Source organism: Felis catus (assembly GCF_018350175.1).
Source record: "Felis catus isolate Fca126 chromosome D2 unlocalized genomic scaffold, F.catus_Fca126_mat1.0 chrD2_random_Un_scaffold_45, whole genome shotgun sequence".
In the NCBI taxonomy this organism is placed as follows: Eukaryota; Metazoa; Chordata; class Mammalia; order Carnivora; family Felidae; genus Felis; species Felis catus.
In genome coordinates this window covers 137,190-268,167 of record NW_025408508.1, presented here as the reverse complement: position 1 = coordinate 268,167, position 130,978 = coordinate 137,190, and the positions used below count along the sequence as shown (strand labels likewise).

At 46.4% G+C, this 130,978-nt stretch overlaps 2 long non-coding RNA genes across 29 annotated transcripts; one reads left to right on the top strand and one right to left on the bottom strand.

The window, feature by feature from the left end:
- Positions 1-13,387: 13,387 nt before the first annotated feature.
- On the top strand, positions 13,388-44,150 carry LOC123383595. 8 transcript variants are annotated; one of them, XR_006593480.1, is made up of 7 exons: positions 13,389-13,549; positions 20,270-20,426; positions 35,502-35,553; positions 38,848-39,021; positions 41,528-41,687; positions 43,176-43,338; positions 44,013-44,150. It is a non-coding gene; the product is annotated as an uncharacterized LOC123383595 (long non-coding RNA). The 8 variants fall into 8 exon arrangements; XR_006593483.1 differs by having other exon boundaries at positions 13,390-13,549; positions 38,943-39,021; XR_006593482.1 differs by having other exon boundaries at positions 13,390-13,549; positions 38,929-39,021.
- On the bottom strand, positions 35,642-119,476 carry LOC109495577. 21 transcript variants are annotated; one of them, XR_006593468.1, is made up of 18 exons: positions 106,860-111,766; positions 106,658-106,681; positions 106,147-106,170; positions 105,639-105,662; positions 105,196-105,219; positions 103,908-104,037; positions 103,586-103,609; positions 100,990-101,079; positions 77,351-77,507; positions 47,135-47,274; positions 44,603-44,659; positions 44,001-44,170; positions 43,628-43,688; positions 43,485-43,513; positions 43,123-43,288; positions 40,343-40,495; positions 37,993-38,149; positions 35,642-36,647 (listed from the first exon to the last, which is right to left on the bottom strand). It is a non-coding gene; the product is annotated as an uncharacterized LOC109495577 (long non-coding RNA). The 21 variants fall into 21 exon arrangements; XR_006593461.1 differs by lacking the exon at positions 103,908-104,037 and adding an exon at positions 119,332-119,476 and having other exon boundaries at positions 105,639-106,170; positions 106,860-107,447; XR_006593460.1 differs by having other exon boundaries at positions 105,639-106,170; positions 106,860-111,768.
- Positions 119,477-130,978: the final 11,502 nt, after the last annotated feature.

The following is a 130,978-nucleotide window of genomic DNA, read 5'->3' as shown; positions in this document are numbered from 1 at the left end:
CAGGGCATGGTCTCCCCGCAGGGCTGAGATGAGGGCAGATGGGACGGCCACACACGTCCATAGGCCCCTGGACGAGGAGGCCTCCGGAATCTCCTGGGCAGCTGCAGCCGCGCCTGGGAAACGACCTGGTGAGATTCTAGGTTCCATGCCGAGTCAGCCTGCACCGCTTCTGGACCCCAGGACGTGGTGTTGTCAGACGTTGCAATTGGGTGCCCATGGGGAGAGAGCCTCAGGTAGGGTTAGGGTTCGGTCCATGTCGTCGCCAGGGCCGAAACGACACCAGTCTCGTGATCTCCCTCGAGGGCTGAAGTGAGGGCCCATGTCAGAAGTCGGCTCAATTGCAGGGTTAGGGTTCGAGGCGGGCTTAGGTTTCGTTGGAGGGTCCCGGTTCGGGGTAGGGTTAGCGTTAGTGTTAGGTCTTAAGAGGCTCCAGGCGCCGAACCCACAGCAAGGCAGTGGTCTCCCCGAAGGGCTGACTTGAGGGCACAAGGGACTCTGCCGGTCAGGATCCGTCTTTGGCTGCCAAGGTAACACACGTCGATCGGCCCTTGGTCAAGGAGGCCTTTGGAATCCTCTTGTGCAGCTGCAGCCAGGCCTAGGAAATGACATGGTGAGCTTGCAGGGTCCATGCCAAGTCAGGCTGCATGTTTCTGGACCCCATGCGGGTGGTGTTGTCAGACGTTGTTATTGGGTCCTCAGGGGGAGAGAGCCTTAGCTACGGTTAGGGTTTGGTCCATGGACATCGCCAGGGCTGAAGCAACTCTGGTCTCGTCATCTCCCTTGAGGACTGAAGTGAGGGCCGGTGCCAGTAGGCGGCTCAATTGCAGGGTTAGGGTTCGAGGCAGGCTTAGGTTTCTGTGGAGGGTGTTGGTGCAGTGTAGTGTTAGGGTTGGGGTTAGGTCCCAGGAGCCTCAATGCGCCATACCCACAGCAGGGTAGTGGTCTGCCAGGAGGGCTGAGTTGAGGGCACAAAGGACGGTACCGGTCAGGATCCGTCTTTGGCTGCCAAGGCTACACACGTCGATCGGTCCCCTGGTCGAAGAGGCCTACGGAATCCTCTCGGGCAGCTGCAGCTCGGCCTGGGAAACGACATGGTGAGCTTCCACGTTCCATGCCGAGTCAGCCTGTACCGCATCTGGACCCCAGGCATTGGAAGTGGCTCCCCATGGGAAGAGAGCCTTAGCTAGAGATAGATTTCAGTCCCGGGACGTCGCCAGGGCCGACGCTACTGTGGTCTCGTGATCTCCCACGAGGTCTCAAGTGAGGGCCCATGTCAGACGGCGGCTCAATTGCAGGGTTATGTTTTGAGGCAGGCTAAGATTTTGGTGGACGTTCCAGGTTCGTGGTAGGATTAGTGTTAGGGGTGGGTCCCAGGAGGTGGCTCCAGACGCCGAGCCCATAGCAGGGCAGTGGTCTCCCCGAAGGACTGTTTTGAGGGCACAAGGGACAGTGCCGGTCAGGATCCGTCTTTGGCTGCCAAGGCCACACACGTCGATCGGCCCCTGGTCGAAGAGACCTCCAGAATCCTCTCCGGCAGCTGCAGCTGGGCCTTGGAAAAGACATGGTGAGCTTCCAGGTTCCATGCTGAGTCAGCCTGCACCGCATCTGGACCCCAGGCGTTGGAAGTGGCTCCCCATGGGAAGAGAGCCTTAGCTAGCGATAGATTTCAGTCCCGGGACGTGGCCAGGGCCGACGCTACACCGTTCTCGTGATCTCCCACGAGGTCTGAAGTGAGGGCCCATGCCAGACGGCAGCTCAATTGCAGGGTTACGTTTCGAGGCAGGCTAAGGTTTTGGTGGACGTTCCAGGTTCGTGGTAGGGTTAGTGTTAGGGGTCGGTCCCAGGAGGCTCCAGACGCCAAGCCCATAGCAGGGCAGTGGTCTCCCCGAAGGGCTGTTTTGAGGGCACAAGGGACGGTGCCGGTCAGGATCCGTCTTTGGATGCCAAGGCCACACATGTCGATCGGCCCCTGGTCGAGGAGGCCTCCAGAATCCTCTCGGACAACTGCATCCGGGCCTGGGAAACGACATGGTGAGCTTCCAGGTTCCATGCCGAGTCAGCCTGCACTGTTTCTGGACCCCAGGCGCGTCGTGTTGTCAGAAGTTGGAATTGGGTCCCATGGGGAGAGAGCCTTAGCTAAACGGAGGGTTCGGTCCAGGGACGTCGACAGGGCTGACGCGACATTGGTCTCGTCATCTCCCTCGAGGACTAAAGTGAGGGCCCGTGCCAGAAGACGGCTCAATTGCAGGGTTAGGGTTCGAGGCATGCTTAGAATTTGGTGAGGGTCCTGGTTCAGGGTAGGGTTAGGGTTAGGTTTTGGTCCCAGGAGGCTCCAGGCGCCGAACCCACAGCAGGGCAGTGTTCTCCCCGAAGGGCTGAGTTGAGGGCACATGGGTCGGTGCCGGTCAGCATCCGTCTTTGTTTGCCAAGGCCACACACGTCGATGGGCCCCTATCGAGGTCGCCGCCGGAATCCTCTCCCGCAGCTGCAGCCGGGCCTGGGAAATGACATGGTGAGCTTCCAGGTTCCATGCCGTGTCAGCCTGCACCTCTTCTGGACCCCAGGCGCATGGTGTTGTCAGACCATGGAATTGGGTGCCCATGGGGAGAGAGCCTTAGCTAGGGTTAGGGTTCGGTCCAGGGACGTCGCCAGGGCCGAACGACTCCGGTCTCGTGATCTCCCTCGAGGGCTGAAGTGAGGGCCCATGCCAGAAAGCGGCTTAATTGCAGGGTTTGGGTTGGAGGCAGGCTTAGGTTTAGGTGGTGGGTCCCAGTTCAGGGTAGGGTTAGTGTTAGGGTTAGGCCCCAGGAGGCTCCAGGTCCCGAACCCACAGCAGCGCAATGGTCTCCCCAAAGGGCTGAGATGAGGGCACAAGGGACGGTGCCGGTCAGGATCCGTCTTTGTCTGCCAAGGCCATACACGTGATTGGGCCCCTGGTCCAGGAGGCCTCCAGAATCCTCTCGGGCAGCCGTAGCCGGGCCTGGGACTCGACGTGGTGAGCCTCCAGGTTCCATGCCGAGTCACTCTGCACCGCTCTGGACCCCAGACGCGTGGTGTTTTCAGACGTTGGAATTGGGTGCCCATGGGGAGAAAGCCTTAGCTAGGGTTAGGGTTCGGTCCAGGGACTTCGCCAGGGCCGAAGTGCCTCTGGTCTCATGATCTCACTTGAGGGCTGAAGTGAGAGCCCATGCAGCAAGGCGGCTCAATTGCAGGGTTGGGGTTCGAGGCAGGCTTAGATTTCAGTGGAGGGTCCCGGGTTGGGTAGGGTTAGGTTTAGGGTTAGGTCCCAGGAGGCTCCAGGCACCGAACCCACAGCAGGGCAGTGGTCTCCCGATAGGGCTGAGTTGAGGGCACAAGGGACTTTGCCGGTCAGGATCCGTTTTTGGATGCCAAGGCCACACGGGTGGATCGTCCCCTGGTCGAGGAGCCCTCCAGAATTCTCTCGGGCACCTGCAGCCGGGCCTGTGAAACGACATGCTGAACTTCCAGGTTCCATGCCGAGTGAGCCTACACCGCTTCTGTACCCCAGGCACGTGGTGTTGTCAGACAGTGGAATTGGTTCCCCATGGGGAGAGAGCCTTAGCTAGGGTTATGGTTCGGTCCATGGACGTCGCCTTGACCAAAGCGATTATTGTCTCGTGGTCTCCCTCGGGGGCTGAAGTGAGGGTCCTTGCGACAAGGCGGCTCAAGTACAGGGTAGGTTTCGAGGCAGGGTTTGGTTTGGGTGGATGGTCCCGGTTAGGGTAAGGTTAGGTTTAGGGTTAGGTCCCAGGAGGCTCCAGGCCCCTAACCCACAGCAGGTCAATGGTCTCCCCGAAGGGATGAGTTGAGGGCACAAGGAAGGTGATGGTCAGGATCAGTCTTTGGCTTCCAAGCCACACACGTCAGTGGGCCCCTGGTCGAGGAGGCCTCAGGGAACCTCTTATGCAGCTGCAGCCCAGCCTGGAAAATGACATGGTGAGCTTCCAGGTTCCAAGCCTGGTGTGCCTGCACCGCGTTTGGACCCCAGGCACGTGGTCTTGTCAGACGGTGGAATTGGGTTCCCATTAGCAGAGTGCCTTAGCTAGGGTGAGGTTTCGGTCCAGGGACGTCGCCAGGGCTGAAGTGACTCTGGTCTCGTGATCTCCCTCGAGGGCTGAAGTGAGGGCCCATGGGACAAGGCGGCTCAAGTACAGGGTTAGTTTTCGAGGCAGTCTTAGGTTTTGGTGGAGGGTCTCGGTTAGGGGTACGGTTAGGGTTAGGGTTAGGACACAGGAGGCTCCAGACACCAAACCCACAGCAGGCCATGGTCTCCCTGCAGGGCTGAGTTGAGGGCACAAGGGATGATGATGTTCAGGATCAGTCTTTGGCTGCCAAGGCCACACACGTCGATGGGCTCCTCATCGAGGATGCCTCCGGAATCCTCTCAAGCAGCTGCAGCGAGGCCTGGGAAACGACATGCTGAGCGTCCAGGTTCCATGCCGAGTGAGCCTGCACCGCTTCTGCACCCCAGGCGCGTGGTGTTGTCAGATGGTGTAATTGGGTCCCCATGGGGAGAGAGCCTTAGCTAGGGTTAGGTTTCGGTCCAGGGACGTCGCCAGGGCCAAAGCGACTCCGGTCTCGTGATCTCCCACGAGGGCTGAAGTGAGGGCCCATGCGACAAGGCGGCTCAAGTACAGGGTTAGGTTTCCAGGCACGCTTACGTTTCGGTGGAGGGTCCCGGTTCGGGCTCGGATTAGGGTTAGCATTAGGCTCCAGAGGTCTCCAGGTCCTGAACCCACAGCAGGGCAGTGGTCTCCCCGAAGGGCTGAGTTGAGGGCACAAGGGGCGGTGCCGGTCAGGATCAGTCTTTGGCTGCCAAGGCCACACACGTTGATAGGTCCCTGGTCAAAGAGGCCTCCGGAATCCTCGCGGGCAGCTGCAGCCCCGCATGGAAACGACATGCTGAGCTTCCAGGTTCCATGCTGAGTGAGTCTGTACTGCTTCTGGACCCCAGGCACGTGGTGTTGTCAGACGGTGGAATTGGGTCCCCTTTGGGAGAGAGCCTTACCTAGGGTTAGGGTTCGGTCCAGGGACATCGCCAGGGCCGAAGAGACTCCGGTCTCGTGATCTCCCTCAAGGGCTGAAGTGAGGGCACATGCGACAAGGCGGCTCATGTGCAGTGTTAGGGTTCGAGCCAGGCTTAGGTTTCAGTGGAGAGTACCGGTTAAGGGTAGGGTTAGGGTGTGGGTTAAGTCCCAGGAGGTTCCACGCGCCGATCCCACAGCAGGGCAGTGGTTTCCCCACGGGCTGAGTTGAGGGCACAAGGGATGGTGACGGTCAAGATCAGTCTTTGGCTGCTGAGGCCACACACGTCGATGGGCTCCTGGTCGAGGAGGCCTCCGGAATCCTCTTGGGCAGCTGCAGCCGGGCCTTGGAAAAGACATGGTGAGCTTCCAGGTTCCATGCTGAGTGAGCCTGCACCTCTTGTGTACCCTAGGCACGTGGTGTTGTCAGACTTTGGTATTGGGTCCACATGGGGAGAGTGCCTTAGCTAGGTTTAGGGTTCGGTCCAGGGACGTCGCCAGTGCTGAAAGGACTCCGTTCTCATGATCTACCTCGAGGGCTGAAGTGAGGCCCCATGCGACCAGGCGACACAAGTGTAGGGTTAGGGTTCGAGGCCCGCTTAGGTTTCATTGGAGGTTCCCGTGTCGAGGTAGGGTTAGGGTTAGGGATATGTCCCAGGAGGTTCCAGGCGCTGAACCCACAGCAGGGCAATGGTCTCCCCGAAGGGCTGAGTTGAGGGCACAAGTGAGGGTGCCGGTCAGATTCAGTCTTTGGCTGACAAGGCCACACACATCGACAGGCCCTGGTCGGGGAGGCCTCCAGAATCCTCTCGGGCAGCTGCAGCCTAGCCTGGGAAATGACATGGTGAGCTTCCAGGTTCCATGCCGAGTGAGTCTGCACCGCTTGTGTACCCCAGGCGCGTGGTGTTGTCAGACGTTGGTATTGGTTCCCCATGGGGAGAGATCCTCAGCTAGGGTTAGGGTTCGGTCCAGGGACGTCGCCAGCCCAAAGCGACTATTCTCTCGTTATGTCCCTTGAGGGCTGAAGTGAGGGCCCATGCGACGGGGCATCTCAAGTTTAGGGTTTGGTTACAAGGCCGGCTTAGTTTTCAGTGGAGTCCACCGGTTTGAGGTAGGGTTAGGGTTAGAGTTAGTTTTCAGGAGTCTACAGGCGCTGAACCCACAGCAGGGCAGTGGTCTCCCTGAAGGGCTGAGTTGAGGGCACATGGGAGACTACCGGTCAGGATCAGTCTTTGGCTGCCAAGGCCACACACGTCGCTGGGCCCCTTGTCGGGGAGGCCTCAGGAATCCTCTCGGGCAGCTGCAGCCGGGCCTGGGAAACGAAATGGACAGCTTCCAGGTTCCATGCCCAGTTCGCCTGTACCGCTTGTGGACCCCAGCCACGTGGTGTTGTCACATTTTGGTATTGGGTCCCCATGGGGAGAGTGCCTTAGCTAGTGTTAGGTTTCGGTCCAGGGACGTCGCCAGGGCCGAAGCGACTCCGGTCTCATGATCTCCCTCGAGGGCTGAAGTGAGGGCCCATGCAACAGGGCGGCTCAAATGTAGGGTTAGGGATCGAGGCCGGCTTAGTTTTCAGAGGAGGGTCCTGGTTTTGGGTAAGCTTATGGTTAGCATTAGGTCCCAGGAGACTCCAGGCGCTGAACCCACAGCAGGGCAGTGGTCTCCCCGAAGGGCTGAGTTGAGGGCACAAGGGAGGGTGCAGGTCAGTATCAGTCTTTGGCTGCCAATGTCACACACGTCAATGGGCCCCTGGTCGAGGAGGCCTTCGGAATCCTCTCGGCCAGCTGCAGCCCAGCTTGGGAAACGACATGCTGAGCTTCCAGGTTCCATGCCTTGTGAGCCTGCACCGCTTCTGGACCCCAGGCACGTGGTGTTGTCAGACGTTGGAATTGTGTCCCCATGGGGAGAGTGCCTTAGCTAGGGTTAGGGTTCGGTCCAGGGACATTGCCAGGGCCGAAGCGACTCCGGTCTCGTGATATCCCTCGAGGGCTGAAGTGAGGGCCTATGACAAGGGGCTGCTCAAGTGTAGGGTAGGGTTCTAGGCCCCCTTTAGTTTTGTTGGAGGGTCCCCTTTTGTGGTGGGATTAGGGTGTGAATTGAGGGTACAGGGAGGGTGCCGATCAAGACCCGTCTTTGGCTTCCTCTTTCACACAAATCTATGGCCCCCTGTAAGGTAAGCCTCAGGAATCCTCTCGGGCAGCTGCAGTCGGGCCTGGGAAATGTCATGGTGAGGTTCCACATTCCTTTCCGAGTGACTCTTTACTGCTTCTGGACCCCAGCCACGTGGTGTTGTCAGAGGTTTATAGTTCGGTCGAGGGAAGTTGCCAGGGTCGAAGCGACATCAGTGTTTTGAATTCCATGGAAGGCTGAAATGCGGGCACATGCTCTGACATGGATCCGTTGTAAAGTTAGTGTGATATATAGGGTTAGGTGTAGGGTGAGTGTTCTAGTTAGGGTTACCATTAGGTTTAGGGTTAGCTCCCTGGAGGCTCTGGGTTGTTACCCCAGAGCATAGCAGGTGTATCTCCAAAGGGCTGAGTGGAGTCACAAGGGTGTGTGCCGGTCAAGATTATTCTATGGGTTCCAAGGCTAGACATATGTATGTGCCACCCTTACTTTAGGCTTCAGGAATCCTCCAGTGCAGCTGCCGTCTCGCTTTGGAAATGACATGGTGATATTCCACGTTCCATGTTGAGTATTTCTTCATCAATTCTGGAACCCATGTACATGTTGTTATTAGAAAATATACAAATGTGGGGCGCCTGGGTGGCGCAGTCGGTTGAGCGTCCGACTTCAGCCAGGTCATGATCTCGCGGTCCGTGGGTTCGAGCCCCGCGTCGGGCTCTGGGCTGATGGCTCAGAGCCTGGAGCCTGTTTCCGATTCTGTGTCTCCCTCTCTCTCTGCCCCATCCCCGTTCGTGCTCTGTCTCTCTCTGTCCCAAAAATAAAATAAAACGTTGAAAAAAAAATTAAAAAAAAAAAAAGAAAATATACAAATGTGTATTTTCTGATGGAATGATATCTCCCTTGATGTCTTTGTGGTGTTAAAGTGCCCTTCTATGATTGTATGAGTACCAATTATTTACTTTAGGTTTTCAGTGTTTTGTGTATTGGATTTTCTCAGGTTGAGCACATATATGTTTACAATTGTATCTTTCGTTGGATTATACCTTTTTTCATTATAATTTCCTTCTTTCTCTCTTCTTAGAGTTTTATTTTTAAATGTATTTGTTTGATATAGGTATGGCTACTGCTGTTTCTTTTGATAATTTACTTCTGTAATTACTCTCCTGTAGGTAGAGAATAGATAGGTCCTATATTTCATTCATTCTCTCACCCAGTGCCTTATTTTATGAGGAGAGAGAGCTCGGGTATGGGAGGGCTGGTTGGGGGAAATGGGGGAAGACAGAGAGCAAGAGAGAGAATGAGACTCAGTATGTATCTTAAGTAAGTTCCATGCTCAGTGCAGGGCCCAATTAGGTCTCAATCCGATGACCCTGGCATCATAGCCTGATCCAAAGTCAAGAGTCGAAATCTCAAGTGATTGAGCCATCCAGGCGCCCCTATCTGTCACCCTGTGCCTTTGATTGGAGCATTTATCCTGTTTCCTTTCAAAGTAATTGATAGACATATACTTGTCCTTTTATTACTTGATGATTGTTGTTTCTGAATCTTTCTGATCCTTTCTTCTCTTTCTCTATTTTATGGTTTTCTGGGTTTCTTTAGTACCACAGTTGAAATTGCTCGTCTTTATAGTCTGCATATGTATTGGTGGTGTTTGATTTGTGGTTATTATTAGGTTTGTACCTAACCACTTGTGCATATAGAAGTCTATATTTAGTTGATAGTTATTTAAGTTTGAACCAGTTCTTTATTCCTCTCCTCCCCGTGTCGTAGATATGTAGTGTCATATTTCAAAACCTTTCATATCGCGAATACCTTGGCTGATGTTTTATCGATGTACTCATTTTTATTGCTTTTGCTTTTCTCACGTTAATAGTGTCACTTTAGGTGTTTCTTTTCCACTTAAAGAGTCCGCTTTAACATTTCTTTCAGGGGTGGTTTGTTGGTTGTGAACTCGCTGAGTTTTTATTTGGGAACCTTTTCATCTCTCCTTCCATCTGAATGATAGTGTTGTGGATAGACTCTCTGGCTGCAGATGTTATCCATTCAGCACCTGTACCATGCCGTGCTGCTCACTTACAGTTTCAAAGTTTCTTCTGAAAAACATCCAGTGATAACCTTATGGGGCTTCTCTTGTAGGTAATTGTCATCTTTTGGTTTTTCTGCTATTATTTTTTTCTTTATCACAACATTTTGCATTTTAATTCCTATATGACTTGATGTGGATCTGCTTCTTTTGAATATTTTGGGGGTTCTTTGTGCCTCCTACTTCTGGATCTGTTTCATTCCCCACATTAAGGACGTTTTCATCTATTGTGTCTTCAAATAAATTTTCTGGTTCCATTTCTCAGAGTTTGGAGAATGAGAAATAGGGCAGAAGAGACCTATTGAAGGTTCTCTGATGAGACACTGGTTTTGCATGTGTGGAGGGTAGATTTGGGATTCAAATGAACAACCTACCTTTAATTTAAAAGAACTAGAAAAAAACAACAATCTACCAATGTCCAGTGTTCTCAAAAGGGAGGAAGTAATGCATATGAGAGTGGAAACCAATGAAACTGAGACCATAAAATCAATAGAAAATATGAAGAAGGTCAACAGTGGGTTTTCTGAAGAGTGAAACAAAAATTTCAAGATTATACGTAGACTATGCTAAGACAGAGACAGGACCCAACTCAAAATAATTATAAATAAAAGGGCAGACATTACACCTGATACCAAAGAAACATAAAGGAGACAAAGAGGCGACCATGGCTAAATTAGATGCCAGCAAACCGCCTACATAGAAGAAATGGATAGGTTCTTAGAAACACACAACCTACCAAGACTGTATCAGGAAGAAATAGAAGGTTTGCACAGACCCATTAAAGGAAGACTGCATCAATACAAAAAGATAACCAAAGTAAGTAAATTAAATCAGTAATTGAAATTCTCTCAGGGAAGAAAAGCCCAGGACCAGGTAGATTCACTGGTGAATGTGACCAAACGTTTGTAGAAGAAATAACAGCAGTCCTCTCACTGATTCAAAAGGAATGAACACCATAAACTCATTTCATGAGACTGGAATTACCCTGGTAGGAAGCCAGAAAAGGATACTACCTGAACAGAAAACTATAGGCCAGTATTCCCATGATGAATATAGATGAATAATTCCCAGTGATATACAGGCAAACCAAATTAACCATCACATAAAAAGGATCATTGACCACGATGTAGGGTTTTTCCCTGTAAAGGAAGGATGTTTCAGAAATGAAAATCAATAAATATGACCCCTCACATAATTGAATGAAAGAAAAATCGTCCAGAAACCAGCCTCAACTATAAATAGCAAACGGAGGATTACTAGAAGGGAGGTGGGCAGGGGGATGGGTTAAATGGGTGATCGGCTAAGGAGGGCGCTAGTAGTGAGGAACACTGGATGTTGTATGTAAGTGATGGATGACTACATTGTACTCCTGAAACTAACATTACACTGTATGTTAACCAACTAGAATTTAAATAAAAACTTGAAAAAAATATATACTAAAGAAATACATAAATAAATTTAAAGTAAACAAAATAAATACATTTTTTAAATTTTTCTTAATGTTTATTTATTTTTGACAGAGAGAGAGAGACAGAGAGAAAGAGAGAGACAGAGAGAGAGAGAGAGAGAGAGAGAGAGCGCGCGCATGATCAGGGGAGGGGTAGTGAGAGTGTGAGACACAGAATCCGAAGCAGGCTCCAGGCTCTGAGCTGTCAGCACAGAGCCTGATGTGGGGCTCAAACCCATAGACCGTGAGATCATGACGTAATCAAGTCGGACGCTCAACCAACTGAGCCACCCAGGCGCCCCATACATTTTAAAAATTAAAAAGAAAACTGCTGTGACTATGTCAATAGATACACAAAAAACTTCCGAGAAAATTTGGTATCCATTTGTGCTAAAAAACTCTTTAAAAATTCCCCGTAGAGGGAACATATCTCAACATAAGAAAGGCCATGTATGTGAAGCCCATATCTAACATCATACTCTATAGTGAAATTGTGAAAGATTGTCCTCTAAGATCAGGAACAAGACAAGGATGCCCTAGATATGTGAAGGGGATTGGGTGATGCAGGCTTCTGGTTATGGAATAATAAATTACAGATAGAGGATATAGCATAGGGAACATTGAGAATGGTACTGGAATAGTGATGCATGGTGACAGATTGTAGCTACACCTGTGTTAGCGTATCAGAATGTATACACTTGTCCAATCACTATGTTGTTCATCTGAAACTAATGTAACATACTGTATCAGCTATTCCCAAATAACATGATTTTTTAAAAAGGTAAAAGAATGAAATAAAGTTCAGTGTAAAAGAACTTGTTAATATCTAATCAAGAAATACATTAAAGTTCCAAACTAGAAAGTCACCATATCACATTCTGTAGCTTTCCTATACACTAACCAAATTATCTAAGAAGAAAAGAAAACAATCCATTTACAATAGCATCAAAAACAATAAACTGTATAGGAATAAATTTAGCCAAGGAAGTGAAAGATCTCTCTACAGAATACTATAACACCCATGTACTGAAATGGAAGAAATTCAATTTGGATGAAAGAAACAGGAGAACACACAAGTCAGTGAAAAGCCATCCCACGTCTGTCTTTCAGAGGAATTAATATAGATACAATGTCCATATTACCCAAAGCCATCTAGAGATTCAGTGCAATCTTTATCAAGACTCCAATGCAGTTTTTATGCAATCAGAAAAACATATCCTAAAATGTATTTGGAACCACAAAAAGACCCCAAGTAGCCAACGCAAGAAAGAACAAAATAGGAGGCATCACTCTTCTCGATTTCTAGATGCATTCTAACACAAAGAAATCAGTTATGTCACTGGCATAAGCACACACACAAGACAATGGAATGGAAATTGAGAGCCCAAACTAAACCCTTGCATGAACAGTCAACTAGTATTTGACAAGGGAGTCAAGAATACATAGTGGAGAAGGGTATTCTCTTGAATAACGGGGGCTGGGAAAATTGGATATACACGTGCATAAGAATAAAGCTTAGCACCTTATGTTATACCACTCCAAGAATTAACTTGAAATGGATTAAAGATGTAAATGAATACTACAGAAACAAAATTCTTCCTCATCGTTTCCGCTCTTACTATGCCAAGACGGAGCTGTTGAGGTGGTGAAGGGCTGGGTGGAGAGTAGTCCTGGACATAGAAGACTGTGTGTGTGGAACAGACTTTCTTTAGTAGTCTGGAATTATCCCTCTGATTCTTTAAGACTAGCCACTTCCTTCCCCACATTTGCAGACACAGCTAGTACCATGCTGCCAGCAATGCACTGCTTTGCCTCCTCCAACTCTTAGAAATTCTAGGTGGGACCCAGTGGGAAGGGTGGAGTTTAGAAGCACTGATGCTGCCCTGTTGACACCAGGTGGAGAGGAAGGAGACAGGTGCCATTCGGCTTCATTGGGGTTCAGGTATGTTAGTGTTGGTGTTGGTGTTGAATTTTTCACCTTTTACCCTAACACATGTCAAAAGTTTAATTTCTGTCCTTCATGTCCACGTGGTTTCCAGGATATTTCCTCCTTTCCCAGAAGTGCCCTCCATGTCATACCCCGTGGGCTGACATTTATTACCACCCATGGGCTTTGGACCACCCCCACCTTCTCCAAACTGGGGTCCTCTGGGACCTCACCTTCCTCCTCCACCATGTGGAAAGATGATATGACTAGTGTGAGTTGACTTATAAAACACGTTGTGTCTTTTACTTGTTATGTGTTTGGAGGAGATGCATTGATGGCACCACAGGGCTTTCAGGTCAGCCTGAGTGAGGACGTTGTAAGGTTCTTCAAGTTTCTCAGGACATGCATGAAATGGGCAGTCATTTCCACATAGTGAGCTGGGCAACACGTGTCTCTGATAGAGAAGGAAAGAGGCCTTATACGTGCTGACAGACATAGCATTCCCTAGGATGTAGCTTGTACAGAGACCATGTGCTGGGCTGTCTGAGGGATGAAACACACCCCTAACATACTTTCTAGCGAGTTGAGACCTGAGCTGTTCACAGCTGCTTGATTAGTTAAAAAACACCTGAACCAGGACCCTGTAAACCTTCCTCAAGGGACAGGATCAGATCTCCCTCTTGTCCTCAAGGGTCACCCGAGGCACGTGGAAAACGCTCTGTCCCTGGTAAGGGACCTGAGAGTGTGAATGAGTTGCATATAATGAAACATGTTCAGGATGGTTTGTTTTTCTTCCACACAGTCTATGCAAGTCAGAATCAACCTCCATCCGCCTCCATCCTTTATGAGACCTAAGACGTGATGCAGCTCCAATGGGAAATATCAGTTGTGTCTCTACCAAGGATGCAGAAAAAGACAAGGTAAATTCTGTTGCCAGTTTCAGTTGCAATACTTTCTGGAAACTTTTATCTGGCCTTGTCTGTTTTTTTGTTTTTTGTTTGTTGTTGTTGTTGTTGTTGTTGTTGTTGTTGTTGTTTTGGTCTTCTGGTGTCTTTACTGTTTGATTTATGTCCTCACAAGCCTCCAGGCTTCTCCAGTGTAACATCATCATGTTAGCTAGTGCCTCTGGACGCCACAAGTGCATAGAGGCTGAGGACCACCTGGCTCTCAGTTAGTGTTTGTGGAAATAACTTGAGGAGGATGACACTTCACTGCACCCTCAAGTCTTCTGGGGCGTCTGACTCCTTCCACACCTTCTTTACACAGGATTATCCTGATTATTTTTATTTTTTCCTATTTCAGTGTAGGCCATGAATGTGTTCAGAATGTCTGCTATGAGCCTCATGACTGGAATTGATAAAAACTCTTTCCAACATTATATTGTGTGCTTTGTGCAGTGCTGAGGGTTCTTAGAAAAATTTCAGAATTCATTACTGGTCCTTCTGTGTTGGCAAATGTACGATAGAGAATTTCTCCAGTTGTCCCCTAGGTGGAAATACTCTGAATTTTCAGAAGTGGCATGTGTAATAAAAAATGTACGTGGAACTGCAGAGAATCAGTGATTACTTGCAAGGCCAATACCTCACAGAGTTCTCCAGTTGTGTTTATAGGAGTAGGTTCTCTTGTGTCCCGGGAGCAGTTGTAATTGGTACTTTGTCTCATGATACCTTATGGGAGTTTTTCACCTGAAATTGAGACATGTTTGTGTTCATTCTTTTACGTAGAATTTCTACCTCCCTTTTACAACGGCACAAAATAGCTCTGCAACTCATGTTGTATTTAAAAGCTGAAATTACCTGTGAATTAAGATAAACATACTTGAGACCAATGAATATGCACAGGTAATGTGTTTCCCTCAGAAAACTCATATCCAGGCCCCAATGCTGGACTCCAGGAATCCCCATCTCCTCAGAGGTCTTTGTGGCCTTGCACAGAAGATGTGTTTGTAAGGGAGGGAAGCAGAGTGAGGACAGGCATTGGGATTGCAGGTAGAGCTTTGACCTTGGGGTGGCCCTGGATCTCTGTGTGGTTCTGGTCATTTCTTTCATTCCTTCATGTTCTGTCTGTTCTCAATGTGCAAAGAAAAAGTCTGCAGATCTGGTGGAAGAGGACACCAGAGAGATCCTGGACACAGATGCCTGCCTCTCTGGAGTACTTTCCTTTATTAGACTGGCATTACTGCCATCAATCTTCTAGAACAGGACTCCTTGGCTTTCTGCATTTTTAAACATGGGCAGTGACGTGTGGTGACAGTCGTTTTTCCTTGTGGCATCTGGTACTTTCAGGCTATAGGTGGGACCTCATGGAAGGGTAGAGTTTTCTGACACTGATGCTCTGTTCTACTAGAACCCATGAATGAACAAGTGGCCAGGTGCTGACACCTGCTTCATTGTGTTTCAGCTCCTGTGGGCGTTCTGCTTCTGTCTGTCATACCAACACACCTGTCCCTTCTGTAGGTCCCTATGGATGCAAGAGGACCTCCTTCTTTCCCAGGTCCACCCTGCACAGATACAATTTATCACTGTTCATGGGCTCTATGGGCTGCCTCCAGCTCCTTGATGGTGGGACAGTACCCATCACCTCCACCTCGACTATTTGTGAGATAAACTGAGCTGTATGAGTTGACATGTTCAGCATGTTCAGCTTCTATGTTGTTGAGTCTTTGAGAAGATGGAGAGATGGCCTCACACGCTTTGTAATGCAAGGGTGCTGCTGGATGTGGACACTGTTAAGATTCCTCAAGTTTCTCAGGACATACATATGTTGGGCTGTGTCATTTCCATTACTGAGCTGGGCTGCATATATCCTTTGTGGAGCAGGAAAGAGTCTTTTAATAGAAAAGCAGGCATATCAGTTCTTCAGATGTGCCCAGCACACAGTCCATGTCCCTGGCTCTGTGAGAGATGAGGCAAACCCTTACCATCAGGGGCTTCAACTGTCCTAATGGGGAGAGAGTCACATGCGTTAAATTACATGGAGCTTCTGGTCTGCAATAATGGCAGCTCCAGTAATGGGTCCTCAAGTACAAGAGACGGAGACATGAAACTCATGGAAATGAATTGGAGACTGTGCATGAGAAGGGAGAGCTGAGATGGTACAGAGAGGAGGGTGTTGGACTCAGTGAGATGGAGTTGGAGGCCATTTGTGGCAGGGCCCACAACCTGGGCAGGGATAGTGAGCGCAGAGTGGCATCCACACAGAGCTGCTGTATGGGTTCAAGAATAGTCCATGCAGGTGTCATCTCTGAAATGTCATTGTGGCCAAAGTGCACCTAGTTCATTATCTAAATAAAGACTGTTGTTTCTCTTGGAGGTTCTCCTGAAGATTCTGGATCCTTGTGAAAGAATGCCCTGGAGATTTGTAGTTTTCCTTGGTTCTTATGGGATGCTTGTCTGCCTAAGTTTGTGTGCCTCTGTGAGACTAAATGTGATGAAAGGTTGTAGATTAGCTGTGTGGCTTCCTTGGCCTTCAGCCTGAATCAGGCTCTTAGCAGGGAAATCAGGGTTGACCAGGAAACGCCCCTGCTGGAATCTTGTCACCGCACCCCTGAACCTACTGTCATGACCCTGCATGAAGGTGTACATCTCTGAAACTTCCCTCACAATTTCCAGAGGCACTGCCTGTGATCCTGCTGTCTCAGCCCTAATGCCAGCTCTCAGTGGGGCCATCTCAGAGCCTCAGCACTGTAATCTGAGAAGCAGGAACAATGTTGGTCTCTGAGGTCAGTGCGATGAAGAGGTGGTTAAGCACATAAGGAATTTGTAAAATGTATGGGATGAGTGGGCATTCACCCTTCTCAGGGTGGAAATGAATGTATCTGCACACAGAAGATCATCAACAGATGTTCATTCAGTTTCATGAAACTAAGGGTATAATGCCTGAGGTTGGGAGATTGGCAATTCCTGTTTCCAAAGATACAACAACGACCCCTGTGTTTTTTCTATTAAAATTCAGGTCCTACTTTACAAAGAAGGAAAAGATAAGTATGAGAATGTGTATATTCAGGCATCTACATCTAAGATCTGAGGTAGACATACAAATGCAGCCACACAAATATGTGCTCATCCAAGGCCACAGATGTATTGTAGAAGACAAAATGCATAGAGGAGAACAGAAGATCCCTTTGCAATAAGTCAAAATCACTTTGACGTAGAGGACAATCCGTTTGAAATTTGGAGAGGACACTGAGCCATTACAAACCAGCTATGGTTATTATATATTTAGAGATGGTGTCTAATCTGCCCCTTGGTCTGAATGCTTTCCCTGCCCAGCCTGTCCACTCCACTTTGTCCTTCCTAATGTCCCCTAATACACTTGTCACAGTTGTGTTTCCGTGTCAGCGTCAGCTTCCAGGAAAATCAACACTCATTCCCCATCAAGCATACACTTTGGGGTTCCTGTATATGCAGTCAGCCAACACATAGTATGTACAGGATTGGTGGAAGAAGACAGATCATTCTTTGGGGTTGTAATGCCTGGAAGGGACCTATAGTTCCATCTGAGGAGTTGGATACATCCTTTAGGGAGATCTGGTGATGGTTGTTATATCTGTAGATAGACACTCATGAGCACATGGCGTGCGTGCTAGTTGATGGGGTTTGTGCTGATGAGGAGGGCAGGTATCTGTCTCCAGGAAAGGGTCTCTTCCGATGGTGAGGAATGGATTCAGGAGACCGGTAAGGAGGCCCTGCGTTAACTCAGCTCTTGTGCCCTTGTGCACCTTACCAGCTTCCCCCCATAGCACCAATCTAGGTGGCCTCAAGGGGGCAAATGGCGCAGCTTTTGTGGTGAGTCCCACATGATGTCCCACAAAGCTTCCCCTGTTGCCTTATTGAGGAATCGGGAGGGCAGAGCTCCATGGTCTGAGATAGGTTCCTTGGACACCACCCAGGAGAGTTGTGGGTAAGCATATGGCTCCTTCTACATCGGCCAAGCCAATCCACTTTGCCCCAGGCACCCCGAAAACTCTGAGCCCCTTTTTCCTCCCAGCTTAGGGAAGCAGTCAGCCCTCCAGAAGATTTTGGGTCATGGATTAGCCACCAAGGGTAAATGTCTGGCTGTCCACATGCTGCCAGCATTGCTCTAGCAAATGTCAACATGAGCAGCTGCTGTACAGGGGATTCTCCTCCATTGTGATCAGGGCCTGGGACAAAACAAGACATGAGAGAGGAAGAGACAGGAGTGCCCTGTGCTCCTGGACAGGGCTGCATGCACAAAGCAGATATCCTGAAGCCTGGGGAGAGGTGGAGAAAGAGACAGGCAGGGAGAGAGACATTGAATTTGTGATAGGGGAATTGGGCAAGTCCTAGAGAGTGAAAGGAAGAAATAGAGAGTGATGTGGTTAGAGATAAAGAGAGACAAAGAGGAAGTACAAGGAGAAAGTAGAGACCTGGTCCAGGAATGTGCATGGGGTGAGATGGGCCAGGGGAGAGGGGATGTATGAAGTGTCTCTGAGTGCTGGGGCAGAAATGGCAGGTATCATGGGCATCAGTGTTGTGTGACTCCAAGACTCCAACATCCCTGGGGCCAAGCTTTGCAGAGGCTATTGCATTTGAAAAGATGGGTATCCCTCATTTCTCCTGGAATTGTGGGGGCACAGCCTCATGTTCTGTCATGGAGAGGGATGTCTTGAGGGAGAGTGTGCTGCTCTTTGGCAGGTAAACACTAGAGCCGCCCTGTGGGGAGGGAACCCGGACCCATCTCCCTCACTTGCCCAGGCCCTGTTGGATTTCCCCGCCGCTCCCTGCCAGCTGGTCTTCCTCATGTTCTGAACCCAGGCATCAGGCATTGTGTTGCCCCCAGATCCGGCAGTCTGGACCTGGGAGAGTTGAACTGCTGATATTGATAAAAGGTATTTGACAAGAAGGTCCATATTCTCCCTCTGGAGCTAGTGGTGTGCATCAAGATCGTGGGTTTTTATCCTCCTGTCCACTGCCAAACTGAGGATGCCGGATGGTAGGTGAACCTTTTAAAACACCATAGTCTTCTCTTACATCAAATTCAAAGACATTTTCTTGTCCCAGCTTTCTTTTAATTTTGAAGAGATGGCAATTAGTAATTGAAGGCATAATGAATGGTCCTATAGGAATTTGACCTATATGACTGATGGACATTATTTCATACATCTGTATCACTAAAGCACATTTTATTGGAAATATTAGCCAAGGATACATACAGTAAATTCATAACAGATGTGTAGCTCCCTGTAAGTTGCATTCTGACCCTGCCACATATGTGTCATCAAAGATATTATTAGTGACTATTCAGATAAGCTCTCTACATCAAGATGGTGATGTTAGAGAATCTAGTATAAATGGAATTTCACAGATTCTAAATTAGGAATGATTTTTTTTAATTTATAATGTTTCTGTTTTTCTTTTTTGGAGAGAGCCTGAGGGAGGGAGGGGGGAGAGAGCAGGAGACATGGAATCTGGGGCAAGCTCCAGGCTCTGAGCTGTCAGCACAGAACCTGACGCAGGGCTCAATCTCATGGACTGCAAGATCATGACCTGAGGGGAAGTCGGATGCTTAACTGACTAAGCCACCCAAGCGCCCCAGGAATGATAGTTCATTGGCAAAAAAAAAAGATAAATTAAAGATAGCGTAAAGGATGTCAACTTTTCATTGAAATATTCTTCACACATTTGTTGTATTAGTTTTAGGCATACATTGTAGTCATTCCATATGTCTATAAATTATGTTGTACTTCAGCACAAGTGTAGCTATCCTGTGAAAGCATGCAACAATATTATTACAGGATTGACTCTATTCCATTGGCTGTCTCTTGTATCCCTAGGACTCATTCGTTCCATAGCCGGAAGCAGTTATCTCTCTCTCAAAGGTGTCAATTCTGTATCTAACCTAAATACTCTGGTGGTAAACACAATTACTTGCTCAGCATGTGTAAATTGGCGGTCTATTTTTCTGTGGACATTGCTTAAAACATTACAAATGATGTCATTATGTTAATGAATTCTGTTTCATTCTTCACTCAAAAAAAAAAAAGGAGAAGGAAAAGATTTCTTTGTGTCCCAGGCCCTGTCACTAAGACCCTTCCCATTGTGGAGAACAGGCGGAGTTGCCCAGAGCACCTTCAGTCCCTCAGCTGAGCGACCAGGGCCTTCAACATTGCAGGAATTCCCAGGGTAGCCAGCAGAGAGAGCTCAAGCACCACAGACCCGGAGGGGCGGGCTCCTCTGCCTAGGCAGTGATGGCCAGCAGAGGGCGCACCATCGGCTTTTCTGACCCAGGGCACTTCAGAGCAGGAAGGGCTGCTGCTGCTCCCAGAGGACGCAGGGCCTCTTCAGCTGTCTCAGAACAGAGAGCAGAGCTGTGTTTCCAGCGGGTTCTGCCGCCCGCCCCAGGGGAGACCTTGGGAGCTTTGCAGCAACTTGGCATCTCCTGAGTCGCCAGAGAGAAGCTGCCTTGTTATACTAAGTACTGAGGAGGGAGCCCTGGGTGGCTTCCCTGGGCATGATGGTTGCTAAACAGCATAGGCCCTTGAATTTTCTGGGTTGTTCCCGTGTTTAATTCCTCAACTTCCTGGAAAGTATTTGAACAAGTCGTATTTTACTAAAGGACTCGTGGATTGCGGGGTTCCACGACTTCACCTCATAGATGCAGTCAATGGTTTGTTCCAGATTCAGGCTTGTTTCCGGTAAGAAACGCTGACAGAAATTCAGAAGAACGGGAGCTGCATTCCATTAGGACTTGAATACACGAAATGTTCGTCTCAGGACCTTCTAGAAGAATGAGCTGGGACCCACTTTCCGAGTCCTGCTGGAACCAGTGACCAAGGTAAGGGCACAAACTGTCCCCCACATCATACATGCTTTTTAAAAAAAATAATGGTTATTTTTGTAACCTAATGAAGTGATTGAAAACCACAGAAAACCCGGTAGGTAGGTGTCTTAACCTTATGTTATCTATTACTTTAAATTGCACTTAGGAAACCTACAGTGTAATATTAGTTTCAGGCGTACAATATAGAGCAACACTTCCATGCGTCACTTGGTGCCCATCCCAGGTGCACTTGGTAATCCCCAGCAGCTGTTTCATCCATTCCCCCACCTCACTGTGGAACCCCTCAGTTTGTTTTCTAGTTAAGAGTGTTTGTCACTGTCTCCTCCCCCCCCCCTTTGTTTTGTTTTATTTTCATGTGTTAGTGAAATCATCTGGTATTTGTGTTTCTCTGACAGGCTTATTTCACCCAGCATAACATTCTTTCACTCCATCCACCTCGTGGAAAATGACAAGATTTCATGTTTTTATGGCTGAGTAATATTACATTCCATACACTACATCTCAGTTTATTCATCAGTTGATGGATGCTTGGTCAGTTTCCGTAATTTGGCTTTTGTAGAAAATGCTGCTGTAAACTCATGGTGCATGTATCCCTGTGAAGAATTATTTTTGTATTCTTTCTGTAAATACCTCGTAGTGAAATTGCTGGATCGTAACATAGTTCTATTTCCATTTTTTTTTTTTTTTGACGAATCTCCATGATGTTTTCCAGAGTGGCTGCACCAGTTTGCATTCCTTCCCACAATGCAAGAGGGTTTCTCTTTTCCCACATCCTTGCCAACACCTGCTGTTTCATCATTCATTGATTTTAGTCATTCTCACAGATGTGACGTGTTATCTCATTGTACTTTTGAATTGTATTTCCCTGAAGATGAGTAATGCTGAGCATCTTTTCATGTGTCTCTTGGCTATGTTTATGTCACCTTGGGAAAATGTCCATTCATGTCATCTGCCCATTTTTCATTGGCTTTCTCATTTTTTGGGTGCTGTATAACTTTATATATTTTGGACAGTAACCCTTTATCAGATGTCGTTTACAAATATTATTCTGTAGGTGTTTTAGTTTTGTTGATTATTTCCTTTGTGACAGAAGCTTTTTATGTTTATGAAGTCCCATTATTTTTGCTTGTGTTTCCCTTACCTCAGGAGATATATCTACAAAGATGTTTGTACAGCCAATGTCAAATAAGATACTGCCTGTGTTAGGTATCCTCTGGGATTTTTATGGTTTCAGGTTTCACACATAGTTCTTTATTCATGTTGGATTTATTTTTGTGTATGTTGTAAGAAAGTGGTCCTTTTGTGTTTTTGTTTTGTTTTGCAGGTTGCTGTCTAGTTTTTCCAAAACCACATGTTGAGGATACTTTTTTTAAGTTTATGCATTTATTTTTGAGAGAGAGAGAGACAGAGAGACAGAGAGAGAGAACATGCAGAAGAGGGGCAGAGAGAAATGGAGAGAGAGAATCCCACGCATGCTCTGCACTGCCCTGAGATCATTATTGGAGCTGAATCCACTGTCACACGCTGTGGAGCCAAACATGTATCCCAAGAGTATCTTTTTTTTCCCCATTGGATATCCTTTCCTGTTTTGTTGAGAATTAACTGACCATATATGTATGAGTTCATGCCTGGGTTTCCATTCTATTGGTCTCTGTGTCTGTGTTTTTGTTGTTGTTGTTGGTTGCCAGTACCATACTGTTCTGTTCAGTACAGCTTTGTAATATAACCTAAAGTCTAGAAGCGTGATGTCTCCGGCTTTAGTTTTGGTCTTCAATTTCTTTTGGCTGTTTGGGGTCTTTGCCACTCCATACATATTTTGGGACTATTTGTTCTAGTTCTGTGACAAATGTGTTGTTTGTGTGATAGGGATTTCATTACACGTGTAGATTGTTTTGTGGAGTGTAGACCTTTTAACAGTATTTTGTTCTTCCTATCCGTGAACATGAAATGTATTTCCTTTTCTTTGTGTCCTCTTCCATTTCTTTCATCAGTGTTTCACAGCCTTTAGAGTACAGATCTTTTACCTCTTTGGTTAGGTTTATTCCAGGTATCTTGGGCTATTTGGTGCACCTGCCAATGGGATTGATCCCTTACTTTCTCTTTCTGTTAATTCATTATTTGTCTACAGAAATGCAATAGATTTATGTATATTGATTTCTGTATATTTTGATTTGTCAAATTCATATATCAATTCTAACAATTTTGGGGGGAGTCTTTCATGTTTTCTATAGTGAGCATCATGTCAGTTCCAAATAGTGAAAGTTCTATTTCTTCCTTGCCAATTTGGATGCCTCTTATTTCTTTTTGTTGTCTTATTGCTGTGGCTAAAACTTACAGTACTATGTGGAATAACAGTGGTGAGAGGGATCATCCCTGTCTTGTCCCCGACCTTGGAAGAAAAACTTTCAATTTTTCCCCATTGAGGATGAGATGAGCTGTGGGTTTTTCATAGATGACCTTTATTATGTGCAGGTAGGTTGAGTACCAATATACTTGCTAGGGGGTTTTATCGTGAATGGATGTGACATTTTGTGAAATCGTTTCCCTGCATGTCTTGAAAGCATCATATTGTTCTTATCCTTTCTTCTATTACTGTGGTGCATCATGTTGATTGATCTGTGAATGTGGAACCACCCTTGCAGTCCGGGAATATATCCCACTTGATTATGGTAAATGATTCTATTAATGTATTATTGACTTTAATTTGAAGGTATTTTGATGTGAATTTATGCATACATATTCGTCGGGATATTGGTCTGTAGTTTTATTTAACATTTTTTAACATATTTAAAGTATTTATTTACTTAGAGACATAGAGTCCATAAAAGTGAGGGAGGGGCAGAGAGACAGGGAGAGGGAGAATCCTGGCCATGCTCCACACTGTCAGCACAGGGTCCAACGTGGGACTCGAACCCATGCGCTGCAAGATAATGTCCTAATCCAAAATTAAGATTTGGACACTATGGGGCGCCTGGGTGGCGCAGTCGGTTCAGCGTCCGACTTCAGCCAGGTCACGATCTCGCCATCCGTGAGTTCGAGCCCCGCGTCGGGCTCTGGGCTGATGGCTCGGAGCCTGGATCCTGTTTCCGATTCTGTGTCTCCCTCTCTCTCTGCCCCTCCCCCGTTCATGCTCTGTCTCTCTCTGTCCCAAAAATAAACAAAAACGCTGAAAAAAAATTAAAAAAAAAAAAAGATTTGAACACTAAACCCACCGAGCCACACAGGAGCCCCGGCAGTTTTCATTTTTAGTGGAGGCTTTAACTGGTTTTGGTATCAGGGTAATGATGGCCTCATAAGATGAATTTGTAAGTTTTCCTTCTTTTTTTATTTTTTGTAATAATTCGAGAAGAATACATATTATCTCTTCCTTAAATGGATGGTAGAATTCATTAGTGAAGCCATCTGTCCCTGAACTGTTGTGTTGGGGGGGAAAATTTTTTATTACTGATTTGATTTATTTCTGTTTTCAGATTTTATGTATCTTCCCGTTTCAGTTTTGGTAGTTTGTGTGTTTCTAGGAATTGTTCCATTTTTCTCAGAGTGTCCAATTTGTTGCATATAGATTTTCATAATATTATCTTCTAACTGTATTTTTGTGGCATTGACTGTTATTTCTCCTGTGTTATTTGTGATTTTATGTACTTGAGTCCTTTCCTTCTTCTTTGTGAAAACTCTGCCTAGGAGGTTTTCATGTTGATTACTGTTTTCAAGGAACCAGCCCCTGGTTTCATTGATTTGGTCTAGTGTCTTTTTGGTTTCTATATTCCTTATTTCTGCCTTAATCTCTATTGTTTCCTTCCTTCGGCTGCTCTTCTCATTTCTTTAGTTATAAGTTAGGATTGTTTGGGATTTTTCTTGCTCTTTATGGTTGGCTTGTACTGCTATATACTTCCATCATAGACTGCTTCTGCCGCATTCCAAATATTTTTACCAGTGTATTTTCATTTTCATTACTTTCAGTGTATTTTCTCATTGATTTCCTGTTTGACCCATTCATTCGGTAGCATGTTATTTAACCTCCCTTTATTTGTGGCCTTTCCCCCTTAGTGTGTGTGTGTGTGTGTGTGTGTGTGTGTGTGTGTGCGCGCGCGCACGCACACGTGGTTAACTTCAAGTTTATTAGCTTTGTGGTCAGAAAAAATGCTTGGTCTGATCTCTATCTTTGGGTACCTGTTGAGGCCTGCTTTGTGACCTAGAATGTGATCAATTATGGAGAATGCCCCATGTGCACTTGAAAAGAATGTGTACTCTGTCATTTTAGTATGGAGTGTTCTGAATATATCTGTTAAACCCATCTGGTCCAGTGTGTGATTCAAAGCCATTGTTTCCTTGTTGAATTTCTATTTACAGGTTCTGTCCATCGATGTGAGTTATGTGTTAAAGTCCTCTAATATCGTTATATTATTATAAATGAGTTCTTTTATGGTTGTTGTTAAATGTTTTATATACTTGGTGGTTGCATGTTGGGGGCATCAAAATTTATAATCATTGGATCTTCTTGTTTGGTTGTCCCCTTTAGTATGAGATAGTGTTTGTCTTCATCTCTTGTTACAGCTTTATTTATTTTTTAAATTTAAGTCTTAGTTGACATACAGTGCATTCTCGGATTCGGGAGTAGAATTCAGTGATTCATCCCTTACATACAACACCCAGTGCTCATCACAACAAGTGCTCTTCTTAATACAGGTCCCCCATCTATCCCAGAGCTGACCCATCTCCCTCCATGAACCTTAACTTTTTTTTCTCTATCATTAAGAGACACATGTAGTTTGTTACCACTCTTCTCTTTTCCTGCCTCCTTCCCATGTTTTCATCTGTTTTGTTTCTTCAATTCCACATGAGTGAAATCATATATTTGTCTTTCTCTGATTGACATATGTCACTTAGCATAACACATTCTAGATCCATCCACATCATTGCAAATGGCAGGATTTCATTCTTTTTGAAGCTGAGACATATTAGATTGTATATACATATGTATGTATGTATGTATGAATATATATACACACACACATGCGTATACCTGAATACACAGACACACACATACACAGACCCCACAACTTCTTTATACCTTCATCACTTGATGGATACTTGGGCTCTCCATAATTTAGCTACTGTTGATAAAGCTGCTATCAATATTGGGTGCCTGCAATTTTACTGCTAGGTATTGACCTAAAGGGTACCAAACTACAGTCTCGATTTTAAAGGTTTTTTTGCCCGATATAAGTATTGGTACTGGGTTTCTTTTGATATTCCTGGCATGAAAAATGTTTTTTCATTCCCTCCATTTAAATCTGCAGGTGACTTAAGTCCAAATAAGGCTTTGTAGGCAGTACCTAGATAGGCCTTGTTTTGTTTGTTTCTTTTCTTTTTTCTTTTCTTTTCTTTTCTTTTCTTTTTTTTTTTTTTTTGTCCATTCTGACCCCCTATCCAATGTCTTTTGATTGGAGCATTTAGTTGATTTACATTAGAGTAATTATTGATAGGTATATATTTAGTGCCCTGCTAGTTGTTTTACCATTGTATCTTGATGTTTTCTCTGATCCTTTCTTGTCTGTAACAATTTTGGTCTTTCATTTCCACTAAAAGAGCCCGATTTATATATTCTTTTCTTTTGACTGGTAGTATATTTCTTTACTTATTTTTAATATTTCTTCTTTTTTAAAATTTAACTCCAAGTTAGTTACCTTATAGTGGAATACAGTTTCAGGATTAGAATTTAGTGATCCGTCAATTACAAAAATATATCCAGTACTCATCCCAAGTGCTGTCTTTAATGCCCATCACCCATTTAGCCCATACCCCTATTCAGTAACCCTCCAGGAACCCTGAGCTTCTTCCCTCTATTTAACAGTGTCTTATCGTTTGACTCCATCTCTGTTTGTATCTTATTTTTGCTTTCCTTTCACTACGTTCTTCAGTGTTATGAATTCTCTCATCTGTGGAATTTAATATGATGTGTGTCTTTCTCTGACATATTTTCCTTATCATAATAAAGTCCAGTTCACTCCACGTTGTTGCAAATAGCAAGATTTCATTCCTTTTGATCGCCGTGTAATATTCCATTGTATGAATATACATCTTCTTTATCCATTCATCCGTCAATGGTCATTTGGCCTCTTTGCATAATGTAGCTATTGTTGATAATGCTGCTATAAACATTGGAGTGTATGTGCCACTTGGAGTCAGCATTAATGTATCCTTTGTGTAAATACCTAGTAGTGCAATTGCTGGGTCCTAGTGCAGTTCTACTTTTGTTTTTTGTAGCGAATCTCCATACTATTTTCCAGAGTGGCTACACCATTTTGCATTCTCACCAGCATTGCAAAACTTTCCCTTTGCATCCTTGCCAACATCTGTCGTTTCCTGAGATGTTAATTTTAGCCATTCTGATAGGCGTGAGGGGTTATCTCATTGTGGTTTTGATGTGTATTTCACTTATGAGGAATGAGGGTGAGCATCTTTTCACGTGTGACCAATCTAGATGTCCTGTTTGTTAAAGTGTCTCTTCCTGTCTTTTGCCCATTTCTTCTCTGGATTATTTGGTTTTTGGGTGTTGAGTGTGATAAGTTCTTGATAGATTTTGGATACTAACCCTTTATCTGATATGTCACCTGCAAATATCTTCTTCCATTCCATTAAGTTTCCTTTTAGTTTTCCTGATTGTGTCCTCTGCTGTGCAGAAGCTTTTTATCTTGAGGTCCCAATAGTTTATTTTGGTTTTATTGCCCTTGCTTCTGGAGAAATGACAAGCAAGAAGTTGTTGCGGTCAGGATCAAAGAGGTAGGTTGCTTGTTTTCTCCTCTAGGATTTTGATGGTTTCCTGTCTTACATTTAGATCTTTCATCCATTTTGAGGTGTGTGTGTGTGTGTGTGTGTGTGTGTGTGTGTGTGTGTGAGAGAGAGAGAGAGAGAGAGAGAGAGAGAGAGAGAGAGAGAAGTTTAAGAACATAGTCCAGGTTCATACTTCTCACTGTCCAGTTTTCCCAGACCATTTGCTGAAGAGACTCTTCTTTTTCCTTTGGATATTCTTTCCTGCTTTGTGAAAGATTATTCAGCCATATGTTTGAGGCTCCATTTCTGGGTTCCCTATTCTGGTCCTTTGATCTATGTGTCTGTTCTTGTGCCCATACTATACGTCTTGATGATTGCGGCTTTCTAATGCACCATAAAGTCCAGAGTTGTAATGTCTCCATCTTTGTTTTTCTTTTTCAACATTACTTTGGCTCCTTGGGGTCTTTTCTGATTCCATACAATTTTAGGATTGTTGTCTCTAGCTCTGTGGAAAATGCTGGTGTTATTTTGATAGGAATTACATTGAATTTGTCAATTGCTTTGGGTAGTAGTGACATTTTAACAATATTTGTTCTTCTAATCCATGTGCATGGGATTTTTTTTTCATTTCTTTGTGTCTTCTTCAACTTCTTTTATAGACGTTGTATGGTTTATTCTTTTAATTTTTTTAATGTTTATTTATATTTGAGAGAGTGAGCGAGCATGTGACAGCACATGAGTGGGGGGGGCAGAGAGAGAGAGGGAGACACAGACTCTGAGGCAGGCTCCAGACTCTGAGCTGTCAGCACAGAGCCCGTCAAGGGACTCAATCCCACAAATGCAGGATCATGCCCAGAACCGAAGACAGCACTTAACTGACTGAGCCACCCAGGAGACCCTCTATTGTTTTAACTGTACTGATTTTTTCCCTCTTTGGTTGGGTTTATCCCTGGGTATTTTATGGTTTTCAGTGCAGTTGTAAATGACATCAATTCCTTGATTTCTCTGTTGATTCATTACTGGTGTATAGAAATGCAATCAACTTCTGCATATTGATTTTATATTCTGATACTTTCCTGAATTCCTGTATCAATCCTAGATGTTTTTTGGTGGAGTCATTCGGATTTTCCAAGGAGGGTATCATGTCTGTGAGCAGGGAAAGATTGATTCCTCCTTGCCAACTTGGACACCTTGTATTCTTTTTGATGTCTGATTGCTGAGGCTAAGACTTCCAACAGTATGGTGAATAAAAGTGCTGAGAGTGGATATCCCCGTCGTGTTCCTGACCTTAGGGGGAAAGCTCAGTTTTTCACCATTGAAGATGATATGAGCTGTGGGACTTTCATATCTGGATATTCTCATGTTGAGGCATGATACTTCTATCCCTCCTTTCATGAGGTTTTTTTTTTTTTTTTCACCACGAAAGGATGCTGCTGCATTTTGTCAAACGTTTATTCTGCATCTATGGAGAGGATCATGTGGTTGTTATCCTTTCTTTTATCAATGTGATGTATCACATCAGTTGATTTGCAGATATTGAATCTATTGTGCATTCCAGGAACAAAATCCACTTCATTGTCCTGAATAATCCTTTTTATGTATTGTTGGATCCGGTTTGCTACTTTTTGTTGAGAATTTTTGCATCCAGGTTCATCAGGGAAATTGGTCTGTAGTTTTCCTTTCTGGTGGGGTCTTTGTCCAGTTTGGACTCGAGGCCATGTTGGCCTCATAGAATGAGTTTGGAAGTGTTCCTTTCATGTCCCTGGCCATGACCTTATCTTGTTCTTTCATTTGGGATGCATTCGTCTTGTCTTGGCATTTTGGTTGAGTATTTGCCTTCTCTGTTACCAAAGCTCATTATGTTACCTGCCTCTGAGATGAATGGCTTTATGAAGAGGAGATCATCAAGTGTCCAGGGCCTGGCACATCACGGAGTGTCTGTGGTGTGTGTTGCATGCACTGTTTTATGTTCTGGCTGCACTATCCTTCAAGCCAGTTGTATGAGCAATGTATGGTCCTTGGCCACAATGTGGTGAGACTTATCTAGGTCTGCTCCGATCTGCTTGTTAAATGAGACTTGAAACGATTGCCACTTGAAGTGAAGCATAACTGTCTGGTCAAGAGAGGTGGTCTGGTCATGGGCTTCCACTGGTGTTCTGGGGAATGGGCCAGGTCCATTGCGACAGAGGCAAGCTTCAATGACCTAGGCCAGTCTCGCCAGAACACAGGAAGTTGGGGTTGGTGTAAACAGCTTAGGCACCCAGTGTGGGGATTGCCTTGTTTCCAGCATATGGCTCTGTGTTTTTTGTTTTTTTTTTTTTTTTTTTTTTGCTGGGGGCGGGGGGGAGGTGTGCAGAACAGGGAAATGGTGCCACGCAGCCCACCTGTCCTAGCTCTTTGTCCCCTCATTGTGAACACTGCTTCTCAGGGATGTTCTCCCCGATCAGTGTATAATCTCTCCAGTGTGTGCACCAGGCGTTGTACAGATCACTGTTTCAATGCCATCTGACTGCAAGTTGTTGGCTGCCTTCTTTTCAGGAGTAGGCCAGTGCCATCATGGCTGTATCCCAGCCAAGACTACTAACCTTTGAAACTCCACATTCTCGGGGTGCCTGGATGGCTTGGTTAAGTGTCTGACTCTTGATCTTGGCTCAGATCATGACCTCTTGGTTGTGGGATTCTCTCTTTCCCTGTTGTCTTGCCCCTCTCTGGCATGTGCTCTCTTTGTCTCTAACTTGAATAAACTTAAAAAAAAAAAAGTGGCATGGAATACCTTATTTAGGCAAGACTGCCTCTCTGAGGGGAATGGCAGGGATCTATCAGTTAAATTTCCAGTACTGACTAGGAAATTATTTGCTGACCGGTGGAAGCTTACATTCCTGCAGGAATGAAATTAGGTTTAGTGACATGTGGCCTTAACGTAAGTAACTCCATGATGGGCCTGTGATTTTTCTTAACATTCCAAACCCAAATTTTTACACATACATTTTTTCATTAAATGTATAGCCCTAAATAATATTTTAGCCATCTACTGCCGGCTCAAAGATCGTATCCTGTGAAACTCTGACCATCTTCTAATCATAGTTGAAGATCGACTCTGTGGCTCTAAGATCTTTGTGGCTGTAAGTTACTTTGATCTATGTTACTAAGATCTTTGTGAGTCTAGGTTACTGCTGGCCTTTTGAAGTCTTTGACGCAGGGACCCCCAGCCAGGTTGCTGACCCATCTCTTAGGCACAGAAGCACCCTTTCCACGTCACCCCGCCCTAAAGCGTTGTCTTTCCCTCTGGTACTTCTGGGACTTCCCCTTTGGCAAGTCACATATCCTCATGCAAACATGTCAGTGTGGGCCAGAGAAAGCTGCTTGCCTGTGACTCCCCCTTCACGGTCACATCTTATCCTTCTGAAACCCTTTGAACTCCCTATCGTTCTTCCAGTCTTTGAATATCTGTTTGATTCGGAAATATTTGATTCTCTTATATTCCTGCTAAAAGTATACGTGAAAATATTAAAGCAAGGGTTCTTTACAATAAGTGAGCCAGTCACAATGCTTCATCTGTCCGCGTGTATGTTTTTATTTTTGACAATGTTCAGGCATGATGTGACGTACATCCTGTAAAGTCTGAGAATCATTCATGATCTAGCATAACCACCTTTATGGAAAGCCATTCAATGACATGCTCGTTCAAGATCAGAAAAACACTTAATTTACATACCACATAATAGAGTGGTATATACATACGTTATTATCTTAAAATATGTAAAACTAGATGTTTCTGTGAAGCGTTTATCATGCATTCAGTTTTCTGTACCATGAATGCTATTATTTAAATTAAACAATAGTAAGAACAAGAATAGGTACATGGCCATCACTAGTAACTAATACTGGAACTGGTTATATAATCTTATGTGTAGAAAAACCATGATTACTAATAATCTATTCTCTCATGATGGGTTTCTAGTTACCAAAAAAAAAAAATTGGGAAGAAAATACTGAGTATCCACATACATCAGACTGTTTTCTCACTATTGATGTCATAATGGTTGGTAAATGATCACAATCAAGGTATCAAAGAGATATGGTAGTATGAAGTAAAGTTTATATTTGTATTCAGATTGCTTCGGTTTTAACCTCTCCTAGCCCAGACTCATCCCAGCTGCCACATTACAGTCATCCTGTCTCCTTAGGCTCCACTTGGCCATGACAATTTTTAGATTTTTCCATACTTTTCATAAGGTGCAAAGTTTTGAGGGTACGTTGGTACAATGTATTTTGTAGAATGATCCTTGGCTGGGATATGCCTAACGTTTGTTCAAATGCTTAAGCCAGAGTTATTGTGTTTTGGAGCAGAAGATCCAGAGGCATAGTGCCATCCATAATTATCATTTCACATAAAGATTGTTTACTCTGAATATTGCGGGCTTTTTTTGGTTCCATACAAATTTTAGGACTGTTGTCGTTCTGTGAAAACTGCTGTCGGTAATTTGATGGAAATTCCATTAATTCTGTCAATTGCTTTGGGAAGTATAGACATTTTCACTATATTTGTACTTCTGATCCATGAGTGCGGAATGTCCTTCCATTTCTTTGTGTCATCTTGAATTTCTTTCATCACTGTTTTATAATTTTCTGAGTATAGGTCGCTCCCCACTTTGGTTAGATTTATTCATAGATATCTTATTTTTGGCAAATGACTGTAAATGGGACTGTTTTCTTAATGTCTCTTTCTACTGCTTCCGTATTGTCTACAAATGCAACAGATTTCTGTACAATGATTTTGTATCCTGTGACATTGCTGAATTCATTTATCAGTTCTAAGAGTTATTGGGTGGACTCTTTAGGGTTTTCTATATATAGTGTCATGTAATCTGCAAATAGTTTCCTTTCGTTTCGTTTGTCTGCTGGATGTGGCTAGGACTTCCAGTAATTTGTTTACTAAAAGTGGTATGAGTAAACATCCTTGTCTTCTTCCTGACCTTACAGGAAAAGCTCTCAGATTTTCCCCATTAAGGTTGATTATAACTGCAGGGTTTTTATAGTTAACCTTTATGACGTTAATGTATGTTTCCTGTAAACCTACTTTAGGGGGTTACATGCATGAACGGATGTTGTACTTTGCAAATGTTCCTTTCTGCATGTATTGAAATGACTGTATGGTTCTTTTCTTTTAACGTTTATTAATTTTGAGAGAGGCAGAGCGTGAGCAGGGGAGGGGCAGAGAGAGAGGGAGACATAGAATTCGAAGGAGGCTCTTGGATCTGAGCTTTCAGCACAGAGTCTGACGCGGGACTTGAACTCACGAATCATGAAGTCATGACCCGAGCTGATTTCAGACTGTTAAAGGGTGAGCCACCCAGATGCCCCGATCATCTGGTTCTTAGCCTTTCTCCTGTTGATGTATTGTATCACATTGATTGATTTGTGAATATTGAACCACCTTTGTAGCTTGGGAATAAATCCCACTCAATTGTGGGATATATTTACAGTTGTTATATCTTCTTTTTGGACTGTACCATTTACTGTTATAGACTGTCCTCCTCTGTCTCTTGTTATGTACTTTTTTAAGTGAATTTTTTTTCTGATACAAGTATTGTTACCCCATCTTTCTTTTGACATTCATTTGTGTGATGTTTCTCTATCCTCACTATCATTCTTGAGGTGTAAAGTGGGTCACTGGTAGGCATCTGAATCTGTTTTGTTTTTTCATCCATTCTTACTCCCTACCTCTCTAGATTGGAGCATTCACTCCATTTCCCTCAAAATTGATTGATATGTATATATGTATTGCCATTTTATTGCCTGTTTTGTTGTGGTTTCTAATGATTTTCTCTGATCCTTTCTTGCCTTTCTTTCATGTATTGCTTATTTTCTTTAGTGATATACTTTGATTTCCTTATCTCTATTCTTAGCATATGTATGACTGGTTTTAGGATTTGGCTACTGTTAGGTGTTTATAGAACCTCTTCTGCATTTAGCAGTTTGTATTAAGTTGATGGTCATTTACCTTTGAACCCATTACTTTCTCCTCCCTGGGTTTTTGGCAGATGTTATTATGTTTCAAATCTATTTCTCTGAGTACTTTAACTGATTTTTTTTCCAGAAATGTTCATTTTTTACTTGAATTTGTCTTCTACCTCTATACTGTCACTGTTGGTCTCCGCTTTCCACTCAAAGAATCCCTCTTAATATTTCTTGCAGGACTGGTTTAGTGGTACAAACTCTTTTAGGTTTTGTTTGGGAAAGTCTGTGTCTCCTTCATCCTGAAAGATAGCCTTACTGAATAGAGTATTCTTGGCCGCTGATTTTTCCATTCAGCACTTTGAATATGTGATGTCACTCACTTCTGGCTTGCCAAGTTTCTGTTCAGAAATATGTAGCAAGCCTTATGGGTCTTCCCTTCTAAGTTAAGGACTGTTTTGCTGCTTTTACGAGTTTTCTTTATTCTCACCCTAATTTGTAAGTTTGCTTACAAAAGTTTGTGTGTTGGCCTGATTTTGATGGGAGTTCTCTAGTCTCCTGGATGTGGATGTTTGTGTCCCTCCCCCAATTAGGGAAGTTTTCAGCTATTGTTTCCTCAAATAAATTTTCTTCCCCATTTTCTCTTCCTTCTGGACTCCTACAATACGAATACTATTATCTTTCCTGTAGTTACTGAGTTCCCTTAGTCTCATCTCACGTTGCAGAATTCTGTTCTCTCTCTTTGGTTCAATGTGATTAATTTCCATCACTCAGTCTTCGAGGTCACTAGTTTGTTCGGCTGCTTCTTCCATCCCTCTGTTCATTCCAGCAAGCATGTTTCTCCTTTATTGTGTCCTCAGTGTCTAACTGTGTTATATCTTAACTCTGTCAGGGGTCTCACTCTTCTACTCATTCCACAACTCCAGTGAGTATCCTTATGATCATTGCTTTAAATTCTGTATCAGGTATGTTACTTATATCTCTTTGGCTTAGATCTCTGGCTGTGGCTTTGACTAGGTCTTTCATTGTGGCTAAACATCTCTGTGTGTCCATTTTGTCTGTCTCTCTGGCTCTATTTCTCTGTGTTAAGAAAGTCAGCTTTGCCTTCTGATCTTGAAATTAATGCCATTATGAAAAAGAGGTCCTGGAGTCCTCAGCAGTGCACGTCTCCATTTATAGGCCCTGGACCTTCAGGAGGTTATCGTATGGGTATTGCTCACTCCCTGCTGTTGTGTCTGGGTTACTTTTCCTTTCAGTGCAGGGGTCTGCACTGATTGCGTGTCTGTTGTGGGCTCTGCTTGCTCTCAGTGGTGTCAGTGGGACCCAGGCAGGCCAGCTGAGTCAAGAATCAGCATGGGGGCGCCTGGGTGGCGCAGTCGGTTAAGCGTCCGACTTCAGCCAGGTCATGATCTCGTGGTCTGTGAGTTCGAGCCCCGCGTCAGGCTCTGGGCTGATGGCTCAGAGCCTGGAGCCTGTTTCCGATTCTGTGTCTCCCTCTCTCTCTGCCCCTCCCCCGTTCATGCTCTGTCTCTCTCTGTCCCAAAAAATAAACGTTGAAAAAAAAATTAAAAAAAAAAAAGAATCAGCATGAATACATGTGTCTCCTGTGGCCTAAGCATTGTGTGAAATGCCATGTTTACGTTGCGTCTCTACACAGGCAGGGACCTGGCTATCACTCATCTTTCTGGATCACCTGGTGCTGGGTTGGCTGACCTCCAAAGCACCAGGATGTAAACTCAAGGGAATTCAGCCCCTATGGGTTTTAATGCCAAATGTTATGGAGATTAGTCTTCCCTGTGTCAGCTCCCCCATGTGAGGGCTCACTTTCTCTGCTCCTTCTGCAGGCAGCCAGCCTCCAACTTTCTGACCTTCCTAACCTTCCTGCTGCAGCTTCTATTTAGGTGTGGGGTTTGTTGTGCCAGTCTTGGATCCCTCTCTGGTTCGTGGACTTGGATGTGGACGTTATGCAGTTGAAAACATGGGACAGCGTGAGCTCAGGGTCTGCTTAGTCTGCTATTATTAATTTTTAAGTGTATTATTTTGGATTTTTGAGACATGGGCAGACAGACTCATCTCACCCGTGCACTTCAGGATTAGAAAGGAACGTTCCCACATTTGCTTCTAGTATTTTGTGCTTTGAAACTCTCTTTAATGAGGTATAATTTACATATAACAAAGAGCTTCAAATTAAAGGGTATAATTTGATGAGACTTGTTCTCATGGATACAGCACCATGAAGTCATATGGTTGCTCTCTAAACCTTAATCATGATCCTTTGTGTCTAGAGATAATGTTGCTTTTGGAGTAAGGACTTTTTTTTTTTTTTTACGTTTTCAGATATCGGCCTGCACTAGGGTACCTACCTCCTTTTCGGATAGACTGTATTCCCGTAAGTATTGCCGTCGATCTACCTTTGGACTTTATCCTGCGTTGTATCTTTCAGTGTGTTCACTTAATTTTGTTGGAGTACTTTAATGCTGAGGGATGCATAATTGGATTGATTTTCACTAAATGGTACGAGCTGCAGTTCCAATCATGACAGAAAACACGTGCTTCCTGTGTTAGGTACTCAAGAGCAAGGCAGATACCATGGACACTTGAGCTGAGTATGTCACTCGGTGTTTTGTCAGCCCTCTTCCCTTCCCTGGGAGACAAGGGTCTCGTTTTGGTCACAGAGAAATGTAGGTGAAGTCAGCAGAGAAGGGTCCCTTCTCTTCTCTTCCGTTTGTCTCTCAAACTCCCTGTCACTACCTTCTGCCTGGCCCTTTCCCTGACTCAATCCCCCAGGCCCACTGCTCCACTCCAGCCATGATCAGGGTGTCCTCCAGCTGCTGGCCTCTGCTCTAGCCATTGCTCAGTGAGGAAACTACAGGAGGATTATGTAGTCCATGGGTCTGATCAAGAAATCTCTGCTCCTCAGAGTCCTTCTACACGTGGTGCTGTCTGTGGGGACCTGGCATCCTGGGCGTGGGTCTGACCCTCACTCCTCTCTACAGTCACTGCTGGTCCCTCATCCTTCTCCACCACTAGATCTCAGCCATTTCCTAAGGACAGATACGTGTCTGATCCCAAGGCACCATGGAGTCAGGGAATATTTCCAAAATCATTGAGCATAAGCACGCCATCAATCTAGATATATGTAGTTCCCATCACCCCGGAAAACTCCCTCGGGCTCCCCTGCACAAAGGGTGATCTTGCTTCTATCCTCCCTCACCACCATTTCTGGCACTTTGTTTCCTGTGTGTACAGGAACCCCAGTGTGTGCACTCAATGGGGAGCGAGAGTAGATGGCCCTAGAAGCAGACGCTGACACAGAGACAAAACGATGAAAGGTAGATTAGGGGACAGTAGGAAGGACAAAGTGGAGGGGACAGGATGGGCATGGAAAGCATTCAGGTAGATCTGACACTTTCTTAAAATGTATATACAAACATGATAGTCTGTCACCATGCATAGTCCTCTTCAAATTTCAAAAGAGTTGTCCTACAAGGCAAAAAGATTTTGGTTTATTTCCCTGTGGTCTTATGTTTTCCTACGTGCATTCTGTCTTCTGTAGTTTATCTGTGGCCTCAGATGAACACTGTAGTGTGTGGCTGCATCTGTGAGATTATGTGTAATAGAAAATGATTGTCTTCAGATCTAGGCCTCTGAATGTACACATTCCCATAATTATCTTTTCTTTCATTGTGTGACAGGGCCCGAATTCTAATAGAAAAACGAGGGACATTGTCTTATATTTTAAAACAGTGATTCCCACTCCCTGGGCTGAGTTGTTAACAGTCTTAGTTTAATGAACTCCCGTGACCATCTTTTTTGGAGGATCATTGTGTGGAGAGATCTTAATGGAAACTGTGAGAAGCATGAGGGGACCCTTCCCAGAGATTTTGCAGATGCTTTATGCACTGAATGTCTTCTTTTATCTTGTTCTTAGAAACAAATATTACCCCTGTTTTCACAGATAACACAGCTGTCATAATATTGTGAGAGAAGTTTGAGGAGATGCAAAGCTGTAGTCAGGGTGATGACAGGGGTCCAGCAGTGGTGTCATCTGGCCAGCCCTGAATTGTAGGATGACTCAGCTGATCTAGACCCTGTCTCCACTTTTAGTCTCTTGAGGGATATGAACTTGGGCATACAGTATTTTCATAAGACCAAGTTAAATACCCCATATATCCAGAGCTCTTTTCCCCCCACAAATATCCAGAACCTTCAGGAAAATCCAGGGAGACGAGAATCTTTTTAGGTGATTACCTGCGTGCACTTTGCACTGAGAGCAATCCCACATAGCAGTTCTGTATGGACCTCACACTCCCTGCTCAGGCTGTGGCCAGGAATGACCTCCAACTGCATCTCCCTGACCCCAACACCCTCCCCTCTGCACCTCCTCAAACTCTCCTTACTGTGCTCAACTTCCCTTCTATTCCTGTATGATTCAAGGCTCCCCCTGTTTTGCCCTGGATTCTCACTGGTGTTTCCATGTTGGTGATCACAAGTAATGAATGTCCCTCTTTCACACAGGACACCTGATGCTTTAAAAGTTAGGGGTGCACTTCATTCATTACAGAACCCAACACATTGTGCCTCCAGCATACGCACCAGTACTGCTGATACGTCTACTTTTGTGTAAAAACTCCTCTTTTATTTGACAAGAGAAATGTATAGCTCACTATATTACAGGGACATGCCACTGCCCATTGTATGTATGTCCTGAGAAACTTGAGATAGTCTACAGTGTCCTCAGGCAGTTTGTAGTTGGATTGCCAGGACTCACAACCGTCTCTACATCATTCCCACAAAGTCAATCATGAAGAAGATGAATATACTTTACCAGTCACTCAGCCGGTTCAGGTCATCTTAAAAAATAGAGTAGGTGGAGGAGGGGGATGTGGCCTATAGCCCATGACTGCTGGTGAAGGGTGGTCCGCGGGGTACAGCCTGCAAGGCAATCCTGGGAAAGGACCAGGCCCTCTTGCATACAAAATAGCCTGCGGAAAAGAAATGAGAGGTATGTTCATAGGACAGAACAGAGCACCAACACCAGCAAAAAGCAGAAACCCAAAGCAGCAGTGCTCATATCCTACTAGCTTCCCCACCACCAGGTTCCAAGAGGGCAGCATCAGCGCCAAAATCTCTACCCATACTTTGGGTTCCACTTACAGCTTTGAGGTGAAGAATGGATGTGATTGGGATAAACTAGTGTCCCCACGTGTCTGGAAACGTAGAAACGGCAAGGGCCCTTTTCCTAGAAGATTTATAGGCTGAATACTAAATTAACAAAGTAGCATATTCCAGATAGGAAAGCAACTATGTCCAGGATCACACTCCACCCTTCATCCCCTCCACCACAGAGGCTGTTTATTGTGTCTATGAAGAACTACAGAATGAGAAGGAATGACAATCCCAGTGTCCACACATGGAATCATACCCTCGTGGCTCAGAGCTCTGCCTCTACGCCCCTGCCTGTGCCCAAACTACTTCTGTCCCGACAATGGGTTCTCCTCCTCTCTGGAAGTGCTATCCATGGACACAAAGACACATGGGGAGATGGGGATCCTGAGGGCCTGCAGAGGACCTGGGAAAGCATGCTCTTAGAAAAACGGGTAACCTATACATGTTAGTTGGGTTCAGCTAATTTATTTTACTTCGGAGGTACTTCTCAGCTTAAGTGCATTACACTTTGCAGGGTAATTGCGTCCTCTGGAAAAATGAGCTGAAATTCTAAAAGACAAAGTTAACACAAATGCACTTTGATGTCTGCTGTAAGTTTCCATGTTTTAGCTGTACCTGTGACACAGGACATGAGAGAACGTGCTCATGTGAACACAAGTGAAGGACACCGTGGGGACTTGCCACACAGGTAATTTTGGATTTTTTCTCTTCACAACTTAAGTTTCAGTGCATGTTTTCTATCACAAATATGCCACCTCTTATAGTTCAGAGTGTTTGTGCCCAGGGCACACCTGAAGGGATTCTGGACAGCATGTTTACCAAAATGCTGATGGGTATGAAATTTACATTCTAAAGGACACATACAAAAATGTAAGTTGGAGTGAAGGCAGTTCGCATTTTCAAATTGTAACGATACCCACAGATTTTTCTGAGCATGTTAAAATCCTCAATAGAAGGAAACAGGAGAGGAAGACACAGCAAGAGCAAAGATTCCACATTGAGGAGATCCACAAAGAATGAGGCAAGGTAGGAGACTTCCAAGTGGAGTGTGGTGTCATCCTCCTTGATTTATTCCAGGAACACATTAGAAAAGCCCTATGGTCCCCACCTTTAGGCACTCTTAGCTGCTCAAGTTACCACAAAAAGATGCCAGCTGGGAAACAGGGAAGCCCGTAGACTCGGCAGTAAAGGCTTTGCATTTGGGAAAAAACAAAAACAGCAGACAGACCATACGACACACAAACCAGAGACAATGGCAGGAGAGTGTCCTGTACAGAAAGATGTGGTGGTCCGTAAATACTTAGAACTGAAAGTGGCCACAGCATTTACATTGTGCTTCTTGGCAGTTTTGGCAGAGCCAGTGTCGATGTCACTCTTGGTTGTGATACCTACTTCTGGATCTGCAAAAAGCCCCAGAAGGGATGGAGGTTTATTCTGATTTGAGTAGACTGGAGGTCAAAAACAAAACAAAAAAACCCTCCCCTCATACTTCTGACAACTTAAACTCTTTGTCCCAGTGAGATCCCAAATTACATGCACAGGGTGTCCCACCTGCCTCCAGTGATACCCAAAAAGAACTTGAAGAACCATCCCTTATAACTTGATGAAGACTCCTAAAAGTCCTGACTCAGATGTATTCATCACTCATCGAACAACTATGGATGGCTGGGGGAACAACTAGATGGACGTACATTACATTGTGCCTCATGCCTCACAGATCCCAGCATGTGGACTGGGTACAGGGCATTTCTGCTGAAGCGCTATGTCTGATTTTCTGCATACGGCCCCATTCCTTCTCTACAAGAGACGCCTGTACCAACCCATGGTGGGGGAAAAGACGAAGATGAGATCCTGAGCAACTTGAGGATTGTGGTAATGGCAGCAGACACATTCCCCTTGCATCACAATGGTCTGTGGTACCGCCTCTGCACCTTGGCCCAAGACCTAACAGTAACAAAATAAGGTGAGTGTGTTTTACAAGTCAACTCTTAGTGCTCAGATCATCTTACCAAGTGTTGCAGGTGGAGGGGTTCCGGGTGGCCCCAGGGCTGCCAAGGTTCAGGTGTGTATGTGCCTAATAGTCCATGGGGGCAGGGTGTCTCCAGGGTAGGGCATGCAGAATCGTCCAGTTAACGGAGGAGGTCCCCAGGATCCAGACTGCCCTGCAGAACAGAAGTGAAGCTACATCCATATTCCAGACAAAAGAACCAATACCAAAAGCAGCTATAACCCAGAGAAGAATGTGTCAGCACCTGCCACCTTCTCTGCCACCAGGATCCAAGAGAGTAGCATCAGTACCTGAAAACTCTGTCCCTGCCACTGGATACCACTTACAGCTTGGGGTAGTAGATGCAAGAGGTTAACCTACTGCCACCACACATCACTGCCCACGTCTGTGGAAGAAAATGGCAAGGGTCCTGTCCTAGAGGGTTAACAGAAGTAGTTACAGATTAATGAAGTAGCATTCTCCAGACAGGCAGCCATCGATGTCCAGGTTCACCCTGCATCCCTCCTCTACAGCGACTCCAGATGCTCTGCTTTTGCTATATTAAGAACACACAAAAAATGAGTGGGAATACACGGCTCATATTCTGCTCATGGAATCACAGCCACTCCTGGCAAAATATTCTGCAGCCGGACCCTCACTGTGCCTCCTCTGCTCTTCTCCCTGAGAAAGGAGTCTTCCCTCTGGAAGTGTTGTCAAAGGCCTCGGAGACCTCTGGGGAGTGGAGGATGCCTGGAATCTTGCAGGGGAAGGAGAGTCTTCTGTGAAGAACGAGTTACTTGTGGTGAATGTCTACAAAGCTCAGATGTGTTCATCTTAATTCATAGGGAATTCTGACTTTAAGCATACTACAGGACACAGAGTCATTATGTGCAATGGAAAAAAAGAGGGAGAAATTCACATAACAGATTTCATGCAAGTGTTTTGGTATAAAACTGGTATGTGCCATGAGACTATATCAGCTCTAACAGTGACTGGGGACACAACCAGAAACTGCTCATAGAAACACAATTGAAGGACACAGTGTGCAAATTGTTTTTACCTAAGGTATAGCTGGAGGATTCCAGACAAGTCATTTACCAACAAAGACGGAAAGGTGATGATTGATGATATTGGCTTTCTCTATGACCACTCTAAATGGCACAGGGCACATAATAGAAAGTTGGAGTCATGATGTCGTTTCTAACAGGTTCATCTCCTAGCCAGAATCAAGAAAGGAAGACACAGCAGCCACACTGTTCCCACAGAGGTGAGGTCTGGAAGGGATCACCCAGGCCGGGAGACATCTGTTTGGAGTGTGCAGTCATCCTCCTCTCATTATTTCCTGAAACTCACGGAAAAACCTTAAGGTACTCAGTCTCTAAGCGCTTTTGGCTTCTAAACTTACCACAGAAAGCTCACAGACTAAAAATTGAGAAGCCTGTGAGCTCCTGGGTTATGAGTGTGCATTTGGAAAAGAAAGAACAAACAGACATAGCACACAACACGCAAGACGAGACAAGGCCGGGAGAGCATACTGTACATAAAGATGAGGGTTTCCCAAAAGAGTTACAACTGAGAATGGCCCCGGCATTTACCTTGCCCTTGTCTGCATTCTTGGTACAGTCAGAGCCGCTGTAACCCACAGAGGTTTCAGCAGTTTCTTGATCTACTAAAGACCCTAGAAGGGACAGAGGTTTATTCTGCTTTTAGAGGACTGTGTGGAATGAAAACAATCCCTTAACTCATTCCTCAAATATCTTAAACTTTTCCCTACGGTCAGGTCCCTGACCAGAGGCAGAGGGTATCTCAAATGCCTCAGGTGACCCCCAAGGATAAGGGGGAGAACCGTCCTCTCACCTTGATAAAGACCTCACGGTGCCCTGGTTCATGTTGTTTCATAATTAATCACATAACTGTGGACAGGTCAGGCGCAACTAGCAATTTAGAATTCACCAGTAAAACAGTTTTCTCAGTATACATCATGGGAAATCACGATTTCATTACAGATCAGGAATTAGTCTGAGGATGCTTGGATTCAGCATCCGACTCTTAATTTTGGCTCAGGTCACGATCTCACAGCTTGTGAATTCAAGCCCAGCATTGGGTTCCTCACTGACAGTGTGATGCCTGCTTGGCATTCTGTCTATGCGTCTCTCAAAATAAATAAACTTAACAAAAAAGAATAACATTGAGAACACTGGTTTGGTGTATATCCTCAATGAGTCCTCAAGAAGGATGCATTTCTTCAGGCAAATGGTTCAATCTCCCAGCTTATCTACAAGCTGCCTTCCACAGCAGTTATTATATAAGGAAAGACTAATTTGACACAATTGAGAAAAGGAAAACTGTGAGAAGTTAGCAGTGAAGCTGCAGAGTTGCACTGATACCATCAGAGGACTAAGCTAAGCTTTATGGAACTTGAATGGAGGGATGTAGGGCTACAGTTCCCAAAACAAACAAAAAGAAAGACCGTTAAAACTAGTGAATAAATGACCTTCTCCTCAAATAAACTAAAGTCTTCACATTGTGTCCAGGTGGGAAGAAAGTTTCCAGGCTCTTCAGACAGGGGGATGCTAGAGGAGGTGGGAGGGTCACTGTCAGAGGAGGGGCATGAGCTCCACCAGTCACAGGGACAAGTGCCTCACTGTCTGTGGCACCAGAGGACAACACCCTTCTGTCACCCCTTCAGACCACCTGCCGTCCTTAGTGCGTGTGATTCTTTCCAGACCACACGATGATCACACACAGGAACAGGCTGCACAGCAGAAATTGGACTGCGGCACATCACAACGTGCTCCTTACCTCTCCTTGGAGGGTTCTTGCAGTGATTGGTTTCTGCCTCGTGTATCCCTCAGGCAGCCTCTTTGGTTCCATCCCATCCAGTCTTGGATACAGAAAAATAATGGACTTCTATAAGAGTTGCAACACCACGTCGTCTACTAGACAACTAACAGTGCAGGCGTCATCCCTGGAAACACCCATAAAAACGCAAGTCAAATGACCACACCTGCATTTCAAGTAAGCGACCTCCCTGCCCTGTTCCGCCATCTCCCTGTCCCAGATCTGAGTCTTGATCTGGGGGAGAAAAAACACATCCACCTTCAGTCGGAAGGTGGTGCCACACTGTGCACCAAAGAAAGAGGAGGAAACAAGAAAACACTTACCTAGTTGTCCTGAGCATTCTTCTCATGAACTGCAAGCGGAAAAAGCCAACAAGGAAAAGCCCGTGGTTAGGGATTCCAAGGGCCACTACACTCACCCGCGTGAGGTGCTAAGGGTTCAGTATGTCAGGCAGAACTCAGGTTACCTGGTATCTAAAGGTGAGCTCTGCCTGCTGCAGCTGTTCCCGTGTTTGTTCAATTTGTTGCCTGTGAGTTACAATTGCTCTTGTCAGATAAGGCCCAATATTGGGTATGATTTTAAATAAGCTGCCCACGTTCCCAACAACCTCATATCTGTCCCCTGATACAATTTATTCTTACACATGAAACACTTTGCCCATGATTATCAATGTACAGTAGGATCAAAGCTATTGTTACATCCTTTCCTTACTCATTATCCCATGCCTGTAGGGTTCAGAGTTCATAGAATTCCTTCCCATTTTCAATCTTTCTCTAACTCATCATGTGACAAGTGTCTTTTATCATAAAGATCTATTCTTCTATAACTTATATCTTCACCATGTTTCCCAGGGTTGCAAAGACGAGGGCCATGAAATGGCACTACCACGTTGATGGGTATGATTCATTGTACGACACACTGCTTTCCTACAGATGACGACAATTGACACCACCCCCGAGGAATGTTAGCATGGACAAAGTTTCCACACAGTCTGGTCACTACTTGAGATCTGCAAATGTTTAGAAACTTAATTATTTTATTCTTTCTAAAACTTACCTTTTTTATCTGTTAATACTCTATGCATATGTTGACTTTAAACTTTTCAAAAAGATTAAAAACCAAAAAATAACAGCAGTTTCATGAGTTCCTGGTAATTACTAGCTGAACTCACTTGTACTTGTTTATTTCTTCTGTAGCTATTTTCTTTTTTTTCCCTAATGTTTATTTATTTTTGAGACAGAGAGAGCACATGCATCAGTGGGGGAGGGACAGAGAGAGATGTAACAGAATCTGAAACAGGCTCCAGGCTCTGACCTGTCAGCACAGAGCCTGACACGGGGCTCGAACTCCCAGACTGTGAAATTATGACCTGAGCTGAAGTTGGACGCTTAAACGACTGAGCCACCCGGGCGCCCCTTCTGTAGCTATTTTCAAATTTTACCTGCAGCTGCTAGCTGATTCTTCTTTGCCTCCAGCTCACAGTGTCATTTAAAGCTTCCTAAGATGGGAAAGATACATACAGTCAGGAACAAGGTCCAGAGGTTCTCCCTTTTTACCTCCCAGCACTGTTTTCTTTTTTTTTTTTTAATTTTTTTTCAACGTTTTTTATTTATTTTTGGGACAGAGAGAGACAGAGCATGAACGGGGGAGGGGCAGAGAGAGTGAGACACAGAATCAGAAACAGGCTCCAGGCTCCGAGCCATCAGCCCAGAGCCTGACGCGGGGCTCGAACTCACGGACCGCGAGATCGTGACCTGGCTGAAGTCGGACGCTTAACCGACTGCGCCACCTAGGCACCCCGTCCTCCCAGCACTCTTGAAGGCCTATGCAAATATCCCTTCCCCCACTTCTCCCATAAATGCACACACTGACAACCGAATCAGAGAAGTAAACACTCCATTTAACTTCAAGAAAATTCAACTTCTGTCTGCTGCCACGTCTCTACTATTGGAACTGTCTTTCTAGTTCTCGTTTCCTCTCCTTTATCATAAAGTCATCAAATAGCATTGTACTTTGTGCCTTCCCAGAGTTGGTCTTTTGTTTGATATGGCGAAGACTCATTTCATCAGTGAGTGAAAAACCGTATCTGACCAACTGTACCCATTAGGATGAAGCAGGGGATCATCACTAGTCTTACACCTCCATGGGGAGCCCTGATTCTCAGTCCAAAAGTTGTACCATGACACAGGCAATCACCTGAAAGACGACCTTCCAGAATATGGTTTCACTAACATTGCAGCTCACTCCCAGACATCGCTAGCGTTCAGGACTGCAACCCCTGCCTCCACCTTCAAAAGGCCAATCTTAGAACAACCTCATCTCCTGACGTACAACCTGATATGAACTGTCACACAGTCTGGGTTTACTTCCAGGAAAGAGATTTCAGGTGGAAAACTCTCAACTTCATGGAGCCAAATCTACTTTAACAAGACTCATTCCATTGATAGTGAAGGCAGCAGAAGGCAATGCTTGGCAAGGCTGGGTTGCTGTGTTGCCCTCAGACCATTTTCTTTGTGGTGTTGACTGAGATGGTTTCAACTTGACACTTGATGTACTCAAGAATCACATGCAAAATTGAAAATCTCTTAGCAAGTGACACAAAAGCACTAGACAGAGAAAGGCACATGCATTTCCTTCTGGCCTCTCAGGCAGTCCTTGGGCAAATGCTTGCTGGAGTGGTTGTAATGTAGTGGCTCTGTTGTAAGGGGTTGAAGATAGAGAGGTGGTCAGGGTGCTGTACCCACTCACAGAAAGAGCTTACGAGTTAACAAAAACAAGATGCCAGTGAGACAGAGCAAGCCCTAACCCCAGCTGTGGGAAGGACGAACATAAAGGTGAGTCTCCAGGGAAGAGAAGACTTCCCTTTCCAACACGAGTGAGGGACTCTCAAGGCCCCCATCTCCTCCTGAGAACAAAAGGAAATACTGTACAAAGGAGGAAACATGTGACTGAATGCACCAAGTATCTGACAACCCCACAAAGACACACAAGACCAAGATGGAGAAGAAGGAAGCCCAGGACAAAGCCAGCCTGGCAGTTGGACCCAAACTCCCTAGGACTCGTCATTGATGTGGGGTGCATACACTTGAATGGCAAAGAAGCTGAACAACTTTATGGGCACAGACTTAGAAGTAAAGAAGTGTACTTCAGGGGAGGCCAGCAAAGATGAGCCCTAGTGAAGCTGCGGGCTTTGGCCAAGACTCAGAAGAGTTACACTTGAAAAATCAGGGGACAGGAAACGACTTTCTTAGGGATTGGGCCTGCAGTGAGCAATCTCACTGGCAGAATGGATGCAGGGATCCAGTACTGCTGGTACCCCTACCCACTTTCCAGAAAGCAACTTCCATTGTTTCTGCAGCAAGAGAATTCATTTTTTTCCCCACACATTTTTGATCCATGTCTGGTCCTGAACAAAAATGACCTAATTGCTGGGTGACAAAACAGTGTGATGCGATTGAAACCTATAGGACAGTGTAGATGGATCCCGAGTGGATCCAGGTATTAACGTTATTAATGATGGTACCTTCCCTCTGCCGCCCCCAAAACATGACACAATGTGTGGCAAGCACTTAGGAGAAAGGAAAATGCAGGTTACATTACAGAAAGCAAGGTAGGAAGGGAAGGTCCAATTCTACTGAATGCATTGGGCAAAAATACTCTGGACCCAGTTCCAAAAGAAATACAATTATCTCTACTGGCTGCCATGTTCTCCCATACAATCCGGTCCTTGTGACAGTTCTCACATGAACATCTTACTTTTCTAAATTTTTTTTAACGTTTATTCATTTTTTGATAGAGACAGAGTGCGAGTTGGGTAGGGCCAGAGGAAGATATAGAATCCAAAACAAGCTCCAGGCTCTGAACTGTCAACACAGAGCCCGACATGGGGCTTGAACTCATGGACCGTGAGATCATGACCTGAGCCGAATTTGGACGTTCCACCGACTGAGCCACCCAAGCGCCCCCATCTTACTTTTTTGTAGGCACTTTTTCTTTGATCATAGAATTCTTCCAGGTTATGTGCTTTCTCTTTCAGCTGTTTGACTTTTGCTTCCTTTGTGGCTTTCACAGACCTCAATGCATTACACTTGTCTTCCAGGGCGTTTTTATTTTCTGGAAAAAAAAAGGTGTTTGCTTGATAAACATGCACATGACCTGAGTATTGATTTTGGTGAGACACAAAAAGCGCAAGAACCATGAAGGCATGAAAGTATTCTTTCCCTTACCAATGCAGAGTCATTGCCATCATATGGGGATTTCTCCCCAATAGAAAATATAACTTCTAGTTGACAGTTATTGGACCTCAAGGCTCTTAGCTCTACATCCTCGAATTCAACATTGGCACCTTGTGGCTAAGACAGATATGAGGAAAGACTTTCACGGAAAACTGATCGCACAACAATTTGTACCTCACACAGCAAGATCGTGCATTGCAATCAACAAACACTTTAGAGGCATGAATATAACTAGAAGACAAAGATGATGGAGAATAGTTCATGTCTAACAACTCATGGCTTTCTTAGTGGTGTATGTATGTATGTATGTATGTATGTATGTATATGTATATATGCCTGTTTATCCCCCATTCACGTTGAAAACTTACTATTCAGCATTCAGAGAGAAAGAGACTATTGAGCACCTGGGTGGCTCAGTCAGTTGAGCATCAGGTTCTTGATTTTGTGTCAGGTCATGATTGTAGGATCATGTGATCCAGACCTGTGTTGGGCTCCACACTGAGTGTGAATCCTGCTTAAGATTCTCTCTCTTTCCCTCTGCCCCTCTCTCCCACTTACATGCCCCCTCACTAAAATTAAAAAAAAATCATAAAGCATAATTTAAACATATTTTTTAAAGGGAAAGGATTATACACTTTGGCTATCACCCTTTGTCTCTCAACTATATTTGGGTATTTTCTACATATCTTGGAGGGCAGAGTTGAATGATGTGATAATTACCGAGTTGTGAAAATAAAAGATACCTCCTAGTCATGAAATAGCAAATCTCATCTTGGCGGTCCTAGTAAAATTCCAGCTCATTGGTCAGAAAGAGTTTTGGCTCCCAGAGGCCCACTGTCTACTGTGGTAAATGGCAGGCATATATGCTGTGCTAACTTCACCCAATGAACAAAAACCCTCCAAAGCCAAATTACGGTAAAACTCAGCAGCCAACTCTTAACCACTTCCTGATTCTTCACATTTCTTTCTCGCTCTCTGAGTTTGCAAGGTAGCAAGTGCACTTTGAACGGTGTCATTTAAAATTTCACTAAAGTGGGTGCCTGCGAGGCTCATTCAGTTAAGCATCTGACTTCAGCTCAGGTCGTCATCTCATGGTTTGTGAGTTTGAGCCCTGTGTCGGACTGTGTGCTGACAGCTCAGAGCCTGAGGCCTGCTTTGGATTCTGTGTCTCCCTCTCTCTCTGCCCCTGTCTCTCTCTCTCTAAAATAAATAAACATAAATAATTTTATGTTTACTTGTACTCAACAAGTACAAAAAGATAGAGATCATACCGTGCACAGTTTCAGACCCCAATGCTATGAAACTCTAAATCAATCACAAGAAAAAATTTGGAAAGATAACAAATACTTGTAGACTGAAGAACATCCTATGGAACAATGAATAGTGGAATGCAAGCTGCTGCAGCCACTCTGGAAAACAGCACGGAGGCTCCTCAAAAAGCTAAAAAGAGAACTATCCTACGACACAGCAATTGCAATACAAGGCATTTATCTAAGGGATACAGGTGTGCTGTTTTGAAGGGACACATGCACCCCCATGATTATAGCACCATGATCAACAATAGCCAAAGTATGGAAAAAGCCCAAATGTCCATTGATGGATGAATGGATAAAGAAGATGTGGTGTGTGTGTGTGTGTGTGTGTGTGTGTGTGTGTGTGATGGAGTATTACTCAGCAATCAAAAAGAATGAAATCTTGCCATTTGTAACTACATGGTTGGAACTAGAGGGTATTCTGCTAAGTGAAATTAGTAGTCAGAGAAAGACAAATATCATATGACTTCACTCATAGGAGGTCTTTGAGACACAAAACAGATGAACATATAATGGAAGGGAAACAAAAATAAAAACAGGGAGGTGTACAAAAGAAGAGCACACATAAATATGGAGAACAAACATGGGGTTACTGGAGGGGTTGTGGGGGGGGGATGGACTAAATGGGTAAGGGGCACTAAGGAATGTACTCATGAAATAACTGTTGCACTATACGGTAACTAATTTGGATGTAAATTGTAAATAATAAAAACTAAAATTAAAAAAAAAAGAATGAATGGGTGAACCAAGAAGTTAAAGGGAAAATTAAAAAGTACATGGAAGCCAATAAAACTGATAACACCACAGTCCAAAACCTCTGGGATGCAGCAAAGGTAGTCATAAGAGGAAGTTTAGCAATCCAGGCCTTCCTAAAGAGGGAAGAAAAGTCTCAGATACACAACGTAAGCTTATACCTTAAAGTAATGGAAAAAAGATCATCAAATAAAATCCAAATCCAGCAGAAGACAAGAAATGATAAAGATTACAGCAAAAATCAATGCTTTCAAAACTGAAAACAAAAACAAAAACAAACAACAACCCCCCCCACACACACACACAAACAGTAGAAGAGATCAATGTAACCAGAAGCTAGTTCTTTGAAATAATTAATAAAATTGATAAACCACCAGCCAGTTGGATCAAAAAGAATAAGGAAAGGACCCAAATAAATAAAATCAAGAATGAAAGAGGAGAGATCGCAACCAACACAGGAGAAATACAAACAAGAATAAGAGAATATTATCAGCAATTATATACCAAATAAAATGGACAATCTGGAAGAAATGGACAAATTCCTAGAAATACACAAACTATGAAAACTGAAAGAGGAAGAAATAGAAAATTTGAACAGACCCATAACCAGTAAAGAATTGAATTAGTAATCAAAAATCTCCCAAAAAAACAAGAGCCCAGGGCCAGATGGCTCTCCAGGGGAATTCTACCAAACATTTAAGGATGAGTTAACACCTATTCTCTTGAAGCTGTCCCAAAAATAGAAATGGAAGGAAACATCCAAACTCTTCCTATGAGTCGGCATTACCTGGATTCCAAAACTAGACAAAGATCCCACTAAAAAGAGAAATATAGACCAATTTTCATGATGAACATGGATGCAAAAATTTTCCACAAGATATTAGCCAACCAGATCCAATGATACATTTAAACTTTATTCACCACGACCAAGTGGGATTTAACCTGGAATGCAAGGCTGGATCGATATCCACAAAATAATCAATGTAATTCATCACATCAATAAAAGAAAGGACAAGAACCACATGATGCACTCAATAGATGCAGAGAAAGCATTTGACAAAATACAGCATCCTTTCTTGATAAAAGGGTTCCACCAAAAAACTGTTAAGTGATCCATGAATTCAGCAAAGTGGCAGGGTATAAAATTAATGCACAGAAATTAGTTGCATTCTTATACACAAACAAAGAAGCAACAGAAAGAGAAATCACAGAATCCATCCCGTTTACAATTGCACCAAACCCCATAAAATACCTAGGAATAAATCTAACCAAAGAGGTGAAAAATCTATACACTGAAATCTATAGAAAGATTATGAAAGAAATTGAAGATGACAAACACACAAAAATGAAAAACATTCCATGCACGTGGATAGGAAGAACAACTATTGTTAAAATGTCAATAGTACCCAAAGCAATCTACATATTCAACTGAATGCCTATCGAAATAACACCAGCATTCTCCACAGAGTTACAAAAAACAATCCTTCAATTTGTATGGAACCAGAAAAGACCCCGAATAGCCAAAGCAATCTTGAAAAAGAAAACCTAAGTAGGAGGTATCACAATCCTGGACTTCCAGCTGTATTACAAAGCTGTAATCATCAAGACAGTAAGGTACTGGCACAAGAACAGACACTCAGATCAATGGAACAGAACAGGAACACAGAATTGGACCCACAGATGTATGGCCAACTAATCTTTGACCAAAAGAAAGAAGATCCAATGGAATAAAGACAGTCTCCTCAGCAAGTGTGCTGGGAAAACTGGACAGTGATATGCAGAAGAATGAGCCTGGACCACTTTCTCACACAAAAAGACACTCAAAACGGATGTAAGACCTAAATGTAAGATAGGCAGCCATCAAAATCCTCAAGGGGAAAGCAGGCAAAAACCTCTTAATGTTGGCGTCCACATCTTCTTACCCAACACATCTCCAGAGGCAAGGAAAACAAAAGCAACACTGAAGTATTAGGACCTCATCAAAATAAAAAGCTTCTGCACAGAGAAGGAAACAATCAGCAAAACTAAAAGGCAACCAACAGAATGGGAGAAGATATTTGCAAACGACATATGAGATAAAGGATTAGTATTCAAAATCTATAAAGAACATACCAAACTCAACACCCAAAAAACAAGTAATCCAGTGAAGAAATGGGCAAAGACACGAGCAAACACTCCTCCAAGGAAGACATCCAGATGGCCAACCGACACATGAAAAAATGCTCAAAATCACTCATCATCAGGAAAATACAAATTAAAACCACAGTGAAACACCCCCTCACCCCTGTGAGAATGGCTAACATTAACAACGCAGGCAACAACAGATGTTGGCGAGGAAATGGAGAAAGAGGAACTCTTGCACTGCTGGTGCACTGGCTTGCACTGCTGGTGAAGCCACTCTGGAAAACAGTATGTAGGTTCCTCAAAAAATGAAAAAGAAGACTGTTCAACAACCCAGCAGGTGCACTAGTAGGTATTTATGCAAGGGATACAGATATGCTACTTCGAAGGGACACGTGAACCCCAAAGTTTATAGCAGTACTATCAACAATAGCTAAAGTATGGAAAAAGCCCAAATGTCCATCGATGGATGAATGGATAAAGACGTGGTATACATACATACATACATACATACATACATACATAGTATGTATATGTGTGTGTGTGTGTGTGTGTGTATACACATACATACATACACACACCATGGAATATTACTTAGCCATCAAAAAGTATAAAATCTTGCCATTTGAAACTACATGGATGGAGAGCCTCCTGGGACCTAACACTAACCGTAAACATAACCCTAAACATAACCCTCAACCTACCCTATCTAGCACATGAAAAGTAAACCAGATGCACAGCCGCACATGTGCCCTCACTTCAGCCCTCCATGGAATTAACAACATTGGTGTCGCTTCGGCCTTAGCAATTCCCTGTACAGAACTCTTACCCTAGCTAAGTGTCTATCCCCATGGGGACCCAATTCAAAAGTCTGACAACAGCACACACACGGGTTCGAGAATCGGTGCAACAATACTCGGCATGGAACATGGAACATCACCATATCTTTTGCAAAGTGTGATTGCAGCTGCACGACAGGATTCTAGAGGCCTATTCCAAGGGAGGCCCAAACATCTCTCTGGCCTTGGATCCTATGAAGTGATACTCACTGGCACGCTCCTTTATGTACTCCATTCATCCGTTCGGAGAGACAACTGCACTGTTGTGGGTTCAGTGCCTGGAGCCTCCTGGGACCTAAAACTAACCCTAACCGTAACCCTAAACATAACCTTCAACTTACACCTAACCCTATCTCTAATTGAACCCTATACTTGACCCCCACCTTTTCTAGGGCCCTCAACACAGCCCTCGATGGAGATCATGAGACTGGAGTCGCTTCAGCCCTGTCGACTTCCTTGGACTGAACCCTAATCCTACCTAAAGCTTTCTCCCCATGGGGACCCAATTCTAAAATCTGACAACAGCACCCACAAGGGTTCGAGAATTGGTGCAAAAATACTCAGCATGGAACGTGGAACATAACCATGTCATTTCAAAAGCACAGCTGCAGTTGCACAAGAGGATTCCTGAGGCCTAACCAAAGGGTGGCCCATACATTTTCCTGGCCTTGGAACCCAAAGACTAATCCTAACAGGCACCCTCCCTTGTATCCTACACTCAGCCCTTCGGGGAGACAATTGTTCTGTTGTGCGTTCAGTGCCTGGAGCTTGCTGGGTTAGGACCTAACCCTAACCCTAATCATAACCCTAATCGTAAACTTCAACCTACACCTAACCCTATCTCTAACCCAAACACTACACTTGACCCGCACACTCCCATGGGCACTCAATTCAGCCCTGCAGCGAGATCACGAGACTGGAGTCTCTTCGGCCATGGCCACACCACTGGAATGAACTCTAACCCTAGCTATGGCTCTGTATGCATTGGGACCCAATTCCAATGTCTGACAACAGCTCTCACACTGGTTTAAGAATTGGTCCAGAAATAGTTGGCATGGAACTTGGAACATCACCATGTCACTTCCAAAGGGTGACTGCAGCTGCAGGGGAGGAATCCTGAGGCCTACCCAAAGGGTGGCCCATACATTTGTTTGGTCTTGGAACCCAAATACGAAGACTGACGGGCACCCTCCCTTGTGTACTACACTCAGCTCTTCAGGTTGACACCTGCTCTGTTTGGGGTCAGTGTCTGGAGTCTCATGGGACCTAAACCTAAACCTAACAGTAACCCTAACCATAAATAACACCCTACACTGAACCCTATCTATCTCATTAAGTCTACACCAGACCCACAGCTGCGCATGTGCCCTGACTTCAGAGCTCCATGGAATTCACAACACTGGAGTTGCTTTGCCCCTGGTGACATTCCTGGACCAAACCCTAAACCTATCTAAGTGTCTCTCCCATGGGGAACCAAGTCCAAAATCTGACAATAGCACACACAAGGGTTCGAAAACAGGTGTAGAAATACTTGGCATGGAATATATATCATCACCATGTTATTTCCAAACCATAACCCTAACTGTACCCCTAACAATTACCCTCACCCTACACCTACCCCTATATCTAACCCTACCCTACATTGAACCACACCCTCGCATGTGCCCTCAATTCAGCCCTCGAGGGAGATCACAAAACCAGAGTTGCTTCAGGCCTGGCGACTTCCCTGGACCAAACCCTAACACTAGCTAAGGCTCGAGGACCCAATTCCAAAGTCTGACAACAGTACGCACGCGGGCTCGAGAATCAGTGAAGAAATACTTGGCATGGAACGTGGAACATCACCATGTCATTTCCAAAACGCGACTGCAGCTGCACGAGAGGCTTCCTGAGTCCTACACGAAGGGTGACACATACATTTCTCTGGCCTTGGAAGTCAAAGGCTAATCCTGACCGACACCCTCTCTTGGGTACTCCACTCAGCCCCTCCGGTTAACACCAGCTCTGCTGTGGGATCAGTGTCTGGAGTCTTCTGGGACCTAAACCTAACCCTAATCCTAAACATAATTCTTACCCTACACCTAACCCTATCAACCTCGATAAGCTACACCAGACCCATAGCCACGCACATACCCCCACTTGAGCCCCCATGGAATTCACAACACTGCTATGGCTTCTGCCATGGTGACTCCCCTGGACCGAAACCTAACCCTAACTGAGGCTCTGTCCCCATGGGGACCCAATTGCAAAGTCTGACAAGAGCACGCACATGGGTTCGAGTATCGGTGCAGAAATACTCGACGGGGAATGTGGAACATCACTATGTCATTTTCAAAGAGGAACTGCAGCGGAACGAGAGGATTCCTGAGACCTATATGAAGCTTGCCCAATATTTGTTTGGCAATGGAAACCAAACACTAATCCTGACTGGCACCTTCCTTTGTGTTCTCCACTCAGCCCATCGGGGAGACAACTGCTCTGCGGTGGGGTCAGTGCCTAGAGACTCCCGGGACCTAACCGTAGCCCTAACGTAACCCTAAACATAACCCTCACCCTACACCTAACCCTGACATTAACCCAAATCCTACACTTGACCCGAACTGTCACATGGGCCCTCAATTCAGTCCTCGAGGGAGATCAGGAAACTGGAGTCGATTCGCTCCTGCTGACTTCCCTGGACCTAACACAAACCCTAGGTAAGGCTCTCTTCCCGTCGGGACCCAATTCCAAGTCTGACAACAGCATGCACACGGTTTCGAGAATCTGTACAGAAATACTCGACATGGAATGTGGAACATCACCATCTCATTTCAAAAGCGCGACTGCAGCTGCATGAGACGAATCCTGAGGCCTACCCAAAGGGTGACCCTTACATTTGTCTGGCCTTGGAACCCAAAGACTAGTCCTGATTGACACCCTCCCTTGGGGACACCACTCACCCCTTTGTTGAGATAACACCACTGTTGTGGGTTCAGTGCCTAGAGCCTCCTGAGACCTGACCCTAACCCTAATCATAACCCTAACCATAACCTTCACCCTACACCTAACCCTATCTAGTACACTAACTCTAAACCAGATTCACAGCCGCGCATGTGCCCTCAATTCAGCGCTCCATGGAATTCAAAACACTGGTGTCGCTTCGGACTTGGCGACTTCCCTATACTGAACCCTGACCCTAGCTAAGTGTCTATCCCCAGGGGGACTCATTTACAAAGTCTGACATCAGCACATACATGGGATCAAGAATCGGTGCATAAATACTAGGCATGAAACGTGGAACATCACCATGTCATATGCAAAGCACGACAGCAGCTGCACGAGAAGAATCCTGAGGCCTACCCAAAGGGTGGGCCATATGTTTGTCTGGCTTTGGTACCCAAAGATTAATGCGAACGAAAACCCTCCCTTCTGTACTGCACTCAGGCCTTCAGGAAGACAACTGCTTTGCTGTAGAGTCACTGCCTTCACTCACCTGGAACTTAACACTAACGGTGAACCGAAACATAACCCTCACCCTAAGCCTAACCGTATCTAGCACACTAACTCTATAGCAGACTCACAGCCACACATCAGCCCTCCATTGAATTCACAACAGTGGTGTTGTTTCAGCCTGGAGACAACCCTGGATGGAACCATACTCTAGCTAAGGCTCTTACCCATGGGCACCCAAAACCAAAGTCTGACAACACCACACACCTGGGGTCCAGAAGCAGTGAAGGATCATTCCAGATAGAACCTGGAACCTCAGCATGTCATTTCTCAGGCCCGGCTGCAGCTTTCTGAAATGATTGCTGAGGCCTACACAACCAATGGCCCATACAGTTGTCTGGAAATGGAACGGAAATACTAAAAATGACCGGCATCCTCCCATGTGCCCTCAACTCAGCCCTTCGGGGAGACAACTGCACTGCTGTGGACTCAGAGCCAGGAGCATCCTGGGACCTAACCCTACCCCTAACCAGAACCCTCTACCGAAACCTAATGCTACACTTGACCCGCACCGTCACATGGGCCCTCACTTCCGCCCTCGAGGGAGATCACGAGACTTGAGTCACTTTGCATCTGGGGACATCCCTGGACCAAACCCTAACCCTAGCTAGGACTCTCTCCCCATTGGGACCCACCAAAGTCTCGCAACGCCACGTGCTTGGGGTCCAGAAGCGATGTAGGATCATTCAGCATAGAAACTGGAACATCACCAAGTCATTTCCAAGGCCTGAGTACAGGTGCACAAGAGAATTCCTGAGTCCTAACTGACGAGTGATCCATAGAATTGTATGGCCTGGGACCCAAAGACTAATCCTGAGCGGCACCCTCCCTTGTGCCCTCAACTCAGCCTTGCAGGGAGACATCTGCACTGCTGTGGGTTCAGCGCAGGGAGAATCCTGGGACCTAACCCTAACCAGAACCCTCAAGAGAAACCTAACGGTATCTCGAACCCAAACCCATGACTCACACCATTGCAAGGACCCTCAATTCAGCCCTCGAGGGAGATCATGAGACTGGAGTTGCTTCGGCCCTGGTGTTGTCTCTGGACTGAACCTTATCCCTAGATAAGGCTCTCTCCCCATAAGGACCCAATACCAAAGTGACAACACCGCGCGCCTATGGTCCAGAAGCTGTGCAGGATCACTCAGCATAGAATCTGGAACATCACCATGTCATTTCCAAGGCCCGGTGGCAGCTGTTCAAGAGTATTCCTGAGGAATATCCGAACACTGTCCCACAGACGTTGTCTGGCCTTGGAATCCAAAGACTCATCCTAAGGGCACCCTCCCTTGTGCCCTCAATTCAGCCCTTTGGGGAGTCAACTGCACTGCTGTGGCTTCAGCTCCTGGAGCCTGTTGGGACCTAACGCTAACCAGAACTCTCAACCAAAACCTAATCCTATCTCGAAAACTAACCCTACAGTGGAGCTGCACCGTCTCATGGGCCCTCACTTCAGCCCTCGAGGGAGATCACAAGACTGGAGTTGCTTTGGCCCTGGCGATATCGCCAGACCGAAACCTATCACAAGCTAAGATTCTTTCCCAATGGGGACCCCATACCAAAGTCTGGCAACACCAAGCGCCTGGGGTGCAGAAATGGTGCAGGATCACTCAACAAATAATCTGGATCATCACCATGTCGTTTCCAAAACCCGACTGCAGCAATCTGAGAGGAATCCTGACGCCTACCCAACCAGTGGCCCATAGAGATATCTGGCATAGGAACCCAAAGACTAATCCTGACCAGCACCCTCACTTGAGCCCTCAACTCAGCCCGTTGGGTAGACAACCACACTGCTGTAAGTTCAGTGCCTGGAGCCTCTTGGGACCTAACCGTAACCCTAACCCTAACCAGAACCACCAACCAAAACCTAACCCAGTCTCGAACCCTAACCATACACTTGACCCGTACCATCACCCAGGCCCTCACTTCAGCCCTCGAGGAAGATCACGAGACGGGAGTTGCTTCAGCTCTGGTGACGTCCCTGGACCAAACCCTAACCCTAGCTAAGGCTCTCTTCCCATGGGACCGAATACCAAAATCTAACACCATGCGCCTGGGGTCCAGAAGCGGTGCAGGATCACTCCACATAGAACCTGGAACATCACCATGTCATTTCCAAGGTTGGGCTTCAGGTACTCAAAAGTATTCCTGAGGCCTAACCGACCAGTGGCCCATAGAATTGTCTGGCCTTGGAACCCAAAGACAAACCCTGACCGGCACCCTCCCTTGTGCCCTCAACTCAGCCCTTCGGGGAGACAAATGCACTGTTATGTGTTTAGCGCCTTGAAACTCCTGGGAACAAAATCCGAACCCTACTTCTAACCCTCATCAGAAACCTCAACTGAAACCGAGCCTAACTCGAACCCAAACCCTACAATTGCTCCGTATCGTCATATTGGCCCTCACTTCAGACCTCGAGGGAGATGACGAGACTGGTTTCGCTTGGAGCTGGAAATGTCACTGGACAGAACCCTAACCTTAGATAAGGCTCTCTCGATATTAGACCCAATAACAACGTATGACAACACCACATGCCTGGGGAACAAAAGCGGTGCAGCATAACTCCGCATAGGACATGTAATATACTATGTTCTTTTGAAGGACCGGTTGAAGATCCAGAGAGATTTCCAGAGGCCTACCCGACTAGTGGCCCATACAGTTGTCTAGCCTTGGAACTCAAAGACTAATCCTAATCGGCACCATCCATTGTTCCTTCAAATTAGACTTTTGGGGAAACAACTGCACTGCTCTGGTTTCAGCGCCTAGTGTCTCCTGGAACGTAACCCTAAACCTATGCCTAAACCTAAACAGAACCCTCAACCGAATCCTAACACTATCTCAACCCTAAATCTACAGTTGAAAAGCACCATCGCATGGGTCCTCAATTCAGTTCTAGAGGGAGATCATGAAACTAGAGTCGCTTATGCCCTGGCGACGTCCCTGTAACAAACCATAACCCTACTTAAGGCTCTCTACCCATGCGGACCCAATAACAAAGTCTGACAACACCACGCCCTGGGGTCCAGAAGTGGTGCAGGATCACTCGGCTTAGAACCTGGAACATACCCATGTCATTTCCAAAACGTGGCTGCAGCTGCCCGAGAATATTCCTGAGGCCTACCAGACCACTCTCCCATACAGTTGTCTAGATTGGAACCAAAAGACTAATCGTGACAGGCAACCGACCTTGGAATCTCACCTCAGCCCTTTGGGGAGACAATTGCAATGCCGTGGGTTCAGCCCCTGCAATGTCCTAGGGCCTAATCCTAACTACTAACCCTACCCCTATCCCAAACCCAAACCTTAATCCTAGCCCTAAATCCTATCCCTAACCCAAACCATGGCACTAATATACATTAACACCATCCGCAACAATACAAACACTAAACCGAAACGCTGAACCCTAAACCCCAAATCTGAAACCAAATCCTAACTGTAACCATAAACTTAAACTCTATACCTGAACACTAACCTCTAACCCTAATCCCCAAAACATAAATACTAAACACTAACCCTAACCAAACACTGACCCTGACCATAACCCTAAAACCTAACCACTAGCATGTAACCACGAAAACCTAACCCCTACCCCAAAACCTAAAACCTAAACTCTAAACAATAAAACCTAAATCCTAATCCCTATCCCCTGACCCTGACACTACCCTGACCGTGACCCTAACCCTGAAGCTAATGCTGATACTAACACTAACACCTAAGCCCTACCCTAACCCTAAGCTACACCCCAACCCTAGCCCCTAAACCCTAAATCTAACCTTCACCATAATCCTAACCCTTTAAATCTAACCATCTAATCTAACCCTAACCCTAACCCCGAACCGCTAACCCTAACCCCTAGCCCTAACCCCATGGACAGTCCTTCATCACCAGTCATGGGCTATGAACCACCCCCCCCATCCTCCACCTCCTCTATTTGGGTAGATAAACTGAAGTGGTTAGGGATTTCTAAAGCATATTCATCTACTTCGTGAAACACTTTGTGGGAAAAATGTAGAGAGGGATGTTAGGGCTTGGCAATTCAACTGCAAAACTGCCTGAGGACTTTGTAACATATCTCAAGTTTCTCAGGACATATGTTCAACGGACTGTATCATTTCCCCGTAATGAGGTCAGCTTTAGGTTTCTCCTGTCAACAGGAAAGAAGATTTTTACACAAAGACAGATGTATCGGGCGTACTGGTGCATATTTTATAGACACAATGTTTTGAGTTCTGTGAAGGATGAGATGCACCCCTAAGTGTAGGTGACTTAGGTGTCCTGTGTGAAATGGGGCACATGCATTAAATGACATAGACCTTGTGGTCACCATGTTGGAAGCACCAGTGGAGGAGTGGGGGAAACTTGAATCACACAGGAATAGAAATTTGAGAAATTAGAGGACAGTAAGCAGAGTTTGAGGAAGTGCAGAGGGGAGGGGACTGGGTTCAGTGAGATGCAGTTGCAGCCAATTCCTGACCACAGCCTGAGCAGGGAGCATGAGTTCCACACGGAGCTACTATGTGGGATCACTCTCAGTGCACAATGCAAGGTTCCTCTCCAAAATGTCATATTTGTCAAAGTGCACCCAGGTGATCATCTAAAAAGGTTGTTGTCTCCCTGCGTTGTCTGAAGGTTCTGGATATTTATGGGTGAAAAAAATGCCCTGGATATATAGAAAATTTAACTTGGTCTTAAGGAAATGCTTGTCTGCATAAGTTCATATCCTTCAGTGAGACTAAAAGTGAAGACAGGATCTAGATCAGCTGAGTGCCTGCATTGGCCTTTAGCCTGGGTAAACCTACAATTCAGGGATGCCCAGATGCCACCCCTGCTGGATCTCTGACATAACCTGACTACGACTTTGCATCTATCTCCTTAAACTTCTCTCACAATATCCCAAGGGTTTCCCTGTGTTCCTGCTATCTCAGCCAGAATACCAATTCTCAGTGGGACCTACACAGAGCCCGAGATGGGTTATCTGTGCAAGAGGGGTAATATTTGTTTCTAAGGACATAATGAAAAGAAGACATTGAATACAGAATGCATCTGCACAATGTCTGGGAAATATCCACTCACCCTTCTCCCAGTTTCAATTAAGATATCTCCACACAAATGATCATCAAAAAAAGATGGTCACAGAAGTTCATTAAACTAAGACGGTTAACGCCTCAGCCCAGGGATTGGGGATCGCCACTTTAAAGAAGACAACGGCACACTTATTGTATTAAGATTCAGGCCCTGCCAGACAAAGAAAGAAAAAGATAATTACGAGAATGTGTATATCAGAGTTCTACATCTGAGATCTGAAGACAATCATATTCCATTACATATAGACTCGCAGATGCATCCACACTAAAGTGTTCATCTGAGGCCACAGATTAAGTACCGAAGAGGGAATGCGTGTAGGAAAACATAAGACCATAGGGAAATAACCCCAAATCTCGTAAATCTCACTGCCTTATACGACAACTATTTTGAAATTTGAAGAGGACTGTGTGAGGTGACAGATTATGGTGATTATATATCTTAAAAATGTGTCAGATCTGCCTGCATGCTTTCTCTGCTAACCCTGCGCTCTCCACTTTGTTTTTCTTAGTATCCCTTAATAGTACTTTCACTGTTCTGTCTCTGTTTCAGTGTTTGCTTCTAGGAGGACCTACTCTCACCCCCCATCGACTATACACAGTGTGGTTCCTATACACACAGGTAACAAACTAGCAGAAATTGCAGTGATGTAGGATAGTAGCAAGATCGCCCTTTTTGCAGAGGAGCCCGAGAGAGTTTTCTGGGGTGATGGTAACTTCCTATATCTAGATGCATGGGGTGCTTCTGCTCATTTATTTTAGAAACATTCACTGACTCCTGGTGCTTGGGGTCAGATAGACAGGTACCTGACCCTAGCATATGGCTGATTTCTAATGGTGGGTAAGGATCAGGGACCAGCAGTGACTGTGGGAGATGAGTGAGGAGGCCACACATGGAGTCAGATCCTCCCTCAGGATGCCATGTCTCCACGGACAGCAACCTTGTGCAGGAGGTCTCTGAGGATCACATATTTCTTGATCAGTCCTGTGAAATGAATAATCCTACTCCAGATTTCTCACTGAGGGATGGACAGGGCAGAGGCCAGCAGCTGGAGGACACCCTGATCATGGCTGGAGTGGAACCGTGGGCCTGGGAGATTGAGCCAGAGAAAGGGAAAGGCAGAAGATAGTGGCAAGGATTTTGAGAGATAAAGGGAAGAGGAGAGAAGGCAATGTTTTCTACTGACTTCACCCACATTTCTGTGTGAACAAAAGGAGATTCTTGTCTCGCAGGGAAGGGAAGAGGGCCGGCAAAAAGACAGGGTGACATTCTCAGCTCAAGTGCTCAGGATATCTGCCTTGCTCTTGAATACATATCATAGGAAGCCTGTGCATTCTGTCATAAGTGGAACTGCAGCTCATACCATTTAGTGAAAATTAAAGCGATGATGAAGACCTCATCATTAAAGTATTGCAACGAGAGTATGTGAACATACAGAGAGATACAATAGAAGCAAAAGTCCAAAGGTAAACCGATTGCAAAACTTATGGGAATATAGACTATCGGAAAAGGAGATACCTCAATGCCAGTTTTCAGACACTTGCGCAATATGTGAAAACGTGGGGGAAAAAAAGTAGTCCTTACTTCAAAAGCAACATTAGCATTAGACACAAAGGGATCATGATGGAAGGTTTAGGGAGAAACCATATGATTTCATGGTGCTGTACCCATGGTCCTGCACCCTCAATCTCATCAAAGTATACCCTTTAACTTGAGGTTTGTTATATGTAATTATACCTCATTAAAGAGAGTTTCAAAACATAAAATAATAGAAGCAAATGTGGAAAAGTTCCTTTCCAATCCTGAAGTACATGTGTGATATGAGTCTGTCTTCCCATGTCTCAAAAATCCAAACTAATAAGACATTTAAAAAATTAATAATAGCAAAGTAAGAGGACCCTGAGCTCACCCTGTCCCATGTTTTCAACTGCATAACATCCACATCCAAGTCCATGAATCAAAGAGCAATCCAAAGACTGGCAGAACAAACTCCACACCGAAGTAGAGAGAAGCTGCATCAGAAAGGTTAGGAATGTCAGAAAGGTGGAGGCTGTCTGCCTGCAGAAGGGGCAGAAAAAGTGAGCCCCACACCAGGGAGGTCATACAGGGAAGACTAATCTCCATAACATTGGGCATTAGAACTTAGAGGGGCTGAATGCCTTTGTGTTCATATACAGGAGCTTTGGAGGTCAAATGACCCAGCACTGGGAGATCCAGGAGGATTAGTGATAGCCAGATCCCTGCGTGTGTAGAGAGGCAATGTAAACATGGCATGTTGCACAATGCTGAGGGAACAGGAGACAGATGTATTCATGCTGATTCCGGAGTGTGTTGGAGGACTTCTCCAACAACGAGGGAGCTCACAGGCACCATTCTTCTCCCCCAGCCTCCCAGAATAAGCATAGAAGCACCCACAAGAGGGTGAGGCTGCACAGACACTTGCTAACTAACCCATTAGCAGTGTGCCAGTCCCAAGGGTTCACTAGGGGACTCACCAAACCAAGCCTGCTGGTCTCAGGCCAAACATTTTTCAAACCACAAGGGCACCCTGTCTGACAAGCTGCATGCATAGCTGCCACAACATGCTGTGCACATCTGCACCTCACCCAGCTGTACATATCCAGGCACCCTCATCTGTCTCACTAAGCCACATGTCCCCAGGCACAGACATGCTCTGTGCATATCCTCAAGCCCCTAGCTTCCACCGCTGGTCCACAGCCCCCAGCCAACAAAGGACATCGGGAAATCTGGCATAGGACTTGTAGCCCTGTGAAATTTTGCTAACACTCCTGCCCTGTGCCCAAGTTATCCAGCGGGCATACCACCCCACAGCTGGCCTGCCTGGGTCCCACTAAAACCAATGAGACGAAGCACAGCCCACAACAGCATGCAATCAGTGCAGACACCTGCACTAAAAGGAAAAGTAACCCAGACACAACAGCAGGCTGTGAACAGTACCCATACGATAGCCTCCTGAAGGTCCAGGTCCTATAAACGGAGACGTGCACTGCTGAGTTCTCCAGGACCTCTTCTTCATAACGTTATTAGTTTCAAGAGCAGAAGGTACAGCTGACTTTTTTAACACAGAGAAACAGAGACAGAGAGACAGACAAAATGGACACACAGAGATGTTTTTCCACAATGAAAGACCTAGTGAAAGTCACAGCCAGAGATCTAAGCCAAAGAGATGTAGGTAACATACCTGATACAGATTTGAAAGCAATGATCGTAAGGATACTCATTAGAGTTGTGAAATGAGTAGAAGAGTGAGACCCCTGACTAGAGATAAGAAATAGTACAGTAGACATTGAGGACACAATAAAGGAGAGACACGCTTGCTGGAACTAACAAAGGGATGGAAGAAGCAGAGGAGCAAACCAGCGACCTCGAAGACTGAGTAATGGAAATGAATCACATTGAACCAAAGAGAGAGAACAGAATTCTGCAACGTGAGATGAGACTAAGGGAACTCAGTGACTACAGCAAAGATAACAATATTGATATTGTAGGAGTCGCAGAAGAAAGAGAAAAGGGGGCAGAAAATTTATTTGTGGAAACAATAGCTGAAAAATGCCCTAATTGGGGGAGGAAACAAACGTCCACATCCGGGAGGCTAGAGAATTCACATCGAAATGAACAAAATCAGGCCAACATCCAGACATATTGTAAGCAAACTTGCAAATTACAGTGACAATAAAGAAAAACTCTTAAATGCAGCAACACAAAGAGACCTTCACTTAGAAGGGAAGACCCATAAGGCTAGCTACCAGATTTCTGAACAGATACTTGGCAAGCGAGAAGCAAGTGACATCACATATTCAAAGTGCTGAATGGAAAAATTAGCAGCCAAGAATACTCTATCCAACAAGTCTATCATTCAGAATGGAAGGAGACACAGACTTTCCCAAACAAAAACTAAAGGTGTTTGTACCACTAAACCAGTCCTGCAAGAAATATGAAGAGGGACTCTTTGAGTGGAAAAGGGAGACCAACAGTGACAGTATGGAGGTAGAAGACACAAATCAAGTAAAACATGAATATTTTTGTAAAAAATAGTTAAGGAACTCAGAGATATGGATTTGAAATATAATAACATCTCCCAAAAACCTAGGGAGGAGAAAATAATGGGTTCCAAGGTAAATGACCATCAGCTTAATACAAACTGCTAAACGCAGAAGAGGTTATATACATAACCCAGCAGTAACCATATATCAGAAACCAGTCACAAATATGCTAAGAGTAAAGATAAATAAATTAAAATACTTCACTAAAGAAAATAAGCAAAACATGAAAGACAGACAAGAAAGGATCGGAGAAAATCATTAGAAACCACAAGAAAACAGGTAATATAATGGCAATACATACATACATACATACATACATACATACATACATAGCAATCATTTCTTTGAAGGTAAATGGAATGAACGCTCCAATCTAGAGACATAGGGTGTAAGAACAGATGAAAAAAAAAAAAAACTAGAGTAACAATACTTGTATCAGAAAAAATACGCTTAAAGTACATAACAAGAGACAGAGGAGGACGTTATATAACAGTAAAGGGTACAGTCCAAAAGGAGATATAACAACTATAAATATATCCCACAATTAAGTGGGATTTATTCCCAAGTTGCAAGGGTGGTTCAGTATTTGCAAATCAATCAATGTGATACAATATATCAACAGGAGAAAGGACAAGAACCATATGATCGGGGCACCTGGGTGGCTCAATCCTTTAGCAGTCCGACATCAGCTCAGGTCATGACCCCATGCTTCGTGAGTTCAAGTCCCACATCGGACTCTGTGCTGAAAGCTCAGAGCCAAGAGCCTCCATCGAACTCTGTGTCTCCCACTCTCTTTCTGCCCCTTCCCTGCTCACACTCTGTCTCTCTCAAAATTAATAAACTTTAAAAGAAAAGAACCATACGGTCATTTCAATACATGAAGAAAAAGCATTTGACATACTACAACATCCATTCATGATTATAACCCCCTAAAGTAGGTTTACAGGGAACATACATCAATGCAATAAATGTTTTCTATGAAAACCCTGCAGCTATAATCAACCTTAATGGAGAAAATCTGAGAGCTTTTCCTATAAGGTCAGGGAAAACACAAGGATGTTTACTCTTACCACTTTTAATAAACATAGCATTGGAAGTCCAAGGTACAGCCAGCAGATAAATCAAACAAAACAAAACGAAACAAAACAACATAAAGTAAATTAAAGTAAAAGAAAAGAAAAGAAAAAGAAAGAAAAGAGAAAAGAAAAGAAAAGAAAAGAAAAGAAAAGAAAAGAAAAGAAAAGAAAAGAAAAGAAAAACTAATCCAAATCTGGAAGAAGTGAATCTTTCACACTTTGCAGATTACATGACACTATATATATGGAAAACCCTAAAGAGTCCACCCAATAACTGCTAGAAGTGATAAATGAATACAGCAATGTCACCGGATACAAAATCATTGTACAGAAATCTGTTGCATTTCTAGACAATAACGAAGCAGTAGAGAGAGAAATTAAGAAAACAGTCCCATTTACAGTTGTACACCAAATAATAAGGTATCTATGAATAAATCTATCCAAGCTGGTGAGCGACCTATACTCTGAAAATTATAAAACAGTGATGAAAGAAATACAAGATGACACAAAAAAATGGAAGGATATTCCATACTCATGGATCGGAAGTACAAATTTCATGGAAATGTCTATACTTCCCACAGCAACTGACACAACTAATGCCATCGCCATCAAAATAGCAACAACATTTTTCATAGAACTAGAACGGTCCTAAAATTTGTACAGAACCACAAAAGACCCAAATCTTCAGAGTAAACAAACTTTATGTGAAGTGATAATTATGGATGGAACTATGCCTCTGGATCTTCTGCTCCAAAACACAGTAGTCAGCCTAAGCATTTGAACAAACGTTAGACATATCCCAACCAAGGATCATTCTACAAAATACATTCTACAAACGTACCCTCAAAACTTTGCAGATTATGAAAAATATGGAAAAATCTAAAAATCGCCATGGCCAAGTGAAGCCGAAGGAGACAGGATGACTGTCATGTGCCAGCTGGGATGAGTCTGGGACAGAAGAGGTTAAAACCGAAGCAATCTGAATACAAATATAAAGTTAGTTAATACTACCATATCTCTTTGGGATATTGATTGTGATCATGTATCAACTTAGAGGACATCAATAGTCAGAAAACACTCTGATGTATGTGGAGACTCAATAATATCTTCCCAATTTTTCTGGTAACTAGAAACCCACCACGATTGAAAAGATTATTAGTAATCATGGTTTTATGTTTTCAACACCTAATATTATATGACTAGTTCTAGTCTTAGTTACTAGTGATGGCCATGTACCTATTCTTGTTGTTCTTACTATTGTGTAATTTAAATAATAGCATTCATGGTACAGAAAACTGAATGCATGATATACACTTCATAGAAACATCCACTTTCCATATTTTAAGATAATAACATATGTAGACACCACTGTATTATGTGGTATGTAAATTAAGTGTTTTTCGGATCTGGAATGAACATGTCATTAAATGGCTTTCCATAAAGGCGGTTATCCTAGATAATGAATGATACTCAGATTTTACAGGATGTACTTCACATCATGCCTGAACAGTGTCCAAAAAAGAAAACATACGTACACACGGCCAGATGGATCATTGTGACTGGCTCACTTATTGTAAAGAATCCTTGCTTTAATATTTTCACGCATATTTTTAGCAGGAATACAAGAGAATGAAATATTTCCAAATCGAAGAGATGTTCAAAGGCTGGAAGAATGATAGGGTGTTCAAGGGGTTTCAGAAGGAAAAGATGTGACCATGAAGTGGCAGTCACAGGCAAGCAGGTTTCTCTCGTCCACTTTGACAGGTTTTCATGAGGGGATGTCCATCACAGCATGTGATCTGCAAAAGGGTAAGACCCAGAAGTACCAGAGGGAAAGACACGCTTTAGGAAGAGGTGACTTGGAAAGGGTGCTTCTGTGCCTAAGTGATGGCTCAGAAACCTGGCTGGGTGTCCCTCGGTCAAAGATTTCAGGAGGCCAGCAGTAACCTAGACTCACAAAGACCTTAGTAACATACATCAATGTAATTTAGAGTCACAAAAATCTTAGAGCCACAGAGTTGATCTCCATCTATGATTAGGAGATGGTCACAGATTTACAGGATATGATCATCGGGCCAGCAGTAGATGGCTAAAATATTATTTAGGGTTATGTTTTTAATAAAAAAAATGATGTGCAAAAATATGGGTTTGGAATGTAAAGAAAACTCACAGGACCATCATGGAGTTACTTACGTTAAGGCCTCATGTCACTAACCCTAAATTCATTCCTGTAGGAATGTAACCTTTAACCAGTCAGCAATGAAATTCCTAGTCATTGCTGGAAATTTAACTGATAGACCCCTGCCATTCCCTCAAGGAGGAAATCTCGCCTAAATAAGGTATTCCATGCCACTAAATTTGTTTTAAGTTTATTTATTTTGAGAGAGAGAGAGAGAAAGAGAGCACATGCAAGGGAGGGGCAGGAATAGAGGGAGAGAGAGAAGCCCATGACCACGAGGTCATGATCTGAGCCAGGATCAAGACTTGGACACTTAACCAAGCGATCCAGACCCCGAGAATGTGGAGTTTCAAAGGTTAGCAGGCTTGGCTGGGATACAGCCCTGAGGGCACTGGTCTAATCCTTGAGAGAAGGCAGCAAACTACTTACAGGCAGATGGTATGGAAACAGTGACCTGTACATCGCCTGGTGCACACAGTGGGGCGATTATACACTCATCATGGAGAGCATCCCTGAGAGGCAGTGTTCACAACAAGGGGACAAAGGAGGTAGGACAGAGGAGGTGTGTGGGACCATTTTCCTCCTCTTCCCCACAGCATAAACACAGAGCCATCTGCTGGAAACAATGTCATCCCCACACTGGCTGCCTAAGATGCTTACACCAACCCCACATTCCTGTGCTCTGGTGAGACTGGCCTTCTAGGTCAATCAGGCTTGCCTCAGTCCCAATGGAGGTGTCCCCTTCCCCAGGAGACCAGCGGAAGCTCATGACCACACCACCTCTCTTGACCAGACAGTTCTGCAGAGCTTCACTTCGAGTGGCAGTCATTTCAAGTCTCATTTAAGAAGCAGATCGGAGCTGACCTAGATAAAACTCAGCACATTCTGGCCAAAGACCATACATTGTCCATACAACTGGCCTGAAGGAAAGTGCAGCCAGAACACAAAACAGTGTACGCAACACACACCACAGACACTCCCTGATGTGTCAGGCCCTGGACACTAGATGACCTCCTTTTCATAAAGCCATTCATCTCACAGGCAGCTAACATAATGAGCTTTTGTAACACAGAGAAGGCAAATACTCAGCCAAAATGCCAAGACAAGAGGAATGCATCCCAAATGAAAGAACAAGATAAGGTCATGGCCAGAGACATGGAAGGAACACTTCCAAACTCATTCTATGAGGCCAGCTTGGCCTTGAGTCCAAACTGGACAAAGACCCCACCAGAAAGGAAAACTACAGACCAATTTCCCTGATGAACCTGGATGCAAAAATTCTCAACAAAAAGTAGCGAACCGGATCCAACAATACATACAAATAATTATTCACCACAATGAATTGGATTTATTCCTGGGATGCACCACCAATTCAATATCTGCAAATCAACTGATGTGATACATCACATTGATAAAAGAAAGGATAACAACCATATGATCCTCTCAATAGATGCAGAAAGAGCATTTGACACAATGCAGCATCCTTTCTTGATGAAAAAAAAGCACACATGAAAGGAAGGATAGAAAGATCTTGTCTGAATATCAGTATGTCCAGATACGAAAGTCCCACAACTAATCATCTTCAATGAGGAAAAACTGAGAGCTTTCCCCCTAAGGTCAGGAACACGACTGGGATGTCCACTTTCACCACTGTTATTCCACAAACTGTTGGAAGTCCTAACCTCAGCAAGCAGACAACAAAAAGAAATACAAGGCGTCCAAATTGGCAAGGAGGGTCAAACTTTCCCTCTTCGCAGACATGATACTTTCCAAGGAAATCCAAAAGACTCCATGGAAAAACTGTTAGGACTGATACTGGAATTCAGGAAAGTCTCAGGATATAAAATCAATATACAGAAGTTGACTGCATTTCTATACACCAATAATGAGTCAGCAGAGAGAAATCAAGGATTGATGTACTTTACAACTGCACTGAAAACCATCAAATACCCAGGGGTAAACATAACCAAAGAGGTAAAAGATCAGTACACTTAAAACAATAGAGGGACGCCTGGGTGGCTCAGTCGGTTAAGTGCCGACTTCAGTTCAGGACATGATCCCGCATTTGTGGGTCTGAGTCCCGTGATGGGCACTGTGCTGACAGCTCGGAGCCTGGAGCCTGCTTCAGAGTCTGTGTCTCCCTCTCTCTCTCTTTCTTCCCCTCCCCTGCTCATGTGCTCTCTCTTTCTCTCCCTCTCTCTCTCTCAAAAGTAAACAAAGATTAAAAAAAAAAATAAAGGAACAAACCATACAACATCTATGAAAGAAATGGAAGAAACACAAAGAAACGGAAAAACATTCCATGCTCATGGATGAGAAGAACAAATATTATTAAAATGTCAATACTACCCAAAGCAATTGACACATTCAATGCAATCCCTATCAAAATCACACCAGCATTCCTCACAGAACTAGAACAAACAACCCTCAAATTTGTAGGGAGCCAGAAAAGACCCCAAATCGCCAAAGTCATGTTGAAAAAGAAAACAAAGCTGGAGACATTAAAATCTGGACTTTATGGTGTATTAGAAAACCGCAATCATCAAGACAGTATGGTACGGGCACAAAAACGGACACAGACATCAATGGAACGGAATGGGGAACCCATAAATGGACCCTCAAACATATGGCCGAGTAATCTTTGATAACACTGGAAAGAATATCCAATGGAAAAACAAAAGTCTCTTCAGCAAATGGTACCGGGAAAACTGGACAGTGAGAAGTTTGGACCTGGACTGTGTTCTTAAACCACACACACATACACACACACACACACACACACCCTCAAAATGGATGAAAGATATAAATGTAAGAAAGGGACCATCAAAATCCTAGAGGAGAAAACAAGCAATCTACCTCCTTGATCCTGGCCACAACAACTTCTTGCTTGCCATGTCTCCAAAGCAAGGGCAATAAAAACCAAAAAGAACTATTGGGACCTCAAGATAAAAAGCTTCTGCACAGCAGAGGACACAATCAGCAAAACTGAAAGGCCACTGAATGAAATGGGAGAAGATATTTGCAGGTGACATATCAGATAAAGGCTTAGTATCCAAAATCTATAAACAATTATCACACTCAACACCCAAAAACCAAATAATCCGGTGAAGAAATGGGCAAAAGACGTGAACAGACACTTTAAGAAAGATGACATCCAGATTGGTCACACATGAAAAGATGCTCAATCTCACTTGTCATCACTGAAATACAAATCGAAACCACAATGAGATATCCCCTCACACCCGTCAGAATGGCTAAAATTAACATCTCCGAAAAAGACAGATGTTGGCAAGGATGCAGAGAAAGGGAACGCTTTTGAAATGCTGGTGGGCATGCAAAGTGGTGTAGACACTCTGGAAATAGTATGGAGATTTGTCAGAAAAACTAAAAATAGAACTACACTAGGACCCAGCAATTGCACTACTACGTATTTATCCAAAGGATACACTAACGCTGAGTCGAAGTGGCACATGCACTGCAATGTTTATAGCAACATGATCAACAATAACTAAATTATGCAAAGAGCCCAAATGACCATTGACAGATGAATGGATAAAGAAGATGTGGTATATTCATACAATGGAATATTACTCGGCGGTCAAAAAGAATGAAATCTTGCTATTTGAAACAACATGGATGGAACCAGACTTGATTATGCTAAGCAAAATATGTCAGAGAAAGACACACATCATATGATTTCTCTCATCTGTCGAATTTAATACAACTGATGAACGTAGTGAAAGGAAAGCAAAAATAAGATACAAACAGAGAGGGAGTCAAACGATAAGAGACTCTGAAATACAGAGAAGAAACTCAGGGTTCCAGGAGGGTTACTGAATAGGGGTATGGGCTAAATGGGTGATGGGCATTACGGGCGCACTTGGGATGAGTATTGGGTATATTTTGTACTTGATGGATCACTAAATTCTACTGCTGAAACTGTATTCCACTATAAAGTAACTAACTTGGGCTTAAATTAAAAAAAAAGAAATATTAAAAAGAAGTAAAGAAATGTACTACCAGTCAAAAGAAAAGAATATTTAAATCGGGCTCTTTGAGGGGAAATCTAGGACTAAAAGTGTTACAGACAAGAAAGGATCAGAGAAAACATCAAGAAAGAATGGCAAAACAACTAGTAGAATGGCACTAAATATATACCTATTAATAATCACTCTAAATGTACATGGACTAAATGCTCCAATCATAAGACATTGGATAGGGCGTCAGAATGGACAAAACAAACAAACAAACAAACAAACAAAAACAACACCTATCTAGATGCTGCCTACAAAGCTTTATTTGGACTTAAGTCACCTTCAGATTTAAAGTGAGGGAATGAAGAAACATTTATTATGCCAATAATGTCAAAAGAAAGCCAGTAGCAATACTTATATCAGGCAAAATAACCTTTAAAACCGAGACTATTTTGGTACCCTTTGGGTAAATACCTAATAGTGACATTTCATGAACCCAGTATTTATAGCAGCATTATCAACAGTAGCCAAATTATAGAGAAAGCCCAAGTATCCATCAACTGATGAAGGTATAAAGAAGTTGTGGTGTGTATGTTGTGTATGTATGTATACGCATATATACATATGTACATATGTGTACGTTCATATATACAAACATATGTATATACAAAGAAATATAACTCAACTTCAAGAAGAATGAAATCTTGCCATTTGCAATGATGTGGATGGAGCTAGAATGTATTATGCTAAGTGAAATATGTCAATCAGAGAAAGACAAATATAGGATTTCACTCATGTGGAATTGAAGAAACAAAACAGATGAAAACATGGGAAGGGGGCAGGAAACGAGAAGAGTGGTAACAAACCACATGACTCTCTTAATGTTAGAGAAAAAAAAACGAAGGTTGATGGAGGGAAATGGGTCAGCGCTGGGCTAGATGTGGGATGAGTATTAAGGAGAGCACTTGTTGTGATGAGCACTGGGTATTGTATGTAAGGGATGAATCACCAAATTCTACTCCCAAATCCGAGAATGCACTGTATGTCAACTATGACTTAAATTAAAATAAATAAATAAATAAATAAATAAATACATAAATACATAAATGAATAAGTAAATAAATAAATAAATAAAGCTAAAACAAGAGATGAAGATGGACGCTATCTCATACTAAAGGGGACAATGAAACAAGAAGATCCAATGATTGTAAATTTTGATGCACCCAACATGCGATCACCAAGTATATAAAATATTTAACAACAACCATAAAGGAACTCATTTTTTATAATATAACGATAGTAGAGGACTTTAACACATCACTCACATCAATGGACAGAAGCTGTAAACAGAAAATCAACAAGGAAACAATGGCTTTGAATGACACACTGGACCAGATGGGTTTAACAGATATATTTAGAACACTCCATACTAAAATGGCAGAGTACATATTCTTTTCAAGCGCACATGGGACATTCTCCAGAATTGATCATATTCTAGGTCACATATCAGAAGAAGAACAGCAGAAGAAAGGAAGTAATAGAGATTCAGACAGAAATAAGGGATATTCAAACCAAAAAGACACTAGACAAAATCAATGAAACCAGGGGCTGGTTCTTTGAAAACAGTAATCAACATGAAATCTTCTAGGCAGACTTTTCAGTAAGAAGAGAGAAAGGACTCCAATAAATAAAATCACAAATAAGAAAGGAGAAATAACAGTCCACACCACAAAAATACAGTTAGAAGTTAATATTATGAACAACTATATGCAACAAATTGGACACTCTGAGAAAAATGGACAAATTCCTAGAAACACACAAACTACCAAAACTGAAACAGGAAGATACATAAAATCTGAAAACAGAAAGAAATCAAATCAGTAATAAAAAAAAATCTCCCCCCAACACAAGAGTTCTGGGCCAGATGGTTTAACTCATGAATTCTACCATCCATTTAAGAAAGAGGTAATATGTATTCTCCTCAAATTATTACGAAAAATAAAAAAGAAGGAAAACTTATAAATTCATCTTATGAGGCCATCATTACCCTGATACCAAAACCAGATAAAGCCTCCACTAAAACCGAAAACTGGCGGGGCGCCTGTGTGGCTCGGGCTGTTTACTGTCCAACTCTTAATTTCGGATTAGGACATTATCTTGCGGTGCGTGGGTTCGAGTCCCATGTTGGATCCTGCCATGACAGTGTGGGGCATGGCCAGGATTCTCTCTCTCTCCCTATCTCTGAGCCCCTCCCTCACTTTTATGTACTCAAAGGAAAGAAATAAACATTTAAAAAATGTTAAAAAATTTTTAAATAAAACTGCAGCCAAATAGCCTGATGACTATGTATGCAGAAATTCTTATTAAAATACCTTCAAATTAAAGTCAACAATACATTAATAGAATCATTTGCCATAATCAAGTGGGATATATTTCTGGGCTGCAAGGGTGGTTCCACATTCACAGATCAATCAACATGATGTGCCACAGTAATAAGAGAAAGGATAAGAACAATACGATGCTTTCAACAGATGCAGGAAAACTATTTGACAAAATGTCACATCCATTCATGATAAAACCCCTCAGCAAAGTACATTGAGAGTCAACCTTGCTGCACATAATAAAGGTCATCTAGGAAAAACCCACAGCTCATCTCATCCTCAATGGGGAAAAATTGAAAAATTTTCCTCCAAGGTCAGGGACAAAACAGGGATGACCCCTCTCACCACTGTTATTCCACATAGTACGGGAAACCCTAACCACAGCACTCAGACAACAAAAAGAAATAAGAGGCATCCAAATCGGCAAGGAAGAAGTAGCACTTTTGCTATTTGGAACTGACATGATGTGTTCTATAAAAAGTATGAAAGATTCCCTTAAAAATTGCTAGAATTGATATATGAATTCCACGAGTCATAATATACAGAAATCAAGGAACATAGATGTATTGAATTTCTAACACAAATCATGAATTAACACAGAGAGAAAGTAAGGGATCAATCCCATTGACAGGCTCACAAATACCACAAGAAACCAGGAATAAACCTAACCAAAGAATTGAAAGACCTGTACTCTAAAGTCTATGAAACACTGATGAAAGAAATGGAAGAGGACACAAAGAAATGGAATACATTTCATGTTCATGGATGGGAAGCACAAAATACTGTTAAAATGTCTACACACCTCAAAACAATCTACACATATAATGAAATCCCTATCACACTAACAAAAACATTTGTGACAGAACAAGAACAAATAATCTCAAAATTTGTATGGAATAACAAAAGTCCCCAAACAGCCAAAACAAACTTGTAGAAGAAAAGCAAAGCTGGAGACATCACAATTCCAGACTTTAGGTTATATTACAAAGCTGTACTGATCAGAACAGTATGGTACTGACAAAACAACAACAACAAAACACAGAGGCATAGATCAATAGAATAGAAACGCAGAAATGAACTCACACCTATATGGTCAATTAATTCTCAACAAAGCAGGAAAGAACATCCAATGGAAAAAAAGATAGTCTTGGGACACAGGGGTGGCTCAGTCAACAAAGCATGTGATTGTTAATTCAGCTCAGGTTATGATCTCAGGGCAGTGCAGAGCATGCGTGGGATTCTCTGTCTCCATTTCTCTCTGCCCCTCTTCTGCATGCTCTCTCTCAAAAATAAGTAAATAAACTTAAAAAAAAGGCTCAACATATGGTTTTGGAAAAACTGGACAGCATCCTGCAAAACAAAACAAAAACTACAATGGACCACTTTCTTACAACATACACAAAAATAAATCCAACACGGATAAAGACCTATATGTGAAACCTGAAACCATAAAAATCCCAGAGGATAACACGGGTAGTATCTTCTTTGACATTGCCTGTGCAAATGTCTTTGTAGATATATCTCTAGAGGTAAGGGAAACACAAGCAAAAATAATGAGACTTCATAAAAATTAAAACCTTCCGTCACCTAGGAAATAATCAACAAAACTAAAACACCTACAGAATGATATTTGCAAACGACATCAGATAAAGGGTTAGTGCCCAAAATATATACAGTTATACAGCACCCAAACAATGAGAAATCTGATTAAAAATGGGCAGAAGACACAAAAGGACATTTCCCGAAGGAAGACATATACCTGGCCAAGAGACACATGAAAAAATACTCAACAATACTGATCTTCAGGGAAATACAATTCAAAAGTACAATGAGATAACACATCACATCTGTCACAATGACGAAAATCAATGAAGGATGAAACAGCAGGTGTTGCCAAGGATGTGGGGAAAGAATAACCCTCTTGCACTGTGGGTAGGAATGCAAACTGGTGCAGCCAGTCTGGAAAACATTATGGAGATTTCTCAAAAAAAAAAAAAAAAAACAACTGGAAATGGAAGTACCTTACGATCCAGCAATTTCACTACAAGGCATTTCTACAAAGAATACAAAATCTTTACAGGGATACATGCACCATGATGTTTACAGCAGCATTTTCTAAAACAGCCAAATTACAGAAACTATCCAAGCATCCATCAACTGATGAATAAATTGAGATGTGGTCTATGGAATGTAATATTATTAGGCCGTAAAAACATGAAATCTTGTCATTTGCCATGAGCTGGATGGAGCGAGAGAATGTTATCCTGGGTGAAATAACACTTCAGACAAAGACAAATACCAGATGATTTCACTAACACATGGAAATAAAACAAAACAAAGCGGGGGGGGGGGGGAGACAGTGACAAACAGACTCTAACTGGGAAACAAACTGAGGGCTTCCAGAGCAAGGTGGGGAATGGGTGAAACAGCTGCTGGGGATTAAGAAGTGCACCTGGGATGAGCACCGGATGACGTGTGGAAGGGTTGCTCTATATTTTACACCTGAAACTAATACTACACTGTATCTTTACTCACTGCAATTTAAATTAAAGATAACGTACGTTAATGACAGGTATCTACCAGGTTTTCTGTAGTTTGCAATCACTTAATTAGGTTGGAAAAATAACCATGAAACTTTTTAAAAAGCATGTATGATGTGGGGGACAGTTTGTGCCCTTACCTCGGTCACTGGTTCTAGCAGGACTCGGAAAGTGGGTCCCAGCTCATTCTTCTAGGAGTTCCCAAGACGAGTATTTCATGTATTCATGTCCTAACGGAATGCAGCTCCTGTTCTTCTGAATTTCTGTCAGGGTTTCTTCCCGGAAACAAGCCTGAATCTGGAAGAAACCATCGACTGCATCGATGAGGTGATGTCGTGGGACTCCGCAATCCACAAGACCTTTAGTAAAATATGTCTTGTTCAAATACTGTCCAGGAAGGGGAGGAATGAAACACGGGAACAGCCCAGAAAATGCAAGGGCCTGTGCATCTCAGCAACCACCTTGCCCAGGGAAGCCACCCAGCGCCCACTCCTCAGCACTCAGTACAATAAGACAAATTCTCTCTGGCGACTCAGGAGATGCCAAGTTGCTACAAAGCTCCAAGATCTCCCCTGGGGCGGGCGGCACAACCTGCTGGAAATGCAGCTCTGCTCTCTGTACTGAGGCAGCTGCAGAGGCCCTGAGTACTCTGGGAGCAATCAAAGCCCTCCCTGCTCTCAGGTGCCCTGGGTCAGAAAAGCCGATGGTGCGCCTTCTGCTGGCCATCACTGCCTGGGCAGAGGAACTCTCCTCTCCGGGTCTGTGGTGCTCGAGCTCTCTCTGTTGGCCATCATGGGAATTTTTGCAATGTGGAAGGCCCTGGTCGCTCAGCTGAGACACTGAAGGTGCCTGGGCAACTAAACCTGTTCTCCACAGTGGGAAAGGTTTTAATGACAGGGCCTGGGACACAAAGAAATCTTTTCCTTCTCCTTTCTTGTGAGTGAAGAATGAAACCGACTTTATTAACGTAATGACATCATTTGTAATGGTTTAAGCAATGTTCACAGAAAAATAGACCGCCAATTTACACTTGCTGAGCAAGTGATAATTGTGTTTACCACCAAAATACTTAGGTTAGATAAAGAATGAACACCTTTGAGAGAGATACCGGCGACAGCTATGGAATGAATGAGTCCTAGGGATACAAGGGACAGCCAATGGAATGGAGTCAATCCTGTAATAATACTGTTGCATGCTTTCACAGGATAGCTACACTTGTGCTTAAGTACAATATAATTCATAGACATATGGAATGACTACAATGTATGCCTAAAACTCATACAACAAATGTGTGAACAATATTTCAATTAAAAATAGACATCCTTTACACTATTTTTAATTTCTCCTTCTTTGCCAATAAACTATCATTCCTGGGGCCCTTGGGTGGCTTAGTCGGTTAAGCGTCCGACTTTGACGCAAGTTGTGATCTTGCAGTCCATGAGTTTGAGCCCCGCGTCAGGCTCTGTCCTGAGAGCTCAGAGCCTCGAGCCTGCCTCAGATTCGGTATCTCCCACTCTCTCCCCCCTCCCCAGCTCGGGCTCTCTCAAAAAAAGAAAAAAGAAACATTAAAAATGAAAAATAATTCCTAATTTGGAATATGTGAAATTCCATTTATACCAGATTCTCTAACATCACCATCTTGATGTGGAGAGCTTATCTGAAAAGTCACTAATAATATCTTTGATGACACATATGTGACAAGGTCAGAATGCAACTTACAGGGAGCTACACATCAGTTGTGAATTTACAGTATGTATCCTTGGCTAATATTTCCAATGAAATGTGCTTTAGGGACACGGATGGATGAAATAATGTCCACCAGTCATATAGGTAAATATCCTATAGGACCATTATGCCTTCAATTACTAATTGCCATCTCTTCAGCATTAAAAGAAAGTTGGGACAAGAAAATGTCTTTGAATTTGATGTAAGAGAAGACTAGAGTGTTTTATAGTGTTCACCTACCTTCTGGAATCCTCAGATTAGTTGTGGACAGGAGGATAGCAACCCACGATTGGGATGCACACCGCTAGTCCCAGAGGGAGGATATGGACCTTATTGTCAATTTTTTTTAATCAATATCAGCAGTCCACCTCTGCCAGGTACAGACTTAAGGACCTGGGGACAACATGATGCCTGATGCCTGGGTTCAGAACTTGAGGAAGGCCAGCTGGTGGGGGAGGGGGGAAATCCAACAGGGCCTGGGGCAGTGAGAGAGATGGCCCCAGGACACCTCCCCACAGGGCAGACTTGGAGTATACCTGCCAAAGAGCAGCACAATCTCCCTCAAGACATCCCTCTCCATGACAGAACATGAGGCTGAGCCTCACAATTCCAGAAGAAATGAGGGATACCCATCTGTCCAATTCCAATGGCTTCTGCAGAGCTTGGACCCAGGGATGTTGGAGTCTTGGGGTCATGGAACTCTGGTGCCCATGATACAAGCCCTTTCTGCCCCAGCACTCAGAGCCACCTCATACATCCCCTCTCCCCTGACGCATCTAACACCATCCACATACCTCGAGCAGGTGTCTACCTTCCTCTTTGTACTTCCTCTTTGTCACTGTTTCTCTATAACCACATCTCTCTCTGTTTCTTCCTTTCAGTCTTTAGGGAGTGGTGTAACATACGGTGCTAACCTTTATTCTTATACATGTGAATATCCAATTTTCCCAGCACCAGTTATTCAAGAGACTATTCTTCTCCACTGTGTATTTTTGACTCCCTTGGCAAATACGAGTTGACTGTGCATGCATGGGTTTAGATTGGGCTCTCAGTTTCCGTTCCATTGTCTTGTGTGTGTGCTTATGCCAGTGACATAACAGTGACTTCTTTGTCTTAGAATGAAACTTGAAATCAAGAAGTGTGATGCCTCCTATTTTGTCCTTTCTTGCATTGGCTACTTTGGGTCTTTTTGTGGTTCCAAATACATTTGAGGGTATGTGTTTCTAATTGCATAAAAATTGCATCAGAGTCTTGATAGAGATAGCACTGAATCTCTAGAGGGCTTTGAGTAGTATGGACATTGTATCTGTATTAATTCCTCCCTCAGATGGACATGGGGTGGCTTTTCACTGACTTGTGTGTTCTGTTTCTTCCATGCAAATTGAATTTCTTCCATTTCTGCACACAGGTTTTGTAGTTTTCTGTAGAGATCTTTCACCTCCTTGGCTAAATTTATTCCAATAAATTTTATTGTTTTTGATGCTATTGTAAACATATGGCAAACTAATCTTTAACAAAGCAGGAAAGATTATCCAATGGAAAAAAGACAGTCTCTTTAACAAATGATGCTGGGAGAACTGGACAGCAACATGCAGAAGATTGAAACTAGACCACTTTCTCACACCATTCACAAAAATAAACCCAAAATGGATAAAGGATCTGAATGTGAGACAGGAAACCATCCAAACCCTAGAGGAGAAAGCAGGAAAAGACCTCTCTGACCTCAGCCGTAGCAATTTCTTACTTGACACATCCCCAAAGGCAAGGGAATTAAAAGCAAAAATGAACTACTGGGACCTTATGAAGATAAAAAGCTTCTGCACAGCAAAGGAAACAACCAACAAAACTAAAAGGCAACCAACGGAATGGGAAAAGATATTTGCAAATGACATATCGGACAAAGGGCTAGTATCCAAAATCTATAAAGAGCTCACCAAACTCCACACCCGAAAAACAAGTAATCCAGTGAAGAAATGGTCAGAAACCATGAATAGACACTTCTCTAAAGAAGACATCCAGATGGCCAACAGGCACATGAAAAGATGCTCAACGTCGCTCCTCATCAGGGAAATACAAATCAAAACCACATTCAGATATCACCTCACGCCAGTCAGAGTGGCCAAAATGAACAAATCAGGAGACTATAGATGCTGGTGAGAATGTGGAGAAACGGGAACCCTCTTGGACTGCTGGTGGGAATGCAAATTGGTGCAGCCACTCTGGAAAACAGTGTGGAGGCTCCTCAAAAAATTAAAAATAGACCTACCCTATGACCCAGCAATAGCACTTCTAGGAATTTACCCAAGGGATATAGGAGTACTGATGCATAGGGTCACTTGTACCCCAATGTTCATATAGCAGCACTCTCAACAATAGCCAAATTATGGAAAGAGCCTAAATGTCCATCAACTGATGAATGGATAAAGAAATTGTGGTTTATATACACAATGGAGTACTACGTGGCAATGAGAAAGAATGAAATATGGCCCTTTGTAGCAACAGGGATGGAACTGGAGAGTGTGATGCTAAGTGAAATAAGCCATACAGAGAAAGACAGATACCATATGGTTTCACACTTATGTAGATCCTGAGAAACTTAACAGAAACCCATGGGGGAGGGGAAGGAAAAAAAAAAGAAGTTAGACTGGAAGAGAGCCAAAGCATAAGAGACTGTTAAAAACTGAGAACAAACTGAGGTTTGATGGGGGGTGGGAGGGAGGGGAGGGTGGGTGATGGGTATTGAGGAGGGCACATTTTGGGATGAGCACTGGGTGTTGTATGGAAACCAATTTGACAATAATCTTCATATATTGAAAAAAAATAAAATAAAATAAAATTATTTAGTTTAGTTTAAATTTATGTATGCATTTCTTTAGTATTTATTTTTTCAAGTTTTTATTTAAATTCCAATTGGTTAACATACAGTGTATGTTAATTTCAGGTATAGAATGTAGTCATCCATCACTTACATACAACACCCAGTGATCCTCACTGCTAGCGCCCTCCATAGCCCATCACCCATTTAACCCATGCCCCTGCCCACCTCACTTATAGTAACCCTCCATTTGCTATTTATAGTTAAGAGTCTGGTTTCTGGTTGATTTTTATTTCATTCAATTTTGTGAGGGATCACATTTATTGATTTGCATTTCTGAAACATCCTGCCTTTACAGGAAAAAAACCCTTCATCACGGTCAATGATTCTTTTCATGTGATCCTGAATTTGGTTTGCCTGCATGTTACTGGGAATTATTCATCTATATTCATCACGAGGATACTGGCCTATAGATTTCTGTTCAGGTAGTATCCTTTCTGGCTTCTTACCAGGGTAATTCCAGTCTCATGAAATGAGTTTGGTGGTGTTCATTCCTTTTGAATCAGTGAGAGGACTGCTGTTAGTTCTTCTACAAACGTTTGGTTAAATTCACCAATGAATCCACCTGGTCCTGGGGTTTTCTTCCTTGGCAGAACTTCGATTACTGATTCAATTTACTTACATTGGTTATCTTTTTGTATTGATACAGTCTTCCTTTAATGGGTCTGTGCAAACCTTCTATATCTTCCTGATACAATCTTGGTAGGTTGTGTGTTTCTAAGAACCTATCCATTTCTTCTAGGTAGGTAGTTTTCTGTACTCTAATTTGGCCATAGTTGCCACTTTGTCTGCTTTATGTTTCTTTGGTATAAGGCATAGTATCTTCTCTTTTATTTATAATTCTTTTGAATTTGGTCCTCTTTATGTCTTAGCATAGTCTATGTATAGCGCTGACAATTTTGTTTCACTCTTCTGAAAACCCACTGTTGGTCTTCTTCATGTTTTCTATTGATTTCATGGTCTGTTTCATTGGTTCCCACTCTCATATGGATTAATTTCTCCCTTTTGAGAACATTGGGCATAGATTGTTTTTTTCTTCTAGTTCTTAGAAGTTAAAGGTAGGTTGTTCATTTGAGTCTCAAATCTATCCTCCACGCATGCAAATCCAGTGACTCATCAGAGAAGCTTCAATAGGTCTTTCCTGTCCTATTTCTCATTCTGAGAATTCTGAGAAATAGAACCAGAAAATTTATTTGAAGACACAATAAATGAAAACTTCCCTAATGTGCGGAAGGAAACAGATCCAGAGCAGGAGGCACAAAGAACCCCCATTATATTCAACAGAAGCAAGTCGTATAGTAATTAAAACCCAAAATGTCGTGATAAAGAAAACTTTTCACAGCAAGAAAACAAAAGTTGACAGTTACCTACAAGGGAAACCCCATAAAGTTATCACTGGATGTATTTCAGAAGAAACTTTGAAACGGTAAGTGAGCAGCACAGTTTGGTAAAGGTGCCGAATGGAAAACATCTGCAGCCAAAGAGAGTCTATCTAGCAAACTATCATTCAGATGGAAGGAAGATCAAGAGGTTCCCAAATAAATACTAAGCGAGTTCACAATCAACAAACCACCCCTGCAAGAAATGTTAAAGGGGACTCTTTAAGTGGGAAAGAAACACCTAAAGTGACAATATTAAAGTGTGAAACGCAAAAGCAATGAAAATGAGTATATCTGTAAAACATCAGTCAAGGTATTCACAATATGAATGGTTTCGAAATAGGAACACTACATAGCTACAACACAGGGAGGAGAGGAGTAAACAACTGGTTCAAACTTAAACAACTATCAACTTAATATAGACTCCTATATGCAGAAGTGGTTAGGTACAAACCTAATAATACCCACAAATCAAACACTACTAGTACATATGCAGAGTATAAAGACAAACAATTTCAACTGTGAAACTGTGAAGAAACCCAGCAAATCAAAAAAAGAGAAAGAGAACAAAGGATCAGAAAAAATCAGAAATAACCAATATCAAGTAATAATAGGACAAGTACATGTCTATCAATTACTTTGAATAGAAACAGAATAAATGCTCAAATCAAAGGCACTGGGTGACAGATAGGGGCAACTGGATGGCTCAATCGCTTGAGATTTCGACTCTTGATTTCGGTTCAGGCTATGATCGCAGGGTCATGGGATTGAGTCCCAACTGGGCTCTGCACTGAGCATGGAACTTGGTGAGGATTCATTCTCATTCTCATTCTCTCTCTCCCTCTCTCTCTATCTCTCTCTTCCCTCATTCCCCCCACCCCGCCCTCCCATGCCTGTGCTCTCTGTATTCATAATAAAAGGCACTGGGTGATAGAATGAGTAAATATATAGGACCCATCTATCTTCTACCTACAAGAGAGAAATTAGAGAACTAAGGTTTCAAAAGAAATCTGCAGTAGCAGTACCTTTATCAGACAAAATAGATTTAAAAATAAAACTGTAACAAGAGACAAAGAAGGACACTATAATAATAAAAGATACAACGCAACAAAAAGATAGAACAATTGTAAACATATATGCGCTCAACCTAAGAGCACCCAAATACACAAAGCAGATCAAAACTAAAGAATTCATAGTCATCCAATAATAGTAGGGCACTTTAACACCCCAATGACATCAATGGAGAGATATTTCCATCAGAAAATCAACAGGGAAGTAGAGACTTTGAATGATAGAGGAGACCAGATGGACTTAGCCGATATATTTTAGACATTCCATCCTAAAACAGCACAATACACATTCGTTTCACGTGCACATAGAAAATTCCCCACACTCGATAAAATATTAGGTCATAAAATAAGCCAAAACAAAATCAAACCGATCGACACCATACCATGTGTCTTTTCAGACCACAATGCTATGAAACTAGAAGTCTACAACAAGAAAAAAGATCTGGAAAAGGCACAAAACCATGGAAGTTAAATAACATGCGACTAAACAATCAATGGCTCAACCAACAAATCAAAGAGAAAATCCAAAAAAACATGGAAACAAATGAAAATGAAAACACAACAATCCAAACTTCTGTAAAGCAGGAAAACTGGTTCTAACAGGGAAGTTTATAACAATACAAGTCTGCCTCAGGAAAAAAAAAAAAAGAGCACTGAAGTAAACTCCATAATTTTATAAAATAAAAACCAGAAAAAAGACAACAAACAAAACTCACAAAGGACAGAATGAAGAAAATAATTAAAATAAAAAAATGATATAGAGATTAAACTATGCACCCGATGCATCAAAAACGGATGAGGCAATACATGAAATCCTATCATACCGAGAGAGGCAGGGTCGCGGTGTGAAACATTCCAGAGACAAGCAAGAATGGGGCAAGGCAAAAACAAACTCCAGTGCAGAGAGACAGGGGCGAAAAAAATGAACACACTCCCTCCAAGATGCAGGGCGGTGTCCACACATAAACATCTCCCCGCTCCAAGTGGGAGTGCAAACATTACTTACTTCTTGCCCTAGACCTAACCCTAACATTATCCCAAATCCCAACACCTAAACATAACAGCTCACCCTAAACATAACCCTGAGACTAAACCCTGTCGCTACCCCTACGCCTAAACCCAAACCTAACCCTACCGAACTGAGAAAGTTAACAAACCCTAAACTTACTGTAACCTTGTGCCTAAACCTCTAACCCTAACCCTATAACTCTAACCCTAAAACCCTAACCCTAATACTCTAACTTTACCCGATAACCCTAAAACTATAAAACCTAAAACTAACCCTAACCCTAACCATAAAACTCTAACACTAACCCTAACGCTAACCGCTAATTGAATATCCACACCCATAACCCGAACCCAAGTCCTAGACCTAGACCTCACCTTATCCCAAACCTAACGCAAACCCTAACACTAATGCTATCAACTTACCCTAACCCCACCATCTAACCATTACCCTAACTCTCAAACCCAAACCATAACCCTAAACCTAAGCCTAACCCAAGCCCAAACCTAATGCCTAAACCTAACTCTAACTCCAAACCCTAACCCTTAACCATAACACTAAACACTAACCATAACCCTAAACATAATCCTAATGCATAAACCTAACGCTAACCCCTAACACTAACCCCTAACACCAACCCTAACCATAACCCTAACCCCTAACACCAAACCCAATCCCAAACCCTAACCCAACGCACACGACACAAAGGAATGGTGTCACATCCACACTGGTGAAGTCCCTGGTCAGAACATTAACCCTAGTTAAGGATGTTTCTAGATGGGGACCCAATTCCTATCTCTGAGAACACCACAAACAAATGGCCCAAACCGGTACAGAAATACTTGACATGGAACATTGAACATCATCATGACGTTTCCAATGCCCGCATGGAGCAGCACAAGGGGGCTGATGAGGACCAACTGAAGATGGCACACACATGAGGCTGGTCCTGGAACACAAAGACTAAGCCTGAACAGCCCGTTCTGATGAGGCCCACACACAATCCTCTGGGGAGACCACTACACTGCGGAGGTTCAGCGCTTGGAGCTTCCTGGGACCTAACCCTAACCTTAACTGTGACACTCACATACCGCTCAAACTAAACCTCACCCCAACTCTAAACCTAACCCTACACATGACCCACACCCGCGCATGGACCCTCATTCAGCCCTCAGGGTGATCATGGCACTGGTGTCGCTTTGGCCCTGGCAACATCCATGGAACGAACCTTAACCTTGGCAAAAGCTTTCTCCTAATGGGGACCCAATTCCTAAGTCTGAGGACATGACGGACATGGGGCCCAGAAGCGGAGGAGGATTACGTGGCATGGAACCTGGAACATCATCATGTCATTTCCAAAGACCAGAAGGAGCTCCACAGGGGACTTCTTGAGGTCTAACCGAGGAGTGGCACTGGCACCCAAAACTCAGCCTGACTGGGACCCTCCTTAGACCCCTCCACTCAGCCTTGTAGGGTGACAATGGCCCTACTGGGGGTATAGTGCCAGGAGCCTCCTGTGACCAAGCCCTAATCTTAACAGTGACCCACAGTATACACGTGAACCTAAACCTCACCTCATCTTTAACACTCACCCTACACCTGACTCGCACCATGCATGTGCCCTCATATCATCGATTCAGGGAGATCACAGGACCGGTGTCACTTCAGCCCTGGAGATTTCCCTGGCCAAAACCCTAACTGTAGCTAAGGCTTTCTGCATATGGAGACCGAATTTCCACAGTCTGACAAGAGCAGGCACAATTGGTTGAGAAGCGGTGCAGGATAATTGTGTGTGAAGCGTGGAACATCACCATGTCATTTCCAAAACAGGGCTTCAGATGCACAGGAGGATTCCTGAGGCCTATCAAAGAGTGGGGATATAGGTGTGGGGCCGTGGAACGCAAAGACTAATGCTGACTGGTACCCTTCCTTCTGCACTCCAGTCAGCCCTTCGGGGAGACAACTGCACTGCTGTAGGTTCAGGGTCTAGAACCTCCTGGGAACTAATCTCAACCATAAACAGAAACGTAACCCTAACGCTACACCTAAACCTAACACGAACTCTCACACTAACGCTAAACCAGACCCACACCCGCCCATGTGCCCACATTTCAGCCCTCCATGGAATTCACGAGAATGGTATCGCTTCAGCCCTGGTGATGTCCCTGTACCGAACCCTAACCCTAGCTAAGGCTCTCTCCCCATGGAGACCCAATTCCAAAGTCTGATAACAGCACATACATGGGTTCCAGAATCGGTGCAGAAATACTCAACACAACATGGAACATCATCATGTCATATCCAAAGCACGACTGCAGCTACAACAGAGGATTTATGAGTACTACACGAAGAGCATTCCATACACTTGTCTGGACTTTGTACCCAAAGACAAATCCTTACTGGAAACCTCCCTTGTGTATTCCACTCAGCCGTTCGGGGAGACAACTTCGGGGAGACAGCTGTACGAGGGGATTCCTGAGCCCCACCAGAAGGGTGGCCCACACATTTGACTGGCCATGGAACCAAAAGACTAATCCTGACCGGCACCCTCCCTTGTGTACTCCACTGAAACCTTCAGGGAGACAACTCCTCTGCTGTGGGTTCAGTACCTGGAGCCTCCTGGGACATAACCCTGACCCTAACCCTAACCCTAACCCTCACCCTACACCTGACCCTATCTATCACAATAACTCTAAAACAGACCCAGAGCCAAGAATGTGCCCTCACGTCACCCTCCATGGATTCACAACACTGGTGTCACTTTGGCCCTGGCAATGTCCCTGGACCGAACCCTAACCCTAGGTAAGGCTTTCTTCCCATGGGGACCCAATTCCAAAGTCTGACAACAGCATGCACACGGATTCAAGAATCGGTGGAGAAATACCCGCCATGGAACATGTAACATCACAACGTCATTTCCAAAGAGCTATGGCAGCTGCACTAGAGGACTTAGGCCTAACCGAAGGGTGGCCCATATATTTGTCTGGCCTTGGAACCCAAAAACTAATCCTGACCGGCACCTTCCCTTGTGTACTCCACTCAGACCTTTGGGGAGACATTGCTCTTCTGTGGGGTGTCTAGAGACTCCTGGGACCTAACCCTAACCCTAAACATAACCTTAAACATAACCGTCACCCTTCACCTAACCCTATCTGTAACCCTAACCCTACACTTGACCCGCACCGTCGCATGGGCCCTCACTTCAGCCCTCAAGGGAGATCACGAGACTGGAGTCGCTTCAGCCATGGCAATGTCCCTGGACCGAACCCTAACCCTAGGTAACCCTAGCTAAGGCTCTCTCCCCATGGGGACCCAAAACCAAGTGTGACAACACCACGCACCTGGGGTCCAGAAGCGGTGCAGGATCACTCGGCATAGAACCTGGAACAACACCATGCCCTTTAAAAGACCTGGCTGCGGCATCCCGAGAGGTTTCCAGAGACCTCACTGACCAGTGGCCCAAAGAGTTGTGTGGTATTGGAAGCCCAAGACTAATCCTGACCAGCACCCTACCATGTGCCCTCACCTTATTCCTTTGGGAAGACAACTGCACTGCTGTGGGTTCAGCGCCTGGAGCATCCTGGGTCCTAACACTACCCTAAACCTAAGCCTAACCAGAACCTTCAAGCGAAACCTAATCCTATCTCAACCACTAACCCTCCACTTGACCATCACCATCGCATGGGCTCTCACTTCATCCCTGGAGGGACATCTTGAGACTGGAGTCGCTTCAGACCTGGCGACGTCCAGGGACAGAAACTTAACCCTAGCTAAGGCTCTCTCCCCATGTGGAACCAATACCAAAGTCTGACAACACCACATGCCTGGGCTCCAGAAGCAGTGCAGGATAACTCGGGATAGAACCTGGAAGGTCCCCATGTGATTTCTAAGGCCTGGCTGCAGCTGCTTGATAGGATTCCTGAGGGTACTACACCAGTGACCCATAGAGTTGTCAGGCCTTGGAACCAAAAGACTAATGCTGACTAGCACCCTCCCTTGTACACTCAGCCCAGCGGGGAGACAACTGCACTGCTGTGCTTTCAGTGCCTGGAGCCTCCTGGGACCTAATTCTAACCCTAACCCTAAACGTAATCCTAACCAGAACCCTCAACTGAAACCTAATCCTATCTTGAACTCTAACCCTACACTTGACCCGCATCATCGCTGGGCCCTCAATTCAGCCCGCGAGGGAGATCACGAACCTGGAGTCGCTTCGGCCCTGCCGACTTCCCTGGACCTAACCCTAATCATGGTTAAGGCGCTAACCCCCTGGGTAACCAATTCCAAAGACTGACAACAGCAAACACACGGTTTCGAGATCAGTGTAGAAATACTCTGCACGGAATGTAGAACATCACTACGTCATTTCCAAAGCACGACTGCAGCTGCACGAGAGGATTCCTGAGGCATATCGGAAGTGTCTCCCATACATTTGTCTGGAATTGGAACCCAAAGACTTATCCTGACTGACACCCTCCCTGGGGACACCACTTGGCCCCTCAGGGAGACAACGGCACTCTTGTGGAATCAGTGCTTGGAGCCTCCTGGGACCTAACCCTAACCAAAACCGTAACCCAAACCATATCCCTCAATCTACACTTAACCCTATCTCTAACCCTAACCCTGTACTTCACCTGAAACTTCGCATGGGCCCTCAATCAGCCCTCTAGGAAGATCATGAAACTGGAGTCGCTTCAGCCCTGGTGACTTCCCAGGACCGAACCCTAACCCTAGCTAAGGCTCTCTCCCCATGTGGAATAAATTTCAAGTCTGACAAGAGCACACACATGATATCGACAATCAGTGCAAAAATACTCGGCATGGAACATGGAAATTCACCATGTCATTTGCAAAGCGCGACTGCAGCTGCATGAGAGGATTCCTGAAGCCTACGTGTAGGGTGGCCAAAACATTTTTCTGGCCTTGGAACCCAAAGCCTAATGCTGACCGGCACCCTCCTTTGTGTAGTGTGCTCAACCCTTCAGGGAGACAACTGGTCTACTGTGTGTTCAGTGCCTGGAGTCTCCTGTGACCTAACCCAAACCCTATCCATGACCCAAACCATAACCCTCACCCTACACCTAACCCTATCTAGCACACTAACTCTATAGCGGACTCACAGCCACACATTTTCCCTCACTTCATCTTCCATGGAATTAACAACACTGGTGTCGCTTCAGCCCTGGCAACTTCCCTGGACCCAATCCTAAACCTAGCTAAGCCTCTCTTCCCATGGGGTCCCAATTCCAAAGTCTGACAATACCACGCAGACAGGTTCGAGAATCGGTGCAGAAATACTCGGTATGGAGCGTGTAACATCACCAAGTCGTTTCCAAAGCGCGACTGCATCTGCACAAGAGGATTCCTGAGGCCTACCCGAAGGATGGCCCATACATTCATCTGGCCTTGAAACCCAAAGACTAATCCTGACCAGCACCCTCCCTTGTGTCCCCCACTAAGCCCTTGGGGAGACAAAGGCTCTGCTGTGGTGTCAGTGCCTGGAGCCTCCTGGGACCTAAAACTAACCCTAAACATAACCTTAATCGTAACACTCACCCTACACTTAACCCATTCTCTAACACTAACCATACACTTGACATGCACCCTCCCATGTGCCCTCATTTCAGCCCTTGAGGGAGATCCCAAAACTGGAGTCGCTTGAGCTGGGTCTATTTCCCTGGACCGAATCCTAACCCTAGCTAAGAATCTCTCACCATGGGGACCCAATTCCAAAGTCTGACAACAGCCTGCTCAAGGGTTCAAGAATCGGTGCAGAAATACTCGGCATGGAAGGTGGAACATCAGTATGTCATTTTCTAAGGGTGACTGCAGCTGCAAGAGAGGTTTACTGAGGCCTACCCGAAGGGTGGCCCATATATATGTGTGGCCTAGAATCCAAAGGCTAATCATGACCGGCACCCTCCCTTGTGTCTTCCACTCAGCCCTTCGGGGAAACATCTGCACTACCTTGGGTTCAGTGTCTGGAGGCTCCTGACACCTAAACCTAACAGAAACTCTAACCAGAACCCTCAGGCGAACCCAAACCCTATCTCGAACTCTAACCCTACACTTGAAGCGCACCGTCACATGGGCCCTCACTTCAGCCCTCCAGGAAGGTCACGAGACTGGTCTCGTCAACACTGGCGATGTCCCTGGATCGAACCCTAACCCTAGCTAAGGCTCTCTCCCCATGGGTACCCAATACCAAAGTATGACAACCCCACGTGCCTGGGGTCCTGAAGCGGTGCAGGATCACCTGGCATAGAACCTGGAACATCACTGTCTTGTTTCCAAGCCCCACTGTAGCTGCCCCTGAGAATTCCTGAGGCCTACCCGACCAGTGGCCCATACAGTTGTCTGGACATTGAAACCAAAAATTAATCCTGACAAGCACAATCCACTGTGCCCTCACTCAGCCATTCAGGGAGACAACTGCACTGCTGTGGGGTCAGCGCTTGGATCCCCCTGGGAAGTAACCCTAACCTAACACTAGCCAGAAATCTCAACAGATCCCTAACCCTATCTCAATTCAAAGCCTACTCATGACTTGCACCTTCGCAAGGGCCCTCACTTCAACCCTCCATGGAGATCACAAGACTGGATTCGCATCGGCACTGGTGATGTCACTCATTCAAACCCTAAATTTAGCTAAGGTCTCTCCCCATGGGGACCCAATACCAAAGTCTGAAAACGCCACGTGTCTGGGTGCATGAAGTGGTACAGAATCACTCAGCAAAAAACCTGGAACATCACCATGTCCTTTCAAAGGCCTGGCTGCAGCTGCCCAAGAGGATTCCTGAGGCCTCCCTGAAGGGTGACCCATACATTTGTCTGGCCTTGGAACTCAAAGACTAATCCTGACCGGCATCCTGCCTTGTGTACTCCACTCAGCCCTTCGGGGAGACAGTTGCTCTGATGTGGGGTCAGTGCCTGGAGTCTCCTGGGACATACCCTAACCCTAACCGTAATCCTAACCCTAGCCCTCAACCTGCTCCTAACCCTATCTATCACACTAACTCTACAGCAGGCCCACAGCTGTGCATGTGCCGTCACCTCAGTCCTCCATGGAATTCATGATACTGGTGTCGCCTCAGCCCTGTCGATGTCCCTGGTCCGAACCCTAACCATAGCTATGGCTCTCTCCCCATGGGACCCAATTCCAAAGTCTGACTACAACACGCACACGGGTTCGAAAATAGGTGCAGAAACACTTGGCATGGAACCTGAAACATCACCATGTGATTTCCAAAGCGTGAGTGTGTCTACAAGAGAGTATTTCTGAGGCCTACCTGAAGAACGTCCCATACAGTTGTCTGGTCTTGGAACCCAAAGACTAATCCTGACTGGTACCCTCCCTTGTGTACTCCACTCAGCCCTTCATGGAGACAAGTGCACTGTTGGGGTTTCAGTGGCCGGAGCATCCTGGGTCCTAAGTCTAACCCTAACCATAACCCTCAACCTACACCTAACCCTGTCTCATTAAAAAGGACAACATCAGAATCATAGGGCTCCCAGAAGATGAAGAGAGAGACAAAGGGGTAGAAGTGTTAAGTCACCAAATCATAGCGGATATTTTTTATTTTTTACCTAGTTAAAGGCACAGACATTAAAGTCCAGGAAGCACAGAGGACTCTCATAAGATTCCACAAAAATCCACCAGTAAAAGGAATATCATATTCAAATTCACAAAATACTCAGGCAAGGAAAGAATCATGAATGCAGCAAGGGAAAAAAGTCCTTAAACCAACAAGGGAAGACAACAAAGATCAGGTTTGCAGCAGACCTACCAACAGAGGCTTGGCAGGCCAGAAAGGAGTGGCAAGATATACTCAATGTGCTGAATCAGAAAACTATGCAGCCAAGAATTCCTTATCCAGCAAATCTGTCATTCAAAATAGAAGGACAGATTAAAAGTTTCCCAGACAAATAAAACTTAAAGGAGTTCGTGACCACTAAGCAATTCCTCGAGGAATTTTCAGGGGGGCTCCCTGAGGGGAGAAAAGATTAAAAAAAAAAAAAGAATAAAAAAACACCAAAAGTACCAAAGACTGGATAGCACAAACAAATACCACCACAAAATCCAACGCTACAAGACACATAATGGCAATAATCTCATATCTGTGAGTACTCACTCTAAACGTCAATGGCATAGATGCTCCAATCAAAAGACACAAGGTAACAGGGTGGGGAAAAAAACAAGATCCATCTATATGCTGTTTACAAGAGACCCATATTAGACCTAAACACACCTTCAGATTGAAATTAAGGGGCTGCAGAACCATCTATCATGCTAATGATAGCCAAAGAAAGACAGAGTAGCCTTACTCATATCAGACAATCTAGACTTCAAAATAAAGACTGTAACAAGAGATGAATAAGTGTGTTGTATCTTAATTGAGGGGGTCTACCCACCAAGAAGACTTAACAATTGTAAACATTTATGCTCCCAATGTGAAAGCACCCAAAGATATAAATCAATTAATCACAAATATAAAGAAGCTCATTGATAATAAAACCATAATAGTATGGGACTTCAACACCCCATTATGACAACAGAAAGATCATTTAAACAGAAAATCAACAAACAAACAATGGATTTGAGTGAGACACTGGACCAGATGGACTTAACAGTTATATTCAGAACATTTCATCCTAAAGCAGCAGAATGTACATTCTTCTCCAGGACACATGGAACGTCTGCAGAATAGATATCATACTGGAAAACAAATAAGCCCTCAACAAGTACAAAAAGTTCGAGATCATACCGTGCATATTATCAGACCACAATGCTATAAAACTCAAAATCAACCACAAGAAAAAATTTGGAAAGATAACAAACACTTGGAGACAAAAGAACATACTACTAAAGAATGAATGGTGCAATACAAGCTGGTGCAGCCACTCTGTAAACAGTATGGAGTTTCCTCAAAAAACTAAAAACAGAACTACCCTACGACCCAACAATTGCACTGCTAGGCATTTATTGAAGGGATACAGGTGTGCTGTTTTGAAGGGACACATGCACCACCCCCATGATTATAGCAGCACTATCAACAATAGCCAAAGTATGGAAAGAGCCCAAATGTCCACCAATGGAAGAATGGATAAAGAAGTGATATAGATAGATAGATAGATAGATAGATAGATAGATATAGATATAGATAGATATGTATAAGTGATATATATCACTTATACATATAAGTGATATATATATATGTATATGTGTGTATATATATATGTGAGATATATATATATTTTATGTATAAGTGATATACATGACTTATACATATAAGTGATATATGTATATGTGTATATATATATATGAGATATATATATATATATATATATATATATATATATATATATATCAAAAAGACTGAAATCTTGCCATTTGCAACTACGTGGTTAGAACTGTAGGGTATTATGTTAAGTGAAATTAGAGAAAGACAAAAATCATATGACTTCACTCACATGAGGACTTTAAGAGAGAAAACATATGAACATAAGGGAAGGGAAACAAAAATAAAATAAAAACAGTGAGGGGGACAAAACAGAATGGACTCATAACTATGTAGGACAGACAGAATGTTACTGGATGGGATGTGGGAGGGGGTTGGGCTAAATGAGCAAGGGGCATTAAGGAATATTCTCATGAAATCATTGTTGCACTATATGCTAACTAATTTGGATGTAAATTTTAAAACATAAAAAATAAAATTAAAAAAAAAGGAATGAATGGGTGAACCAAGAAGTTAAAGAGAAAATTAAAAAGTACATGGAAGCCAACGAAATGGATAACACCACACCCCTAAACCTCTGGGATTCAGCAAAGGTAGTCATAAGAGGAAGTTTATAGCAATCCAGGCCTTCCAAAAGAGGTAAGAAGGTCTCAGATACACAGCCCAACTTTATACCTTAAAGAGCTGGAAAGAGAACAAGAAATAAAACCAAAACCAGCAGAAGACAAGAAATGATAAAGATTACAGCAAAAATCAATGCTATCGAAACTGAAGACAAAAACAAAAACACACACAGAAAAAAAAAAAACAACAACAAATAACCCCCCTCCACCCACACACAAAAGAGTAGAATAGATCAATGAAACCAGAAGCTTGTGCTTTGAAATAATTAATAACATTGATAAACCACTAGCCAGTTGGATCAAAAAGAAAAAGGAAAGGACCCAAAGAAATAAAATCACGAATGAAAGAGGATAGGTCACAACCAACACAGCAGAAATACAAATAATAAGAGAATATTATCAGCAAATATATGCCAATAAAATGGACAATCTGGAAGAAAGAGACAAATTCCTAGAAATATATAAACTAACAAAACTGAAACAGGAAGAAATAGAAAATTTGAACAGACCCATAACCAGTAAAGACATTGAATTAGTAATCAAAAATTTCCCAAGAAAAAGAGCCTAGGGCCAGATGGCTTTCCAGGGGAATTCTACCAAACATTTAAGGAAGAGTTAACACCTATGCTCTTGAAGCTGTCCCAAAAAAAGAAATGGAAGGAAAACTTCCAAACATTTTCTCTGAACCCAGCATTACCTTGATTCCAAAACCAGAAAAAGACCCACTAAAAAGGAGAAGTATACACAAATTTTCATAATGAACATGGATACAAAAATCTTCCACAAGATATGAACCAACCAGATCCAACAATACATTTAAACGTTACTCACCACGACCAAGTGGGATTAATACCTGGAATGCAAATCGGGTTCAATATCCACAAAACAATCAATGTGACTTATCACATCGATAAAAGAAAGGACAAGAACCACATGATCCTCTCAATAGATGCAGAGAAAGCATTTGACAAAATACAGCATCCTTTCTTGATAAAATCCCTCAAGAACGTAGGGATAGAAGGATCATACCTCGAGATCATAAAAGGCATATATGAAAGACCCAAAGCTAATATCATCCTCAAAGGAGCAAAACTGAGAGCTTTCCTCCTAAGGTCAGGAACAAGACAAGGATGTCCACTCTCGCCACTGGCATTCAACATAATATTGGAAGTCTTAGCCTCAGCAATCAAACAACACAAAGAAATAAAAGGCATCCAAATCGTCCAGGAGGAGCTCAACCTTTCACTCTTCATACATGGCATGAAACTCTATGTGGAAAACCCACAATAGTCAACAAAAAACTGCTAGAAATAATACAGGAATTTAGCAAACTGGCAGGATATAAAATCAATGCACAGAAATCAGTTACATTCCTACGCACCAACAATGAAGCAAGAGAAAGAGGGATCAGGGAATCGATCCCATTTTAAATTGCACCAAAACCCATAAAATACCTAGGAATAAATCTAACCAAATAGTTGAAAAATCTATACACTGAAAACTATAGAAAGTTTATGAAAGGAATTGCAGATGGCAAACACACAGAAAAGACAAATATTGCATGCTCCTGGACAGGAAGAACAAATATTGTTAAAATGTCAATAGTACCCAGAACAATCTACATAGTCAACACAATACCTATCAAAATAACACCATCATTCTTCACAGAGCTACAACAAAGAATCCTACAATTTGTATGGAACCAGAAAAGACCCTGAATAGCCAAAGCTATCTTGAAAAAGAAAACCAAAGTAGGAGGCATCACAATCCTGGACTTCAAGCTGTATTACAAAGCAGTAATCACCAAGACAGTATGCTCTTGGCACAAGAACAGACACTCAGATGAGTGGAAGAGAATACGAACACATAAATGGACCCAGAAACGTACGGCCAACTAATCTTTGACAAAAAGGATAGAATATCCAATGGAATAAATACAGTCTCCTCAGCAAGAGTGCTGGGAAAACTGGACAGCGACATACAGAAGAATGAGTCTGGACCACTTTCTCACACTCAAAATGGACGAAAGACACTCAAAATGGATGAAAGACCTAAATGTAACATAGGAAGCCATCAAAACCCTCGAGGAGAAAGCTGGCAGAAACCTCTTTGATGTTTGCTTCCACAACTTCTTAGTCAACAAGTCTCCAGAGGCAAGGGAAACAAAAGCAAAAATGAACGATTAGGACCTCATCAAAATAAAAAGCTTCTGCACAGTGAAGGAAACAATCAGCAAAACTAAAAGGCAACCAACAGAATGGGAGAAGATATTTGCAAACGACATATGAGATAAAGGATTAGTATGCAAAATCTATAAAGAACATATCGAACTCAATACCCAAAAAACAAGTAATCCAGTGTAGAAATGAGCCAAGACATGAGCAAACACTTTCCAAGGATGACATCCAGATGGCCAAATGAAACACGAAAAAATGCTCAACATCACTCATCATCATGGAAGTACAAATCAAAAACACAATGAGATAACACCTCACCCCTGTGAGAATGGCTAACACTAACAACTCACGCAACAACAGATGTTGGCGAGGAAGCAGAGAAAGCTCTTGCACTGCTGGCGGGAATGCAAACTGGCACAGTCACTCTGGAAACCAGTAGGTAGGTTCTTCACAAAATTAAAAAGAGGACTACCCTACAACACAGCAGTTGCACTACTAGGTATTTATCCAAATGATACAGATGTGCTATTTTGAAGGGAAAAGTGAACCCGAAAGTAATAGAAGCACCATCAACAACAGCTAAAGTATAGAAAAAAACCCAAATGTCCATCGATGGATGAATGGATAAAGAAGATGTGGTGTATAAACACACACACACACACACACACACACACACACACACACACACACACAATAGAGTATTGCTTAGCAATCCAAAAGAATAAAATGTTGCCATTTAACCTGCATGGATGGAACTAGAGGGTAGTATGCTAAGCGAATTTAGTCAGAGAAAGACAAATATTATAGGACCTCACTCATATGAGGACTTTAAGATACAAAACAGATGAATATAAGGGATGGGAAGCAAAAAAATATAAAAACATGGAGGGGGACAAAAACATTAAAAAAAACTTTTAAATGTGGAGAATAAACAGGGTTACTGGAAGGACTGTGGGAGGGCTGATGTGCTAAATGGGTAAGGGACTTTAAGTAATCTACTACTGAGATCATTGTTCCACATTATGCTAACTTGGATGTAAATTTAAAAAATAAATTAACTAAAAATTAAAAAAAATTAACCCAGTTAATAAAAGACATCCCAACAGAATATTGTTGAAAAGGTGTCAGTCATGAGTCCCCACTAAGGTTTGTACCTAAGTGGCTTTCTTAATTTCCCTAGTTTCTCATAAATACGGACAGTGCACTCTGACACAAATCTGCTCTTGCCCTGCCTCAAGGTGAGCAGAAAGAATATATTCACCTTTGACTTGGCTTGTTAAAAAGAAAAGAGAAAAGCAAATTCATTTAAGATAAAGCAAGTTTTACTCATGATGCAAAATCTGCTTGACTACTTTGGACATAATGTATTGCATTTGTTTATGGCTGACTTTGCCTAAATTAGTGAATCTATTTAAATGACCAAATATTGCACATTTCACTCAGTTGTAAACACACACACACACACACACACACACACACACACACAAATAGCATGAAACAAAAGTGAGTAGGATATAACATAAATGCAGTAAGGACATAAAAGATTAGTTTTCCTATAAAACATAAAATAACTGCTTTGGCAACAGTTTTCCATTTGATAACTTCACAAGCAAATTTATATTGACTTCCAATTTATTAACCATTTTTAGAAATACTATGTTTAATGATAACTCTAAATACAAATGGGATTATTTTTCAGAAAGAGGGAAACATTTTTTTTCTCCTTAGTATATTAATTAAGCTGAAAACTGAAAGGATATCAGTTTTGTAAAAGACAATCCCAACAGACAACATGGTTGGTATCTGAACCATCATGTCAGTAAAAGTACAGTCAGTGAGGCTGTATCCTTGACTGAAAATCATGCACCATTTGTGGAGGGAACACCAGAAACTCTCCTCCAACATGATGATTGTCATTCAGGAGCTGTATTTTTTTTATTTGATGAAATGGCATGTTCAAACTATCTTTATCATGACTCCAGTCTCTGGCTGTTTAAGTCCAGGTCAGTTCTAAAATGGTCTTAATTCATTTGCCTTGGGTAACTTTTCTTAATCCTGAATACCCAAATAAAAGAGACCTCAAATCAATTTTTTCATCATTAAAGAAAATAGGTCTACCAAAACGACATATACCAAACCTTACTAGCTATGATAGTATGCTTATCTCTTCCAAGTTACTAAAAGATTACTGCTTGTATTCAGCTTAATGGTCAACCTGGCATTTCATGGGAGCCTAGGGAAACAACAGTAATGTATTTTTGGAATTTCAGGCTATTTCTTTGTTTCAATCAGCAGTCACTATAAATATGTTATGGTCTACAGATTTATTCTAGACCTATTTTCTATGTTTAAGTTTATATTTGAGAGAGAGAGAAAGAGCATGAGCCAGGGAGGGGCAGAGAGAGGGAACACAGAATCGCAATCAGGCTCCAGGCTCCCAGCTGCCAGCACAGAGCCCAACATGGAGCTCAAAGTCATGAACAGTGAGATCATGACCTGTGCCAAAGTCAGATGATTAACCAACGGAGCCACACAGATACCCGAAGACCTATTTTAAATTTGCAAATATCAGACTCCAAAAGTACTGACTATTATCTAAGCCTTTAGCTCATTCACAAGTTGCAATGACTTTGAACAAAAGTAATTTTGATAAGATGCGCTTATCATAGAAGACATAGAAGCAGAAAACCAACAGCTTCCTCATACACAACTTAAGAATCATCTCTACACCACTGATGCCAATTTAAAACAACCATTATATGGCCACTTGATCCACATTCATAGGGTCATGGCAATGGTTTGGAAATGCCAAATGAAACCAGAGCTCAACACATGTAAGGAGTCACACCATGACCCTTAGGATTTCCATCTACATGTCCAAATGACAACTATTAACAGCTGCTTTCCTGTCAATTTAATGATGGTACAACTTGCATGAATGCAAATATAACATACTTTTTAAAACAAAGCTCATTCTGAAATAGACAATCTATGCAGACAAATCCTAAGTTCTATTTCAAACAATCAGCTGCACCCAAAGAAAGAACGATACTCTCTTAACTATAAATAACTGACTTTCAAAATCTACGACGGGTTTTCACCAATACAGCTCAGTCATGTTACCAAGAACACATGGTAAACTCTTACAACAAAGGCAATGACCTTTTCCTCTATATTGTAGGAAAAAATAACAGCTATTATCTTGACATTATGAATTCATTGTATAATTCAGACCTGTTACAAAGGAAACAAACTCACTCAGTATTCTTCCTGGCTAAATTTTGCAAAGGGAAGAATACGTTTATATAATCATTAAGGATAACAGAATTTACAGCAGTAAAAAATAAAAGGATGTGAGATTGAAATTCAACCTGTGGGTATAATTACTCAGATACTAAACTTAATCCCATTTCCTGAATTGTTACACCAGCTTTACACGTACAATTGCTTATATTATACCAGGCTGAAGTATGGCTTTTCCCCGTTCATCTTGGGGACATATGGTAGATGAAAGAAAGTGGGCTTTGGAGCCCATAAGAACAAACACACACACACACACACACACACACACACACACACACTTACCAAAGGACAGCACTTACTAGTACTGTGATCTCAGAAACATGACCTACTCTCTTTTGAGCTTCAGATTGTTGATTTTCAAAATGAAAATAATCATACTTACCTCACCTGGAGGTTATGATGTCCGTGCTAAAGATGTAATTCCAGTGCCAGCCAGGAACTTGGAGTATAGAGGTAGAGGGAAGATGCAAGCCTATACAAATAAATAGAGTTATAACTTGGGCTAAGGGTAAACTGGGATTAGCACTGTGTGAGCAAATAACGGGCACAAGGGCATAGAGAAAAAAAAAACCCATGTAGGTAGTGACTAGGTACAACAGACAGAAACCTGTTATGGAATGGATTTGCCCCCAAAATCCATACATTGAAGTCCTAACTACCCATGGGACTGTACTTGGATACCAGATCTTGAAAGGTAAAGTGGAGGTCGAATGAGCTCATTTGTGGGGAGGGACTCTAGTCTGATAACCGGTGTCCTATAGGAAGAGAGTGGGCAACTACACACACAGAAGGAAGACCACGTGAAGACAGTGGGAAGGAGGCCATCCACCAGTCATGGAGAGAGGACACCCACCCTGGCCACACCTTGATCTGAAGTGTGAGAAAATAAATAAATCAATTTCTGTTGCTTAAGCCACCCAGTCTGTGGTACATTGTGATGGCGGACCCAGCAAAATAATACGAAATCCTAATATTTACTTGCTCAGCAAATGGTGTGTGAGCCTTTGAAGGAGTTGGGCACTGTTCGAGGGCCCTAAGGAACCAGCCCTAAACAAAGCTAGTTTGGTCTTTGGACCCCATGGAGCCGACAATCTGGCAGGGACTGCAGTAGGCGACATCCAGCAAGCAAGAAAGAAAAACAGATGGTGCCAAGGGCCAGGAAGAAAAAGAATGCAGGAAAGGGATATGGGGTGTTCAGGTTGGAGAAGGAACAGTTTTCAGTTTTACATAGAGAGCTAGCAGAGACTCCACTGAGCAGGTGATGTCAGAGCAAGGTTATGACGGAAATGAGGGAGTATGTCTTGTTGACACGTGGAAGTATATCCCCGACAGAGAGAGGCAAAGTGAGTGCAAAGACCTGAAGCAGGAGTATGTGCCTGACAAGCTCAGGGAACAGGGAGGGGCCAGTGTGGCAGCAGCCCAGTAAAAAAGGGGAGGGGAATAGGAGAGACCTATAGGGAGGTAGCAGAGTCTGGGGAGGGTAGCACCTGTGTGGTGCACAGCTGGAGTCAGGTGTCTGGAGACATGAACAGCTGTGGGCAGTGCATAAAGACTTAGAGGCCCCAGATGCTGGCATATAGAAGCCTGAGGCTGGCTGAGATCACCCCAGAGTAAGGGCGGGTGGAAAGCAGATGGGGGACAGGAAGAAGACGAGGACCTACCGATACAGACACTGGTGAGCAGCGGCCCAGACGGTGGGAGGAGGAAGGAAGTAATTTTTAAAGAAAGGGGGTAATCAAGTGAGACTGTAAAATGGTGCCACGTAATCCACATACTGAAGTTTGAGACTTCACTGTGACCTTCAGCGATGTGTGTCATCCATTAAAGAGATGAGAAGTAGGGACGAGTGGGAGAGGAAGCCCATTCAGACTCAGCTGACAGAGAAACAAAGGGAAGTTCTGCAGGCACCGGCACGTGCACTGCTAGGCATAGGAAGACAAAGCAGGTGGTGCTGGATGGGAAGTGATTGCTCCCCGTGGGCCGAGAGAAACAGCTGCAGGTGCACAGGAAACACTAATGCTAGTATGTGCAACACGAAATATTTGTACTTGCTTAAGCTCTATCAGAGCAGATAACCATGGATAGTTAACCATGAGATAAAAATAACCTAACTGTAAAGTCAATATCCAACCAATTGTTGACCCAACACAGATAGGCAATCAAGGAAAGATGAAACGAAGTAAAAGGAACTCAGCGAACACAAACCCCACCTGTTTACCAGTAAAATCACCTCTAGCATTTCTAGTTTTAGAGGCCCCGCCTGCCTAGGGACATTCATGAAATGGCCATGGTATCCTGACCGTGGAAAAGTAGCATAATCACTTGTTTCCTAAATAGTGACTCATTTGAATGGCCACACGAGGGTTTTACTGTCTCTTCCAATCGGTGAAATGGACCTTCCCGTGAAGAGGCGGATATAGGGCAAGAAGACAAGTAGACTGATGGAGCTGCTTTAAAATGTTTTTAGCTTCACTGTTTTTTTGAGAGAGAGAGAGACAGACAGACAGACAGAACACACGTGGGGAAGGGGCAGACAGAAAGTGAGACACAGTATTTGAAGCAGGCTCCATGTTCAGAGTCATCAGCACAGAGGTGAAGCAAGGGTTCGAAACCACAAACCGTGAGACTATGACCTGAAGTGGGAAACTTAATCCACTGAGAGGCCGAGGCAGTGCAAAATACGTCTGGCCTAAAAGGAACATCAAGGCTACATCGCCGATGAAGGGGTGCAGAAGGGGCACATGCATCATCCCCTCCCGTGCCAAGGTGTGAGAAAGAACATGAGTGACACCCCTCCATCACAGAGACAGTGGCGCAATGGTGACCCCCTCCCTTGATGTGGGAGGGCGCAAGTGTTAACCCCCTCCTGTCCAAAGGGGGGGAAAGCTAATGCTTGAAAACCTTTCATACCCAGGGTGGAGGAAGTACTACCTAAGCCTTACCCTACCCCTTATGTCAGTGCCAACCCTAACACTTACCTTAAGAGATGTGTGTTTCTTCAGCTGTGAAAGTGAAAGAACCATTCGTGAAATATCACATTTAATAGTGACACCACTACTCTCTCCCTAAAAGGTGGCACTGTGCATGGGTGACCATCTCACACACCAACCAGGGGCAAGGCAGAATCCTGAACCACCTCTGGCGTCAAGTGGGGTGGGGCACATTTTTGAACGCCCTCCAATGCTGAGGGGGGTTATGTGCATGTGTGAACACCCTTCCCACCGAAGTGAGTGGGGCCAAGCATGAACACTGTCCCTTGCTGAGGGAGGGTTGTGTGCCTGTACAAATGGTCTGCCTCACAGAGCGGGGGTTGTGGGCATGCTTGAACCCCCTTTGGCAAGGAGGGGGGACTTTGCACATGCGTGAACAGCATCCTGGCGAGGGGAGCGGGGAGCATACGTCAACGCCCTCCCTGGCCGCGTTTCTTCAGCTGTGAAAGTGAAAAGAACCATTCATGAAACATCACATTCAATAGTGACATCAGTACTTCCTCCCTGAGGGGTGGCGCTGTGCATGGGTGACCGACTCACATGCTGACAGGGGGCCAGGCGGAAGCCTGAACCACCTCCTGTGCTAAGTGGGGCAGGGCGCATGCACCAACGACCTCCCTGGCTGAGGTGGTGGTTCTGTGCATGCCTGAACACCCTTCCTTGCCCAGGGGAGGGGGGCGCATGTGCAAATGCCTTCCCTCATTGAGGGGAGCTGTGTGCATGCATGAACATACACCAGTAGGGGGGGCTGTGCGCATGCCTGTACAGCCTCCTGTGGTAGTGGGTAAGGAGCATGCATGCATGCCCTCCCTCACTGATGGAGGATTGTGCTCATGTGGAAACGCCCTACCTCTTGGAACAGGAGTTTTGTGCATGTGTGAACACTCTTCCGCCAGTAGGGAGAGCTGTGCACAGGTGTGAACAGCACCCAGGGGTATGGGGCGGGGCCTACGTGCGAATGGCATCCCTCCCCTAGCCGGGGTTCACACTTCCGCCACAATGGAGGCTGTGCACATCTATGAACACCCTCCAGCGCTGAGGGGGTAAGGTGCATAGGTCAACACCCTCCCGTGCCAAATGAGTATGCGGCACATGCTTGAACCATTCCCTTGTTGAGGGATGCATGGCGCATATGTGACTGCCCTCCTTCATGGAGGGGTTGTTGTGCGCATGCATGAATACCCTCCCTCACTGACTGGTGGCTGTGCGCATGCATGAACACCCTCCCGGGCAGAGGGGGGCGGGGCAGATGCGTGAATATTCCCCCATGCTGACGTGTCACGTCACATAGGTCAACACCTTCCCATGCCAAAGTGGGGGGATTGTGCACATGGGTGAACGCCCTTCCGCCAGGAGGGGGGCCTTACACACACGAGAACAAACTCCCGCACTAATGGGGCAGGGTGCGTGCACAAACACCCTCTGTCAACAAGGAGGGTTGTGCGTGAGAACACCCTTCTACACGGACGGAGGGCTGTACCCATCTGTGCCGGGGGGGCATGGAGTATTAGTGAAACACCTCTCGTGCAGAGAGGGGGAGCAAGCATGACCTAACCCTTACCCTAAAGCCTAAATGTAATGCTAACCCTAACCTTTACCTTAAGTGATGCATGCTTCTTCAGCTGTGAAAGTGAAAAGAATCATTGATGAAAGGTCACATTTGATAGTGGCAACAGTACTCCCTCTCCGAGGGGTGGCACTGTTCATGGGTGACACCCTCCATCACCGAGGGGATGAGGAGCATGTGTGAACCACCTCCCATGCCGAGGGAGACAGGGCACATGTGTCAACACCCTCCCTCACCTTGGGACGGGTGGTGCAAATGTGAGAATGCGTGAACGCACTTCCAAGCTGAAGAGGATGGGGCACATGTGTGAACACCCTCCCACCCTGAAGGGGGCGGGACACATGCATGAATATTCTCCCACATTGAGGGGCGGTGCTATTGCGTGAATACACTCTAGAGACGAAGGGTTGGGTGTGGAAGCACGACCTAACCCTTACCCTAACCGTTAATGGTAATGCTAACCCAGACCCTTACCTTAAGAGTTGTCTGCTACTTCAGCTGTGAAATTGAAAAGAACCATTCATGAAACATCACATTTAATAATGGCATCACTATTCCCTCATTGAAGGGTGGCGCTCTGCATGGGTGACCTCCTCCCACACCAAGGTGGGGCTGTGCACATGCGTAAAAACCCTCCCTGCAGAGGTGAGCAAGACACATGCATGAACCATCTCCCATGCAGAGGTGGGGTGTGCCCATGAGTGAACACCCTCCCGACCCGACAGGTGGTCATGCACATATGTGAACAATCTGTCCTGAAGGGGGGATCTACGCATGTGTGAAAGCCCTCCCCAAAGGAAGTGGAGTGGAGCACGTGCTTCAATATTTTACCACTCTCAGGGATTGGGGTGAAAAGGTGAACACTCTCCCTTGCTCAGGATAGTGGGGTGATGCGTGAAGTCTTCCCGTGCTGAGTGGGGAGAGCAAGCATGACCTAGCTCTTATCTTAACCCCTAACTGTAATGCTAACCCTACCCCTGACCTTAAGAGATGCATGCTTCTTCAGCTGTGAAAGTGAAAACAGCCGTCCATGAAACGTCAGATTTAATAGTGGCATCACTACTCCCTTGCTGACTAGTGGTGCTGTGCACATGTGACCCCTCCAGCGCCTGAGGGGGGAGGGCACATGCGTGAACCCCCTCCCACGCTGGGGGCCAGGTTCATGCACCTACCTGAACACCTTCTCAAGCCAAGGGGGCACTGTGCTCATGCGTGAACACCTCCTGAGCCAAGGAGGGCATGGTGCATGGACAAATGCCCTCCCTCGCCAAGGGTTGTGGTGTCCATGCATGAACACCCTCGCACACGAGATGGGTGCAGGCGCATACATCAACATCCCCCCGCTGAAGGGGACTGGTTCCTATTGGTGAACACCCTCCCGAGATGAGGGGGTGCGTGGCTCATGTGTGAACGCCCTCCCACTCAAGGGAGGGTGCAGGCATGGCCTATCCCTTACCCTAACCATGAACGGCAATCCTAACCATAACACTTACCTTAAGAAATGCCTGCTTCTTCAGCTGTGAAAGGGAAAAGAGCCATTCATGAAACAACACATTAAGTAGTGGCATCACTACTCCCTTGTGGAGGGGAGGCAGGCTGCATGCCTGAACACCCTTCCACAAGGAGGGTGGCGGGGGTCAGGTGTGACCTTCCTCCCTTGTCAAAACGGGGGTGCAAGCATGACTTACTCCTTACCCTAATCCTCAGGATAATCCAAACCCTAACCCTCATCATAAGAGATGCTGCTTCTTCAGCCATGAAAGTGAAAAGACTCATTCATGAAACGTCAGATTTAATAGTGCCAACACTACTCCCTTGCTGTCTTTTTCAATAGGTGAAATGGACCTTCCCGTGAAGAGGCAAGAACAGGACAAGACCCTATGGAGCTTTAATTCACTGGCCTACAGAGACAACATCAATACAATCAGTAGGGACAACACATCTCCCCATGGGCCAACAATTTAGGTTGGGGTGACCTCAGAGAATATCCCCTCTGAGGGATTTAGATGTACACTTACCAGTCAAAAGTACAACCTCACTTATTGATCCAAAATACATAACCAACACCTTAGGTTTGATACATGTACCCTGCTAGAGTTTCCTTTGGGGGTGGGTGATTGTTGTCTCCACATTCGGTGCAGGGTTATGAAACGGTGGTGGTGGGTGTTTTCTCCTCTTCCATAAAGAGTTCCAAGGCGACCATTTGTGGGAGCCAAGTGGTAGTTGGTCTGCTCCTGAATCCCAGTGTGCTTCAGGTTCCCTGTTGAGCATCATAGCAGCGGCCTAGTGGAAACATGAGAGATGTCAGAAGACACTCAGGTAACCAAAGATGCGAATGAAGAACCTCCTGAAATACCATCAGAAGACTATGGGACACTGCTACCATCCACAGTTACAGTCCAGTTTCCGAGAGCATGTGGGATGCTCTAGAGGAATGCAGTGTTACAGTGGATGAGAGGTGTCCGGCTGGTAGAAGAAATGCTGCGCATCCCCGATGCTGGCTGGGGAAATGTCGTATATGTTGTCAGCTATGCCAAAGATAACAAAAGAACAATGAACGAGACAGACGCCTGCTTCTTCAGCAATGAAAGTGAAAAGAGCCATCCAGGAAATATCGGATTGAAAATGCTTTTAGGTACATTAATTTTTGAAAGGCACAAAGAACACAAGTGGGGCATGGGCAGAGAGAGAGAGAGAGACAGATAGTATCTGAAGCAGGCTCCAGATTCCCAGCTATCAGCACAGAAGCTACCCAGGGGGCTCAAAACCAGAAACTGAGAGATCATGAACCAAGACGAAGTGGGACGCTTAACTCAGAGACATCCAGGTGCCAAGGAAAACATCTGAATTAAAAGGAATATCACTGCTACATCGCAGATAAAGGGAAGCAGATGGGACACATTCGTGAAGCCATCCCACACCAAGGGGGGTGCACCATGCCCTAAACCTTAACGGACACCTAACATTAATCCTAACCATAAACCTTACCTTAAGAAACGCCTACTTCTTCAGTTGTGAAAGTGAAAATAGATATTCATGATTTAATACTGGCATCAGTATCAGATTTAATCCTGGCATCAGTAATCCCAATCTAAGGAGCTGTGAGGCTCATGGGTGACACCATCGCACGTAGAGGGTGTGGAGGGTCGCATGTGTGAACACACCCCTTGCACCAAAAGCGATTGGGTGGAACGTGAAATATTATCATACCGAGAGGGGGTGGGGTGACGGTGTGAAAAACTCCAGAGCAAAGCTGGAATGGGCGAGGCAAGAACAACCTACAGTAGAGAGACTGGGGCGATAGCAAGAACACAATCCCTTGAACATGGAGGGCGGTGTCCACGCATGAACACCTTCCCGCTCAAAGTGGGGATGCAAGCATGACCTACTCCTTGCCCAACTCCTAACCCTATCACTAAACAAAATCCCACCACCTAAACCTAACACCTAACCCTAACCATAACCCTAATGCTAAATCCTGCCCCTACCCTTCCCCTAACCCTAGCCCTACCTCTAACTAACCGTAAACATAAACATAACCCGAACTAATCCTAACCTTACCCTAAACCTCTAACCCTAAGCCTCTAATTCTAACCCTAAAACCCTCATCCTAACGCTCTAACTCTACCCGCTAAATCTAAAACTATAACCTAAGGCCCTCTTCCCATGGGGATCCATATCGAAAGACTAATAACAGCACACACACCAGGACCAGAAACGGTTCAGGAACACTCAGCATTGAATGTGGACATCTCCATGTATTTCCAAAGCGTGGCTGCAGCTGCACAAGAGGATTCCTGAGGCCTAAACGATGGGTGGCCCATACAGTTGTCTGGCCTTGGAACCAAAAGACTAATCCTGACCAGCACCCTCCCTTGTGTACTCCCTTCTGCCCTTTGGGGAGACAACTGCTCTGCTATGGTTTCAGTGCCTGGAACATCCTGGGACCTAACACTAATGCTAACCAGGACCCAATGCTAACCCTCAACCTAAACCTAACCCTATCACTCACACTAGACACACCTATCTACACCAGACCAGATACAGTTGTCTGTCCTTAGAACCCAAAGATTAATCCTGACCCGCAGCCTTGTTGTGCATACCACTCAGTCATTTGTGGAGGCAACTGCACTGCTGTGGGTTCAGCGCTTGGAGCCTTGGGAACGAAGAAAACCCTAACTGTACCCCTAACCATAACTCTCAACCTAATCGTAACCCTGTTTCTAACCCTAACCCTACACTTGAGACGCACCCTCGCATGGGATCTCAGGTCAGCCCTTGGGGGACATCACTAGACTGGAGTTGCTTCGGCCCTGGTGACTTCCCTGCACCAAGCCCTAACCCTGGCTGAGGCTCCTTCCCCATGGGGACCCAATTCACAGTCTGACATCAGCACACACATGGAATTGAGAAGCAGTGCAGGAATACTTGGTGTGGAATGTGGAACATCATCATGTCATTTCAAAAGCCCGGCTGCCACTGCACTCGAGGATTCAACAGGCCTAACTGAAGAGTGCCCAATACAGTTGTCTGGCCTTGGAAACCGAAGACTATTCCTGACTGGCAGCCTCCATTGTGCACTCCGCTCAACATTTCCAGGAGACGACTGCACTGCTGTGGGTTCAATGCCTGGAGACTCCTGGGACCTAACTCTAAACCTAACCGTAACCCTAACCATAACCCTCAACCTAAATCTAACAGTTTCTATCACACTAGACCCACCTATCTACACCAGACCTTATAGAGTTGTCCGTCCTTGGAACCCAGAGACTAATTCTGACGAGCAGCCTCCATTGTGTACTGACTCAGCCCTTCGGGGAGACAATTGCACTGCTGTGGGTACAGCGCCTGGATCCTTCTCTGACCTACCCTAACCCCAACCATAACCCTGATGATAACCCTCAATCTCACCTGACCATATATCTCACAATACCTCTACACCAGACCCACACCAGCGCATGTGCCCTCACTTCAGCCCTCGAGGGAGATCACGAGACTGGAGTCCTTTGGCCCTGGCCACATCCCTGCACTGAATCCTAACCCTAGCTAAAACTCACTCTCCATGGGTACCCAATCCCAATGTCTGACAACAGAATGCACATGGGGTCGAGAAGCAGTGCAGGATCACTCGGCGTGGAACGTGGAACATCACCATGTCATTTCCAAAGCCCGGCTGCTGCTGCATAAGAGGATTCCTGAGGTCTCCCCCAAAGAGTGTCCAATACACTTGTCTAGCCTTGGAACCCAAAGACTAATCCTGTCCGGCAGCCTCCGTTGTGCCCGAGAGCATTCCTGAGGCTTACCCGAAGAGTGCCAGAAAGAGTTGTCTGGCCTGGCAACCGAAAGACTAATCCTGACCCGCAGCATCCATTGTGTACTCCAGTCAGCACTTCAGGGAGACCACTGCACTGCTGCGGGTTCAGCATCTGGAGCCTCCTGGGACCTAACCCCAACCCTAACCAGAACCCTGAACCTAGCCCTCAACCTAAACCTAAACCTATCTCTCACACTAACTCTATACCAGACCCGTACCCTCGCAAGATTTCTCACTTAAGCCCTCCATGAAATTCACGAGACTGGAGTCAGTCTGCCCTGGTGATGTCCCTGCACTGAACCCTAACCCTAGCTATATCTCCCTCCTCATGGGAACCCAATTCCAATGACTGACAACAGCAGGCTCATGGTGTAAATCACTCGGCTTGGAACCTGGAACATCAGCATGTCATTTCCAAAGCTCAGAGGGAGCTGAACAAGGGCTCTGCTGAGGCCCAACTAAGGAGTGTCCTACACCAAAGGGTGGCCTTGACACCCTAAGACTAAGAAGGAATGGCACCATCCTTTGCACCCTCCACTCAACCCTCTAGGAGACCACTGCACTACTTAGGTTTCTGCACTTAAGCGCCTCCTGGAACCTACCCCTAACCCTCACCATGATCCTCGCCGTATTCCTCAACCTAAACCTCACCCCAATTCTAACACTAACCCTACACCTGACCAGCTACCGCACATGGCCCTCATTCATACTCACTGGAGATAAATGGATTGTTGTTGCTTTGGCCTTGCTTATGTCCCTGGATCTAGCTCTAACCCTAGCTATTTCTCTATCCCGATGGGGATCCAATTCCTAATGCAGAGAATATCACGCACCTGTGGCCCAGAAGCGGTGCAGGATTACTCCACATGGAGCGTGGACCACCACCATGTCATGTCCAAATACCAGAGGGAGGTGCCAAAGTGCTTGCTGAGGCCCGAAAGTGGCCCACATGCAAGGCTGGCACTGGTAACCAAAGACTAAACCTGACCAGCACCCTCCCGTGTGCCCTCCACTGAGCCCTCCCAGGAGACCACTGCACTGCATGGGGTTCATCACCTGGGGACTCCTTGGAGCTATCCCTCACCCTAATCATGACCCACTCCATACTCCTCAATCGGAACCTCACCCTAAGTCTAACGCTAACCCTACACGTGACCCACATCCGTGCATGAACCCTCATTCAGCCCTCCATGTAGGTAAAGGGATTGTTGTTCCTTCGGCCTTGCTTACGTCCCATCCCTGGATCAAACCCTTGCCCTAGCTATGGCTCATTCCCGATGGGGAACCAATTCCTAACTCGGAGAAAACCACGCACATGGACCCCAGATGTGGTGCAGGCTTACTTGGCATGGAACGGGGAACATCACCATGCCATTTCCAAAGCCCAGAGGGACCTGCACAAGGGGGTTGCTGAGGACCAACCAAAGAGTGGCCCACACAAGAGGCTGGCCTTGGCACCCAAGGAATAAGCATGACTGGCACCCTCCCATGCACCCTCCTCTGGGTCCCCAAGGGAAACAACTGCACTGCCATGGATTCGGCACCTTGGGCCTCCTGGAACCTAGCCCTAACCCCAACCGTGACCCTCCCCATACTACTCAACCTATACCTCAGCCCAACGCTAATGCTAACCCTACACCTGACCCTCACCCGTGCATTGGCCCTCATACAGACCCTTATGGAGATAACAGGACCGGTGTCTCTTCAGCCCTGCTTATGTCCCTGGACAGAACCTCTCCCTATCCGTGGTTCTCTCCCAATGGATATCCAGGTCCTAATTCTGAAACACCACGAATATAGGTCAAAACCCCTACAGTATTATTCGGTATGGAAGTGGAACATCATCATTTCGTTTCCACTGCTGGGATGGAGCTGCTCCAGGAGGCTACTGAGACCCAATGAATAGTGGCACACACAAGAGGCTGTCCTTGAAACACAAAGAATAAGTCTGAACTGAAGGCTCCCATGCAGCCACCACTCAGCCTTCCGTGGAGACCACTGCGATGCTAGGGGTTCACTGCCTGGAATTTCTTGGGCCGTAACACTAACACTAACCATGACCCTCACCATACCCTGAACCTCAAACTCATTCCTACACTAACGCTAACCCTACAGCTGACCCTCACCTGCACACTGGCTATCATTCATCACCCCATGGAGGTAAGTGGAATGGGGTAGCTGTGGCCCCCCTTATGGCCCTGGTCTGAAACCCAACTCTATCTAAAGCTCTCTCCAGATGGTGACCCGATTCTTAAGTCTGAGGATACCTCCCTTCCAGAAGAAGAGGCGGATTCCTCGGCATGGAATGTGGAATATCACCATGTAATATCCAAAGCCCAGATGTTGCTTCAGAAGCAGTTCCTGAGGCTCAACCAAAGTGTGGCCCACAAAGCAGGCTCACCCTGGCTCTCAAAGACTAAGCATGACCTACACCCTCCCATGTGCTCACCACTGAACCCTCCAGGAAGACCAGCACTGCTGGTGCTTCAGCGTCTGGGGGACCTGGGACAAAACCTAACCATTATATTGACCAGAACCATACACATCATCCTCAACCTCACCCCAACTCTAAAGGTAACGCTACACCTGACCTGCACCCCTGCATGGGCTCTCATACAGCCCTCCATGTAGATAATGGGACTGGTGTCACCTCGGCCCTGCTTATGTCCCTGGACCGAATCCTGACCCTAGCTATGGCTCTCCCCCAATGGGGATACAGGTCCTAACTCTGAGAACACCATGCACATAGGGTCCAAATCCCTGCAGTATACTTCAGGATGGAATTGGAACATCATCATTTCATTTGCACTGCTGGGATGGAGCTGCACGAAGAGGTTGCTGAGGCCCAACTGAAGAGTGTCACACATAGGATGCTGCCCTGGCATGCAAAGAATTGGTCTGAACTGTAGACTTGCATGCAGCTTCCACTCAGCCCTCTGTGGAGACCACTGCACTGCTAGGCGTTCACTGCCTGGAACCTCCTGGGACCTAACCCTAACACTAAACTTGACCCTCACCATACACCTCAACCTAAACTTCACACCCACTCTAACGCTAACCCTACACGTGACCCGCACCCAAGCATGGGCCCTATGGAGTCCTCCAGAACGATCACGGACTCTTGTGGATTTGGCCCTATCTACATCCCTGGGCCGATACCTAACCATAGTAATGACTCTGTCTCATTGAGGAACAAATTCCTAAGTCTCAGTCACCACGCATATGGGGCCCAGAAGCACTGCAGCGTTACTCGCATGGAACGTGGAACATCGACAGGTAATTTCCAAAGCCCAGAGGAAGCTGCACAAAGGGTTTGCTGAGGCCCATCGGAAGACTGCCCCACAACTGATGCTGGCTTCGGCACCCAAAGACTAAGCCTGAGGGCAACCTACCATTTGCCCTCCACTGATTCCTCCAGTGAGACCACTGGACTCCTTGGGGTACAGCACCTCGTACCTCCTGGAACCTAACCCAAACCGTAAATGTGACCATCAACATACTCCTCAATCTCAACCTCACCCCAGCTCTAAGGCTTCACCTGACACCCTACACAGGACCCTCACCCGCGCATGGGCCCGCATTCAAACCTCCATGTAGGTAACGGGATTGCTGTTGCTTCGGCCTTGCTTACCTCCCTGGACCGAACCCTAACCCTAGTTGTGCCTGAATCCCGATGGGGATCCAATGCCTAACTCTGAGAGACCACACACATGGGGCCCAAAGCTTTGCAGGATTCCTCGGCATGGATCTTGGAGCATAATCGTGTCATTTCCATTACCCACAAGGAGCTGCACAAGGGGGTTCCTGAGGCCCAACTGAAGAGTGACTCACACAAGAGGCTTGATCGGGCCCTCAAAGACAAAGCCTGATCAGCACAATCCCATGTGGGATCCACTCAGCCCCTCTTGGAGACCACATCCTTCCTGGGGTTGTTGCACCTAGAGCCTCGTGAAACCTAACAATAACCATGACCTTCAAAGTACCCCTCAACCTAAACATCACCCCTAAACATAACCTAAAACTGACCCGCACCCTCGGAGGGACCCTCACTTCAGCCCTCCAGGGAGATCACGGGACTGCTGTCGCTTCGGCCCTGCTTACGTCCCTGGACCGAACCCGAACTCCATTTTAGGCTGTCTCCCCATGGTGACCCAATACTTACTTCTGTGCAAACCACACACGTGGGGTTCAGAAAAGGAGCCGGATTCCTCGGCATGGAACGTGGAACATGACCAGGTAATTTCCAAAGCCCAGAGGGAGCTACACAAGGGGGTTGCTGAGGCCCAACCAAAGTGTGGTCCATATCCAAGGCTGGCCCTAGCCCCTAAAGACTAAGCCTGGCTGGCACTCTCCAATGCGACCTCCCTCAGCCCTCCAGGGAGATCACTGCACTGCTTGGGTTTCAGCACCTAGGGCCTCCTGGACCCTAACCCTAACCGTGACCCTCACAGTACTCCTCAACCTAAACCTCACTCCAACTCTAACGCTAATCCTACACCAGCCCTCACGTGCGCATGGTCCCTCACCCAACACCCCATGTAGATAACGTGAGTAGTGTTGCTTCAGCACTGCTTATGGCCTTGAAGCAAACCCTAACTCAAACTAAGGCTCTCTCCTGATGGTGACCCAATTCTTTAGTCTGAGGATACCACACACATGGAGTCCAGAGGAGGAGGAGTATTACTCGGCGTGGAATGTGGAATATCACCATGTAATATCCAAAGCCCAGATGTTGCTGCAGAAGTGGTTACTGAGGCTCAAAGAATGGCCCACGATGGAGGCTTGCCCTGGCAAACAAGGACTAAGCATGACGGACGACCTGCAACATGCCCTCCACTGAGCCCTCCGGGAAGCTCACTGCATTGCTGTTGGTTTATCGCTAGGAGCCACCTAGGACTTAACCCCAAACCCAATAATGAACATAACTATACACACCAACCTCACCATGAACATAACTATGAACAGAACTATAACAATGAACGTAACTATACACACCAACCTCACCAACTCTAACCGTAACCCTACATCTGACCTGCAACTGTGCATGTGCCCTATTCAGCCCCCTATGTAGCTCAAGGGACTGGTGTCGCTTCAGCCGTGCTTATGTTGCTGGAACATACCCTAACCTTAGCGATGACTCTCTTCCAATGGGGATCGAGTTCCGAATTCTGAGAACACCACGCGCATAGGGCCCAGACCCCTGAAGTATTATTCGGTATGGAATTGGAACATCATCATGTCAATTCCACTGCCGGCATGGAGTTGCACAGGGAGGATGCTGAGGCCCAACTGAAGAGTGGCACACATGTGAGGCTGGCTCTGGCATGGAAAGACAAAGCCTGAACTAGAGGCTTTCATGCAGTCTCCATTCAACCCTATGTGGAGACCATTGCACTGCTAGGGGTTCAATGCCTAGAACCTCCTGGGACCTAAACCTAACAGTAACCTTGACCCGCACCATACCCCTCAACCTAAAGTTCACACCAACTCTTACCATAATCCTAAACCTTACACGCATTAGTGCATGGGCCCTCACTTCAGCCTTCCAGGGTGATCACGGGTCTCCTGTCCATTCAGCCCTATCTAAGTCCCTGGCCCAAACCCAAACACTAGCTAAGACTCTCTCTCTCTCTCTCTCTCGATGAGGACAAAATTCCTAAATCTGATATGACCACACACATGTGGGGCCAGAAGTGGTGCAGCGTTACTTTCCATGGAAAGTGTCCTGAAGGGCACAGATGCTCCCAGTACCTGAAGGCACGCCCCTAGCCTGAAGCAGCTCCCTGTGCCTGAAGACAAGCTCTGTGCCTGAAGGCAAGCCCCTTGCCTGAAGCTGCTCCCTGTGCCTGAAGGCATGCCCAGGGCCTGAAGGCATGCCCCATGCCTAAAGACAAGCCCCTTACCTGAAGGCAAGCCCCTTGCCTAAAGCCATACCCGGAGCATGAAGCCATGTCCCATGCCTGAAGGCAGGTCCAATGCCTGCAGGTTCGCCCCTGCCTGAAGGCTCGCCCCTTGCCTGAAGGCTCCCCCTGCCTGAAGGCTCGCCCCATGCCTGAAGGCTCGCCCCTTGCATGAAGGGTTAGGCATGCCCAGTGCCTGAAGGCATACCCAGTGACTGAAGTCAGTCACTCCCAATGTCTGAAGTCATGCCCAGTGAATGAAGTCACTCCCAAAGTCAATCCCAGGGAATGAAGTCAAAGTCACTCCCAGTGACTGAAGACAAAGTCACTCCCAGTGAAGGAAGTCATCCCAAAGTCACTCCCAGTGACGGAAGTCTCTCCCGAAGTCACTTCCAGTGATGAAAGTCACTCCTAAGTGACTGCCAGTGACGGAAGTCACTCCAGATATCACTCCCAGGGACAGAAGTCGCGCCTGAAGTCACTCCCAGTGAGGGAGGTCCCTCTTGAAATCACTCCCAGTGATGAAAGTCACTCCCGAAGTGACTGAAAGTGATGGAAGTCACTCCAGATGTCACTCCCAGTGACAGAAGTCACGCCAGAAGTCACTCCCAGTGAGGGAAGTCCCTCTCGAAGTCACTCCCAGTGACTGAAGTCACTCCCAGTGACTGAAGTCAAAGTCATTCCCAGTGACTGATGTCATAGTCACTCCCAGAGACTTAAGTCAAAGTCATTCTCAGTGTCTGCAGTTACTCCCAGTGACTGGAGTCTCCACTCACAGGGACTGCAGTCATCACTCCCAGTGCCTGAAATTGGCACTCCCAGTGCCTGAAGACACTCCAGGGGAAGGACAGAGTGAGAGGGAGACACAGAATCCCAATCAGGCTCCAGGCTCTGTGCTCTCACCACAGAGCCTCCTGGGGAAGGACAGAGAGGGAGACATAGAATCCCAAGAAGCCCCTCCAGGCTCTGTACTCCCAGCACAGAAACCCCAGGCTCTGTGCTCACAGGACAGAGCCTCCAATGCCTGAAGGCACTCCCCTTGTCTGAAGGCACTCCCCTTGCCTGAAAGTCACCAGCACTCTCTAAAGGCATACCCCATGCCTGAAGGCATGCCCTGAGTCTGACTGAGCTCCCTGTGCAGGATGGGGCATTCCGTGCCTGAGTGTGACAGGCACTCCCCTTGTCTGAATGGCACAGGACCTCCTCTTGCCTGAAGCCGCGCCCCATGCCTGAAGCCATGCACCATGCCTGAAGCCACTCCCTATGCCTGATGGTTTGCCCCATGCCTGACTGCGTGCCCCATGCCTGAAGAGCACAGATGCTCCCCTTGCCTGAAGGTGCGCCCCTTGCATGAAGCTGCTCCCTGTGCCTGAAGGCGCTCCCAGTACCTGAAGACAAGCCCCATGGCTGAAGGTGCACCCCTTGCCTGAAGATGCTCCCTGTGCCTGAAGCCACTCCCTGTTCCAGAAGACATGACCCATGCCTGATAGAGTTCTGTATGCCTGTAGGCAAGCCCACTGCCTGAAAGCAAGCCCCTTGACTGAGGCAGCGCCCCATGCATAATGCCTCACCCAGTGCTTGAAGGCACACCCTGTGCCTGAAGGCATGTTCCATGCCTGAAGGCGCTCCCCTTGAATGAAGGGCACAGGCACTCCCTGAGGCCTATACCATGCCTGACAGCGCACCCCTCGCCAGAGGGCGCCCCGTGCCTATAGCAGAGACTCCCCCTGTGCCTTAAGTTGCGCCCTGTGCATGAAGCCACTCGCTCTACCTAAAGGTGCTCCCAGTGCCTGATGACAAGCCCCATGTTTGAAGGTGCGCCACGTGCCTAAAGACACTCCCTGTTCCTGAAGGCATGCCTCTTGCCTGAAACAGCTCCACGTGCCTGTACTCAAGCCCTTTGCCTGAGGCAAGCCCTGTGCCTGAAGCCTTGCCCCTTGCATGAAGCCCCGCCCAGTGCCTGAAGGCACAACCCTTGCCTGAAGGCACACTCCATGCCTGAAGGCTTGCCCCATGCCTGATTTCTCACCCTGTGCCTGAAGGCTAGCCCCCTGCCTGAAGGGCACAGGCATGCCCAGTGCCTGTGGACATGCCCAGTGATTGAAGTCAGTGACTCCCAATGACTAAAGTCTTGCCCAGTGAATGAAGACACTCCCAAAGTCACTCCCAGTGACTAAAGTCAAAGTCACTCCCAGTAGATAAAGTTACTCCCAAAGTCACTCCCAGAGAGGGAGGTCTCTCCCAAAGTCACTCCCCGTGACAGAAGTCACTCCCGAAGTTACTCCCAGTGACTGAAGTCACTCCTGACGTCACTCCCAGGGAAGGAAGTCAAAGTCATTCCCAGTGATTGATGTCACAGTCACTCCCATGACTGAAGTCAAAGTCACATTCAGTGTCTGCAGTTACTCCTAGTGACTGCAGTTGTCACTCCCAGTGACTGAAGTCGTCAATCCCAGTGCCTGAAGTCTGCATTGCCATTCCCTGAAGTCAGCATTCCCACTGCCTGAAGGAACTGCAGGAGAAGGACTGAGAGAGAGGGAGATGCAGAATTCCAAGCAGGCTCCAGGCTCCGTACTTGAAGCACAGAGCCTCCAGTTTCCAGTGCTCGTGGCACTGGAGGCATTAGTCTCCAGTACTCGCAGCACAGAGCCTCCAGGCCCCAGTGCTCACAGCAGGGAGCCTCCAGGCCCCAGTGCTCGCAACACAGAGCCTCCAGTTGCTGAAGCCACTCAACATGCCTGAAGGTACACCCCGTTCCTGAAGGCACTCCCGTTGCCTGAAAGGCACAGGCACTCCCTGAGGGCGCACCCCATGGGTGACGGCGCACCCCTTGCCTGAGTTCACCCTGTGCCTGATGGCGAGCCCAGTGCCTCTTGGCGCACCCTGTGCCCGAAGAGCACAGAGGCTCCCCGTGCCTGAAGTCGCACCCTGTGCATGAAGACGCTCACTGTACCTGAAGGTGCTCCCAGTGCCTGAAGACAAGCCCCATGGTTGAAGGTGTGCCCCGTGCCTGAAAATGCTCCCTGCGCCTGAAGCCGCGCCCTGTTCCTGAAGGCATGCCTCTTGCCTGAAACAGCTCCAGGTGCCTGTACTCAAGCCCCGTGCCTGAAGACAAGCCCCTTGCCTGAAGGCAAGCCAAGCACCTGAAAGCAAGCCCCGTGCCTGAAGCCTTGCCCCAAGCATGAAGCCCCGCCCAGTGCCTGAAGGCAAGCCCCTTGCCTGAAGGCACGCCCCACGCCTGAATTCTCACCCTGTGCCTGAAGGCTAGCCCCCTGCCTGAATGGCACAGGCATGCCCAGTGCCTGAGGTCATGCCCAGTGACTGAAGTCACTCACCCCCAATGACTGAAGTCACTCCCACTGATGGAAGTCACTCTCGAAGTAACTCCCAGTGACTGAAGTCAATCCTGATGTCACTACCACTGACTGAAGTCAAGTTACTCCCAGTGACTGATGTCATAGCCACTCCCAGTGACTGAAGTCAAAGTCACACTCAGTGTCTGCGGTGACTCCGAGTGACTGCAGTCGTCAATCTCAGTGCCTGATTTCGGCACTCCAGTGAAAACAAGGCCCGCGGCACTGCATCATCCAGTGAACCTAGTGCCCACGCCACTGGAGCCTACAGTGAACCCAGGGCCCGCGACGGTGCATCCTCCAGTGAACACAGTGCCTGCGGCACTACATCATCCAGTGAACCCAGTGCCCGCGGCACTGGAGACTCCAGTGAAACAAGTGACCGCGACATGGCAGCTTCCAGTGAACCCATTGACTGGGACATAGCCTCCTCCAGTGAACGTAGTGCCCGTGGCACTGGAGCCTCCAGTGAAAACAGTGCCCTCGATACTGCATCCTCCAGTGAACCCAATGCCGGCGGCACTGCATCCTCCAGTGAAACCAGGGCCCGCAGCACTGGAGATCCAGTGAACACACTGCCGGTGGCACTGCAGCCTCCAGTGAACCCAGTGCCCTCGACACTGCATCCTCCTGTGAACCCAATGCCCGCGACAATGGATCCTCCAGTGCACCCAGTGCCCGAGGCCCTGCCGCCTCCAATGAACCCATTGTCCAATGCACTGAAGCTGACATTGAATCCACTCCCTGAAGCACTTCTGCTTGCAGGACACCCACAGGGCCACCACTGCTGCTAACAGTGAACCCTCAGCCCGAGGCACTGCAGCCTACAGTGAAACCAATGCCCACGGAGTTGCATCTTCCAGTGAACACAGTGCCTGCTGCACTGCATCATCCAATGAACCCAGTACCCGAGGCACTGCAGCCTCCAGTGAACCCACTGCCAGCAGCATTACAGCCTCCAGTGAACCCAGTGCCCGTGGCGCTGCATCCTCCAGTGAATGCAGGGCCACAGCACTGGATTCTCCAGGGAACCCATTGCCAGCGGCACTGGAGCATCTAGTGAACCCAGTGCCCGTGGCACTGAATCCTCCAGGGAACCCGGTGCCCGTGGCACTGCATCCTCCAGGGAACCCAGTGCCCACAGTACTGCATCCTCCAGTGAACACAGGGCCCACGGCCCTGGAGCCTCCAATGAACACAGTGCCCGCGGAACAGCACCCTGCAGTGCACCGGGTTCCTGCGGCATGGCAGATTCCAGTGAAGCCAGTGCTCGAGGCACTGCAGCCTCCAGTGAACCCACTGCCAGACTCACTGCATCCTCCAGTGAACCCAGTGCCCGCGGCACTGCACCCTCCAGTGAACCCAGTGCCCGCGGCACTGCACACTACAGTGAACCCCATGCCTGAGGCACTGCACCCTCCAGTGAAATCAGTATCCGCGGCACTGCATTCCCCAGTGAACCCTGTGCCCGAGTCACTGCACCCTCCACTGAACCCAGTTAACCTGGAAGTGCAGCATGCAGTGAACCTAGTCCCACAGCACGGCAGCCTCCAGTGAACCCAGCACCCGTGACTCTGCACCCCTCATTGAACAGAGTGCCAGCGTCACTGCAGCCTGCAGTGAACCCACTGCCCGTGGCACTGCAGTCTGCAGTAAACCCAGTGCCCGCGGCACTGCACCCTCCAGTGAATCCAGCGCCCAAGGCAATGCATCCTCCAGTGAACCCAGTGCCCACGGCACTGCATTCCGCAGTGAACCCTGTGCCCAAGGCACTGCATCCTCCAGTGATCCCAGTTCCACTGGAACTGGAGAATGGAGTGAACCTAGTGCCACAGCCCTTCAGCCTCCAGTGAAACCAGTGCCCGTGACACTGCACCCTCCAGTGAACCCAGTGCCAGCGGCACTGCACTCTGCAGTGAACCCAGTCCCCGTGGCAAAGCAGTCTGCAGGGACCCAGTGCCCGCAGCACTGCACCCTCCAGTGAACCCAGTGCCCGCGGCACTGCATTCCGCAGTGAACGCAGTGTCCGCGGCACTGCACCATCCAGAAAACCCAGTGCCAGTGACACTGCACTCTCCAGGGAACCCAGTGCCCGCGGCACTGCAGTCTGCAGTGAACCCAGTGTCCGCGGTACTGCAGTCTGCAGTGAACCCAGTGCCCGCCGCACTGCAGTTTGCGGTGTACCCAGTGCCCGCGGAACTGGACCCTCCACTGAACGCCGTGCCCACCGCACTGCACCCGCCAGTGAACCCAGTGCCTGCGGCACTGTGTTCCGCAGTGAAACCAGTGCCCACGACACTGCACCACCGAGTGAACCCAGTGCCTGTGACACTGCACCATCCAGTGAACCCAGAGCCAGAGGCACTGCACTCAACAGTGAACACAGCGCCCAACGCACTGCACCATTAAGCGAACCCAGTGCCCGCTGCACTGAATTCCCCAGTGAACCCAGTGCCCGCGACACTGCACCCCCCAGTTAACACAGTGCCCATGACACTGGACCCTCCAGGGAACCAAGTGCCAGCGGCACTGCACTCTCCAGTGAAGACATGGCCCAAGGCACTACACCATCCAGTGAAACCAGTGACCGTGGCACTGCATTCCCCAGTGAACCCAGTGCCTGCGGCACTGCACCCCCCAGTGAATCCAGTGACCGTGACACTGCACCCTCCAGGGAACCGAGTGCCCGCAGCACTGCACCCTCCAGTGAACCCAGTGACAGGTGCGGCAGCCTGCAGTGAATACAAAGCCCATGGCACTACAGTCTGGAGTGAACCCAGTGTCCGCGGCACTGCACCCTCCAGTGAACCCAGTGCCCGTTGCACTGCATTCTGCAGTAATCACAGTGCCCGCGATACTGCATTCCGCAGTGAACCCTGTGCCCGAGGCACTGCACCCTCCAGTGAACCCAGTGCCCGCGGCACTGCACCATACATTGAACACAGTGCCCGCGGCACTGCACCCTCCAGGGAACCCAGTGACAGGTGCGGCAGCCTGCAGTGAATACAAAGCCCATGGCACTACAGTCTGGAGTGAACCCAGTGTCCGCGGCACTGCACCCTCCAGTGAACCCAGTGCCCGTTGCACTGCATTCTGCAGTAATCACAGTGCCCGCGATACTGCATTCCGCAGTGAACCCTGTGCCCGAGGCACTGCACCCTCCAGTGAACCCAGTGCCCGCGGCACTGCACCATACATTGAACACAGTGCCCGCGGCACTGCACCCTCCAGGGAACCCAGTGCCAGCGGCACTGCACCCTGCAGTGAACCCAGTTCCCGTGGCACTGCACTCTGCAGTGAACCCAGTGCCCGCGGCACTGCACCCTCCAGTGAACCCAATGCCTGCGGCACTGCACCCTCCCGTGAAACCAGTGTGAGTGGCACTGCACCCTCCAGTGAACCTAGTGCCTGTGGCACTATAGTCTGCAGTGAAACCAGTGCCCGAGGCACTGAACCCTCCAGTGAACACTGCCCAAAGGACTGCACCCTTCAGAGAACCAGTGTTTGCAGCAATGCACATTCCAGTGAACACAGGGCCCGTGGCACTGCACCCTCCAGTGAAGCCAGTGCCCGCGGCACTGCACACTTCAGTGACCCCAGTGCCTGTGGCACTATAGTCTGCAGTGAAACCAGTGCCCGAGGCACTGAACCCTCCAGGGAACACAGTGCCCAAAGCACTGCACACTCCAGTGAACCCAGTGCTTGCGGCACTGCACCATCCAGGGAACACAGTGCCTGCGGCACTGCACTCTACTGTGAATCCAGTGCCCGAGGGACTGCACCCTTCAGTGAACCAGGTGCCCACGTACTGCACCATTCTGTGAACCCTGTGACCGAGGCACTTTACCATCCTGTGAACCCAGTACCCATGGCAGTGCAGCATGCAGTGAACCCAGTGCCACAGCACTGCACCCTCCAGTAAACCCAGTGCCATCAGCACTGCAGCATGCATTGAATCCAGTGCCCGTGGCACTGCACCCTCCAGTGAACCAAGTGCCCACGGCACTGCACCCTCCAGTGTAACCTTGGCCGAGGCACTGCACCTTCCTCTGAACACAGTACCCTGGCACTGCAGCATGCAGTGAAACTAATGCCACAGCACAGCAGTCTCCAGTGAACCCAGTGCCCATGACACTGCACCCTCCAGTGAACCCAGTGCCAGGGACACTGCAGCCTGCAGTGAAGTCTGCAGACACAGAAGACACAGAAGTCTGCAGTGAACGCAGTGCCCGCGGCACTGAACCCTGCAGTGAACCCAGTGCCCGCAGCACTGCATTCCGCTGAAACCTGTGCCTGAGGCACTGCACCCTCCAGTGAACCCAGTTCCCTTGGCAGTGCAGCATGCAGTGAACCTAGTGCCACAGCACAGCAGCCTCCAGTGAACCAGTGCCTGTGACACTGCACCCCGCAGTGAACCCAGTGCCACAGCACTGCAGCCTCCAGTGAACCCAGTGCCTGTGACACTGCACCCTCCATTGAAGCCAGTGCCAGCGGCACAGCATACTGCAGTGCACCCAGTGCCCATGGCGTTGCAAACTGCAGTGAACCCAGGGCTGGCGGCACTGCACCCTCCAGTGAACCCAGTGTCCGTGCCACTGCACCCTCCAGTGAAAGCAGTTCCCGAGGCACTGCACCCTCCAGTGAACCCAGTGCCAGCGGCACTGAAGCCTGCAGTGAACCCAGAGCCCGTGGCACTGTATTCTGCAGTGAACCCAGTGCCCTCCTCCCTGCACCCTCCAGTGAACCCAGTGCCCGCGGCACTGCACCCTCCAGTGAACACAGTACCAGCAGCAGAGCACCCTCCAGTGAACCCAGTGCCCGCGGAACTGCACCCTCCAGTGAACCCAGTGCCCGGGGCACCGAACCCTCCAGTGAACCCAGTGCCCATGACAGTGCAACCCCCTAGTGAACACAGTACCAGCGGTACTATAGCCTACTGTGAACACAGTGCCCGTGGCTGCAGTCTGCAGTGAACTGAGTGCCCACGGCACTGCACCCTCCAGTGAACCCAGTGCCCAAAGCACTGCACCCTCTAGAACCCAGTTCCCCTGGCACTGCAGCATGCAGTGAACCTAGGGACACAGCACTGCAGCCTCCAGTGAACCCAGTGCCCATGGTACTGAATTCCGCAGTGAACCCTGTGCCCGAGGCACTGCAGCCTGTAGTGAACCCAGTGCCCGTGGCACTGCACCCTCCAGTGAACCCAGTACCAGCGGCACTGGACCATCCAGTGAACCCAGTACCCGCGGTACTGCATTCCGCAGTGAACCTTGTGCCTGAAGCACTGCACCCTCCAGTGAACCCAGTGCCCGCGGCACTGCACCCTCCACTAAACCCAGTGCCAAGGGCACTGCAGCCTGCAGTGAACCCAGTGCCCGTGGCAATGTAGTCTGCAGTGAACCCAGTGCGCGTGGCACTGCACCCTCCAGTGAACCGAGTCGCCACGGCACTGCATTCGGCAGTGAACACAGTGCCCGCGACACTGCACCCTGCAGTGAACCCAGTGCCCGCGGTACAGCATTCCGCAGTGAACCCTGTGCCCGAGACACTGCACCCTCCAATGAACCCAGTGCCCGCGGCACTGCACCATCCATTGAACCCAGTGCCCACGGCACTGCACCCTCCAGGGAACCCAGTGCCAGCGGCACTGCACCCTGCAGTGAACCCAGTGCCCCTGGCACTGCAGTCGGCAGTGAACCCAGTGCCCATGGCACTGCACCCTCCAGTGAACCCAGTGCCCAAGGCACTGCACTCTCCAGTCAACCCAGTGTCCTCGGTACTGCACCCTCTCGTGAAACCAGTGCTAGTGGCACTGCACCCTCCAGTGAACCCAGTGCTTGTGGCACTATAGTCTGCAGTGAATCCAGTGCCCGCGGCACTGAACGCTCCAGTGAACACAGTGCCCAAAATACTGCACCCTCCAGAGAACCAGTGCTTGCAGCACTGCACCTTCCAGTGAACCCAGTGCCCGCGGCACTGCACCCTCCAGTAAACCCAGTGCCATCGGCACTGCAGCCTGCAGTGAACCCAGTGCCCGTGGCAATGTAGTCTGCAGTGAACCCAGTGCGCGTGGCACTGCACCCTCCAGTGAACCGAGTCGCCACGGCACTGCATTCGGCAGTGAACACAGTGCCCGCGACACTGCACCCTGAAGTGAACCCTGTGCCCGCGGTACAGCATTCCGCAGTGAACCCTGTGCCCGAGACACTGCACCCTCCAATGAACCCAGTGCCCGCGGCACTGCACCATCCATTGAACCCAGTGCCGAAGGCACTGCACCCTCCAGGGAACCCAGTGCCAGCGGCACTGCACCCTGCAGTGACCGCAGTGCCCCTGGCACTGCAGTCAGCAGTGAACCCAGTGCCCATGGCACTGCACCCTCCAGTGAAACCAGTGCCCAAGGCACTGCACTTTCCAGTCAACCCAGTGTCCTCGGTACTGCACCCTCTCGTGAAACCAGTGCTAGTGGCACTGCACCCTCCAGTGAACCCAGTGCCTGTGGCACTATAGTCTGCAGTGAATCCAGTGCCCGCGGGACTGAACGCTCCAGTGAACACAGTGCCCAAAACACTGCACCCTCCAGAGAACCAGTGCTTGCGGCACTGCACCTTCCAGTGAACCTAGTGCCTGCGGCACTGCACCCTCCAGTGAACCCAGTGCCCAGGGCACGGCAGTCTGCAGTGAACCCAGTTCCCGTGGCACTGCAGCCTCCAAAGAATACATTGCCCCCGGCACTGCAGCCTCCAGCGAACCCAATGCGCGCGGCATTGCAGCCTACAGTAAAGGCAGCGCCTACGGCACTGTACCATCCAGTGAACGATTTGCCCACAGCACTTCAGCCTCCATTGAGCAAAGTGCCCTCAGGACTCCAGCCTCCAGTGAACCAAGCGCCCGCGGCACTGCAGCCTTCACTGAACGAAGTCCCCGCATTACTGCACCCTGCAGTGAACCCAGCTACCGCGGCACTGCACCCTCCATGGAACACAGTGCCGGCGGCACTGCACCCTCCAGTGAACACCGTGCCAGCGGCACTGCAGCCTGCAGTGAACCCAGTGCCTGTGCCACTGCATCCTGCAGTAACCCAGTGCCCGGAGCACTGATATATGCAGTGAACCCACTGCCCGAGGCACTGCACCCTCCAGAGAACACAGTGCCCGCGGTACTGCATTCCGCAGTGAACCCTGTGCGCGAGGGACTGCACCCTCCAGTGAACCCAGTGCCGGCCGCACTGCACCCTCCAGTAAACCCAGTGCCATCAGCACTGCAGCATGCATTGAATCCAGTGCCCGTGGCACTGCACCCTCCAGTGAACCAAGTGCCCACGGCACTGCACCCTCCAGTGAACCCTAGGCCGAGGCACTGCACCTTCCTCTGAACACAGTTCCCCTGGCACTGCAGCATGCAGTGAACCTAGTGCCACAGCACAGCAGTCTCCAGTGAACCCAGTGCCTGTGACACTGCACCCTTCAGTGAAACCAGTGCCAGGGACACTGCAGCCTGCAGTGAACCCAGTGCCTGTGGCACAGAAGTCTGCAGTGAACCCAGGGCCCACAGCACTGCATTCCGCTGAAACCTGTGCCTGAGGCACTGCACCCTTCAGTGAACCCAGTTCACTTGGCAGTGCAGCATGCAGTGAACCTAGTGCCACAGCACAGCAGCCCCCATTGAACCAGTGCCTGTGACACTGCACCACGCAGTGAACCCAGTGCCAGCGGCACTGCAGCCTGCAGTGAACCGAGTGCCCATGGCACTGAAGCATACAGTAAACCCAGTGCCCTCGCGCCTGCACCCTCCAGTGAACCCAGTGCCCGAGGCACTGCACCCTCCAATGGACCCTGTGCCCGAGGCACTTTACCATCCTGTGAACCCTGTACCCTTGGCAGTGCAGCATGCAGTGAACCCAGTGCCACACCACGGCAGCCTCCAGTTAACCCAGTGCCTTTGGCACTGCACCCTCCAGTGAACTCAGTGCCAGTGGCACTGCATACTGCAGTGCACCCCAGCCTTCACTGTAGGCTGCAATGCCGTGGGCAATGGGTTCGCTGGAGGCTGCAGTGCCGGGGGCACTGTGTTCATTGGAGGCTGCAGTGCCACGGGAACTGGGTTCACTGCAGACTGCCGTGCCACGGGCACTGGGTTCACTGCAGGCTGCAGTGCGTTGGGCACTGTGTTCACTGGAGGGTGCAGTGCCGCAGGCACTGGGTTCACTGCAGACTGCAGTGCCACGGGCACTATATTCACAGCAGGCTACAGTGCCGCTGGCACTGGGTTCACTAGAGGGTTGCAGTGTCATGGGCACTGTGTTCACTGGAGGGTGCAGTGCCACGGGTACTGGGTTCACTGGAGGGTGCAGTGCCGCGGGCACTGGGTTCACTGCAGACTGTGGTGCCGCGGGCACGGGGTTCACTGGAGCGTGCAGTGCTGCGGGTACTGGGTTCACTGGAGAGTGCAGTGTCGCGGGCACTGGGTTCACTGCAGAGTGCAGTGCCGCGGCTACTGGCTTCACTGCAGAGTGCAGTGCCACGGGCCCTGGGTTCACTGCCGAATTCAGTGCTGCGGGCACTGAATTCACTGCACAGTGCAGTGCCACGGGCACTGGGTTCACTGCCAAATTCAGTGCTGCGGGCACTGGGTTCACTGGAGGGTGCAGTGCCTCGGGCACTGGGTTCACTGGAGGGTGCAGTGCGACGGGTATGGATTCACTGCAGACTACAGTGTCACAGGCACTGGGTTTACTGGAGGGTGTGGTGTCACTGGTACTGGGTTCACTGGAGGGTTCAGTGCTTTGGGCACTATGTTCCCTGGAGGGTGCAGTGCCGCGGGCACTGGATTCACTGCAGACTACAGTGCCACAGGCTCTCGGTTCACTGGAAGGTGCAGTGCCGCGGGAACTGGGTTCACTGGAGGTGCAGTGCCACGGGAACTGGGTTCACTGGAGGGTGCAGTGTCACGGGCACTGTGTTCACTGGAGGCTGCAGTGCTGTGGCACTAGGTTCATTGCATGCTGCAGTCCCAGGGGACCTGGGTTCACAGGAGGGTGTAGTGCCGCGGGCATGGATTCACTGCAGACTACAGTGTCACAGGCACTGGGTTCACTGGAGGGTGCAGTGCTTTGGTCACTCTGTTCACTGGAGGGTGCCTTGCTGCGGGCACTGGATTCACTGCAGACTACAGTGCCACAGGCTCTCGGTTGACTGGAGGGTGCAGTGAGGCGGGCACTGGGTACTCTGGAGGGTGAAGTGCCGCGGGCACTGGGTTCACTGCATATAGCAGTGCTGCAGGCATTGGGTTCACTGCAGACTGCAGTGCCACAGGCACTGGGGTCACTGCAGGCTGCAGTGCCGCTGGCACTGGGTTCCCTGGAGGGTGCATTGCCGCGGGCACTGGGTTCACCGCAGGCTGCAGTGCCACGGGAACTGGGTTCACTGCAGGCTGCAGTGCCTCTGGCACTGTGTTCACTGGAGGGTGCAGTGCCGCGAGTACTGTGTTCCATGGAGGGTGCAGTGCCACGGGATCTGGGTTCACTGCAGGGTGCAGTAATGCGGGGACTGGGTTCAGTGAAGGGTGCAGTGCCATGAGCGCTTGGTTCACTGGAGGCTGCAGTCCTGAGGGCACTGTGTTCAATGGAGGCCGAAGTGCTGCGGGCAAATCGTTCACTGGTTGGTACAGTGCCACGGGCACTTCCTTCACTGTAGGCTGCAATGCCGTGGGCAATGGGTTCGCTGGAGGCTGCAGTGACGGGGGCACTGTGTTCATTGGAGGCTGCAGTGCCACGGGAACTGGGTTCACTGCAGACGGCCATGCCACAGGCACTGGGTTCACTGCAGGCTGCAGTGCGTTGGGCACTGTGTTCACTGGAGGGTGCAGTGCCGCAGGCACTGGGTTCACTGCAGACTGCAGTGCCACGGGCACTATATTCACAGCAGGCTACAGTGCCGCTGGCACTGTGTTCACTAGAGGGTTGCAGTGTCATGGGCACTGTGTTCACTGGAGGGTGCAGTGCCACGGGTACTGAGTTCACTGGAGGTTGCAGTGCCGCGGGCACTGGATTCACTGCAGACTACAGTGCCACAGGCTCTCGGTTCACTGGAAGGTGCAGTGCCGCGGGAACTGGGTTCACTGGAGGTGCAGTGCTGCGGGAACTGGGTTCACTGGAGGGTGTAGTGTCACGGGCACTGGGTTCACTGGAGGCTGCAGTGCTGTGGCACTAGGTTCACTGCATGCTGCAGTGCCAGGGGTCCTGGGTTCACAGGAGGCTGTAGTGCCGCGGGCATGGATTCACTGCAGACTACAGTGTCACAGGCACTGGGTTCACTGGAGGGTGCAGTGCTTTGGTCACTCTGTTCACTGGAGGGTGCCTTGCTGCGGGCACTGGATTCAATGCAGACTACAGTGCCACAGGGACTGGGTTCACTGGTTGGTGCAGTGAGGCGGGCACTGGGTACTCTGGAGGGTGCAGTGCCGCGGGCACTGGGTTCACTGCATATAGCAGTGCTGCAGGCATTGGGTTCACTGCAGACTGCAGTGCCACAGGCACTGGGTTCACTGCAGGCTGCAGTGCCGCTGACACTGGGTTCCCTGGAGGGTGCAGTGCCGCGGGCACTGGGTTCACCGCAGGCTGCAGTGCCACGGGAACTGGGTTCACTGCAGGCTGCAGTGCCGCTGGCACTCTGTTCACTGGCGGGTGCAGAATGCAGTACAACGGGCACTGGGTTCACTGGAGGGTGCAGTGCCGCGGGAACTGGGTTCACTGCAGGCTGCAGTGCCGCTGGCACTGTGTTCACTGGAGGGTGCAGTGCCGCGAGTACTGTGTTCCATGGAGGGTGCAGTGCCACGGGATCTGGGTTCACTGCAGGGTGCAGTAATGCGGGGACTGGGTTCAGTGAAGGCTGCAGTGCCGCGAGCGCTTGCTTCACTGGAGGCTGCAGTCCTGAGGGCACTGTGTTCAATGGAGGACGAAGTGCTGCGGGCAAATCGTTCACTGGATGGTACAGTGCCACGGGCACTGCCTTCACTGTAGGCTGCAATGCCGTGGGCAATGGGTTCGCTGCAGGCTGCAGTGCCGGGGGCACTGTGTTCATTGGAGGCTGCAGTGCCACGGGAACTGGGTTCACTGCAGATGCCGTGCCACGGGCACTGGGTTCACTGGAGCGTGCAGTGCCGTGGGCACTGGGTTCACTGCAGACTGTAGTGCCGCGGGCACTGGGTTCACTGGAGGGTGCAGTGCCTCGGGCACTGGGTTCACTG